The sequence below is a fragment of the Salmo trutta genome, chromosome 8 (assembly GCF_901001165.1).
Source record: "Salmo trutta chromosome 8, fSalTru1.1, whole genome shotgun sequence".
NCBI classification, from domain to species: Eukaryota; Metazoa; Chordata; class Actinopteri; order Salmoniformes; family Salmonidae; genus Salmo; species Salmo trutta.
Genome location: NC_042964.1, coordinates 11,293,033 through 11,436,669, shown reverse-complemented (window position 1 = coordinate 11,436,669; position 143,637 = coordinate 11,293,033). Strand labels below are relative to the sequence as shown.

Below are 143,637 nucleotides of genomic sequence, written 5' to 3'. Positions count from 1 at the left end.
ACTTCAACGTGAAGTGGCCTCAAAGGACCCATTCTCTCTAGCTGACATAATGTTATGCTGGTAGAACGTAAAATGTACACTCTTTAAACTGCTGTCATTTGTTGATTTAATTATCTCGGAAAGGGAATATAAATATATTTTTATGGTCGATATTGATTAATAATAATTAATACAATTACCAGCACACTTGCCGTGATTAGACAGCGATTTCAACAGTGTTAAGATAACAAGATAATCAACTCCATGAAAAAAAAACCTAGTAAGACCACCTTGGTACAGTCTCTACAGTTAAACCAGGCCTGAACCTTTAGCTGTGTAAAATCTGTCTCAACCAGTGTTAGTCACCCCCTCATAAGACAAACAGCACAGTGTACAGTAGTTGCTCTCTGATTTGACGTTACTATTTGCCCACCCCTGGTCCACATGTTGCTGTTTGACTTTTCCATATTGGCTGCCAGATGTGTCCACCCCCAAGCAAACACAGCCTGCCTGACCAGCTAAAACACCGGTTTGGGTCAGTGTATTTGGAGAGGCCGTGCTTGATCAGTGGTGTAAAGTACTTAAGTAGTACTTGAAAGTATTTTTACTTAAGTCGTATCTGTACTTACCTATTTATATTTATGACAACTTTTACTTCACTACATTCCTAAAGAAAATAATGTACTTTTTCCTCCATACATTTTCCCTGACACCCAAAAGTACTCATTACATTTTGAATGCTTAAAATGGTCCAATTCACATACTTATCAAGAGAACATCCCTGGCCATCTCTACTGCCTCTGATCTGCTTCCTTTGTAAATTATGTCTGACAAGAAAAACCCTTGAATGAGTAGGTGTATCCAAACTTTTGACTGGTACTGTAGGTCCTGGATGGCAGGAAGCTTGGCCCTAGTGATATATTGGGCTGTACAATCTACCCTCTGTAGCGCCTTACGGTCAGATGCTGAGCAGTTGCCATACGAGGCACTGATGCAACCAGTCAGGATGCTCTCGATGGTGCAGCTGTAGAACATTGAGGATCTGGGGACCCATGCCAAATCTTTTCAGTCTCCTGAGTGGCAAAAGGCATTGTCGTGCCCTCTTCTTGGTGTGTTTGGATCATGATAGTTTGTTGGTGATGTGGACACTAGACACGCTCCACTACAGCCCAGTCAATGTTAATGTGGGCCTTTTCAGCCCTCCTTTTCCTGTAGTCCACGATAATCTCCTTTGTCTTGCTCACATTGAGGGAGAGGATATTGTCCTGTCTCTGACCTCCTCCCTATAGGCTCTCATTGTTGTCGGTGATCAGGTGTGTCGTCAGCAAACTTAATGATGGTGTTGGAGTCATGCTTGGCCACGCAGTCGTGGGTGAACAGGGAGTACAGGAGGGGACTACGCACGCACCCCTGAGGGGCCCCGGTGTTGAGGATCAGCATGGGAGATGTGTTGTTGCCTACCCTTACCACCTGGGGGTGGCCCGTCAGGAAGTCCAGGATCCAGTTGCAGAGGGAGGTGTTTAGTTCCAGGGTCCTTAGCTTAGTGATGAGCTTTGTGGGCACTATGGTGTTGAACACTGAGCTGTACTGTAGTCAATGAACAGCATTCTCACATAGGTGTTCCTTTTGTCCAGGTGGGAAGGGCAGTGTGGAGTGTAATTGAGATTGTGGCATCTGTGGATCTGTTGGGTCGGTATGCGAATTGGAGTGGATCTAGGGTTTCAAGAATGATGGTGTTAATGTGAGCCATGACCGGCCTTTCAAAGCACTTCATGGCTACCGACGTGAGTGCTACGGGGCGATAGTTATTTAGGCAGGTTACCTTCGCAGTCCATAATAGTTTGCAAGCCCTGCCACATCCGACGAGCATCAGCCGGTGTAGTAGGATTCAATCTTAGTCCTGTATTGACACTGCCTGTTTGATGGTTCGTCTGAGGGCATAGCAGGATTTTTTATAAGCGTCCAGATTAGTGTCCCGCTCCTTGAAAGCGGCAGCTCTAGCCTTTAGCTCGGTGCGGATGTTGCCTGTAAACCATGGCATCTGGTTGGGATTTTACGTACGGTCACTGTGGGGGCGACGTCATCAAGGCACTTATTGATGAAGCCGGTGACTGAGGTGGTATACTCCTCAATGCCATTGGATGAATCACGGTAAATATTCCAGTCTGTGCTAGGATGATTATGTGTCCCTGGGCTACAGGTGGGCGGCACTTTCACCTTACTCACCATGTTGATGTGCCTGCGATTCCGCAAGGAATGCAGGTGCAACACTGTTACAAGTTCATTTCAACGTTATCGAACTGCGATGTTTGGGGCAGATGGTGTAAAAAGAGCTGTCTACGTCTCAATGTAGTATCCAGCCGCAGTTCTGATGCCATGGAAACGACACCCCCAGACTGGCATCTATGGCAACCCCTTTCTCTGTCCTGCATCAAGTGGATTTAACAAGTGACATCAATAAGGGATCATAGCTTTTACCTGGATTCACCTGGTCAGTCTATGTCATGGAAAGACCAGGTGTTCATAATGTTTTGTACCGTCAGTGTATACTGCATGACAAGGTGTGTATACTATGGCATGAAGTGTGTTTGTTACTGTTCTGTGGTCAGCTCAATGTATTGTATCAGTTTCTATACTGTCTCCACTGGCCTGGTAGGATTTGCGATATTAGGTGGCATCTGGAACAAAATGTCAAGGGCCCAATGAGATAAGAGACCGAGAAACCATAGCCTGCTGTCCACGCGTGAGCTCATCAGGTCGTCAGTGTTGTGACAGGAAGAGTTCTCAGGTTTACAGTGAGTGTGAGCGTTTGTACAGTGTCTATGAAGGTGAACGTTAGCTTTTCCTGTTTTTCCCCAGAACATTCATTTACATGCATTCTATGGGTAGGCAGTTAGGCAAGCAGACAGACGGACAGACAGAAATAGGCCAAACACAGACAGAAGGTAGATTGTGAAGTGGCATCCGTCGACTTTCCTCTTAGTCACCGCTTTCCATTAGAGCTGTCCCATTAAAAAGTCCACCAAGGCAATATGTGACTAGTCTACAGCGCCTTCAGAAAGTATTAATATCCCTTGACTTGTTCCACATTTTGTTGTGTTACAGCCCGAATTCAAAATGGTTTCAAATAATTTTTTTCTCTCACCCATTTACACACAATACCCCATAATGACAAAGTGAAAATGTTTTTAGAAATGTTTGCACATTTATTGAAAATGAAATACAGAAATATCTAATGTACATAAGTATTCACACCCCTAAGTCAATACATGTTAGAATCACCTTTGGCATTGATTACAGCTGTGAGTCTTTCTGGGTAAGTCTCTAAGAGCTTTGCACACCTGGATTGTACAATATTTCATCATTGCTAGGCAACCATTTTCAAGTCTTGTCATAGATTTTCAAAACAATTTAAGTCCAAACTGTAACTAGGCCATTCAGGAACATTCAATGTCATCTTCGTAAGCAACTCCAATGTATATTTGGCCTTGTGTTTTAGCTTATTGTCCTGCTGAAAGGTGACTTTGTCTCCCAGTGACTTTTGGAAAGCAAACTGAACCTGGTTTTCCTCTAGGATTTTGCCTATGCTTAGCTCTATTCTGTTTCTTTTCATTCTAAAAAAACTCCCTAGTCCTGGCCGATGAAAAGCATACCCATAACATGATGCAGCCAACACCATGCTTGAAAATATGAAGAGTGGTATTCAGTGATGTGTTGTGTTGGATTTGCCCAAACATAATGCTGTGTATTCAGAACTTAAAGCTGATTTCGTTGCCACATCTTTTACAGTTTTACTTTAGTACCTTATTGCAAACAGGATGCATGTTTTGGAATATTTGTATTATGTACAGGCTTCATTCTTTTCACTCTGTCATTTAGGTTAGTATTGTGGAGCAACTACAATGTTGTTGAACCATCCTCAGTTCTCCTATCACAGCCATTAAAATTTGTAACTGTTTTAAAATCACCATTGGCCTCATGGTGAAATCCCTGAGCGGTTTTCTTCCTCTCTGGCAACTGAGTTAGGAAAGACTCCTGCATCTTTGTAGTGACTGGGTATATTGATACAACATCCAAACTGTAATTAATAACTTCACCATGCTCAAAGGGATATTCAATGTCTGCTTTTTTAAATGTTTTACCCATCTACCAATAGGTGCCCTTCTTTGCGAGGCATTGGACAACCTCCCTGGTCTTTGTGGTTGAATCTGTGTTTGAAATTCACTGCTTGACTGAGAGACTTAAAACCTCTTTGGGCTAGCTGGGATGCTAGCGCTTCATCTCGACAACATCCGGTGAAATTGCAGAGCACGAAATTTAAAATACAAAAATCGGAATATTAAAAATTCATGAAAATACAAGTGTCATACATCATTTAAAAACGTAACTTCTTGTTAATCCAGCCACTTTGTCAGATTTCAAAAAGGCTTTACAGCGAAAGCATACCATGCGATTATCTGAGGACAGCGCCTCGGTGCCCCTGAGGACAGCGCCAAACCAGCAGAGGCATCACAAAAGTCAGAAATAGCGATAAAATAAATCACTTACCTTTGAAGATCTTCCTCTGTTTGCAATCTCAAGGGTCCCAGCTACACAACAAATGGTCGTTTTGTTCGATAAAGTCCTTCTTTATATCCCAAAAAAGTCAGTTTAGTTGGAGCGTTTGATTCAGTAACCACCCGTTCCACTCGTTCAACATGCATACAAAGGAATCCCAAAAGTTATCAATAAACTTCGTCCAAACAAGTCAAACAACATTTCTAATCAATCCTCAGGTACCCTAATATGTAAATAAACGATAAAATTGAAGACAGAATGTAGTATGTTCAATACCGGAGATAAATACCGAAGTGCGCGCTCAAGACTACAGTCCAAAATGAGAGCCACCTTGAAAAACTATAATTACTAGCTCATTTAAAAAAAAAACAAGCCTGAAACCCTTTCTAAAGACTGCTGACATCTAGTGGAAGCCATAGGAACTGCAATCTGGGAGGTATTCCTTTGAATATCCCATAAACAAGCATTTGTATGGGCTGTGACCTAAAAAAAAAATCTGGATGGATTCTCCTCAGGTTTTTGCCTGCCATATCAGTTCTGTTATACTCACAGACATTATTTTAACAGTTTTAGAAACTTCTGTGTTTTCTATCCAATGCTATATATATATATATATATATATATATATATATAACACACACACATACATATATATATATATATATATACACACACACGTGTATGTATTTGTGTATGTATACATATTTGTGTATGTATTTTTCACATCTTGTAGAGCCTCAAGGGCTTTCTCAACAATTTCATCCCTTAAAGATACGTCAGTCCATAATCTCAACAAAGCAATTTATTAGGATAAGAGACTGCTGGAATAGATGATAAGCAGTTACCCATATTCACTGAGGGAATATTTTTGTGCTGAATGTTTTTTTTAATGCAGCAAAGGTTTTCATTTCTGAGTCAAGTTCTCCTTTAAAACACAAAGTAAAAGTGACAATCAATTATGGCATTACATTTGCTTATATTTTTGGGCCCAAAAACTATTTGGCAAGTTGAAAATTAGAACCTGCGAGTGGCGCAACTTCCTACTAGAGCCGTTGACACGAGCAGTGAAGCTAAATGGATGGACGACAGAGAGGTCACTATCTATGGGCCCCGGTAGCGCATCTTAAACAGAAATATGATGCAATTTGGGACACAACCCTTGTCAGAACACCAAACAACCCAGGTTCGTGTTGTGTGCAACTGTTGCGATTGTGTCTGTGTTTTGTGGTTGTCTGGCTCACAATAATTGTTTGTTTGATTTAGCGTGGGAGGAGAAAGTTAGAAACGATGATGTGGTGGAGGAACTTGATGAAACTATATAGCTTTCTCTTTACCCTTTAGGGCTAGTTGTGTTTTTCAGTCCAGTGTTTCCTCATAATGCAACATATATGCATGTAGGTACTTCGTAGATAACACTACTTCCTCTATCTGAGCAGTGTTCCTTACCGGTGCTGGCTCTCATTTGAGAAGCAAACCATCTTGAGGTAGCTTGGGCGCCAGATCAGCTTGTGCTCTTGCCAACGCCATTGCCCATTGTCAAGCCAAACATGTTTGGCATCATGAGTGAAAATGAGTTGGCATGATAGCACTAAAAGACTGTCAACCAGGCTAATCTTGAGGTGTTATTCTCACAAACATGAACAGATGGAGAAGAAAAAGTGTGTCTGTAGCATACTGTACTAATGACATGATGCAGTCCCACTTGACGGTTTCTATTCTAAACATAGCACAGAGCCAGAGGCACAATGTTTTGATGACATCAATTAACATAAAGGACGGGATTGAAAGGAGGAGTCTCTCTCCCTCTCTGTGGAGGCGTTAATCCCTAGCTCACCAGTGGCAGGGGGAGAGGGGGGGACTGTGCAATGGCTACTGCTATAGGTTTCAGGCTGCTTATCACTTTCTCCCAAAATACATCATCCAGGAGGATCCTCTTGATGGGGCTGTGCATATCGGCAGACTGTGATATGGGCATTTCTTGGAGAGACTCCTTCCCCTCCAGGAGACTGTCAAACAGGATGACAACACCACCCCAACAGGTGTTGCTGGGCAGCTTCAATGTGGTGCTCTTATTCTTCTCACTTTGCTTGGTGAGGTAGATTGCTTCTATAACTTGATGACCCTTCACATACCTAACCATTTCCTTGGCTCTCTTGTAGAGTGTATCCATTGTTTTCAGTGCCATGATGTCCTTGAGGAGCGGATTCAATGCATGAGCAGCACAGCCAATGGGTGTGATGTGAGGGTAGGACTCCTCCACTTTAGACCAAGCAGCCTTCATGTTCACAGCATTGTCTGTCACCAGTGCAAATACCTTTTGTGGTCCAAGGTCATTGATGACTGCCTTCAGCTCATCTGCAGTGTAGAGACTGGTGTGTCTGTTGTCCCTTGTGTCTGTGCTCTTGTAGAATACTGGTTGAGGGGTGTAGATGATGGAGTTAATTATTCCTTGCCCACGAACATTCGACCGCCCATCAGAGATGATCGCAATACAGTCGGCTTTCTCTATGATTTGCTTGACCTTCACTTGAACTCTGTTGAACTCTGCATCCAGCAAATTAGTAGATAAAGCATGTCTGGTTGGAGGGGTGTATGCTGGGCAAAGAACATTCAGAAATCTCTTCCAATACATATTGCCTGTGAGCATCAGAGGTGAACCAGTTGCATACACAGCTCGAGCAAGACATTCATCAGAATATCTCACTACGTTTCTTCTTTGAGTCAAAAAAACATCTAATTCCAGGAGGACCATGAGCTGTTGCTATCGATAAGTTGCTATCGATAAGTCTGAGTCATCATTTTCACCCCGAATAGAAGTAGATGGACTTTAGTCAGATGTTTTTTTTTGTTTTTTTTACCCCCCTTTTTCTCCCCAATTTCGTAGTATCCAATTGGTAGTAGTCTTGTCTCATTGCTGCAACTAGCGTACGGACTTGGGAGAGGCGAAGGTCGAGAGCCATGCGTCCTCCGAAACACAACCCAACCAAGCCGCACTGCTTCTTGACACAATGCCCATTCAACCCGGAAGCCAGCCGCCACAATGTGTCAGAGGAAACACCGTACAGCTGACAACCATGTCAGCGTGCACTGCGCCGGGGCCGCCACAGGAGTCACTAGTGCGCGATGAGACAAGGATATCCCTGCCGGCCAAGCCCTCCCCTAACCCAGACGACGCTGGGCCAATCGTGCACCGCCCCATGGGTCTCCCAGTCGCGGCCGGCTGCAACAGAGCCTGGACTCGAACCCAGAATCTCTAGTGGCACAGCTAGCACTGCGATGCAGTGCCTTAGACCACTGCGCCACTCGGCAGGCCAACTAGAATGATTTATTTCAGCTTTATTTCTTTCATCACATTCCCAGTGGGTCAGAAGTCTACATACACTCATTTAGTATTTGGTAGCATTGCCTTTAAATTGTTTAACTTGGGTCAAACGTTTCGGGTAGCCTTCCACAAGCTTCCACAATAAGTTGGGTGAATTTTGGCCCATTCCTCCTGATAGAGCTGGTGTAACTGAGTCAGGTTTGTAGGCCTCCTTGCTCGCACACGCTTTTTCATTTCTGCCCACAAATTTTCTATAGGTCAGGGCACCATATGTGAATTGATTGCCCCCCCATCTATCTTCAGAGCTCGTGCTGTTAAGTAACCTAAACTGGGACATGCTTAAAACACCCCGGCCATCCTACAATCTAAGTTTGATGCCCTCAATCTCACACAAATTATCAATGAACCTACCAGGTCCAACCACAAATCCGTAAACACAGGCACCCTCATAGATATCATCCTGACCAACCTGCCCTCCAAATACACCTCTGCTGTCTTCAACCAGGATGTCAGCGATCACTGCCTCATTGCTTGCATCCGTAATGGGTCTGCGGTCAAACGACCACCCCTCATCACTGTCAAACACTCCCTAAAACACTTCAGCGAGCAGGCCTTTCAAATCGACCTGGCCTGGGTATCCTGGAAGGATATTGACCTTATTCCGGCAGTAGAAGATGTCTGGTTATTCTTTAAAAGTGCTTTCCTCACAATCTTAAATAAGCATGCCCCGTTCAAAAAATTTAGAACCAGGAACAGATGTAGCCCGTGGTTCACGCCAGACCTGACTGCCCTTGACCAACACAAATACATCCTGTGGCGTACGGCATTAGCATCGAATAGCCCTCGTGATATGCAACTTTTGAGGGAAGTTAGGAACCAATATACACAGGCAGAAATTTGCATCCTGCAGCACAAACTCCAAAAGGTTCTGGGACACTAAGTCCATGGAGAATAAGAGCACCTCCTCCCAGCTACCAACTGCACTGAGGCTAGGAAAAACACTGTCCCTGCACCCCCCACAGCAACTAGCCTAAGCCTTCCCCATTTCTTCACCCAAATCCAGTCAGCTGATGTTCTGAAAGAGCTGCCAAATCTGGACCCCTACAAATCAGCAGGGCTAGACAATCTGGACCCTCTCTTTCTAAACTTATCAGCCGAAATTGTTGCAACCCCTATTACTAGCCTTTTCAACCTCTCTTTTGTATCGTCTGAGATCCCCAAAGATTGGAAAGCTGCCGCGGTCATCCCCCTCTTCAAAGGGGGAGACACTCTAGACCCAAACTGCTACAGACCTATATCTATGCTACCCTGCCTTTCTAAGGTCTTCGAAAGCCAAGTTAACAAACAGATCACTGACCATTTTGAATCTCACCGTACCTTCTCTGCTATGCAATCTGTTTTCTGAACTCGTCATGGGTGCACCTCAGCCACGCTCAAAGTCCTAAACAATATCATAACCGCCATCGATAAGAGACAATACTGTGCAGCCGTATTCATCGACCTGGCCAAGGCTTTTGACTCCGTCAATCACCACATTCTTATCAGCAGACACAACAGCCTTGGTTTCTCAAATGACTGCCTCGCCAACTACTTCTCAGACAGAGTACAGTGTGTCAAATCGGAGGGCCAGTAATCCGGACCTCTGGCAGTCTCTATGGGGGTGCCACAGGGTTCAATTCTCGGGCCAACTCTTTTCTCTATATACATCAATGATGTCGCTCTTGCTGCTGGTGATTCTCTGATCCACCTCTACGCAGACGGCACCATTCTGTATACTTCTGGCCCTTCTTTGGACACTGTGTTAACTAAACTCCAGACGAGCTTCAATGCCATACAACTCTCCTTCCGTGGCCTCCAACATCTCTTAAATGCAAGTAAAACTAAATGCATGCTCTTCAACCGATCACTGCCCACATCTGCCTGCCCGTCCAAGACGGTTCTGACTTAGAATATGTGGACAACTACCAAAGTGTCTGGTTAGACTGTAAACTCTCCTTCCAGACTCACATTAAGCATCTCCAATCCAAAATTAAATCTAGAATCGTCTTCCTATTTCGCAACAAAGCATCCTTCACTCATCCTGCCAAACATACCCTTGTAAAACTGACTATCCTGCCGATCCTTGACTTTGGCGATGTCATTTACAAAATAGCCTCCAACACACAGAAAATTGGAAGCAGTCTATCACAGTGCCATCCGTTTTGTCACCAAAGCCCCATATACTACCCACCACTGCGACCTGTATGCTCTTGTTGGCTGGCCCTCGCTTCATATTCGTCGCCAAACCCACTGGCTCCAGGTCATCTACAAGTCGCTGCTAGGTAAAGCCCCACCTTATCTCAGCTCACTAATCACCATAGCCTCACCCACCCATAGCACGCGCTCCAGCAGGTATAGCTCACTGGTCACCCCCAAAGCCAATTCCTCCTTTGGCTGCCTTTCCTTCCAGTTCTCTGCTGCCAATGACTGGAACGAACTGCAAAAAAATAAAAAATAATCACTGAAGCTGGAGACTCATATCTCCCACACTAACTTTAAGCACCAGCTGTCAGAGCAGCTCACAGATCACTGCACATAGCCCATCTGTAAATAGCCAATCCAACTACCTCATCCCCCATACTGTTATTTATTGATTTATTTGCTCCTTTGCACCCCAGTATCTCTACTTGCACACTCATCTTCTGCACATCTATCACACCAGTGTTTAATTGCTATATTGTAATTATTTCGCCACTATGGCCTATTTATTGCCTTACCTCCCTTATCCTACCTCATTTGCACACACTGTATATAGACCTTTTCAATTGTATTATTGACTTCATGTTTGTTTATTCCATGTGTAACTCTGTGTTGTTGTTTGTATCGCACTGCTTTGCTTTATCTTGGCCAGGTTGCAGTTGTAAATGAGAACTTCTCAACTAGCCTACCTGGTTAAATAAAGGTTAAATAAAAAAAATTAAAAGGGCTTTGTTATGGCCACTCCAACACCTTGACTTTGTTGTCCTTAAGCCATTTTGCCACAACTTTGGAGGCATGCTTGGCGTTCATTGTCCATTTGGAAGACCCATTTGCGACCAAGCTTTAACTTCCTGACTGATGTCTTGAGATGTTGCTTCAATATATCCACATAATTTTCCCTCCTCATGATGCCATCTATTTTGTGAAGTGCACCAGTCCCTCCTGCAGCAAAGCACCCCCACAACATGATGCTGCCACCCTCGTGCTTCACTGTTGGGATGGTGTTCTTCGGCATGCAAGCCTCCCCCTTTTTCCTCCAAACATAATGATGGTCATTATGGCCAAACAGTTCTATTTTTGTTTCATCAGACCAGAGGACATTTCTCCAAAAAGTACGATCTTTGTCCCCATGTGCCGTTGCAACCCGTAGTCTGCCTTTTTTATGGCAGTTTTGGAGCAGTGGCTTCTTCCTTGCTGAGCGGCATTTCAGGTTATGTCGATATAGAACTCGTTTTACTGTGGATATAGATATTTTGTACCTGTTTCCTCCAGCATCTTCACAAGGTCCTTTGCTGTTGTTCTGGGATTGAATTGCACTTTTCGCACCAAAGTACGTTCATCGCTAGGAGACAGAACGCATCTCCTTCCTGAGCAGTATGATGGCTGCGTGGTCCCATGGTGTGTATACTTGCGTACTATTGTTTGTACAGATGAAGGTGGTACCTTCAGGCATTTGGAAATTGCTCCCAAGGATGAACCAGACTTGTGGAGGTCTACAATTTTCTTTCTGAGGTCTTGGCTGATTTCTTTTGATTTTCTCATGATGTCAAGCCAAGAGGCACTGAGTTTGAAGGTAGGCCTTGAAATACATCCACAGGTACACCTCCAATTGACTCAAATGATGTCAATTAGCCTAACAGAAGCTTCTAAAGCCATGACATCATTTTCTGGAATTTTCTAAGCTGTTAAAAGGCACAGTCAACTTAATGTATGTAAACTTCTGTCCCACTGGAATTGTGATACAGTGAACTATAAATTACTTGTGTCATGCACAAAGTAGATGTCCTAACCGACTTGCCAAAACTACAGTTTGTTAACAAGAAATTTGTGGAGTGGTTGAAAAACGTGTTTAATTGACTCCAACCTAAGTGTATGTTAACTTCCGACATCAACTGTACAGAATAGGAAATAGCCTTGTACCATAAATGAGCAATGCTAACAAACCCTAATCGCTAACAGTCATGCTAAAATGCTGATGCATTCCAATGCAAAATGCTAACCATAGTGCTACGCTAGCGGGAGCACGCGCTAGCTAACAAGCTCAACACATGGTAATTGTACACAATAAATCACAAAACTGAGCTCCACATAACATGACACAGATCTCTCACGTTTAGATGCAAGCACAATTAAACATCAGACATACAGGGATTCAGTCCACAGGAGGAAAAGTTCAGCAGGAGGGAAAACTGTGGAAGTGCTCATCAAGATTGGGAAAGCACATTTCTGAACACAGCGTGCTTGGGTCATAGATCTACTGAAACTGAAGTCGCTGGAATCAAGGCTGCTGATAGGCTGAACGAGGTGTGGTGATAAGTATTGGCCAATAAGACACTAACAAAAGTGGGGGTCCTCTGAATAGGAGACTAGAACTAACCATAAAGAATGGCTAGAATCAGCTGACTGAAGCTGGCTGTTTTAACAGTGAGCCTGGGAGGGAATAGGCCCAATGGGGAGCCAGGCCCAGCCAATCAGTTATTTTTTCTCCACAAAAGGGATTTTATTACAGACAGAAATACTCCCCACTTTCATCAGCTGTCCAGGTTGGTCTCAGACGATCCCGCAGGTGAAGAAGCCAGATGTGGAGGTCCTGGGCTGGCGTGGTTACATGTGGTCTGCGGTTGTGAGGCTGGTTGGACGTACTGATGAATTCTCTAAAACGACATTGTAGGTGACTTATGTTAGAGAAATTAACATTAAATGATCTAGCAACAGCTCTGTTGGATATTCATGCAGTCAGCATGCCAATTGCACGCTCCCTCAAAACTTGAGACATCTGTGGCATTGTGTTGTGTGACAAAACTGCACATTTTAGAGTGACCTTTTATTGTCCCCAGCACAAGGTGCACCTGTGTAATGATCATGTAGTTTAATCAGCTTGTTGATATGCCACACCTGCAGGTGGATGGATTATCTTGGCAATCGAGAAATGCTCACTAACAGGTATGTAAACCAATTTGTGCACACAATTTGAGAGAAATAAGCTTTTGTGCTTAAAACCTCTTACATCTAGATGTTCCGCTAGCGGAACACCTGCACCAATATCCAATGATGGGCGTGGCGCGAAATACAAACTCCTCTAAAATCCGAAAACTTCAATTTTTCAAACATATGACTATTTTACAGCATTTTAAAGACAAGACTCTCGTTAATCTAAACACACTGTCCGTTTTCAAAAAGGCTTTACAGCGAAAGCAAAACATTAGATTGTCAGCAGAGTACCCAGCCAGAAATAATCAGACACCCATTTTTCAAGCTAGCATATAATGTCACAAAAAACAAAACCACAGCTAAATGCAGCACTAACCTTTGATGATCTTCATCAGATGACAACCCTAGGACATTATGTTATACAATGCATGCATGTTTTGTTCAATCAAGCTCATATTTATATCAAAAAACAGCTTTTTTACATTAGCATGTGACGTTCAGAACTAGCATACCCCCCGCAAACCTCCGGTGAATTTACTAAATTACTCACGATAAACGTTCACAAAAAACATACATTATTTTAAGAATTATAGATACAGAACTCCTCTATGCACTCGATATGTCCGATTTTAAAATAGCTTTTCGGTGAAAGCACATTTTACAATATTCTCAGTAGATAACCCGGCATCACAGGGCTAGCTATTTAGACACCCAGCAAGTTTAGCCTTCACCAAACTCCGATTTACTATTAGTAAAGTTTGATTACCTTTGGTGTTCTTCGTCAGAATGCACTCCCAGGACTTCTACTTCAATAACAAATGTTGGTTTGGTCCAAAATAATCCATAGTTATGTTCCAACAGCGGCGTTTTGTTCGTGCGTTCAAGACACTATCCGAAGTGTAAATAAGGGTCACGCGCATTACGCATTTCGTGACAAAAAAAATCGAAATATTCCATTACCGTACTTCGAAGCATGTCAACCGCTGTTTAAAATAAATGTTTATGCTAATTTTCTCGTAAAAAAGCGATAATATTCCGACCGGGAGTCGTTGAATCCGTTCAGAGACGATAGAATAAAAACATGGGGTCGTCTCGTGCACGAGCATGAGTCCCTTTGTCCGCTGATAGACCACTTAGCAAAAGCGCTTGTGTGTTTCAGCCCGGGCTTGGAATTACGTCATTCAGCTTTTTCCTGGGCTCTGAGAGCCCATGGGAGCCGTAGGAAGTGTATTTCTGGGATCTTTTATTTCAGTTCATGAAATATGGTACCAACACTTTACATGTTGCGTTTATATTTTTGTTCAGTATAGTTAGGGTATAGTGATACATTTACTGAGAAATTAAAGAAACAGGCTTTTATAAACTGAAATATCACATTTACATAAGTATTCAGACCCTTTACTCAGTACTTGTTGAAGCACCTTTGGCAGCGAATACAGCATCGAGTCTTCTTGGGTATGACGCTACAAGCTTGGCACACCTGTATTTGGGGAATTTCTCCCATTCTTCTCTGCAGATCCTCTTAAGCTCTGTCAGGTTGGATGGGGAGTGTTGCTACACAGCTACATATTTTCAGGTCACTCCAGAGATGTTCAATCGGATTCAAGTCCGTGCTCTTGCTGGCCCACTCAAGGACTTTCAGAAACTTGTCCCGAAGCCACTCCTGCATTGTCTTGGCTGTGTGCTTAGGGTCATTGTCCTATTGGAAGGTGAACCTTCACCCCAGTCTGAGGTCCTGAGCCCTCTGGAGTGGGTTTTTATCAAGGATCTCTTTGTACTTTGCTCTGTTCATCTTTGTCTCGATCCTGACTTGTCTCCCAGTCCCTGAAAAACATCCCCCCCACAACATGATTCTACTACCAACATGCTTCACCGTAGGGATGGTGCCAGGTTTCCTCCAGACATGACACTTGGCATTCAGGCCAGAGTTCAATCTTGGTTTCATCAGACCAGAGAATCTTGTTTCTCATGGTCTAAGAGGCTTAAGGTGTCTTTTGGCAAACTCCAAGAGGGCTGTCATGTGCCTTTTACTGAAGAGTGGCTTCCATCTGGCCAATCTACCACAAAGGCCTGATTGGTGGAGTGCTGCAGAGATGGTTGTCCTTCTGGAAGTTTCTTCCATCTCCACAGAGGAACTTTAGAGCTTTGTCAGAATGACCATCGGGTTCTTGGTCACCTTCCTGACCAAGGCCGTTCTCCACCGATTGCTCAGTTTGGCTGGGCGGCCAGCTCTAGGAAGAGTCTCGGTGCTTCCAAACTTCTTCCATTTAAGAAGGATGGAGGACACTCTGTTCTTGGGGACCTTCAATGCTGAAGCCATTTTTCGGTACCCTTCCCCAGATCTGTGCCTCAACACAATCCTGTCTCAGAGCTCTACAGACAATTCCTTCGACCTCATGGCTTGGTTTTTGCTCTGACATGCACTGTCAACTGTGGGACCTTTATATAATCAGGTGTGTGCCTTTCCAAATCATGTATAATCAATTGAATTTACCACAGGTGGACTCCAAGTTGTAGAAACATCTCAAGGATGATCAATGGAAACAGGATGAACCTGAGCTCAATTTCGAGTCTCATAGCAAAGGTCCTGAATACTTTATTTTTAATACATTTGCTAAAATTTCTAAACCATTTTTTCTTTGTCATTATCGGGTATTGTGTGTAGATAGCTGAGGAATATGTTTTATTTAATCCATTTTAGAATAAGGCTGTAACGTAACAAAATGTGGGAAAAGTGAAGGGTCTGAATACTTCCCGAAGGCACTGCATCCTTCCTTCCTTCCTCCCTTCCTTGAGGTTTTGGAACAGGGCCTAGTCCAGACCTTCACTGGGACCTACAAGGGTGTAAACATTACCAGTCAAGCTGCAATGCAAACGGTCATTGTGTAAGAGCGTCTGAGTTGTGTCTGAACTTTTCTCGACCTCGACCTCTATCTCTATCTCTCGTGCATCTGTACCACACAAAATGGATAATCATGTTTCTAGTGCTCCACTTCCTCATTAAATAATGACTAATTGACATTTTGTATTGTTATCTTGTTGGTTTGGATCTGACCCTGGATATCCAGTGTGGAGTTAGCCTATACAGTAAGCCATTAGACTCATGTTTCACATTCAATATTTACTAGGTGTATTACTGCTGTTGCATAAACTGTGGCTAGTCTCATTAGGAAGGGATGAAAATATGAATTCTACAAACTCTTTCTAAAGAAATAAAATGTATAAATTAGAATTCGCTGTTTTAGGAAAAGTGGCTATTTTTATGCTGAAGACAGGCCAATTTAAGGCCTGTCAAGCAACAGTAGACTAAATATTTTAGTGATCTTTTTACAGTTGGGATTTATGGATTTTCTGTTACTTTTTGAGGAAGGTTTATTTGTGTGAACGACATTCATTTCACTCACGAGCCAAACCCCTCAGTCATAAAAACATTCCCCACAACAACCCAGCCGTAAATCTTGGGGTCTTTTTGGAGTGTGATGTTCACCGTTTAGTGAACCGCTCGATGCCAATGACCCTCAGTCTGACCACATGGGATCGCTGTGCGTTCCAACCGTCTGAGCGGCCCAGCCAGAGAGTGAGACCTTCTCCAGCTGGAGAAACTTAAGACTCCCTCCTCCACAGCACACACACAATACTGTAGCCTACAAGTACACGTGTTGGGATGAACAGTGAATCGATGTAGGGAGTTAGGTAAATGTTGAACTTTCAGCTGCATTGAGGGGAACTTGTCTTAAATACCACATTATTTACTATGTACCACTTGAAAAAAATATATACTGCTCAAAAAATAAAGGGAACACTTAAACAACACATCCTAGATCTGAATGAAATAAATAATCTTATTAAATACTTTTTTCTTTACATAGTTGAATGTGCTGACAACAAAATCACACAAAAATAATCAATGGCAATCCAATTTATCAACCCATGGAGGTCTGGATTTGGAGTCACACTCAAAATTAAAGTGGAAAACCACACTACAGGCTGATCCAACCCTGATGTAATATCCTTAAAACAAGTCAAAATGAGGCTCAGTAGTGTGTGTGTGTGTGTGTGTGTGTGTGGCCTCCACGTGCCTGTATGACCTCCCTACAACGCCTGGGCATGCTCCTGATGAGGTGGCGGATGGTCTCCTGAGGGATCTCCTCCCAGACCTGGACTAAAGCATCCACCAACTCCTGGACAGTCTGTGGTGCAACGTGGCATTGGTGGATGGAGCAAGACATGATGTCCCAGATGTGCTCAATTGGATTCAGGTCTGGGGAACGGGCGGGCCAGTCCATAGCATCAATGCCATCCTCTTGCAGGAACTGCTGACACACTCCAGCCACATGAGGTCTAGCATTGTCTTGCATTAGGAGGAACCCAGGGCCAACCGCACCAGCATATGGTAGCGCCTCCATCACAAGGGGTCTGAGGATCTCATCTCGGTACCTAATGGCAGTCAGGCTACCTCTGGCGAGCACATGGAGGGCTGTGCGGCCCCCCAAAGAAATGCTACCCCACACCATGACTGACCCACCGCCAAACCGGTCATGCTGGAGGATGTTGCAGGCAGCAGAACGTTCTCCACGGCGTCTCCAGACTCTGTCACGTCTGTCACGTGCTCAGTGTGAACCTGCTTTCATCTGTGAAGAGCACAGGGCGACAGTGGCGAATTTGCCAATCTTGGTGTTCTCTGGCAAATGCCAAACGTCCTGCACGGTGTTGGGCTGTAAGCACAACCCCCACCTGTGGACGTCGGGCCCTCTTACCACCCTCATGGAGTCTGTTTCTGATCGTTTGAGGCCTGCTGGAGGTCATTTTGCAGGGCTCTGGCAGTGCTCCTCCTGCTCCTCCTTGCACAAAGGCGGAGGTAGCGGTCCTGCTGCTGGGTTGTTGTCCTCCTATGGCCTCCTCCACGTCTCCTGATGTACTGGCCTATCTCCTGGTAGCGCCTCCATGCTCTGGACACTACGCTGACAGACACAGCAAACCTTCTTGCCACAGCTCGCATTGATGTGCCATCCTGGATGAGCTGCACTACCTGAGCCACTTGTGTGGGTCGTAGACTCCGTCTCATGCTACCACTAGAGTGAAAGAACCGCCAGCATTCAAAAGTGACCAAAACATCAGCCAGGAAGCATAGGAACTGAGAAGTGGTCTGTGGTCCCCACCTGCAGAACCACTCCTTTATTGGGGGTGTCTTGCTAACTGCCTATAATTTCCACCTGTTGTCTATTCCATTTGCACAACAGCATGTGAAATTTGTCAATCAGTGTTGCTTCCTAAGTGGACAGTTTGATTTCACAGAAGTGTGATTGACTTGGAGTTACATTGTGTTGTTTAAGTGTTCCCTTTATTTTTTTGAGCAGTGTATATACACTGCAGACAAGATCACTTTCTTCCATTTTGAGAAAACAACATGAACTGAAACTAACTGGTTGCTTGCTACCCTCCAAATTGCAATCATAGAAAAAGTATAGATGTTGATGCGGTTTGACAGTTTATGCCCCTATGAACAAGTGACATTTGTGTGTGCGACACAATGAATAACACATGAAGGTGAAAGTCATTTGTGATCTTTCTTTGAGAGAAGATGGGCACTTCTCCCTGACCTACATTCAGGCCTCAGAGCCATTTTTTTTGTCTCTGTTCTTTTTTTTTTTTGTCTCTGGGTTTCCTCAAAACTGAGTGGCCAGACATGTCTCACACACACACACACACACACACACACACACACACACACACACACACACACACACACACACACACCCCCAAGGAGGCTTGGCAATGGCTCATTTGCTGCTATTTGTTGCTATTGTTGTGGTTGGCGTGGTGATGCATTCTTTTAAGCCAGGCTTGTATGCTTTGTTTGTTTACACATCGCCGGGGAATCAACTCGGTCGAGGGAGCGCCAATCAATCTTAGTTGTGCCGGTCAGAAGGTTGGGAGGGCCAAGGGGGGATAGGGTCAATGGGTCACTGAGAGAGCAAAAACGGGAGGGTGGGGGTCTGTGTGCCACTTCCTGGACACGTCACGCTCCTCGCCAGGGTACAGGGTGAGGCAGAGGGTTGATGGGCTGTTTGGATCTTGGCAGACCTGCAATGCAGGCAGGGCTCTTAATGAATCGATTTCTCCCAGGTGTATGGAGGAAGTGAGGAAAAGAAGAAGGGATGGAGGTGGAGATGATGTGGTGTAGTAGCTTGCTCAGGTCATTAAAGCCCACCCGTCAGCATACAACTGGAAACAATCATCATTCATGAGTACTACAAGCTTTCACACATCCGCCCCAGGGCCAATTCAATGTCCATGTCTATAGTAGTGTAATTCAGCATGATTCTCTCCCCCGGTCCTTCCAGGAAGGTCATTCTCCTGAGGGCACCTTTTCCCACAGGGAGAAGCTCACTGGGTCACAATCATTAGGTTTTGTCCACCGTTGTTTCTTTATGCTCAGCTAGAGGGCATCTTTATCAACAGACACCATTGGCTTTCAGTGTTGTTTGGTCCCATCTTGTCCCCTATGGCGCCTACAAAACTGACATTACATCAGTGTCTATAGGCCCTCTAGGGACAACTTCATCCTATTCTTCCCTTATAAGCAGAATCGTATATATCCCAAGAGGGGTTGGGGGGGCACACAATGCAAATAGTCCGGGTAGCCATTTGATTACCTGTTCAGGAGTCTTACGGCTTGGGGGTAAAAACTGTTGAGAAGCCTTTTTGTCCTAGACTTGGCACTCCGGTACAGCTTGCCATGCGATAGTAGAGAGAACAGTCTATGACTGGGGTGGCTGGGGTCTTCGACAATTATTAGGGCCTTCCTCTGACACCGCCTGGTGTAGAGGTCCTGGATGGCAGTAGACACATCTCCTGACCCCATGGTGGTCCCTGGGTCGGCCCACTACTGCCTCCATATGACCTTTGAGCCACAGGGTTACGAGCCCAGGGGTTAGAAGAACACAGGCAGGAACACAGAGAGCAACACACAGGACACCCCCTGAACACTACCCAATAAATAATTAATGGCCCTGACATTTACAGTTTTAAGCCCATATGTCCTTCCTTCTGACCTGTTTTTCTGAGGTAATAAATACAATAGGATGTTTATATTTTAGATGTTATATTTGCGATGTGCAAAACAAATAGCAAAGCTTGCTCCCCGATTAAAAACTCAAAAGTACCGTATCTAACCAGATTTAGGCCTGAAAAGTCCAATAAATGGTTAGAATAAATTACAACCAAGTATGTACAAATGACTTTGTAGTCACAGGTGTTTGTGTACCATCGTTAAATAAAAAGAAAGCAACGGTCTAAACTGAATTGAGCGTTTAATTTTCTTGAGTAGTCTGGTGGAAGGTTGGAGGTCATCAGCTCAATGGGCAAAGGCACACTCCTCGGCCGGCAGGGGGCATCCCTGGGGGTGGTGGGCCCGGATCTTCAGGACACCAGAGAGTAGGGGCTTCCGCTTCGCATCAGCCCTGGTACCTTGCAGCCTTCTGGGTCTCTGGGTCTGTACCCACCAGTTCCGGATATGGACCATACCGCCTTTACTGGAAGAGAGAGAGGAGGGGGGTTTAATACAAAAATGTTTATATTACTAATAGGTCTAGACCAGTTTCAAGAGTTTAGGCAAGCTTTAAGAGAGACTGCCAAATGAAAATTCCTTCAAGCTGAGAGTGGGGAAGATTCCATCTACTTTTTCAAGCATTCTTATCTGAATATGTGACATTCCAATAATCCCTGAATTGCTTCAGTATGATTAATGTAGGTAGACCCAGTGCCAGAACCATTGATATAGAGTGCATTAAACTAAATAGTCCTCATGTTCACACCAAACGTTCCAAGACAATGAACCTTCATGTGAGAATGCAAATAAGAATGTTATTTTCACATGATGTTTGGTGCCAAAATGGGACACTTAGCAGATCACTACATGGAACTGGATCCATATCCATCTCTGGTTAGAACTGGATCAATATCATTTCTGGTTAGAGCTGGATCTATATCATCTCTGGTTAGAGCCAAATATGGAGCTCAGAGCTTTGTTGAGATAATGTCTGGATTAGGGTAAAAACATTCTAGTAACATTCCCAAAACTCTCAGGTTTTCCTGACATTTTGGTGGGAGGATTCTGGATTTCCTGCGTATTCCTACCCGATTCCAACGGTCTTCCAACCGGGACTACTGAAAATCCTGGGAAAGTTGTCATCAATTTTCAACACTAGTCTGGATGCTGGGTTTGTACTGCACATACCTCTGAAGACCTGGTGGTTGTTCTTGAGCAGGATGTACAGACCTCCACACTCCTTCTTTAGGACCAGTAGAGTCTCCTACTCCAACAGCTCAGCTACCTCTCTCCCTGACAGACTGCCTGAAGAGGAGAGAGTGAGAACGAGTGCATTTGGAATGAAAAAGGAGAAGGTGGTGGTTCAGGGTTCAAGAATGGAGTAGGAGAAGGATGAAATGTAAGAGTGACTGGAGAGACCTTTGGGATGGCACAGTCTGCGTCCCAAATGGCAGCCTATTTCCTACATAGTGCACTACTTTTGACCAAAGCCAAAATGGAGCCCTTGTCAAAAGTAGTGCACTACAAAGGGAATACAGTGCCATTTGGGACACAGGCTGAGAGATAAGGGAGTTGTGCTAAATTAGAGCTTCAAAAAAGAACTTGTTCTCTCAGAAAGTTCATCTCAGGTGTCAGACAGTCAGAGCTGTGAAGTCAATTAAACTCAGTCCAACATGCTGTCATAAGAGAACATTTCACCACCTTAGTTCCCCAGCGTCATTTCAGATACCAACGAGTTACGAGAGAGGGAGGTATTAAAATTAACCCATTCCCCAGGCTGCCTTAGATAATGGGTATGCACGGCCAAAAACTATTTTTGTGTTTCCACAATATTTGTAAGCCAAGATATGAATTCCCAGTGGAGTTCGCAGCAGAGCAGCTAGCCAACCTTTAAGTTCCATTTCATGGAGATTAAGGTATTTCTGGCTTTACTTTCCCTTCTACATGGAGAATTCAATCTGCTTTGACCTTTGGTTCGTATAAATGACAATCTCATCTTCTCTCTTTGGCATACGGGAATGCAGTTCCACCTTAGGTTCCCCCATGTTGTTGTTTTTTACATCATTATAGTTATATAGACTACAGTCGCGAGGATAGCCCATGTGTTTATTATATCAGACCTAGTTGTTTGGACAGTGGGCACCCCATTGTGATTTCCCTGCTGTGGCAAAGCTATTACCCTCTTACCAACAAATGACAGCACAATACCTGTCAATCAATCACCAAGGGCCCTCCACTCTAGATTATCAACTTCAAAACTGTTCTGTTGATTTTGTATAGTGTTAAACATGGCCTACTTAGCTTACATAGAGATTATTGTTACAGTACTGCACCACATTATGCAACATATTCAAGACACTCAACCTTTGTTTTGTTTGCAGCTAGGGATAGTATGCCAAGGTACGTGTGAACAGTGGGCAGCTGACAGCAGGTTGGCATTTATTGTCAGGAATCTTGCCCTGGAGGCAGCTCTCCAAAGTGGTCACTAGCTGGCACAGGCACAGATTCATAAAATCTGATTTTAAACCTAACCTTAACCACATTGCCAACCCTAACCTTTATGATATAGACAATTTTGACTTTGCAGCTGACCCATCTAGTGGAAATGTCTCAGTTCTGCCTCCAGGGCATGATTCAGGACAAACTTCAACCTGCGGCGGCCCAGGACCCTACTATAACATCACTACAACGTTTACAGCTGCCCTTTAGAGACCATAGCCTACACTGCTAATTGAGATGAATGGGATAACTGGGGCTATTGACAATGTGGAATGAGTCTGGACCTGGACTGGCCTCCTAGACTGTTATTAATGGGTTGTCCATAGATACTGTGTTTGTGTACTGCTGTGAGCACAAGGTTGATTGCACGTTAACATTTATTTAGTGACTACGAGGAAACAGAGATACTGTATTTGTTTGTTGTTGCCTCTGTTTTAGCCCGTATACTAAAATAGTGAATACTAAGCATTACTGCCATCTAAAAATACAATACAAAAATGCCACAATACCCGTAAAAATGTAGGCACAAAACCTTTCATCCGACCATTCAGTGTTTGCACGCAATTAGTAGGCTAGTCGACTAGAAGAATGAATTACACAGTATGATTGTGGAAAATATTGCATCTTATAGTTCTTGTGTTCCTTTCAAACTTGCATGAGGCAATTGTTTAGCTTGTCACATCTATTGAGAGAGAGAGAGAGAGACAGTGAAATTCGCGGGCTAGCCGCTGTCAGTGTCCCAGCACCCCCCCCCCCCTCTTTTCAGAGCAGCACCATAGGAGAAAACAAATACAGAGTCATCCATAAAAGATGGATCAGAATGCATTATTCATCCATTCATCTCCATCCCGGGTTACAGGCGCTCTGTCTCTCCATCCTCCATCCTTTTCACCCCCTCCCTACTCTACCTTTCTGTCACTCTCTCTAATTCCAGTCCTGAAAGAGATTCTCCTGTTTTAATCAGAGTACACTTCATCCCCTTATCTCATCTGTCGTACCTTGGGTGCAGGTGTGTGTGTGTGTGTGTGTGTAGGATGAGGGGATAATCTGGAGGGGGTTGATAAAGGAGAGATGGGGCGGTGTGTGTAGTACAGGATGTAGCTGGCAAAGGATGAAACACTTCCAGGGTTCAAAGCAGGGTTGCACTGCACCTCCAGGGGCCTTCCTATTGGTGCTGAGAGAGAGAGAGACAGGGAGAGGTAGGCGGGGGGGGGGGGGGGCCAGTGGCGTTAAGGACACAAGGGACCTAGCATGACCTTAACGTTCCTGAATTCCACCGAGTCAACTATACACCATGTAGTGTACATAAACCCAACATACTCCATTATAGTAATGAACCACAGAGCAGATATGTACTTTTTGTTCTTTATTCCTAAACCTAATATGACCTCAATGACAGCTCAATGTTTTGAAGGAGAGATTACCTTGTGATTTGATTGGGACTTAATAACTAAAGTGTCATTCTCTTACCTCCAGTGTTCCAGGCATCAGGGACATCCCCGCCTTTGTCCTTGGTCGACCCAAGCAGAGTGTTGGCCACATGTAAGACTATACCATCTACAAAATCCCGGGGGAGGGCGGCGCAATTTCACACAGTCTCGATCCTCTCTCGGGGCTGGAACCCAGCTCCCCAGTTGTTCCCATGGGACCGGTCAGTCTCAGCTTCCCCCTCAACGTTTGACCCTTGTACTGTGACCCCGGAGCAGGTCTGACGACCCTGTATATACTTGGCTCTCCGCTCGTCCGACAGCTGGTAGCTCCTTGACTTTCCTACCAGACACACCTGCAGAGTAAGGGGTTAGATTAAAACAGTGTGACTGGCTTATGTTAGCATATACTGTATGTTTTTTGATTTATTTGTATTTTTAGTCTTTTAGTAGACGCTCTTTTCCAGAGCGATTTGGAATACATTGACTGTGCATACATTTTCGTACTTTTTCCCCATGGGAATCGAACCCACAACCCTGACGTTGCAAGCATCATGCTCTACCAACTGAGTCACACAGGACCATGTGTTCAAGTGTGGGTGTTATTTTTTTAATTTAACCTTTATTTAACTAGGCAAGTCAGTTAAGAACACATTCTTATTCACAATGACAGCCTACCAGGGAACAGTGGGTTAACTGCCTTGTTCAGGGGCAGAACGACAGATTTATACCTTGTCGGCTCTGGGATTCGATCCAGCAACCTTTCGTTTACTAGCCCAACGCTCTAACCACTAGGCTACCTGCCGCGCCATTAGCATATCCGCTTTGTGGAGGGGATTCTCAGGCCGTCCTCTGTGTTGAACCCACAGGCTGTGCTGATCTCAGAGATGAAGTCAATGTATTCTTTATACTGGGACTTCTGAAACTGTCTCCATTGGTACTTCCCATAGAAGTCAAAAGAAACAGCAGAGCAAAGTACCGGTAGGAGAAGGATGACCTAAACTGGGTGGAAAGTGACAGAAATGACACATCAAAACCATCCTTTATTTCCCTGGTTTAGTCTTAGAGAACCCTGGTCAAGCAGAGGTAGCAGACATCATAGAGGTGAGAACATACTGTAGGAACAACTGAATTAGGCACAACTTACTCAAAGTTGGGTGTAAGAAAAATGAGGAAAATGTAAAGCCTATGGAGCTATGAGGCATCGTTAAGTACTGTTGGAGCGTTCAAACCAGAGCAAGAGACTAACTTCAAGAGCCAAGCTCAACATCGCCATCAGATGGCCTGCGCATCAAACAAGTCCCTTCACACATCAACACACCTCCATTCCCCCTCTCCCCAAACCAACACAACTCATGAAAGTAACATGATTTCAAATTCAATAGATCAGCTGCCACTTGAGGCGGCTAAGCCAAATTGTGTCTGCTGATGACTTGCCTGGCCGCTATAACGGGGATCCACGGTGAGAGCTCCTCCGAGTGGTTTCCAATCAGCCAGTCTGTGTCCAGGAATAAGAAGCCATCACTGGGAGTGATTGCCATTTCCTGGAATAGAAGCTTCTTTAGATCAGAGAGACGCACCGCCGACGACCGTAATTAGATTTTTGAATCATTCATTTTTTAAATGACAAATGACTTGTGACACACCCAGCCGCTCTCTGTCGCGAAAGAACTCTGTTGCCAACTTTTAATATTGAAGGAGGATAACATCTTGATATTGTTATCCCTGCTCATTTAGTGTCAGGGTGGGTATGAGGAAGGGTGATCTGAAATAATGAGTCAGATGAGGTTACAAATTCAATTTATTTGTATTTAATTTAAACCAACATTTTGTGCCTATTGCCATGTAGGGCCTAATTAAATGACTGGTCTTATACAACACAACAAAAGTAAACAAGTAAATAAATGATTTTAGCCTAAACCTGTGAACGAGGGAAACTAGATAAAATGACAACAAGGAAAGCCCTTTCAGGAGTTGGAGACCACTTCCATGTTCTAGTCTAGACACATCATATCCCATCACCATGTTCTAGTCTAGACACCATAATATCCCATCACCATGTTCTAGTCTAGACACCATCATATCCCATCACCATGTTCTAGTCTAGACACCATCATATCCCATCACCATGTTCTAGTCCAGACACCATCATATCCCATCACCATGTTCTAGTCCAGACACCATCATATCCCATCACCATGTTCTAGTCTAGACACATCATATCCCATCACCATGTTCTAGTCTAGACACCCATCATATTATATCACCGAGGAGAAGGACACCAGAAAGGACAGGTCGCAGATCCTGACAGAACCCCAAGCCTTTAGTTAAAGGTACAGCGAGTCCCTAGCTAAACAAGCTAAACAATTGCCTCATGTAAGTTTGAAAGGAACACAAGAGCCATAAGAGGCAATAATTTCCACAATCTCATTCCGTGTAATTCATTCTTCTAGTCAACTAGCCTACTAATTGCATGCAAACACTGTATGGTCGGATGAAAGGTTTTGTGCCTACATTTTTACCGGTATTGTGGCATTTTTGTATTGTATTTTTAGATGGCAGTAATGCTTAGTATTCACTATTTTAGTATACGGGCTAAAACAGAGGCAACAACAAACAAATACAGTATCTCTGTTTCCTCGTAGTCACTAAATAAATGTTAACGTGCAATCAACCTTGTGCTCACAGCAGTACACAAACACAGTATCTATGGACAACCCATTAATAACAGTCTAGGAGGCCAGTCCAGGTCCAGACTCATTCCACATTGTCAATAGCCCCAGTTATCCCATTCATCTCAATTAGCAGTGTAGGCTATGGTCTCTAAAGGGCAGCTGTAAATGCTGTAGTGATATTATATTATATTACATCACTGGGGCCAAGCTTCCTGCCATCCAGGACCTATATACTAGGTGGTGTCAGAGGAAGGCCCAAAAAATGGTCAAAGACTCCAGTCACCCAAGTCATAGACTGTTCTCTCTGCTACCGCACGGCAAGTGGTACCGGAGCGCCAAGTCTAGGTCCAAAAGGCTCCTTAACATCTTCTATCCCCAAGCCATAAGACTGCTGAACAATTAATGAAATGGCAACCCACACTATTTACATTGACGACCCCCCCCCCTTTGTTTCATTGCTGCTACTCACTGTTTATTATCTATGTAGTCACTTTACCCCTACCTACATGTACAAATTACCTCGACTAACCTGTACCTCCGCACATTGACTCGGTACCCCCTGTATATAGCCTCGTTATTGTTATTTTATTGTGTTACATTTAATGTTTTACTTTAGTTTATTCTGTAAATATTTTCTTAACTATTTCTTGAACTGCATTGTTGGTTCAGGGCTTATAAGTAAGCATTTCCCTGTTCTTTTCGGCACATGTGACAAATAAAATGTGATTTGATATTAAGGCCCTGGGACCCCGCAGGATGACGTTTGTCCTGAGTCTTGCCCTGGAGGCAGAACTGAGACATTTCCGCTAGATGGGTCAGCTGCAAAGTCAAAATTGTCTATATAATAAAGGTTAGGGTTGGCAATGTGGTTAAGGTTAGGTTTAGGTTTGTGCCTGTGCCAGCTAGTGACCACTTTGGAGAGCTGCCTCCAGGGCAAGATTCCTGACAATAAATGCCAACCTGCTGTCAGCTGCCCACACGTACCTTGGCATACTATCCCTAGCTGCAAACAAAACAAAGGTTGAATGTCTTGAATATGTTGCAGTATGTGGTGCAGTACTGTAACAATAACCTCTATTGTAGGCCATGTCACTAGCTGGCACTTTAAAAAATATATTTGACCCCCTTTTTCTCCCCAATTTCATGGTATCCAATTGCTGGTAGTTACTGTCTTGTCTCATCGCTACAACTCCCGCACGGACTCGGGAGAGGCGAAGGTCGAGAGCCATGCGTCCTCCGAAACACAACCCAACCAAGCCGCACTGCTTCTTAACACAGTGCGCATCCAACCCGGAAGCCAGCCGCACCAATGTGTCGGAGGAAACACCGTACACCTAGCGACCTGGTCAGCGTGCACTGCGCCCGGCCCACCACAGGAGTCGCTTGTGCGCGATGAGACAAGGATATTCCTGCCGGCCAAACCCTCCCTAACCCGGACGACGCTAAACCAATTGTGCGCCGCCCCATGGACCTCCCAGTCGCGGCCGGCTGCGACAGAGCCTGGGCTCGAACCCAGAGTCTCTGGTGGCACAGCCAGCCCTGCGATGCAGTGCCTTAGACCACTGCGCCACCTGGGAGGCAGCATGTTAAACACTTTTATACAAAATCAACAGAACAGTTTTGAAGTTGATAATCTAGAGTGGAGGGCCCTTGGGGATTGATTGACAGGTATTGTGCTGTCATTTGTTGGTAAGAGGGTAATAGCTTTGCCACAGCAGGGAAATCACAATGGGGTGCCCACTGTCCAAACAACTAGGTCTGATATAATAAACACATAGGCTATCCTCGCGACTGTAGTCTATATAACTATAATGATGTAAAAAACAACAACATGGGGGAACCTAAGGTGGAACTGCATTCCCGTATGCCAAAGAGAGAAGATGAGATTGTCATTTATACAACGCTGGGGAACTGAGGTGGCAAAATTCTCTCATGACAGCATGTTGGACTGAGTTTAATTGACTTCACAGCTCTGACTGTCTGACACCTGAGATGAACTGTCTGAGAGAACAAGTTCTTTTTTGAGGCCCTAATTTAGCACAACTCCCTTTTCTCTCAGGCTATGTCCCAAATGGCCCAGTATTCCCTTTGTAGTGCACTACTTTTGACCAGGGGCCCATAGGGGTCTGATCAAAAGTAGTGCACTACAGTGAGGGGAAAAAAGTATTTGATCCCCTGCTGATTTTGTACGTTTGCCCACTGACAAAGAAATGATCAGTCTATAATTTTAATGGTAGGTTTATTTGAACAGTGAGAGACAGAATAACAACAAAAAAATCCAGAAAAACGCATGTCAAAAATGTTATAAAATGATTTTCATTTTAATGAGGGAAATAAGTATTTGACCCCCTCTTAATCAGAAAGATTTCTGGCTCCCAGGTGTCTTTTATACAGGTAACAAGCTGAGATTAGGAGCACACTCTTAAAGGGAGTGCTCCTAATCTCAGTTTGTTACCTGAATAAAAAGACACCTGTCCACAGAATCAATCAATCAGATTCCAAACTCTCCACCATGGCCAAGACCAAAAAATTAGATCTGTAGATGTTGAAATCAAGGCTAGGGCAGACTGACTCAATTTCAACTACTTTTCAACATCCGGTGAACGAAATAGTTAATATATTACCGCTATAATACCTACTGTACACATCATCACAAATATTTAAAATAGTGCATTAGTTTTGGTTTCTTAGAAAGAAAAAAAAAGGGAATTCCAAATATCCACAAAGCCCTCAAAATGAAGTTGATCTTGGGGTCTATTAAAGGGTAATATGAGGCTCATGCAGGATATACACCCTCTAAAGTAACAAGCGCTAACTGATCAAAGCTGAATAAAACAGTGTTTCATTTAGGCCTTCCTCACCTCTAGATAGGTTCATGGGCCGTAGATATTCCAGATCTTCCGTTTCCTCACATCGATGCCCTTTCCAGGGTGCTGAAACACAAGCAGGTAAGACGGTCAGTCAGTCCCTAATCACTTCATCAGCGGGCAGAACTGAACATTGGGTACACAAAGACACTATCCACCTACCCCCAGTGTGTCATTTCAATCACGGCTATCCAGCGTTTTGATTAGACGTTAAATCACATCACTGATTGAATAGAACACTAGCATGAAATTGGCGCGGATTAAGGCCGCATCCCAAATGGCACTCTATTCCCTATATAGTGCACTATGGTCAATTCCAAGCCCTGAGCACCAACATGTGAAGTTCATAGGAGCATGTCAAATGAAAGCTAAGAGTAAAACATTATTTATTAAGGTATATATACATTTTTCAACAACAAATTCTGAATAAGCTAAGACTGATTTCTTGTCAAACAGATGGAATAGGGGTCTTTCACAACATCTACCAGAAAGTCTTAAAAGGTATTAAAAATACACCAAAACATAATGCAGTAAAGACCCCTGCCAACTAAAACACATTTAGTTTAGCAGAATTTTTTGGCCTTTACGAAACATTGCCTTGTGCTTTGAAATTCCATTATCAAAAATCCACTTATCTTTAAGATATTGTCATTTCTCTCCCTCATGAGGGAGGATAATGAAAGTTCATAGAAGTAACAAGTAAAGGTAGACCTACCAATTAGTTAGTGTTTTTACTGATATCAATTATGTTTATGAATTATTAAAATGAATGTAGACGCAGTGAGTCAGGAAACAAGTGCAGTGAGCTTAATAATAACGAACATTATAAAACGAGACAAAAAAAACAAGGGAATATAAACAATACTACCTGACGACTGACAGAACGCTAGATAAATGATAAGTAATCAAGGTGGTAATGAATTCCAGGTGTGACTGATGATGGGGCGCAGGTGTGCGTAATAATGGATGCCGGGTGTGCGTAATGGTCGCAAGGCCCGGAAGTTAGTAAATCGGCGACGTCGAGCGCTTGAGCGGGAATGGACGTGACAAATTTGAAATCCTTGTTACCAAATCGTCAACAGAATTTCAGAAGAATCGGTAACAGAATTTCTGCAACTGAATTGGTTGCAATGGGAAATCAAAGTAGTTACAAACCATAGTTGGGTCTCCCTCTTTGTGGTGGTCAAAGCAAGAATGCGAAAGGTCTAGACTACACCTCCCTCTCACTCTTCTCTCCAATTAATATCACATCTCAGTTCTTACAGGTCACCTACCCATGAGCCCCCTCTCTTTCCATTTACTGTAACCAACATCCACACCCACTGAGCACCAATCGACAACTGACATCCCAGGATGTTAAAAAGTAGTTGAAATTTGGTCTGGTCCGGACCAGCCCTGATGTCAACATGCACAGATGTCTGGACCGGTCTTCATTTTGCCCAAATATAGACTTCCATGATTGGTTCAGATTTGGTCTGAACCAATCATAGACATCTGTTTCACAAGTTTGGACAGCACAGTATAGTACAGTAGAGCTCAGTACCGTAAAGTATAGTTCAGTACAGTATAGAGCTGGGTGATATGGACAAAAATTCATTTTGTGACAAATTGCCCTTTTTTTATTATCCTTTAAAGTACTACTACTGGTTTGATGGTTATAGCCATCAATTGTCAATTGTATTTCATTTCAAACTTCACATTTCTTTAGTATAGGCTACTTATTGTAACGAACGGTATCAGCAAAATGGCTGCGATAAGTGATCGGTTGGTGTCGATCATTTTCGGTTTATCGTCCCAGCTCTAGTACAGTACAGCACAGTAAAGAAAATGTTAGTATAGTTCAGTAAAAGTAGAATATAATTTTGTACAATACAGTCCTGTACTGTAAAGTAGAGTAGTGTACAGTACACACTAGAGTACACTGGAGTTGAGTACACTAATGTACTGTACTCTACTCGACTATACTATACTGTACTGTACTCTACTGTGCTGTACCTTGATGTCAGAACTTGTGAAACATAGGGGTCTATTATTGGTTCAGATTTAGTCCGGTGCGGACCAACCAAATGTGGTCTTGTTTGGTAGGGGAGCTCGTTAAAATAGTGTGTAGAATAATACGCAATTATGCAAAGGAAAATATTGCATATTTCTACCTTTGTGTACCTATTTAGGATACATCACCATGAAGAGAATGACACATCCATAATTATCCATTTCTGTGTATCAAAGATCAGGGACCCATGATGAAATTCCGTTACCAGGTGTAAATCCACTTCACTTACAGTAGTTCAATAACCAAAATAGATTTTTTCAAAGTGAAGGTACACCACTCGATGTAACAGGAAGGCCAACAAGATCATCAAGGACAACAACCACCCGAGCCACTGCCTGTTCACCCCACACCCCGCTATCATAGCTGGGACCGAGAGACTGAAAAACAGCTTCTATGTCAAAGCCATCAGACTGTTAAACAGCCATAACGAACATTGAGTGGCTGCTGCCAACATACTGACTCAAATCTCTAGCCACTTAATAATTAAAAATTGGATGTAATAAATGTATCACTAGTCACTTTAAACAATGCCACTTTATATGTTTACATACCCTACATTACTCATCTCATATGTATATACTGTACTCTATACCATCTTCTGCATTTTGCCTATGACGTTCGGCCATCGCTCATCCATATATTTATATGTACATATTCTTATTCATTCCTTTACACTTGTGTGTATAAGGTAGTTGTTGTGAAATTGTTAGATTACTTGTTAGATATTACTGCATGGTCGGAACTAGAAGCACAAGCATTCCGCTACACTCGCATTAACATCTGCTGTGTATGCGACTAATAAAATTTGATTTGATGTCATAGTTGACACCCCATTATTTCTGCAGACATTGCAATGCCAGGATAATGGGTTCGATTCCCTTGGGGAACCAGTACAAATATGAAAATGTATGCACTCACTACTGTAAGTCCATCTGGATAAGAGCGTCTGATAAATGACAAGAAAAGTTACTTTTGGACTCCCGAGCGGCCCAGCGGTCTACTGCACTGCATTGCAGTGCTTGAGGAGTCACTACAGACCTGGGTACAATCCCAGGCTGTGTCATGACCGGGAGTCCCATAGGGCAGCGCACAATTGGCCCAGCGTTGTCCGGGTTAGGGGAGGGTGTGCCTGGGGGGACTTTACTTGGCTCATCGCGCTCTAGCGACTCCTTGTGGCGGGCCGGGTGCAGCTGGTTAAGAAGCGCGGTTTGTCGGGTCATGTTTTGGAGGACGCATAACTCGATCTTTGCCACTCTCTCGAGCCCATTGGTGAGTTACAGCGATGAGACAACATCAACATTGGGGAGAAAGAGGGAGTAAAACAAATGTTTATGTAAGAAAACGTTGAAATCAATGTTTTTTGTTTGCCATTCATTTACGGGCCCGTCAAATGTAGTGCACTATAAAGGGAATACAGTGCCATATGGGACGCAACCTAAAGCTTCTTACGACACAACAGCTACACCGTGTCATTGATTAAGCGTCCAGTGGACATTTGTGAACTAAAAGAGATCGGCAACAAAGGTCAGTTTTCCACAGGTGTCCAGGTGTTATTATTCAGCACCAGGGCATATCAGGTTGTTTTATGTAACTGTGTTCTGGCAACCTAGTGTAGTGTTTATCATACATAGACCATTTCCAGAACCAAGATCCACAAAGGACTGTTTGACCGTCAGACCCTTCTCTGCTAGCTCCTCGCCCCATAGGACCTGTGCATTGATAGAACAATGGTGTTATTGTCGTAAGAGCTGTCATTTCACACATATTAGCATTCTGTCCATATACTGAGGAGGCCTATCAGGAGATATGTAGCGAAGGCAATATCTTCAAAGACAAACTTCTCAGGGTCTGTTACTTCAGGCCAAACCTAAACAAAGACAAATATTACAGTATGTTGGGACATTAACATGAAAACAACTTCAACAACAACAAACCACTGCTACAAAGAATCTGATCTGTGAGGCTACACTATGAAAGACCAGACCATTGACCATCTCCTTGTACTTGTCCTTCAGCCGTTAGTACATGATGTTGTACTTCTCTACAGGCAGCAGGGACAGGGTGCTCCTGAGCTCACTGGTCTTACTCTCTGTGGCCCAGCTTACCAGTTTGGGCAGGAGCTCCTCAACCAGCCAGGGCAGTTAGGGGTAGGCCCCCCCTGTCACTGAACCACTCATCAGGGCGCAGGAGGTGTTACAGAGCAAATCAATGTAGACACTGTCCAATGTGTCCATGCATGACTGGATTGATGGAAGGCTAGGTGAAGAAGCTGACATTGAAATGAAACATCATAACATGGAAAGACTCACCATTCATCATTGTTCTCAGGCAGAAGGTGTATCTGATAGATGTTCTTCCTTCCAGACGCAGTACCTTCCGCACTCTCTTCAGCTGGTACGAAGCTTACTTTACCCTTTGAGATTCAAAGTCTGAAAATGTAAAGATTTTAAAAAGTAACACAACATTTCACACATCCGACTGTTGTTGTGCACATGCTGTAAAGTCAGCCAGAATTCAACGATAAGCAGCTTATTGTCATTAGCATGTCCTTACTTTTGAGTATGTCTTTATGTACTGTTGTGCCATAAGTTTACTTTAGGAATGAATGTCCTCACAGAAAAATGCCAGTCTCTGCTTGTCATATTCAAGTTCAATACCACTATTCACTAAAGAAAGAACATCCTTGGACTCTGACGTAACACATCCATGAATTAGGAGGATGTTTGCAAGTTCTTCAAAACCTCTTTTGACTCCACAAAGACGTTTGCTCACAACGTGTGGTTTATTTATCTAAACATCAACGCCAGACCAAAATCCTCCCGGAAGAGTATTACATTTGTCTGTAAACTTAATCTCAAAGAGTTTCAACAATAATAGCAAATTGCATAGCACTGAATCATTATACATTGCAAACGTACAAAAAAAAAAAAAAACCACTTTCGGGGACTTTTATTTTCAAAGGGATTTTGTCGCACTTCGATGACTCCATGAAAGCGCACCTTAGAAGAAAAGAGCGCCATTTGAAAAACCAACAGCAGAGAGTGCTGTTGTATTTTTTATCTCAACATCTTCAACGATCCTGTACTGGTGCTGCTGTCTAGTACCATCCAATTGTACATTATTTTATATGCAGAAAATATGAAATCAGGATGCACATTTTTTTTATCACAAGTTTGACCTCACACTAATGACTAATCTGGGTTATTACTCTTCACTCTTTTGCCTTTTATACTGATTTCCAACACTCTGCTCACTGATCACCTGCTTAATGTTTTGATGAACACTTCAGGGGTAGAAGGTCTGATGCAAATTCTGACAACTTCCCTCACATGACTGTTACAGCACCATGAACATGCTTCCTGTGAAACAAAGAGCATCTAAAGATTATGATAATTTACCCCTAAAAGGTTTCCCCTTTCATCTGTGGAGCATCTGAGGTGGATCCTGGTCCCAATTGTCAGGTGAGAAAAGGCTACAGAAAAATGCCACAAGCCTCCAGGTCACACACACATCATAAAGTACGAGCTTTCCATGCTGTAAGCTGACACTAAGAACCTTTTGGTCAAGAATTTGCATTCTGAACAATGTGACAGATAAGTTTAAAGACAAAATGATGGTTACCACTATTCCCACATACTCATCCTCTCTAGAAACGGAATATCACATCGCAACTTGGTATCATTAGGTCATTATATTTCTCAATCCACTTGGTAAATTAATGGTAATTGGGCAATGCGTCACTCCTACAAAACCAATACAAAATATCTGATATAGCAATGATCTCTTTTCACAATAACAATGATTTTTACAAGAGTCGTTATTGATACATAATCATACATTAGCATATACAGTATGTATATATATATATATTATTTATTTAACTAGGTAAGTCAGTTAAGAACAAATTCTTATTTACAATGATGGGCCAATTGTGTGGCCTATGGGACTCCTGATCACGGCCGGTTATGATACAGCCCAGGATCGAACCAGGGTCTGTAGTGACACCTCTAGCGTTGTGATGCAATACCTTAGACCGCTGCGCCACTCGGAAGCTCTTTCGGTCATTTTATATCCATGTGATAATGTCATGAAAGAGAACCAGTTTCCACTGTTTTTTAAATGAGTACAGTCTTTGAGCGCCACTCTTGATTGTCCTTTAAATTGAGCTTCATTCCCTTTCTATTGTGTTGTGTGTACCATACCACTAGTACAAGGAAGTGCATGCAGGGGGCACCCGACTTTGATGCAGCCTGGTTGCCCATTCAAATCGGAGGCCATGTGAGAGGCAAAAATCTAGTCAGACTGGCTAGGCAGGAGCAGACATGCACAGTAAAGAGGGAGGGAGAGAGAAAGAGTCTAGTTTCTCAACAGTACTTGAGTTATTGCTGCTGGCAAGTTTCGGCATCATTCAAACAAAACAAGCAAAAGATCAATGGAGAGAAGTACTCTGAGGCTGTTATTGATGGAATATAACAGCAATATGGTTCACTTTATGCAATGGTCACCTGCTATTCAACTATATATTTAGAATTTACAATGTCCACATTCAGGGCCCTTTGTCCACACATGAAAACATAAATAAAAGGGAGGTTCAATCACTAACGTTTTAGGCAAAGGAGAACACAGGATACAACATACATGATATAACATAATTATTTTAATTTATAATTGATGCATAATGCGCATTCAAGTTGTTCAAAAGAGCCATGAGAATGTATGATAATTAGGCAAATGCCTATATAATTGTGGTAGTTGTGGTGTGATTGCGCAACATTATTACGCGTAATATATTATTGTTAAATAACTTACGTCATACATTATTGTAAAAAAAGTGGGACGTGTAGGCGGGTGGCTGGGTTAGTGTAGCACAGGTGGACATTGGAAAGGGGTGGAGTGAAATATGAGGAAGAGAGAGCACTGTGGACAGGTAGCGTGAAACACACCAGTTGAAGTGAGGATTCTCAGATATTTTGCGATTAAATAAAACAACCGACAACGCTAAGAAAACAATAATGATCATTTGTTGACGAAATGAAGAAAAACAGTATGGCATGTGATGTGGATTATCTCTAGGTCTATCGATCCTATTGGGAATCATTTAATTTGTTGTCGCGCATAACCGAAAGCTGGTTTCATAAATAAGCAAGATCGTGGCGACAGTAGACTTTCGGGTCATTTTATTGACGGTAAGTATTTACAACTCGTCTTTGTTGAACTAGCCTTTGGCATCAATTTACCCCACCAGTCAATACAGTATATTGACAGTATTTATTCTGAAAGACAAAACAATGGCGTCCCACAACAGTTAGTGGCGTTCAGTAATTCATAGGCCTACACCTTGATTTACTATCAAATCCAGTGTAACAAATGTTGCAGAGTTATTTTTAACTCTGTTGAGAAAAATGGCAATGACATTTTGATAGGCAAGAATGAATCAAGCATTTGATTTAGAGACGCATTTTTCTGCAAGCTACAATGCGTGCCTTATGAACCAGAGAAATAAAAGCATATTTTCCCATTTTTGTTCTAAACAATTTTTTTCGAACGTCATCATGGATGATCATTATAATGCTGACCATACACCAGCAAGCTCAACTGAGGATAAACACAGTTTGACAATGGCAGTGTTTCCCAAACCAAAGGGTGCGTGTTTTGGTTTTTGACCTAGACCTACAGAGCTGATTGAAATAGTCAACTCAGCATTAAGATTTGATTAATAGAATCCGCTGTATAATGCTAGGGCAAAAACCAAAACATGCACCCCTTGGGGTCCCCAGGACCAAGTTTGCGAAATACTTATTTAACAAGGGTCATAGGCAAATAGTTATGTCACTGCTAAGAGAGGTTAGTGTGTATCCAGGATTGTGTGTGTATATATATATATATATATCTTTCTTTCTGAAATAATTACTCAACTTCCAGGCTACTTCATTGGGATTGCTTGAAGACACTCCCAGAGATTGCTTGAAGGCACTCCCTTTGTTGACTGATGTAGATTGGTGACAGTTCTGGTTGTTATGATTCAGACTGAGTCAGTCAGGCCATGCATTCTGTTAAAAGAGCCCTTCTCTATGAGGAGATGTTATCGTGAAGCTTTGTCAAACTCTTTTTGTTAGAATCCCAGCTTATCAGGGATCATGTGTCCAGTAGGTTTTTCAGACTCCAGTTATCAAATCAAAGTTTATTGGTAGCGTACACAGATTTGCAGGTTTTATGGCAGGTGCAGCAAAATGCTTATGTTACTAGTTACCCCATTGGTTGGTCTTTAATTGATCGAGTGCACCCACCCAACCAGCACCAAAAGATGTAGCCTCAATTGTAAACAAAGCCTCCCAAATGCTTCATGGACAGAGCAAATAGGCCCAAACAACCCTATAGCTACCTCTCTCTTCTAACACTCATTATCCAGTAACTGAGTGGGTTAAAGATGCATTCCTGTGTACATAAAGCTGAATAACCTCAAAGCAATGGCATGCGTGAGAAATGACCCGTGATTGGTTGCTCGCATGTTTTTACTGCAGACTTGGCACAGGATTGTGACTTTCATGAGATCGTTGGGTGTGGGTTTGGGAGTTGTCCTTGGGAATCTCTTTTGACAGGAATAGTGCTTGTCCGGACTAGCCCCTTCTTGCATCTGTCTGCATCAATGTGTTTCTGTCGGTCTTTCTGTGGAAATACAAAATGGATATGGCCTTCATTTGTTAACCAAGCTACAGTCTGCATCCACATCAGGTACCCATTATCAGCTATGACATAGACATACACACATTCTATATCTCATATGTCAGACAGTTAATTTGAGAGAACTGGTTTGGGTTTCCCAGAGTAGTTGACACAAGAATGTAGGCCTCTGATTCCCACCCTTCTCTGTGGTTGTTTTATAGCGGCAATTCCCTGACGCGGAAGTCCACACGCAGACAAGGACATGAAATGACGTGTGTAGTTAGATAGACGTTGAGTAGTTGTTGGAAATTACAGCTTGGCGTCACAGGTTGCGCCTCTTCGTGAATTGCAAAATTTGAGATGAAGACAGAGAGAAGAACTTGCACTTCCAGTAGTCTCTGAGCAACAGACGTGTGGGCGTGCTTGCTTTGAGATTGCAAAAAAAAAAGACTATTTCAAAGCTGATGTAGGAGCTGGACAAAAATGCGTTACTTGATTTAAGAACCGAAGGATGGACACCAATGTTGAGGTATGATTAGCTTTATATGGGGTAGCAGTAAACAGTGAGCAAATGTATTTTGAAACTAAGTGATTAACACCCACTGGCTTATTCTTCTTCTAACACACTTTCATCTTTGTTTCCTGCCCCACCCTCTCTTCCCATCCTCCATTGGTTAATTCTTCTCCTCAATCATCGCCTTTCCCCTCGTCTGCTATCTTCTCATCTGCACTCTGTTTCTGTAACTGGTTCTTTGTCTATGTGAACAGGGGTGATAGGATTTCCCCCAACAAATGTGATATAACAAACTTGATTCAGCTGACACTGTGACTTTGGTGCCAGGTTACATTTTTTTTGCTCATTAGGGTTGTTTTATGGTGTTGATTTGATACAAAACAAAGGTCTGTTAAGTGTTTGGCTGGTACTGAAAGCAGTCACACTCGGCTCCCTCTTGTGTTAGACAGCGCGTCAACTCAGGACTTTTATTGATGAATTCTTGTTATGGGTGTCCATAGCGACCAGAAGAGGCCGGTATGTGAGCTTAGAACATAATTACGGCAAACCGGGCTGGCTCGTTATTGAATTGAGGCTCAGAAAAGTTACTGTCTCATTTGGTTACAGCTCTTTGACTTTCTCTGATGTTCTTCCACTGAACAAAATCTGTGAATTCTCAATTCAATTATGCATAATATTCAAATGGTGAAGCTGCTGGGAATTAGTAACAAGGCAGTGCTTACGCTGTATTTTGGAATTGGCTTGAAATGCATCCTCCCTTAACTCCCTTAAGGTGATCACTTCCTGGACTGGGGAAAGCTATACCCTTGTGTACTTACCTACCCATTCTAGTTAGATCAGAAACGACTTTGACAAAGGACATACTGTTTTACTAATGGAACCGGACCATCCCGATACATTATTTGGATCTCCATTAGCTTTTTCAGAAGCAGCAGCTACTCTTCCTGGGGTCTGCACAAAACACAAGTAACAAAACACTGATGCACCCTTAAAGATTTAGAAAATAGGGGTGGAAACACCGTCTGCTCCCATTCTCAATAGTTTCTCCTCAAGGTTGTCTATACCTGGTGGCTTAACATTTATTAATGGATAACAATAGTTTTCCACCTCTCCAAAATATGATGGTTCAATGTTGTCGTTTCACTTCTGAGTTTTCCAACTTCACTAGTGAAATATTCATTGAAAGGATTGGCAATATCAAAAGGTTTTGTTATAAATTATCCATCAAATTCAATGAACGATGGAGATTGATTGGAGTACCTTAAATTATGGGCAGGAAACCCAAATAATTTTTCCATTGTGTTTTTTGTCATTTATCTTGGTTTGGTAATGTAATATAATTTCTTATTTTTGTTACGTTTAGTCACAAAATGTCTGTTTACAGTATGTCAACCAATCAGCTGAGCAGCCTGAATTGTTTCCCCCTTCTTTTGCATAATTTCTTTGAACAATACAATTTTTCAATTCTTCATAAATACAAGGGGCTCTAACAATTCTCACAGTTAATTTCTTAACAGATGTGTGCTTGTCAACAATGGGCATGAATCATTTTACAAATACTTCCAGTGCTGTATCTGGATACATTTTCTCATGCACATCAGACCAACAGTCCTGAGAACATTTTGTATGATCTCTTATACATTACTTTAGGTCCAAACTTTGTCAATTTGGCTTTTCTTGTTGTTGCCTAAATGTTATCTCACTGCAGCCAATGAGAACTGATATTGCTTTGGAGCAGAGCTCTGCAGTATTAGTAAAGAAATGATCAATACAAGTGGATGTCACATATCCAACACTATTTGTATGCACTCCAGTTGGTTGAGTGATGACCTGGGTCATATTACAGGCATTAGTCCCAATTAGAAGCTTCATCTTGAGAGGACAGCTAGTTGCTAACCAGTCAATGTTTAGGTCACCCAGAAAATAGACCTCTCTGTTAACGTCACACACATGATCAAGCATTGCACACACATTATTCAAATACTGACTGATAGCACTTGGTGGCCTATAGCAACACTCCAAAAGAATAGGCTTTAGATGAGGCAGGTGAACTTGCAAGCACAACACTTCAACAACATTGGACATGAGATCCTCTCTAAGCTTTAGTGTAATATGGCTCTGAACGTATACAGCAACAACTCCCGCATTGGAATTTCTGTCTTTTCTGTAAATGTTTCCTTGGGAGCAATTTCCAAATGCCTGAAGCCACCATGTTCATCTGTACAAACAATAGTACGCAAGTATAAACACCATGGGACCACGCAGCTGTCATGCCGCTCAGGAAGGAGATGCGTTCTGTCTCCTAGAGATGAACGTACTTTGGTGCGAAAAGTGCAAATCAATCCCAGAACAACAGCAAAGGACCTTGTGAAGATGCTGGAGGAAACAGGCACAAAAGTATCTATATCGACATAACCTGAAAGGCCGCTCAGCAAGGAAGAAACCACTCCTCCAAAACCGCCATAAAAAAGCCAGACTATGGTTTGCAACTGCACATGGGGACAAAGATCATACTTTTTGGAGAAATGTCCTCTGGTCTGATGAAACAAAAATAGAACTGTTTAGCCATAATGACCATTGTTATGTTTGGAGGAAAAGGGGGATGCTTGCAAGCCGAAGAACCACATCCCAACTGTGAAGCACGGGGGTGGCAGCATCATGTTGTGGGGGTGCTTTGCTGCAGGAGGGACTGGTGCACTTCACAAAATAGATGGCATCATGAGGCTGGAAAATTATGTGGATATATTGAAGCAACATCTCAAGACATCAGTCAGGAAGTTAAAGCTTGGTCGCAAATGGGTCTTCCAAATGGACAATGACCCCAAGCATACTTCCAAAGTTGTGGCAAAATCGCTTAAGGACAACAAAGTCAAGGTATTGGAGTGGCCATCACAAAGCCCTGACCTCAATCCTATAGAAAACTTGTGGGCAGAACTGAAAAAGCGTGTGCGAGCAAGGAGGCCTACAAACCTGACTCAGTTACACCAACTCTGTCAGGAGGAATGGGCCAAAATTCACCCAACTTATTGTGGGAAGTTTGTGGAAGGCCAAGAAGAAGAGTGATGTAGTGCTGCATCAGATAACCTGGCCTCCATAATACCCTGACCTTAACCAAATTGAGGTGGTTTGGGATCAGTCGGACCGCGAAGTGAAGAAAAAGCAGCCAACAAGTACTCAGCATATGCGGGAACTCCTTCAAGACTGTTGGAAAAGCATTCCATGTAAAGCTGGTTGAGAGAATTCCAAGAGTGTGCAAAGCTGTCAAGGCAAAAGGTGGCTATTTGAAGAATCTCAAATAAAAAATGTTGATTTAACACTTTTTTGGTTACTACATGATTCCATACGTGTTATTTCCTAGTTTTGATGTCTTCACTATTCTACAATGTAGGAAAAAATAAAAAATAAAGAAAAACCCTTGGATGAGTAGGTGTTCTAAAACCTTTGATAGTGTATGTACATGAGATATTTCATCAGTAAATTAGCTAAAATTCTGAAGACATGTTTTCACTTCGTCATTATGCGGTATTGTGTGTAGATGGGTGAGAATCTAAAATGAATTTAATGTGGAATAAGTCAAGGGGTATGAATACTTTCTGAAGGCACTCTAATATGGTAAAATTAATAAATACATTGTTTATCAGGTCTGTGGGATGTTAGGCTGAAGCTACTGACCCTGAAGCTTGTCTCTCTCATTCCTCCCAGCCTTTAGGGAGGGAGGCTGGACAATGAGCTTGTGTCCCCACGCTCTCTGGCAGCTTTCATAGCTAGGATGAGTTATTTCCACCTCTGGCGCACAGCTTTAGAGAAGTCCTCGTTGAGGAAGATGTTGGTTCCTCTCAATTTCTTAGCTCTCTCCAGAACAGCCGTCTTGTTCTTGAACCTTAGGAACTTGACGACTATCAGTCTGGGTCTGTCACCTGGGCTGGTTACAGGTGTTCCAGACCTGTGGGTGTGGCTCCACCTCAATCTTCCTATGATCCATCTGCAGCTTTTCGTGATAATTCTTCTCACATTCTCCTCAGAATCCATCCATGTCTCATGATTCACAGACAGTGGCTCAGCCTTCTCACATTCTCCTCAGAATCCATCCATGTCTCATGATTCACAGACAGTGGCTCAGCCTTCTCACATTCTCCTCAGTATCCATCCATGTCTCATGATTCACAGACAGTGGCTCAGCCTTCTCACATTCTCCTCAGAATCCATCCATGTCTCATGATTCACAGACAGTGCTGATGTCATCTCGAGAGGACTTAGTTTTTTTCCATCTTGCCGCAAGTCTCTTTCAGGACACCCACCTCTCCCTGAGAGAACTGCAAACGGTTCTAAAGGTCCTGGATCTCTGGTCAGATCGTCCATTCTTTTGTTAGTTGAGTTCACCAGTATTTGTAAAAAGTTCTTAAAGCTATTTTCTTGATGCTGTAACAATTGCTTGTAGATATATTTTTGTTGATTTTGAAAGGTCTCGCACCTGTGATCACGAAATACTGTCCTCTCCATTACTCCAACCTTTAACTTTGGGTGGCATGATGTTAGCAACATAGGCTAATTCCGGTACTCCACAAAATTCCAGCCAGCACCACTGACAAGGCCGATGGAAACAGCACCTTTACATGACTCTTCCCCTCCATCTTCTTTCACCCCACTAGTGCTGTGGTGTCCTGTAGGGTCATGCTGATGGACCAGGACACTCAGTGGCTATACCACCTCCTGGCCGAGGTCCAGTTGGAGAGGTTCTACCTGCGTGTCCGGGACGGACTCAACATCACACGCATAGAGCACTTCAACTATGTCAAGGAGTCTGACCTCGAGCAGATCGGCATCAGCAAACCAGGTCAGTGCTCGACACAGTTGCCTCCAAATTATTCGAATCAGCGTTTTGCTGTTTTGACCGGATGGTATACAGTTACGGATTAAAGTGACTTTTCGTAGTAATTTAGGCAGCAGGTTAGGATAATTAACGCAGCAGGTTAGGGGAATTGGGTTAAGGTTAGGAAAACGGTTAGTATTAGCTAAAATACAAAAATTCTAAGTGACACAAACTTGATTATTTATTTTGTTACCATAGCGGTATACCATCTAGCCACAAGCAAACTATTCTCCATGTTGGCACTACCAGTAGATTAGTGGGTTACGGTAGAAGTGAGTTGTAAGTGCTGTTGATCTATTTTGATTTATGGTCATTTGTTCTGATTCTAAGTGTATTTGTTGACATGTAGGACAGAGAAGATTATGGGATGCTGTGAAACGGTACAAGATCACTATGAGACCAAAGTCATGGATCACCAAGGTAAGACATGTACACCACCTCCCACAATGTATTTCTTTGAAGATTGTTATTTTTTTATTTGATATATATATATATATATATATTTTATTCTCCCAGGTCCTCAGTGGCCGTGGTCCGGAGGGCGGTGACCAATGGGGCAGTATGGGGCAGGGCCAGGAAACAGGAGGGCGGGCACTCACCTGTCTGATCCAGGACAGTGAACTATCTCTAGGGGAGAAGCTGGGCATGGGCTCCTTCGGTGTGGTGAAGAGGGGAGAGTGGCAGACCCCCACTGGGAGAGTGGTGAGTGTTTCTAGTGGGACACTATTTCCTTTTTTTTTTATTATTAAAAAATGTTTTTACTCACCAAGTCCAATGTTATTAATGTAGATATGCAGCAGTACTAGTGAAAAGCCAGAGCTAGGTTGCCTGTTTAGAAGACCCACAGGGCAAGATATCTTAAAGATCAATAGAAATTGCATTACAGTATGTTCCCGATCAATAGATTATAATGCAATTTCTATCCCAAATGCTATTAATCAGTACACCTAACTCATCCATCCTTCTCCTTTCTGTTGCCGTGACAGCTGCCAGTGGCGGTGAAGACTCTGAGGAGTAGCCTGTCCAGACAGACGGACACGCTGACAGACTTCCTCCAGGAGGTGACCACCATGCAGTCTCTAGACCACCCAAACATCATCCGCCTCTACGGAGTGGTGCTCACACAGCCACTTAAGATGGTGAGACTGCCATATTCTTTCCATCCTCTGAAAGATGGAGTATAAAACATATTTAGTATTTCTCATATTTCTACATTGAAATCCCATCTCATTTAATTCCTGAGCCCAATAGGCTAATATTCTAATCGGAAGATTGGTTATTCAAAGAAACATTCAGTGGTCATTCAGATGTTATGTTTATCACAGAATTCACTTAGGGAATTTGAGGGGAGAAAGTAAAATCCTCAGAGCAAAGATGTCCCTTTAAAACCGTTTTATCTTTCCCCCAGGTGACGGAGGTGGCATGTCTGGGATCCCTGTATGACACGCTGCGCTCTCGTCAGTACGAGTACCCTCTGGCGCGCCTCTGGCTCTTCGCCACCCAGATAGCAATGGGCATGGAGTATCTGGAGAGTCGCAGGTGAGACACGAAACAGGCCCACTCTACAGACTACAACCACAGATAGAACAATGAGACCGATATTTCACTGGATCTATAAATGTGAAGCATGCGCTTGGTCCACTTACTACCACATATGGTGGTGAGAGGAAGCCTAGTGGGAGAAGTGGGAACGACATGGATTTTGGCCGACATTCTGCTAATACATTTGATCTCAATACCGTTTTCTGTTCCCAAAACTAGAATCGGTTGCAAACAGTGTGGACTAAGTTTCGTAGACTTAACCCTTTGCCAAAGTTGTAAAAAATAGTGTTGTTTAGAAGGAGTGCAAAGGCGACTTGAGTTTTTGCACACGCACACTTCAGAGTAGGCGTTCCCTAATGGAAATATGCAAATGTCTGCTAGAATTCTGCAATAGGATCTCGCTAGCTTGCGCTTGGCTCTGCCCAACTCCTTGCTTGTTCTGCCCACTATGACTTGTTTGTTCCCATTTGAAACAACGGGCTGTGGTCTATCTTGGTTTAGTTATAAAAAATCTTTGCTACAACCACATATGCCAGTTTAACCACTAACTTTACTGTAACCCTCACCGTAACCCAAAATGTAAACAATTCCTCTGACCAACGTAATACATTTCCTAAAAGCCAATCAAATTTGACCAGAGGCGGATGAAGACACTTCTAACCAATGAAAACCCAGTATCATTTGTGGTTTTGGCTGGTAAAGCGTGCCTGTGTTATATCTCCTCCAGGTTCATTCACAGGGATCTGGCTGCCCGGAACGTTCTGCTGGCATCCAGGGAGATGGTGAAGATCGGGGACTTTGGGCTGATGAGGGGCCTGAGTCAGGAGAAGGACCACTACATTATGACAGCCCACAGACGCATCCCCTTTGCCTGGTGAGCTGAGGAGGAAACATCAAGGAGTGTGTGGGGGGAAATGTTATTTGCAAGTCATTGATTGTTTAGCAGTGTAACCTAATGGAAGCCGATGTGGAGATATCACTACTGTGGGATTTTCTTTGCTGAATTATTGTCAGTTTGTGTTAATTCCATCTCTCTCTTGCGCCCTCCAGGTGTGCCCCAGAGAGTCTGCGTTTGGGCTCCTTCACCCATTCCTCTGACGTGTGGATGTTTGGGGTCCTCCTCTGGGAGATGTTCACCTATTGTGAGGAGCCTTGGCTGGGGCTATCTGGAAGACAGGTATGTGTAGAAAAAGTTTTGAAATTGAGTGTGGAGACAGTTTTGTACACCTTTAAGGTAAACCGTGACTCAGAACGACTCAAGGCTCCAAGCATCTGTACGACTACTGAAATATTTGAGCCCTTTGTACCCAAAAACATGTTCAGTATTTCGTGTGACCACACAAATATTCAATATCTCTACATTGCAATGTCTTTGTCATTAAACGTTCCTCTCTTCTTTTCTCTCCTCAGATCCTGTGGAGGGTGGAGCGGGAAGGAGAGCGTATGGAGAGACCCCCTGACTGTCCTCAGGAACTCTACTCTGTGATGAGGAAGTGTTGGGCCGGCACCCCATCCGACCGACCCACTTTCTCCCAGCTCACCACTCTGGTGGCAGAGGTAACAGACTACACATTTCAATGTACATTTGTTATGCACTGTATACAGTTACATTATACTCAGCAAAACGTGCACCCGGGGGGCCCCAGGACTGAGTTTGGTGTACTCTGCTCTAATCCAGTTGTTCCTAAACATGTTTACTTTTTAAGCATGGCGGCAGTGACTAAAATGCAGGCCATTTTCACTTTGAGACGTGCTTAAATAGTTTTCCCCTCCTCCCTCTATCCAGGCTCAGCCTATAGAGGTGCGTGCTGTGAGGGACTTTGCGGAACCGAGGAAACTCACTCTGCTATCCAACGACCTAGTGACCGTCATAGACCATGGGTGAGTGAGGGATAGGAAGAAAGGGAACATTTATGGACACAAAGAAGAATGGGTTAATTTGTTAAACCTGCTCCTTCAAAGAGCTCCACTCATGAACCGCATTCCAACCCTGATTGGATGGTTAACCCTAATCCTCACATTCTTGCCCCCTTGTGGTAATTCTTGAGAGGGGGGGTATTATCAAATTCTTTATCATGAAAATCATACCATTACCCCACGCTCTCTCTGCTTTTCTTAACTTGGCTAACACTACATTATGCAGAGTCTTGTGTAAAAGTGTCAAGAGGGTTGTTAAGGATTTATAAGCAGTTTATTTTTAGTTAAGTCTATAAGTCGGTATAAACAGTTGAAATTGTACGATGGTCACTGGTTTCTTAATGTGATTCTTCCTCTGTAGTCTGGAGCTGTGTGAGTGGAAGGGTCAGAACCAGAGGACCCTGATGGTGGGCTGGTTCCCCCCGAGCCTGGCTGCCCCCAGCAGCACTCCTGCTCCTCCCGCTGCCCCTGGTCCTCCTGCCTCCAGCCTCATCTCTCCCCCTCTGAAGGGCAGTCTGCAGCACACAGGGCATGGAGACACCCACCCCGACCGTAGCTGGGGCACCCCGGAGCGCCTCGATGAGTCAGTCAAGTTTTAATTAGGTTTCGATAAGGCTTGGATAATGTTTTGCTGCTGGGGCTTAATCATGCTGTATGCTAATCTTGGTTCCTGCATTCAACAGCGCTGTTTTCTTGCAATGTTTGACAATGATGAGTTGGTTAAGGCAGAAACCGCCTGCAGGAGGGTCTTAGCTGGTGAATTAACCACCTTCCACTTAGTATTCAGCACTTTTACATCCCATGACCAATGTTCCCTTTAAATGTTTATCACTGAGGAAATTTCAGGTCTGCTGAGCTCAAACTGTAGGCCTACAGAGACTTTTGAAAAGAAACATGCAGGCTTGACAATAACCTGTTTATCCACTTGTCCTGTGACTGAAAATGTTTTTTTGACGCAAGAATCCATTTAAAAAATGCATCATTATTCCCATACAATTATGACAGAGAATCAGACAAATTATGCTACCCTCTGCCTATTGGCTACTTATGCTACCCTCTGCCTATTGGCTTCTTATTCAAGCCTGTCTCAAAATACAACACTGCCCCTTTAAGACAAAAAAAAGCTCTTTACTTGACTCACTTTTCAAAGTTTTGTGCTCTTGTAGGAAGCAATTACTCCCCTATTGCTGACTACACCATCTATAACTGGGCTAATAACTGACTAACTAGCAAAGGATATTAACAAAATGTACACACGTGGCTTCATGCAGCTCACGCTTTGATCTCAAAACAAGCGCATCTACTCACGACCGCTCATGCTGTAAACACAGTCCAGTTCGAAGTGAATGGCACAGATCCATATATGGCAATTGTCTATTTGCATATAGGCCTACTGCAGCTCTGATTCGTTATGGAGCGCCGGTCTGTAGAGTGCGGGCCTGAGTCGTGCATGTCAATGCAGTAGAATCCTACTCAGATGCGTTCTGCCTACAACATCTCTTGCATAGATAGTTTTGCATACCAACTATTGCGTAGTTTGTTTTGGTATGTTGCATTGAAAGTGGCTAATATTGCATTGATTCGATCACAATTGCCACAGTAAAGGGAAATGTTGATAGTGTTAACTGACGGGGAAAACTCTAGAAAGTTGAATCTTGTGCTTCTCTGTGCACGCTGATATTTCTTCTGCGCGCACTCAGCTTAGAGGCTGTGACCAGTGTGTGTTTGGAGAGTGTGTTTACCTGTGTTTTGTTATCTGACCTTTTTCAGGAACGTAAACTGGAGGAGCAGCCCAGCAAACAGAGATCGAGAGGAAGAGGGCTCCAACTTACAGAAAATGTCAGGTAACGACGTCAAGCAGAGCTCTTTGATCAACATATGGCTGATACGAACATGTTATCCTTGTTCTACTAGCATTGAGAGCAACGGGTCTGAAGTTCGATACCAACTAGGGATAACCACCCCCCAACATGCTGTATACTGTACATATTTTGTACACAATAAATATGTTTAATAGAACTATCCCTCTGTCCCCAGGTATGACCAGGAGTCTGGAGTCTGTCCTGAGCGATCCCCAGAGCTGGACTCAGACGGTAGTAGGGGTCAGGGTGGACCCCCGTCGTGGACCCATCCCCGCCATGGTGGGGATGCAGCAGGACATCCGTAGGTTCAGCGACGCCAGCATCACCCCCCCGGCTCGCCCGCCCCCACCCAACCCCAAAAACTTCAAGATCCACCAGGTGGTGAGCCGAGATCAGAGGCCTACTGCAAATCCAGCCCCAGGCACCTCATGGCCTCCACAGCAGCAGATGCTACAGCCAGCCCAGCCTCAGCCCCAACCACCGCAGACCATGGGAGGAAGCAATCTGGGCAAAATGGCCCACATGGCACGGTCAACACCAGCACTGGATAACATTGGGGACAAGGAGAGGGATCAAGAAAAGGAGAGGGTGGCGAGGGAACGAGAGAGGGAGAGGTACCCGCCTCAAGTGCAACGCACTAGGGAAGCCGTCATAGCACAGGTATGGAATGGATGTAGGGTCTTTAGTTCTTGAGGTGTTAGACAGTTCAGGCTCTTTAATTGGTCTAACTTACTAAGGTATTCTGATTGGTCAGGTCATGGAGGCAGTGCATGGAGTAACCAATGAGGAGGTTCGTAACGCACTTCGCCGCAATGAGTGGAACCCTGTAAGGGCCCAGCAACAACTCAAGGTAAGATAGAATTTCTCTTATAATTCTTATGTAATAATTCTGAAATAATGCATATTTTATTTAAATATACTTAAAATGTGTTCTCCATTGACCAACGTAGATAACTAAGAATACTAAAATTAAGTATTTGGATCAGTGTTTATGTAATTAATACTAAATATGATGCCCCAACCTCACTTAACTCTCTCTCTCTCCTCTCCTCAGATGGAGCAGCTGTACTCTCTGAGCCTGTGTTCTCGTGACGACTGCGTCATGATCCTGTCCCGCTACCAGTGGAATCTACAGCAGGCCAGTCGCTACCTGATCAGAATGGTACGGGAGGACAGGACTGGAGGAGGAGAGAGGAAGAGGAAGGATGGAGAGAGAGGGACACCCCCTGCTGCCATGGAGAGACGGGGAGGAGTATGAGAGCTGGAAACAACGGACAATAAAGCTTTACAACATTTAAGAGGAAGTGACAAGGAATTTTAGGAATTAAATAGATGGGAGGAGGATAAAAAAGGAATTGAATATATATGGAGTGAACCATAAAGATGTTACAGTCTTTAAATTCTATTTTTATCCTTTTTTACAGTTCTGTTATGTGACAAAATGCCACATCCTCTCTGTTCTCAAAAATAGTTGTATCATGATGAATTTGTATATATTGTGTTAGCATTGATTTATATTTGTTGAGTAAATTGTTGATACAAAATGTGCATGAGCTAGTGGTGTACATGTGGCTCATGCCCCTCAATTTTACACCAAGTCATTAGAGCTGGGATGTCGTAGAATCAAGAGGATACACAGTGTGATGTCATTTCCTTTCACAGGATGTGTTTGGCATTTCTCACCTTGACTTCCTAATTGACCTCTGGTTGTGAGCTTCTGATTATGCTGTCTATAAAACGACAGCAGGAGCTGGTTACATGGGGCTGGAGAATCCAGCACTACTATGGAGGGAGATGGCCTTATGTTAACCTGTACTTCAGCATGCTTCCAGCAAGGGGGAGTAATGAGAACACCTCCCTTATGTTGTGAACCTGCCTTAATCCTTTCAGGCACCCCTGGCACTTTGCCACTACTATTTTGTGGTTGAGGTTTGAACCGTCAACCTGGTGACCGGGACCTCTTTAAAATCAAGCACGAATCTGTGTAATTGAGACTGACATCACAATAAATGAATTGATCATGCTTTGAAACCACAAGACAATTTCCCATTGAGCCGAAATATGCAGCATGTAACCGTGAACGCAGGAAAATAAATAAAATACCCTTTTTTAAAGCCTATAACCTATCGGATTGAATCAGCCTAAAATATAGACCACTGCACATGTATGAACCATTGTATTTCATATTAGAACTTGGGGTGTCACGTTCACAGATGAATGCCGACACAAAGTGTTTGAACCCAGGTCTGTTTGGGATCGGGGCATCTGTCTCTCGCTCTCTCGTGTATTCCTAGTGTCATTTATTTGTTCATGGGGTGAGTATGAAGTTGACTCTCTATGCCAGGGTTAGGCAACCCTGGTCCTGGAGTGCTGCAGCAGTTCATCTTTTTGTTATAACTGACATGGAAGACCAGGTGTGTTGAATTTAGGCAATCACTGAACTGATCAATTAGTTCAGTGTGGTGCCTACTGTACATGTAATTATGACAATCCTGCTGTACCTGCAGCACTCCAGGAACAATGTTTCCTACCCTGCTTTATGCACTATTTGGGGAAAGTGTTTTGTATTAGGTCAAACAATTATTCTTTGTGGTAAATAGAACAGTTTTGGCTCTTTCGTTCAGTGTGACCTGTAGTTTTACACTAGCGCCGAGATTCAGTATGTCACAAGTTCTAGGCACTGCAGCTTTTGTGGTGGATTGAGATGCAGCCCATGCAACAACAAAAAACATCTAGCTTTAAAGGCAATTGCCGACTGAGCCAATATATGCGGTGTTTACCGGGAATAGGATTTGCCTTTCAAAAAGGCAATGTCAAAACCTGCGATTGGATTGAATCCCGGCCTAGGTTTTGTGAGTGCCAGAGACAGCTAGGCCACTGAGGGTGGGGTGGAGAGCAGTGTTTATGAAGCCATGTTAAATAAATTACATGTGTTACTAAGTGGAAAAATATATCCTGCCTTACAGGCTTTTCTTCTCTCTTTCACCAGTCTCCACCCAACATTTTTTAAAGTCATGGGCCCAATTCCATTATTTCCCCTAGTCTTCTTCCCTAGCTCCTACCCTTTCCTTAAAAAAAAAGGTTGTGGGTTTAAACCTTGCTGTTGCTTTATTCTACGTTGCTATCTGTAATTATGTTTGATGTTTTTACACAATTTTACATCTAAGGTGTTTGGTGCAGTATTTCGGAAGTAAAATATGCAATGTGTTGTCTTAAAGTCGGAGCTGCTGGGCAGGTCTGTCTCACTGTCTATGCTATTGGATAGAGAGCAATCACCACAGCTGTTCACCCCATGTTAGTGGGCAAATGGACATCATCAAATCAAATTCCAACCCATTTACCTGTTGTGATGCACGGATGTTCCAAACTCAATTTTAGACGAGACTGACTTTATGACCAAAATAATCCTATTTACACTTTGTAGTAAATTTTGGCACTAGAATAACTGATTCATATGGATGCTGTTTTCAAAGGTATTCCTTGCTTCTTAAAAGCAGTCACTCTTTAAAGTAGTCCATTTAGTTCTGTGTCAATTTTAAAGCTACAAACAGATGTGCAACTTGTATGAAGGCACTGGCTGGCTCATGGCTTGGATCCCTGCCTTGCAAAACCAAGGGGTTTTGGGTTCAAACCTCACCTTTTGCTTCAGTCAATGTTTCTGCAACTGTCGATGTCTCACACATGAAAATAAGTACAATTTATGTGGAGGCAGTAGCTCTGGGGTTTGGTCCCTCCCTTGTAACCCAAAGGGTTTTGGTTCAATCTCATCTCTTCTGCAACTATTGATGTCAAACATAGAAATGTCAAATCAAAAATGTTAAGGAGTCTGTAGCTCCCATCCAAGAGGTTATGGGTTTGATCCTTGTCCTTTATAGACTACTGCAACTGTCAAATTTACAAAGAAAAGTGTAAGAAGTGTGAAGGAGTCTGTTGCTCTGGTGAAAAGATCTCGACCCATAAGCACGGGGTTGTAGGTTCGAACCTGGCACTGGAGCATGGTTATGTGGACAACATGGACTCCTGGTCAGTGAGCCATGGCTTCAAAGATGGCTGAAGGGTGCAACATGTAGGGGGGTTAAATCCTGGGGTTCCCCCATGCAATTCCAAAACAGTAATGAGCAGTGGTTATGGGGGAAAATTCCCAGAAAAAGGTGGATTCTTAAATACAGGTATGCTTGATTCAAAAATGGAAGTAGCCACATTTTTCAGGAAATTTCCCCCATAACTGCTGCTTTCCAAGTATCAACCCCGATTAGTCTTCCAACCACCGCAAAGTCAACACAACCACACTCAAGTGCCAAGGCTGGGATCTAACCCACATCAGGATTCAGAGGCAAGCTCCTTACACCTGTGCCACTTATTCCTTCACACATTTCTTCCTGGTCAGAAGCAGAACCCACAACAAAACACCAGAGCCAGGCTTTTATTAACAAGTTGACAAATACTGTCTTAGCGCTGTCAGCAATTCTGAGATGGCATTCAAGGTTTAATGCTGTAGATGTCGACTCTGGAAACTACCTCTACATGTCAAGCGAGCTACTACTCGGGTCGGATTGAATCCCACCCCAACTTTGAAATTAGCTGAGGTTGGACATGAACTGAGATTGGACAAATATTGCATGTCCTTTCCTCCCGTTCTAAAAAAAAAAACAAGAAGCAGAGGTTTCAAGGAGAGCAAAATATTTCCTGCTGATGGGTCCAGAAGTCGAGGACAGAACAAAAAAAACAAGGAAAGGCTGAGGTGTAGGTTTAATTAGTTGCATTATACTGTAAATCCTCCGGGTGGAGATTGCTTGCATAAAAGTAACCAATCACAGTTTCTGCCTCAGAACAAGATTGGTTTTCTTAAATCGATCTGCCATTTATTTTGACAAACAATTTGGAGTGAGGGTTTTTTTTGTATGTAAAAAAAACAAACATAACATTTGGAAAAGGTTCCCATGAAAATGTTAACAAAAATGGTACAAAACATCTCCACTTGCCCCAAAGCATTTAAATGTTTGACATATTTGCCTAATGCACACACCAAGCACTATCCACAAACAATGCAGCCTCTACACATCCGGGTGGCCTCCCAGAATTTTCAAATGTTCACCTCAACACATCTGTACGTGAACGAACGCCAGTTTGGCATAGAAGAACTACATCACTTCATATTTCACTACCCTATCCACTTGAATAAAATACAAAATAATAGCTAGCAAGATGGAGATCACAGAGGTTATTTTTAATGATTGCATTTTACAAGTGGCTAGTTTGCATCAGTCACTGCTGTTGCCTATGGTCAGGTTCTCAAGACTAAAAACACTGCGTAAAAAAGGGACAAACACCGTACCCCATGAAAACGTAGAAAATGCACTAGAAACACATCCATTGGCTATTTCCTTTATAGGGGTCATGCTTACACACAAACAGAACATTAAGCTATCACATACAGAGTACAGTAATGGCAATAATACAATCTCACCTTGTATAAAGTATAGCCTATATTAAATTGAAAAACAGCAATATGACACCATTTCAATGCTTCATGATAGTGGCTTTGGAGAAGTCATCGACAGATACTTTGTGAGTCCAAAATGGCTCGCCCAAAGTAGTACATTACAATAGGGAAACAATTTGGACATTTTGACAGTGAAGATAGTTGGGATGTAAAAAGGCACTTTTGTGAACCACAACCCCCCCCCCCCCCCACGTTATCCATTTAGACCATAGAGACTGATAGAGGATTCTTCTTTGTATCTGTCCCATTATGGCATCTGTGATATGGCATCTGTGAGCGCATGGGCATCTCCATTAAAGAGCTACTGAACACGTTGATTTGCACGTGTGTTTTGCTGTTGCTCATTAGAAAAATGTGATTTTAGTCTTGGAGGTGTGTTTCCTGACCGATTTGGTTAATGATGTTTGTCCCCCCATGAGACACTGCAGACGCAGAAGTCCATATAACTTCCTCAAAATCCCAAGAATGAATCTAAGATTCAACTCAAGAGATCTAATTGACGTTTTTGAAGAGGATGTTTTATTTTCTCAATTTTACATCTAACTAAAGGTGTTTGGTGCAGTATTTCGCAAGTTAAATATGCGACGTGTCGTCTTAAAGTCGGAGCTGCTGGACATGTCTCACTGTCTATGCTATTGGATAGAGAGCAATCAATGAAGCTGTTCACCCCATGTTAGTGGGCAAATGGACATCATCAAATCCCAACATTAATTTACCCATTGTTCCAAACTCAGTTTTAGACGAGACTGACTTTATGACCAAAATTATCCTATATACACTATGTAGTCAAGTTTGACACTAGAATAACTTACTCATATGGAAGCTGTTTTCAAAGCTCTTCCTTGCTTTTTAAAAGACAGTCACTCTTTAAAGCAGTCAATTTTCTTTGTCTACTCCTTCTATGAGTAAACAAATTGAAAGGGTACTGCAACCTGGAATGTGTTTAAACAGGTATAAAGCCAATATTTGCAATTTACTGTCACCTGCAGCTGTGGAATGTTTGCTTACGAGTATAATTAACTGGCTGACCCCTCCTGATGACCCAGATGAAATTATGTGATCCTTTAACCCATAGGAAGTCCCACCCAGTTAACTACTTCAACTGGTGAAAGTCCTCAATGGCACTGCCCATGCTAAAACAGGCTTTTGGTCACAAGAGTCCTCTATCCATCTCTATGGTAACTTGAGACACACCAATAAGCGACATAAAGGTTAAAGACTTAACGCTTTGTTCCAAGGACGACTACTCTTCGCAACATTTGCGCCACAGTTCCACTGAACTGTTAATTTACTCCTCCCAATCACATGGTAACATTCCAATGTCCATACTAGCATACTACTTAGAATGAATGAATGAATGTATTGGCCATGCATTCTAAGTAGTATGCAAGTGGACATTGAAACAGACATTCAAATCTGTTAAACAGCCATTAAGGATCTACGCCGGGTAAGTACAGTATACTTCCCAACACAATTGGTAAGGCATCCTTTCACTAATATAATAGCATGGTTACACAGGAAGGTAAAGTCTTTTCCTGACTCTTATTTTCCAGGCTGTTAGAGGCCAACCGCCTGACCTCAATGTTCAGTAATGTTCTCTCCCACCCACTATTTCCCTCTATCTACCCACATCTCTTTTTCCGGTTTCCCCCTCTTCCTTTCGGTTTCTACTGGCAGATTTCATCTCTAGAGAAGAAAAAAGGAGTGACAGTCTCCATAGCAACCGAACAGACCATGCACACCGCAAACAATGCACAAAGTCAGGGAGACAAGCCAAGAGAAAAGAGGCAGGGAAAGAGCAGCCTCGTTGACCTCTACCGCATGTGCTGTAGCCAACTCTTCTGTGTGGCATGACAACATAGTTACACATACTGTATGAGACAAGGCTAGAGAAAGAGCACTTTAGAATACATAAACATATCTGCAACTATCCGATTTTCCTACACATTTAGCACAAGCATTCCTAGTCAGAATGAGCCTTCTCCCATTACTGGTAGTGTCCCAGTCTTTCAAACGACTAGTTTTCACCATAGCTCATAAGTATGGTTATGTGCATGATCGTCTTACAAAATATGATACGGTGGCTAATAACACCATAGCTGGTTAGTTACTATAGTATTGTACATGCAAATTCTACAATCTCTTTATAAGTACTAGACTAAATCATGAAATTACCAAGATCACTACAGTAATACTGGCTGGTTCAGGTTTAGAAAGATGGACATGTATTAACATATACATTTGTCTTATGAATGACATGTTGATGCTAAATATCAATGCAAAACAGAAATCACAAAATGTAGTGCCTAATATTTCTTCTTAAACTGTATGTTATTCAAGTGGTTGCCATGGTTGTCACCCAAAAAAAATCTGGAATGTAGATTTAAGAATGTCAATTTAGGTTGATATAAAACTGGTACTTTTCCATCTATACTGTACTGAAACCCACACTACAGATAAAATAAATCAATTTTAAAAGAAAACATATGAAGAAGAAAAAAAAAAGAAAACCTTGCTGATTCTTACATTTGGACGGATAGACAGAAACAGTCCAGAAAGGCAATTTTGGCGCAAAGGAAAGCTCATCGTCAGATAAGGTCTCACGCTGTGTTTCACAAAAAGAGTTCTGGGACTGGCATGGAATGGCAGCTTCCTCTAAGCTTCGGAATAAGGAAGGAGTTTCATCCGGAATCTGAAAAAAAAGCGGGTTCCGCACAGGACCCGAAAAACAGAGTGCATTGAATCAAGCGCTCGGTCTTTCCCTCCTTTCTCCTTTGTTACGAGAAGACTGTGTTGCGCTGGTTCATGTCGCCGACCTTCTCGAAGAACATGAAATCCTATGAAGCGAAATAGAGGAAAGAAAATGTCAACGAAATTTCCTCCAACAAATGCACATCTTATTAGCTCAGTGATAGGCCTTACTCATCACGTTCTGTGATTAGAAAAATCTACATTTGAATTGAATATATCTTTATTTAAACAGACGGACTCACAATGAGGAAGCAGGCGCCCATGAGCACGGCCTTCATCTTGACGTCCATGTCCAGGGGGAACTGGATGCCAAAGTTGTCTGTGTCGGTGAAGACCTCCTTTAGCAGGCCACTCCACTGCTTACTGATGCGGCCGATGGGCTTGCCTCCATCTTTCCCCGTCAGCTAAGATTGGATGGGTGTGTAGACTTTAATACAATGCTAATTTTTCCACCTTGCCTGATAAGCAACAAACTTTTCTAGTCTACAAGGTGGATTTATATTTGCTAGAGAAAAATAGTCAACCCGATGGAAGCTGAACTCCCAAGTGCCTCCATTGGATGACATGAAGTGGTTTCACCCCCGGGTTTATGACCCCTCACCTCAAAGTTGACATCCCCGCAGCAGTTGCATGCGAAGCAGGGTCCCTCCAGCTTCATCACGGTCTCCTTGTTGGCCCCCTTGATGGAGAACTTGGGCACACAGGGGTTCCAGTCCTGGGACACATAGCCTATGGTGGTGCCAGGCGGGGCTTGGACCTCGAGCTGGGGGACACACGCATCGCAAATTAGAAAGGTATTTGACCGTGCTTAAAAATAAATTAATAAAAAAAATATTTAAAAAATCTATATTTAAATAATGTTTTATTTTATTATTATTATTTTTTTTTAAATCAGGCTTTGGTCCTAACATTGTGGCTTGAATAGCAGGTGCTTTGGTTACTGCAAAACTCGCATCGACATGAAATATGGCACTGATTTGAGAAGTGCATTGGTGTATTCTATTGGCTTAGCAACCATTGCAAAGACAAAGGTACCATGCTTCACATGGTAACAGTGGGGCTATGTCTCCATAGATGCTGAATTAATGTGTGAAAGTGCAGTCAGAAGGGACGTTGACATCTCATGGGAATGTACTGTAGTTAGCCTTCCAGCAATGTGATTCAATAGAGCTTAAAAGGTGAAGTGATGGCACTAGATCATTACAGTCAGAGAGGGTTTGGACTGACAAAGGACCATTCAGTGTCATTCATAAGTCTTTACAAAGCACAGGGACTGGGGAGACGTTAGGACAATCCAAAATGGCTTCCAGTCCAATAGTTTGCATACTTTTATTACCACTTTTTAGCAAAATTGTATGTACAATGCTAACCTGAGGGTAAATAAACCAATTGCATTTTAGGTACCCTGTCCCTTTACTACTAACGTTAAGACTCAACATGATGATTTTGTGTGTGTGTATATATATATAAATAACACAAAAAAATCATCATGTTGAGTCTTAATATGTTAGGATATATCGTCGTTCTTATATTTCCCCCCCCCCCCCCTCATGGTTGGGGTCCTGTTTATATAGTCAAAGTAATGAAATATTTGTCAGCGTTCAGCATGCCATCATACCTCCTGCAGGCAGCAGGGGCACCAGCAAGAGGCACAGCGGAAGGGTCGTATGAGGCGGATGACCTCACGGTCCATGTTGTCCTTGATCTTCATGTCGAAGCTGCGCAGGGCACCGCAGCAGTTGCGGGTGCAGCAGTCGTTCTTCTCTTTGGCCTTGTAGATCTTCTGACCAAGGCTGTTCTTGATCTCGTACTGGTTGTTGGTCTCAAAGCCGATGAACGCTGAGGAGAGGAAAACAGAGGGAGAAGAAAGAGGGGAGGGGATGGTGAGAGGCGAGTTAAAAAACGGTGGTCATTTTACCAGCTTTCGTCCTGATCTCTATACTAAGAGAAGACGAGCAAGCTCACCTTCCAGCAACTCCACTTTTTGGTGTATAAGGATCTGGTCAATCTGAAACATGGAAAACACAGAAGAGAGAGAGAGCGATAGATATGGATAGAGAGAATGGAAGAAAAACCCCAGCATTTACACTGTGACAACAGATGATGTTGGTGAAATCAGTGGATTTGACAACCTGTTATGTCACTCCTCCCCAGCCTAACCTACCTGTGTTAGGTACTCCAGACCAGGTGGAACTCCAACTGGCACAACTCCTGCAGGGGCTGGGGAGATGGCTGCATGAGGCCCTGAGTTAGGCGCACCGTATTCGGGCCCGGGACCACCATAGCCTGGGCTAGGACCCATCTGAGGTGCACCATATTCAGGCATGGGCATAGGACCTGGGCCCTGGCCTACTGGTCCAGGTTGGTACATAACTGGGTGGCCTGGCTGGGGTTGTTGGTGGTTGTAACCCATATGGAAGCCAACCGGTGGTGGAGCTTGGTTAGGGTCACCATACCCCCCCTGAGGAACAGGGTAAGGGGCCATGGAGTAACTTCCAGGACCTTGGTGAGGGGATGGGTAACCTATAGGAGGAAATACATAAATATATTCATATAAATAGAAAGCTAAACATTAATGTGGAGTTATAGATGCAAGTATGTGGGGTGTGTGAACTGGTGGCTCATGAAGTATATTGGAGATTCTACATAAAATAAATGACTCTTTTGCTTAACAAAAATGGGCCGCATTGTTAGACATAAAATGGATTCCCAACACCACACCCCTGTTTCAAAGGAAACTGCAAGGAACAAAAGTATTGTATTCAGCAAACTCAGTCGCCACATGATTATCCCAATAATCATCACACACAGTTCACATCAACATAGTCAGCCTTTTATACGCCAAGCTCTGGTTTCAAATTCTTATCTCGAATACTTTGAAATAACATTATACAAATCCTGGGGGGGGGGGGGGTGTACCCAGGGGGCATTGCACTATGGTGCAACAGGATAATTAGGGATTTGTTGCCAAGAATCAGCTGTAGGCCTGCTCTCCTCCTGCTCAGAATCTAATTCCAGTTAAAGCATCTCTACCACTGCTTACTATTCTCATCAGGCAGTGGATGGACTGCTATAGACAGACATTCAGTATGGCTACAGGAAAATAACACATTCAAATCTGTCTGACTGCAATGGTGGGAAGTAAACTGTAATCATAAATATAACCCATGCAAAAAGATAATGTTAAAAACACAGCATACTCAAAACAAAAACAGTCCTCTTGGAGCAAGCTTTCAGCCACCATTTCAGTCAGATAAAACCGGTTTCTGGTTTGTAAAGTTAAGAAAAACAGTTGCTAGTTAACCTCTCTGGGATATGTGGGACGCCTCAACAACAGCCAGTGAAATTGCAGGGCGCCAAATTCAAAACAACAAAACTCTCATAATTCAAATTCCTCAAACATACAAGTATTATACACCATTTTAAAGCTTAACTTCTTGTTAATCCAGCCACAGTGTCTGATTTCAAAAAGACTACGGCGAAAGCATACCATATGATTATGTTAGGTCAGCACCTAGTCACAAAAAAACCAGCAATTTTCCAGCCAAAGAGAGGAGTCACAAAAAGCAGAAATAGATCAAATTAATCACTAACCTTTGATGATCTTCATCAGATGGCACTCATATGACTTCTTGTTACACAATACATGTATGTTTTGTTCGATAAAGTTCATATTTATATCAAAAATCTCAGTTTACATTGGCGCGTTATGTTCAGTAATGTTTGCCTCTAATACATCCAGTGATTTTGCAGGGAGCCACATCAATTTACAGAAATACTCATCATAAACGTTGATATAAGATACAAGTGTTTTACATAGAATTAAAAGATACACTTCTCCTTAATGCAACTGCTGTGTCAGATTTCAAAAAAGCTTTACGGCAAAAGCACACAATGCAATAATCTGAGTACAGCGCTCAGACACCAAAACAAGCCATACAGATACCCGCCATGTTGGAGTCAACAAAAGTCATAAATAGCATTATAAATATTCACGGAATCCCAGTTCCACAATAAATGTTTGTTTTGTTTCGATAGTCCATATTTATGTCCAAATACCTTCTTTTTGTTTGCGCGTTCAGTTCACTATTCCAAATGCAGAATGCGCATGCCAGACGAAGTCCAGACAAAAAAAATAAAAAAAGTTGCATTACAGTTTGTAGAAACATGTCAAATGATGTATAGAATCAATCTTTAGGATGTTTTTATCATAAATCTTCAATAATATTCCAACCGGACAATTTCTTTGTCTTCAGAAATTAAAAGGAACTCAGCTCGCACTCACGGCTGCGCGCATGGCTGAGCTCATGCCAATTTTCCAGACACCTGATTCCAATAGCTTTTATTCTCTCCACATTCACAGTAGAAGCCTGAAACAACGTTCTAAAGACTGTTGACATCTAGTGGAAGCCTTAGGAAGTGCAATATGACCCCACAGACACTGTACATTGGATAGGCAATCACTTGAAAAATTACAAACCTCAGATTTCCTGGTTGGATTTTTCTCAGGTTTCTGCCTGCCATATGAGTTCTGTTATACTCACAGACATCATTCAAACAGTTTTAGAAACTTCAGAGTGTTTTCTATCCAAATCTACTAATACTATGCATATCCTAGCTTCTGGGCCGGAGTAGCAGGCAGTTTACTCTGGGCACCTTATTCATCCAAGCTACTCAATACTGCCCCCAGATCCCAAAGAAGTTAAGGTGTATTTTATTTTTTATTTCACCTTTATTTAACCAGGTAGGCTAGTTGAGAACAAGTTCTCTTTTGCAACTGTGACCAGGCCAAGATAAAGCATAGCAATTAGACACATACAACAACACAAGAGTTACACATGGAATAAACAACAGTCAATAATACAGTAGAACAAAAGAAGTGTATATACAGAGAGTGCAAATGAGGTAAGATAAGGGAGTTAAGGCAATAAATAGGCCATGGTGGTGAAGTAATTACAATATAGCAATTAAACACTGGAATGGTAGATGTGCAGAAGATGAATGTGCAAGTAGGGATACTGGGGTGCAAAGGAGCAAGATAAATAAATAACTAAAGTATGTGGAGGAGGTAGGTAGATAGGCTATTTACAGGTGCAGTGATCTGTGAGCTGCTCTGACAGCTGGTGCTTAAAGCTAGTGAGGGAGATATGAGTCTCCACTAGTATAACTAGTGTACTAAAGTAGTTTGTTTATAATATCTAGAAGACGATGTTTGACAGTTACTAGAACACTTCCTGCCCATCAGTGGTTTCATAAATACACACCACGTCTGTGTTGACACCTCAGTGAACCAACATCCATGTGACTATGGGTTGGTGTGAACTGCTGCCCACACCCACCCAGACACACAGTGGAAATATGTGTACTTGTTTTTATATTCCTCTCTCAACACTCAAAACGACTTTTGTATTACCTCAAGGTTCATATACACTATACTGTCAATTAGAGCATTAGTGTACCAAATATTGAAATCTGACTGGGTATGTTAAAAGCCGACTATTACAGACAAGCGTATTTCCTTATTTACGATCAAACTCGCCACACTTAAGTTAACCTCAGTTCCCAGGCCAAAAATGTCTGCCTGTTAGCAGGCCAGTACCCTGACTCAGTGGTTAAACAAGTTATTGAGGGACGGTCAGGGTAGAGACAAACAAAGGCTCCTAACATGAGTCCCTAATGTATTTTGCTAGTCATTTGACTTGTAAATGGAAGAACGCATCCAGTCAGACAGTAATGGAGCGTCTTGTTTCCTGACTGCAACCTGGTAGGAGAAGCCCTCTTAAAAACTAGTGCCTGTGACAAATATCTCCCTTTGTAGGAAGACATCATTTTGGGGTTGTATGAATCACAGTGCAGGTGTCATTTTACATTGGATTGTTTTTTTTTTTTTTACCAGCATCTGAAAAATTAAAGATGCGCGCAGAGCAACCCACTGAATAGTAGACCCATCACTACCTCCAAGGAAGGAAAACAGACCAAGTTAACTAGCTTTTTACTGAGAAATTCCCCCCAGATTACAGACACACCTACAACAAGAATGGAAAGGTTCATAGCATAGACGTTAGCACGTTTTCCTTTTGTAAACAACTGAATGGAAAAATACAACAAAAAAATTGGCCAGGCAAAGAACATTTGTCATTACGTATTTAAAATGTATCAACATTTGAATTTATTAAAGACATGTGTGGGGGGGATTCTTCGAGAGTATGACCCATTTCAAACATCCTCTCTATTTGAACACTTTTTGGGAGGGTAAGGTTTCAGTGGCCGGCCTCGAGGAATGTGGAGTAGGTGAAGTTATCCATTTATTCAGGAGACTCAACCAAACAAAATTCACACTCACGAGTTAGTGGTGGCAAACAGAATCACATTAACAATATGAACACATGCAAAAAGTTATCATGCAAAGACGCAATTTATGAGGACAACAACCCAGTATAATATCTAAAGCAACAGAGACGTAGAGAAGAAAACATTACCTGGGGCTGACATGATGACTTAGTTACTGGACGCAAAGGCGAAACAGGCAGACTTCCTCTGTTGTTCACTACCGGGATAGCTATGAGACAAAGAGAAAATGAGAGGGTCGGTGGGCGTGTGCTAGGAAAAGCAGAGGGGGGGGGGGGGGGGGGGGGGGGGGGGGGTTAATGACACTAAACATGTCCACCAGTCTAGACAATCTATTCACAACACGGCCGCTATTAAAAAAAGGGAACTTTCTCCGCTAATATTCTCAAACATAAAATCCTAAACATGCATAAGTGAATTTGCCACTCAATGTTCTACAAGCATGTGGATAGGCAACATGGTTGATGATACACAGCACACACACACCAAGTCTTTCTTTGAAGCTTCAAGGTGTATGGGGGATATCAGCAGAGGCTGGTGGGAGGAGCAATAGGAGGACAGACTCAGTGTAATGGCTGGAATGGTATCAAACATGGAAAACACGTTTGACTATGTTCCATTCCAGCCATTGGAATGAGCCTGTCCTCCTATTGCTCCTCCCACCAGCCTCCACTGGAGGATAGGTGTGATGAGTCAGAGGTCAACCATTTTCTACTGTGCATTTTTGATCGGGTTCAAGTCAGAGCTTTGTCCCGAAGCCACTCCTGCGTTCTCTTGGCTGTGTGCTTAGGGTCGTTGTCCTGGAGCAGGTTTTCATTAAGGATCCCTCTGTACTTCGCTCCATTCATCTTTCCCCTCGATCCTGACTAGTCTCCCAGTCCCTGCCGCTGAAAAAACATCCCCACAGCATGATGCTGCAACCACCATGCTTCACCGTAGGGATGGTGCCAGGTTTCCTCCAGATGTGACGCTTGGCATTCAGGCCAGAGTTCAATCTTGGTTTCATCAGACCAAAGAATCTTGTTTCTCAGGTCAGAGTCCTTTTAGGTGCTATTTGGCAAACTCCAAGCAGGCTGTCATGTATATTTTACTGAGGAGTGGCTCCGTGGGCCACTACCATAAAGGCCTGATTGGTGGAGTGCTGCAGAGATGGTTGTCCTTCTGGAAGGTTCTCACATCTCCCCAGAGAAACTCTAGAGCTCTGGCAGAGTGCCCATCGGGTTCTTGGTCACCTCCCTGACAAAGGCCCTTCTCCCCCGATTGCTCAGTTTGGCCGGGCGGCCAGCTCTAGGAATAGTCTTGGTGGTTCCAAACTTCTTCCATTTAAGAATGATGGAGGCCACTGGGTTCTTGGGTACCCTTCCCCTGTGCCTCGACACAATCCTGTCTCAGAGCTCTACGGACACTTCCGTCGACCTCATGGCTTGGTTTTTGCTCTGACATGCACTGTCAACTGTGGGACCTTATAGACAGGTGTCCTTTTCCAAATCAAGGATGATCAAAGGAAACAGTACGCAGCGGAGCTCAATTGAGTCTCATAGCAAAGGGTCGGAATACTGTTTTCAGTTTCTCATTATGGGGTATTGTTTGTAGATTGATTAAATTACTCTAAAATTGAGGGGGAAAATGTAAGGCTTTAACATAAAATGTGGAAAAAGCGAAGGGGTCTGGATACTTTCTGAATGCACTGTATTACATTTGTTTTATTACTATTATTTCATTCCAAGTCCTCCTCTCATCTCTATAGAGCTGCTGTCTATGACGTCTGACAAAAATCAATATTTTAGTAGTTCGTCAAAGTAAATAAGGCATACTTGTATGATTGCTGAACTACCAATAACTTAGTTCATGTACTTTCAGGTAGAGATATTGTACCTCTCGAAACAACTGCAATCTATACTCGATCGCGTATTATTCTCTCTTTATTTCTCTGCCCTCACGCTAATCTAACATAGCAGGCGGGACAAGTAGGCGGGCAATGGATTATGGTCATTGAAGTTACCACTGAAATGTAATGGCAAAACGTAGATTTCCACCTAAATAGACATACCTTCAAGTAACTGATATTCATGTGTAGTTACATGATTCTGACATGCAAAAACGTGGTAGATTTGGAAAGACGACATCTGGGAGATGAGGAAATGATCAGAAGATAGGATATACAATTCAGAATACACAAGACCAAACACACAATAACATTTTTTATTTTGAAAGTCATCTTTCATTGACAAGCTATAAGTGATTTATTGATTCCCAGAGCTGGAAACAGATGGATTCAACAACATGTGAACGATATCAGAAAAAAAGGGATTGATAGACTTAACTAGAAATGGGCAGATGTTTTAGTAAGTGGTGTCAGGTGAGGTCACGGGACGTTTCCAAGTGTCCCAAAACCTCTCCAAAGTGGCATATGTCTGTAAATTAGACAATCCCAGTGCTATTACATATTTGCAATCCCTAAATGGTATTAAAACAACATTTCTATCATATCAACCTCACTCAAAACATTGTGATGGTGTTATGGGGTATACAGGGTACATTCAAGTGTCCTTTTAACCTCTCCAAAGTGTCCAAATGTGGTAATAGCAATGTTTTTGCACACTGGGTGTGCCTAAAAGTGAATTGTTTACTATAAAAACTAAAACAAACCAACCATTCTCAAACATTGTTCAAATCAAATTGTATTTGTCACATACACACGGTTAGCAGATGTTAATGTGAGTGTAGCGAAATGCTTGTGCTTCTAGGTCCAACAGTGCAGCAATATCTAACAAATTCACCACTACCTTACATGTGTAACGGGATGGAAAAAAAATATGTACATATAAATATATGGACGAGCGATGGCTGTGCGGCATAGGCATGACGCAATAGTTGGTATGAAATACAGTATATACACAGTGGGGGGAAAAAAGTATTTGATCCCCTGCTGATTTTGTACGTTTGCCCACTGACAAAGAAAGGATCAGTCTATAATTTTAATGGAAGGGTTATTTGAACAGTGAGAGACAGAATAACAAAAATATCCAGAAAAACGCATGTCAGAAATGTTATAAATTGATTTGCATTTTAATGAAGGAAATAAGTATTTGACCCCCTTTCAATCAGAAAGATTTCTGGCTCCCAGGTGTCTTTTATACAGGTAACGAGCTGAGATTAGGAGCACACTCTTAATCTGTTGGGGACAGGGGGCAGTATTTGCACGGCCGGATAGAATATGCATATAATTAGTAGATTTGGATAGAAAACACTAACGTTTCTAAAACTGTTTGAATGGTGTCTGAGTATAACAGAACTCATATGGCAGTCAAAACCCTGAGACAAATCCTAACAGGAAATGGAAATCTGATGTGTGGAATCACTTCAAGCCTTTGCCATTGAAACACACAGGGACTTAATCATTTAGCACTTCCTAAGGTTTCCACTAGATGTCAACAGTCTTTACAAAGTGGTTTGAGTCTTATGGTAGAAACTGACCCAAAGAGAGGCTTGGGAAGTTGGTCACAGGGGGAGGGCCATTACTACTATGACGCGGGCGCCCATGGGAACCCTTTTGTTCCGAAACGTTTAGTAAGACAATGCAATCGTCCGCCTTGAATATTATTGAAGCTCTGGTTGAAAAAGGCCCTAAAGATTTGTTATACAACGTTTGAACGAACGTAAATATATATTTTTTGCACATTCGTGACGACAAGTCCCGCGCGCTTCAGTGCATTATGAGTAGCCATCGGAACGCGCTAACAAGAAGGAACTATTGGGACATAAATTATTAACTTTTTCATACAAAACTACATTTGTTGTGGACCTGGGATTCCTGGAAGTGCCTTCTGATGAAGATAATGAAAGGGAATATTTACAATAGTATATTTGATTTTAGATGGTTCCAAGATGGCGCTAACATGAATCGCCTAGCCTATTTTTCTGAGCACACCACGTCTTTTATTGCAAAGTGTGATTTCCTAGTAAAGTTACTTTTAAATCTGGCAATGCGGTTGCATTCACGAGATGTTAATCTATAATTCTTTGAATGACAATATTACATTTTAACAATGTTTTCAAATAGTAATTTTGTAAATTGTAGCGCTGGCTCACGGAAGCATTTGAGGGACAATATTTTCTGAACGTCACGCGCCGATGTAAAATGCTGTTTTTATATATAAATATGAACTTTATCGAACAAAAAAATGCATGTATTGTGTAACTTGACGTCCTAGGAGTGTCATCTGATGAAGATTGTCATAGGTTAGTGCTGCATTTAGCTGTGTTTTGGGTATTTGTGATGCATCTAGTTGCTTTGAAAATGGCAGTGTGATTTTTTTTGGCAGGGTACTCTCCTAACATAATCTAATGTTTTGCTTTTGCTGTAAAGCCTTTTTGAAATCGGACAACGTGGTTCGATTCAGGAGAGGTGTATCTATAAAATGGTGTAAAATAGTCATATGTTTGAGAAATTGAAGTTATAGCATTTGAGGTTTTGTATTTCGCGCGACGCGATTCCACTGGCTGTTGACTAGGGTGGGACGCAAGCGTCCCACGTTCCCAGACAGGTTAAAGGGAGTGCTCCTAATCTCAGTCTGTTACCTGTATAAGACACCTGTCCACAGAAGCAATCAATCAGATTCCAAACTCTCCACCATGGCCAAGACCAAAGAGCTCTCCAAGGATGTCAGGGACAAGATTGTAGACCTACACAAGGCTGGAATGGGCTACAAGACCATCGCCAAGCAGCTTGGTGAGAAGGTGACAACATTTGGTGCGATTATTCGCAAATGGAAGAAACACAAAAGACCTGTCAATATCCCTCGGCCTGGGGCTCCATGCAAGATCTCACCTCGTGGAGTTGCAATGATCATGAGAACGGTGAGGAATCAGCCCAGAACTACACAGGAGGATCTTGTCATGATCTCAAGGCAGCTGGGACCATAGTCACCAAGAAAACAATTGGTAACACACTACGCCGTAAAGGACTGAAATCCTGCAGCGCCCGCAAGGTCCCCCTGCTCAAGAATACATATGCATGCCCGTCTGAAGTCTGCCAATGAACATCTGAATGTTTCAGAGGACAACTGGGTGAAAGTGTTGTGGTCAGATGAGACCAAAATGGAGCTCTTTGACATCAACTCAACTCGCCGTATTTGGAGGAGGAGGAATGCTGCCTATGACCCCAAGAACACCATCTCCACCGTCAAACATGGAGGTGGAAACATTATGCTTTGGGGGTGTTTTTCTGCTAAAGGGGACAGGACAACTTCACTGCATCAAAGGGATGATGGACGGGGCCATGTACCGTCAAATCTTGGGTGAGAACCTCCTTCCCTCAGCCAGGGCATTGAAAATGGGTCGCGGATGGGTATTCCAGCATGACAATGACCCAAAACACACGGCCAAGGCAACAAAGGAGTGGCTCAAGAAGAAGCACATTAAGGTCCTGGAGTGGCCTAGCCAGTCTCCAGACCTTAATCTCATAGAAAATCTGTGGAGGGAGCTGAAGGTTTGAGTTGCCAAATGTCAGCCTCGAAATCTTAATGACTTGGAGAAGATCTGCAAAGAGGAGTGGGACAAAATCCCTCCTGAGATGTGTGCAAACCTGGTGGTCAACTACAAGAAACGTCTGACTTCTGTGATTGCCAACAAGGGTTTTGCCACCAAGTACTAAGTCATGTTTTGCAGAGGGGTCAAATACTTATTTCCCTCATTAAAATGCAAATCATTTTAGAACATTTTTGACATGCGTTTTTCTGGATTTTTTTTGTTGTTATTCTGTCTCTCACTGTTCAAATAAACCTACTATTAAAATTATAGACTGATCATTTCTTTGTAAGTGGGCAAACGTACAAAATCAGCAGGGGATCAAATACTTTTTTCCCCCCACTGTACATATGAAATGGGTAATGTAGGATATGTAAACATTGTTAAAGTTACATTATTTAAAGTGAGTGATACCTTTATTAAATCCATTTATTAAAGTGGCCAGTGATTTGGGTCTGTATGTTGGCAGCAGTCTATGTTAGTGATGGCAGTTTAACAGTCTGATGGCCTTGAGATAGAAGCTGTTTTTCAGTCTCTCGGTTCCAGCTTTGATGTACCTGTACTGACCTTGCCTTCTGGATGATAGCGGGGTGAACAGGCAGTGGCTCAGGTGGTTGTTGTCCTTGATGATCTTTTTGGCCTTCCTGTGACATCGGGTGCTGTAGGTGTCCTGGAGGGCAGGTAGTGTGCCCCCGGTGATGCGTTGTGCAGACCGCACTACCATCTGGAGAGCCTTGGGGTTGAGGGCGGTGCAGTTGCCATACCAGGCGGTGATACAGCCCGACAGGATGCTCTCGATTGTGCATCTGTACAGGTGACAAGCCTAATTTCTTCAGCCTCCTGAGGTTGAAGAGGCGCTGTTGTGCCTTCTTCACCACGCAGTCTGTGTGGGTGGACCATATCAGTTTGTTCGTGATGTGTACGCAGAGGAATAAAATTTTTTTTAAATGTTTTAAACTTTCCACCTTCTCCACTTCTGTCCCGTCGATGTGGATAGCGGGGTGCTCCCTCTGCTGTTTCCTGAAGTCCATGACCATCTCCTTTGTTTTGTTGACATTGAGTGAGAGGTTGTTTTCCTGACACCACACTCCGAGTGACCTCACCTCCTCCCTGTAGGCTCTTGTAGTTGTTGGTAATCAAGCCCACTACTGTTGTGTCATCTGCAACCTTGATGATTGAGTTGGAGGCGTGCATGGCCACGCAGTCATGGGTGAACAGGGAGTACAGGAGGTTGTTGAGCATGCACCTTTGTGGGGCCCCAGTGTTGAGGATCAGCGAAGTGGAGATTTGTTTCCTACCTTCACCACCTGGGGGCGGCCCGTCAGAAAGTCCAGGACCCAATTGCACAGGGCAGGGTTGAAAGCCAGGGCCTTAAGCTTAATGATGAGCTTGGAGGGCACTATGGCATTGAACGCTGAGCTGTAGTCAATGAACAGCATTCTTACATAGTAGAGGTCGACCGATTATGATTTTTCAAAGCTGATGCCGATTATTGGAGGACCAAAAAAAGTATCTGCTTTTTTTTGGTCCTCCAATAAATCGGCATCAGCTTTGAAAAATCATAATTGTCATTCATTCATATATATAACAATTACAACAATACTGAATGAACGCTTATTTTAACTTAGTATAATACATCAATAAAATCAATTTAGCCTCAAATAAATAATGAAACATGTTCAATTTCGTTTAAATAATGCAAAAACAAAGTGTTGGAGAAGAAAGTAAAATTGCAATATGTGCCATGTAAAAAAGCTAACATTTAAGTTCCTTGCTCAGAACATATGAAAGACATAGATTTACATGAAAATATATTCATTGGCAATATTAACATCAAAGATAAATGTAGTAATAAACAGATTAGGAATATTGTTTGTGATACTACAATTCCCTCAGCAAGATTACTTTGGTCAAATATCTATGGTGATATACAATGGGGGAAAGCATGGAAAATTGCTAACAAATATTGTATCAGTAACAAAGTTTCATTTAAAACGTTACATAGAATTTAACCTGTGAAGCATGTTTTGGAAAGATTCAAGCTGAATATAACTGATTTCTGTGGAATGGAGGAGACCATTTTGCATTTGTTTTTTGCCTGTATTTATAGTAGAATGTTTTGGATTGACCTACAGAACTTTGTTACAAAAAAATAGGACTGGTTGTACTTTAATGGTTTTGATATGATTTATTTCAGAAATTGACATTTAAGATGTAGTATATTTAATTCAACTGCTAATAATACTAGGTAAATTTCATATTCACAAATGGTCTAATTCAAAACCTAACTTTTCACTTTATAAATGAGTTTAAACAATGGCACCACTACCTAAAATGAAAAACAAAAAGGCAATTAAAACGTGTATTATGAATATGATTTGTTTGTTTAGGATTCCTGGCAATGTAAATAGTTTGTTTCGATGCTTGTTTGCATGTGACTATTCCTCTGTTTTTAGATGTTTATTTTTAAAAATGATTACATTTTTTTTTTTTAAAGACAGCGTTCCCCCTATCTCTCCCTGTTGTTCAGTACAGCACCGTTTCCTTGAACGTTCCACAATGTAAAATTGTACTGAATGCACCCCTGATTTTTCGCTAGAGAAACTGCTCAATGTGCGTAGAGCTCAAAGAAAAAAAGTATGAAATGGGATTCAAGTAGTTGAACAGACGTTGGTCAATAAGTTGTTTTTAAAACCGAAATATAACCGACATTTTGATTAATCGCTCAGCACTACGTTCTGTAACTTTGTGCTATTGTTGCTGCAAATGTTGATCGTTAGCATTGTTTATATGAACACTGTACATATAAATGGCTATATTTTCCATTGTTCAATACCTCCAGAAACACGATGAAGAAAAGGTTGTAACCTAATGTTTTCAATCATGTTGAACACCCAAACAACTTTTCTAACCTTTGTGGTCCGTTGTCCTTTACATTAGTGGAAGTAAGGGAGGGAGATGGCAGGAATGTCTTACCTTTCAGATGACCAAAAAGGCGCTGTTTGGTGGTTCTTCACCCGAAAAACTGAGGACAATTAGAATAGTAAGAAATTCCTACTTGCTTGCCAGTCTTGTTTGCTATCGGCTACGTTCGTCTTCTTTTCCATACCCCGCCCCTTTAGGGGATGTCACAAGACCCATAATTGACCTAATTGTGTAAAGGAGGCAACGTTTTGTGGTATTTCTTTCTGCAACGTTGGAGAACATTTTCGTACTAAACGTTTGTATTATTACTATTATTGCAATTCCATATGACGTGATTCTAATGTTTTATAAAAAAATCTATACATCCTTCTTAAAAATGTTTTTAACAAAACATAAACAGATAAACACACACAGGATTTTTACGTTCAAAGAAATTTGAAAAGCTTAAGAGTATCAATTGATTTCAATACCTTCTTATTCTTACAGAGCATAGTATTCAATGTGGTAAAGTAATAATTTAAGCATGATTTAACATAGCCCTGGTTTGCGGAAAAAGGGGAGGAAAACATAGGCTAATGCTGCGTTCACAACCAAGTGGGAGGGTGTTAAGCTATTTACCACATATGACTGGGAAAAATCCACTTCAATGTCCCTTAACTGGTAATTATAATATTGGGAAACTTGTCTATCATACCTGAGCTCCAACCTCTTACACATGCTGCCCTTTGACGCGCCTACTAATGAAATGACCTCGATAGCAGCATTTTCTGCAGTTAAATGCAACAAAACGGTATTTTTAAAAACCTATCTATTTATATGATTTTTGAAAACTAATTTGTTTACAAACATGATATCTTTACTTTTAGTTCATGATTGACGTAGGTTGTGGGCCATTAGCCAATCAGCATTTCTCAACAAGTTCAGAGCACTGAATGCATCCAATTGGGTTTACGACTTCACAATTGGTAATTACCACCTTCCCACTTGGTTATGAATGCAGCATTATACTTGCTAGAAACTACCCTGTAAATGGCCGACAATTTTCAGTAGACAAAAACATTTGTAAGGCGGAGACCTAGATTAACGAGCACTGTAAAGTGAAACATTGCAGCGACGCTCTTCGACTGCGGCTACAATGTAGTGTAGTGAGGCGGTATCTGCTGAAGAGAAGATACAGTATTTTCTCGTGTCTTATCATAATAATAGGTTACTTTCTACAATGAACACTTTGATTCCTTCAGAATCCTCTCAAAATTAGGTCGACGTGTAGGGGTTACATTTCGACAGGTTTTCATGTTTTTCATTAACTGACTACGTCATTAACAATTTCTCAACTTTGACAAAAAAAGCAACATCCACAAGAGGGCGATGTCGACTCAATTATGGGCTAATAAATCTTCTACTGATCAGTTGAATAGTTAGCCTATAGGCCTATATTTGGCCCCCCAAGTTTTCTGTGGAATTTTCATTGTTGGACATAAAAAACTGTAAAAACACCAGGAAATCAACTCCAAGTGGTTTTAATTTAGGAAATCTGGGCGGCAGGTAGCCTAGTGGTTAAGAGTGCTGGACCAGTAACCACTGGTTCGAATCCCTGAGCCGATTAGGTGAAAAATCAGTCTGTGCCCTTGAGCAAGGCACTTGACCCTAATTGTTCATGTAAGTTGCTCTGGATAAGAATGTCTGCTGAGTGACTAAAATGTAGATTTCACTCATAATAGAGAGACACGTGATCATATGCAAATCTGGGCATGGTCAATTTGCAGTCTACAAATTATTTGAAATTATGTTCTGGCCCCCGACCATCCGCTCAAGAAGAAATCGTCCCGCGGCTGAATCTAGTTGATGATCCCTGCTATAGGCTATTATCCTTGTGGATAGAACATGTTATCCTCGTTTGTTAAGTCAAACGACACCGCTAGTCCTGCTCACATTGCCCTACCCTATGCTTTGACCTCTTTCTCCCCTCTCTCTCCAGATGAAATCTTGCGACTTGTGACAGCCGGCCGCCCAACAACCTGCCCGCTTGACCCTATCCCCTCCTCTCTTATCCAGACCATTTCCTGAGACCTTCTCCCTTACCTCACCTCGCTCATCAACTCATCCTTGACCGCTGGCTACGTCCCTTCCGTCTTCAAGAGAGCGAGAGTTGCACCCCTTCTCAAAAAACCTACACTCAATCCCTCCGATGTCAACAACTACAGACCAGTATCCCTTCTTTCTTTTCTCTCCAAAACTCTTGAGCGTACTGTCCTTGGCCAGCTCTCTTGCTATCTCTCTCAGAATGACCTTCTTGATCCAAATCAGTCAGGTTTCAAGACTGGTCATTCAACTGAGACTGCTCTTCTCTGTGTCACGGAGGCTCTCCGTACTGCTAAAGCTAACTCTCTCTTCTCTGCTCTCATCCTTCTAGACCTATCTGCTGCCTTTGATACTGTGAACCATCAGATCCTCCTCTCCACCCTCTCCGAGTTGGGCATCTCCGGCGCGGCTCACTCTTGGATTGCGTCCTACCTGACAGGTCGCTCCTACCAGGTGGCGTGGCGAGAATCCGTCTCCGCACCACGTGCTCTCACCACTGGTGTCCCCCAGGGCTCAGTTCTAGGCCCTCTCCTATTCTCGCTATACACCAAGTCACTTGGCTCTGTCATATCCTCACATGGTCTCTCCTATCATTGCTACGCAGACGACACACAATTAATCTTCTCCTTTCCCCCTTCTGATAACCAAGTGGCGAATCGCATCTCTGCATGTCTGGCAGACATATCAGTGTGGATGACAGATCACCACCTCAAGCTGAACCTCGGCAAAACGGAGCTGCTCTTCCTCCCGGGGAAGGACTGCCCATTCCATGATCTCGCCATCACGGTTGACAACTCCATTGTGTCCTCCTCCCAGAGTGCTAAGAGCCTTGGCGTGACCCTGGACAACACCCTGTCATTCTCCGCTAACATCAAGGCGGTGAGCCGATCCTGTAGGTTCATGCTGTACAACATTCGCAGAGTACGACCCTGCCTTACACAGGAAGCGGCGCAGGTCCTAATCCAGGCACTTGTCATCTCCCGTCTGGATTACCGCAACTCGCTGTTGGCTGGGCTCCCTGCCTGTGCCATTAAACCCCTACAACTCATCCAGAACGCCGCAGCCCGTCTGGTGTTCAACCTTCCCAAGTTCTCTCACGTCACCCCGCTCCTCCGCACACTCCACTGGCTTGCAGTTGAAGCTCGCATCTGCTACAAGACCATGGTGCTTGCCTACGGAGCTGTGAGGGGAACGGCACCTCCGTACCTTCGGGCTCTGATCAGGCCCTACACCCAAACAAGGGCACTGAGTTCATCCACCTCTGGCCTGCTGGCCCCCCTACCTCTGTGGAAGCACAGTTCCCGCTCAAAGGAATACCTGGGATAGGATAAAGTAATCCTTCTAACCCCCCCCCCCCCCCCCCCCCCCCCATGTCCTGTTGTAAAGTGGTTGTTCCACTGGATATCATAAGGTGAATGTACCAATTTGTAAGTCGCTTTGGATAAGTGTCTGCTAAATGACGTAAATGTAATGTAATGTAAATGTAAATCAAATACATTTTTATTTGTCACATGCTCCAAATACAACAGGTGTAGTAGACCTTACCATGAAATGCTTACTTACAAGCCCTTAACCAACAATGCTGTTTTAAGAAAATAGAATTAAGAAAATATTTACTAAATAAACAAAAGTACTAACTAAAGTAACACAATAAAATAACAATAATGAGGCAATATACAGGGGGTACCGATACCGAGTCAATGTGCGGGGGTACAGCTTAGTTGAGGTAATTTGTACATGTAGATAGGGGTAAAGTTACTATCCATAGATAATCAAACAGCTGGAGGCAGGGCTTTCTCCTATAGAGCTCCATTTTTATGGAATGGTCTGCCTATCCATGCGAGAGACGCAGACTCTCTCTCGACCTTTAAGTCTTTATTGAAGACTCATCTCTTCAGTAGTTCCTATGATTGAGTGTAGTCTGGCCCAGGGGTGTGAAGGTGAACGGAAAGGCACTGGAGCAACTAACCACCCTTGCTGTCTCTGCCTGGCCGGCTCCCCTCGCTCCACAGGGATTCTTTGCCTCTAACCCTATTACTGGGGCTGAGTCACTGGCTTACTGGTGCTCTTCCATCCCGTCCCTAGGAGGGGTGCATCGGTTGAGTCAATGACATGATCTTTCTGTCCGGGTTTGGCGCCCCCCTCGGGTGCGTGCCGTGGGGGAGATCTTTGTGGGCTATACTTGTCTCAGGGTAGTAAGTTGGTGGTTGAAGATATCCATCTGGTGGTGTGGAGGCTGTGCTTTGGCAAAGTGGGTGGGGTTATATCCTGCCTGGTTGACCCTGTCTGGGGGTCAACTTTTTTAGAAATAAATGCTGAAATAAATAATTCTCTCTACTATTATTCTGACATTTCACATTCTTAAAATAAAGTGGTGATCCTAACTGACCTAAAACAGGGAATTTTTACTTGGATTAAATGTCAGGAATTGTGAAAAACTGAGTTTAAATGTATTTGGCTAAGGTGTTTGTAAACTTCCGACTTCAACTGTATTTAATCATCAGCCCCAATGGTGCATTACTTCATTCCACAATGAAGTAATGCAACCTGCACCCAATTTTTTTAAAGTTAACAATTTTGAGGGGAAACGGTCTCAGGATCAACAGGTTACAAATGACAGTGAGAGATAAAAAATTAAAATAAACATTCACACCACATGGCATGTATGCAGCCTAATACTGTAGATGACCTATAGTAATATTTTTATCCTGTCAACTGTTCATCAATTTCTTAATCAGTGCTATTGAGAGCCGAGACATACACACTCTGTGATTCATAGGCGAAATTGCCATGGGGGATGGGGGGGACATGTCCACCCTAATATTCAGAACATTCACACCCCTTGACCTTTTCCACATTTTGTTTTGTTACAGCCTGAATTTAAAATGTATTAAATTGAGATTTTGTGTCACTGGCCTGAAATCATGTTTTTTGCAATTTTTACATATTAATTAAAAATGAAAAGCTGAAATGTCTTGAGTCAATAAGTAGGCAATGCCTTTGTTATGGCAAGCCTAAATACGTTCAGGAGTAAATCTTTGCTTAACAAGTCACATAATGAGTTGCATGGACTCACCGTGTGTGCAATAACATTGTTTAACATGATTTTATAATGACTACCTCATCTCTGTACCCACACAACAGTTATCTGTAAGGTCCCATAGCTGAGCAGTGAATTTCAAACACAGATTCCACCACAAAGACCAGGGAGGTTTTCCAATGCCTCGCAAAGAAAAAATGGGCACCTATTGGTAGATGGGTGAAAATAAAAAAGCAGACATTGAATATCCCTTTGAGCATGGTGAAGTTCAAATCAAATATAATTTGTCAAATGCTCCGAATACAACAGGTGTAGCCCTTACAGTGAAACACTTACTTACAAGCCCTTAACCAACAATGCTTTAAGAAGTTAAGAAGAAAAAAGTGTTAAGTAAAAATAGAAAATAAAAGTAACAAGTAATTAAACATCTGCAGTAAAATAACAATAGCGAGGCTATATACATGGGGTACCGGTACAGCGTCAATGTGCGGGGGCACCTGTTAGTCAAGGTAGTTGAGGTAATATGTACATGTAGGTAGAGTTAAAGTGACTATGCATAGATAATAAACAGAGAGTAGATAATAAACAGAGAGTAGCAGCAGCGTAAAAGAGGGGTCTGGGTAGCCCTTTGATTAGCTGTTGAGTAGTCTTATGGCTTGGAGGTAGAAGCTATTAAGAAGCCATTTGGACCTAGACTTGGCGCTCTGGTACCACTTGCCGTGCGGAGAGAACAGTCTATTACTAGGGTGGCTGGAGTCTTTGACAATTTTTAGGGCCTTCTTCTGACACCGCCTGGTATAGAGGTCCTGGATGGCAGGAAGTTTGGCCCCAGTGATGTACTGTGCCGTACGCACTACCCTCTGTAGTGCCTTGCGATCGGAGGCCGAGCAGTTGCCATTCCAGGCTTTGATGTAACCAGTCAGGATGCTCTCGATGGTGCAGCTGTAGAACATTTTGAGAAACTGAGGACCCATGACAAATCTTTTCAGTCTCCTGAGGGGAATAGGCCCTCTTCACGACTGTCCAAGTTACACTTTGGATGATGTATCAATACACCCAGTCACTACAAAGATACAGATGTCCTTCATAACTCAGTTGCCGGAAAGAAAGGAAACCGTTCAGGGATTTCACCATGAGGCCAATGCTGACTTTAAAACAGTTACAGAGTTTAATGTCTGTGATAGGAGAAAACTAAGAATATTGTAGTTACTCCACAATATTAGCCGAAATTACAGAGTGAAAAGAAAGAATAATGTACAGAAGATAAATATTCCAAAACATGCATCCTGTTTGCAAAAAGACACTAAAGTAACACTGCAAAAAATGTGGCAAAGAAATGAACTTCATGTCCTGAATACAAAGCATTACGTTTGGGGAAAATCCAACACAACACATCACTGAGTACCACTCTTCATATTTTCAAGCGTGGTGGTGGCTGCATCATGTTATGGGTATGCTTGTCATCTGCAAGGACACGGGAGTTTTTTAGATAAAAAGAAACAGAATAGAGCTAAGCACAGGCAAAGTCCTAGAGGAAAACCAGATTCAGTCTGCTTTCCAACAGACACTGGGAGACAAATTACCTTTCAGCAGGACAATAACCTAAAACACAAGGACAAATATACACTGGAGTTGCTTACCAAGACGACATTGAACGTTCCTGATGAGTGGCCTAGTTACAGTTTTGATTTAAATCAGCTTGAAAATCTTAGAAATAAAAATAATAATGTGCAAATATTGTACAATCCAGGTGTGCAAAGCTCTTAGAGACTTACCCAGAAAATACTTACCCTTCACCTTGGTGTTGTCACGACTTCCGCCGAAGTCGGGTCTGGTGGTTCCATCCTCCCGCACCCCCTCTCCCGCTCGTGCACCATCTGTGGCTGCAGAGGTCACACTGCTGGTCGGTGCCGGGTTGGTTCCTCTGGGAATCGAGGCAGCAGGCAGGGCGCTCTGGCGTCACCCCAGGTGAGCTGGCACCATTCTCACCCAGGGCCCTCTGTTGCACATATGTTTGTGTCTGTCACTTTTCCTGAGTTTTCCCCGCATTCCCAGCATAAGGCGCTCGTAGATTCAGGCACGGCTGGGAATTTCATTGATAGAGCGTTAGCTCATAGTTTAGGTACCCCCATTGTTCCCGTGGATGTGCCCTTCCCTGTTCACGCCTTAGATAGTCGACCATTAGGGTCAGGGTTGATTAGGGAGGTCACCGTGCCTTTGGGCATGGTGACACAGGGGGGTCATACGGAGAGAATTAGTCTCTTCCTCATTGACTCTCCTGCGTTTCCCGTGGTGCTGGGCCTACCCTGGTTAGCTTGTCATAACCCCACTGTTTCTTGGCCACAGAGGGCTCTCACGGGGTGGTCGCGAGAGTGCTCAGGTAGGTTTTTAGGGGTTTCCGTTGGTGCTACAACGGTGGAGAGTCCAGACCAGGTCTCCACCGTGCGCATTCCCCCTGAATATGCTGATTCGGCTCTCGCCTTCTCCAAAAAGGTGACTCAATTACCACCTCATCGACGGGGCGATTGTGCAACAGACCTCCTGGTAGACGCTGCACTTCCCAGGAGTCATGTGTATCCCCTCTCACAGGCGGAGATGGAGGCTATGGAAACATATATGTCTCCGAATCCCTGCGTCAGGGGTACATTCGTTCCTCCACTTCACCCGCCTCCTCGAGTTTCTTTTTTGTGAAGAAGAAGGAGGGGGGTCTGTGCCCATGTATTGACTATCGGGGTCTGAATCATCACTGTGAGGTATAGTTACCCGCTACCGCTCATAGCCACAGCGATAGTCAATGCACGGGGCGCGCTTCTTCACTAAACTAGATCTCAGGAGCGCTTACAACCTGGTGCGTATCCGAGAGGGAGATGAGTGGAAGACGGCATTCAGTACCACCTCTGGGCACTATGAGTACCTCGTCATGCCGTACGGGTTGATGAATGCGCCATCAGTCTTCCAAGCCTTTGTAGACAAGATTTTCAGGGACCTGCACGGGCAGGGTGTAGTGGTGTATATTGATGACATTTTGATATACTCCGCTACACGCTCTGAGTATGTATCCCTGGTGCGCAGAGTGCTTGGTCGCCTGTTGGAGCATGACCTGTAAGTCAAGGCTGAGAAATGCCTGTTCTTCCAACAGTCCGTCTCCTTCCTAGGGTATCGCATTTCCACTTCAGGGATGGAGATGGAGAGTGACCGCATTGCAGCCGTGCGTAATTGGCCGACTCCCATCACGGTAAAGGAGGTGCAGCGGTTCTTAGGGTTTGCCAACTACTACCGGAGATTTATCCAAGGTTTTGGTCAGGTGGCGGCTCCCATTACCTCACTGCTGAAGGGGGGCCCGGTGCGCTTGCAGTGGTCAGCTGAGACGGACAGGGCTTTTAGTCACCTGAGGGCTCTGTTTATCTCGGCTCCCATGTTGGCCCATCCGGATCCCTCTTTGGCGTTCATAGTGGAGGTGGACGCGTCCGAGGCTGGGATAGGAGCGGTGCTCTCTCAGCACTCGAGTACGCCACCGAAGCTCCGCCCCTGTGCCTTCTTCTCGAAGAAGCTCAGTCCGGCGGAGCGAAACTATGATGTGGGGGGCCGGGAGCTGTTGGCTGTCGTCAAGGTCTTGAAGGCGTGGAGACATTGGCTTGAGGGGGCTAAACACCCTTTTCTCATCTGGACTGACCACCGCAATCTGGAATACATCCGGGTGGCGAGGAGACTGAACCCTTGCCAGGCAAGGTGGGCCATGTTTTTCACCGTTTTGTATTTACCCTTTCCTACAGACCAGGCTCTCAGAACGTTAAGGCAGACGCATTGTCCCGGCTGTATGACACAGAGGAGCGGCCCATGGATCCCACTTCCATACTCCCAGCCCCTTGCCTGGTGGCAGCGGTGGTGTGGGAGCTGGACGCGGACATTGAGCAGGCGTTGCATACAGAGCCCGCTCCCCTTCAGTGTCCGGCTGGGCATCTGTACGTACCGTCTGCTGTCCGTGATTGGCTAATCTATTGGGCCCATACGTCACCCTCCTCTGGTCATCCTGGTATCGGTCAGATGGTGCGCTGTCTTAGTGGAAAGACTGGTGGCCCACTTTAGCTAAGGACGTGAGGGTTTATGTTACCTCCTGCTCGGTGTGCGCCCAGTGCAAGGCTCCTAGACACCTGCCCAAAGGTAAGTTACAACCCTTACCCGTTCCACAACGGACATGGTCGCACCTGTCGGTGGATTTCCTGACTGATCTTCCTCCTTCACAGGGTAAAACCACGATCCTGGTCGTTGTTGATCGTTTTTCTAAGTCCTGTCGTCTCCTCCCTTTGCCCAGTCTCCCTATGGCCCTACAGACTGCGGAGGCTCTATTTACACACGTCTTCCGCACTACGGGGTGCCTGAGGATATAGTGTCTGATCAGGGTCCCCAGTTCATGTCGAGGTTCTGGAGGCCGTTCATGGAACGTCTGGGGGTCTCGGTCAGCCTTACCTCAGGTTTTCACCCCGAGAGTAACGGGCAGGTGGAGAGAGTTAACCAGGATGTGGGTAGGTTTCTGAGGTCTTATTGCCAGGACCGGCCGGGGGAGTGGGCAGCGTTCGTGCCCTGGGCAGAGATGGCCCAGAACTCGCTCCGCCACTCCACTAACCTTTCTCCCTTCCAGTGTCTATTGGAGTATCAGCCGGTTCTGGCTCCTTGGCATCAGAGTCAGACCGAGGCTCCTGCGGTGGACGACTGGTTCCGGCATGCGGAGGAGACCTGGGACGCCGCCCATGTCCATCTTTAGCGTGCCGTACTGCGCCAGAAGTTGGCGCAGACCGTCGCCGCAGTGAGGCCTCGGTGTTTGCACCGGGGGACCCGGTCTGGCTCTCGACCCGAAACCTGCCCCTCCGCCTGCCCTGCCGGAAGCTGGGCCCGCAGTTTGTGGGGCCATTCAAAGTCCTGAGGAGAGTGAACGAGGTATGTTACAGGTTACAGCCTCCCCCAGATTACCACATTAACACCTCATTCCATGTGTCTCTCCTCAGGCCGGTGGTGGCTCGCCCACTCCAGGAGTCTGAGGTGCGGGAGGTTCCTCTGCCCCCTCTGGACATCGAGGGGGCCCCGCCGTACTCCGTTCGTTCCATACTGGATTTGAGATGTCGGGCGAGGGGCCTTCAGTACCTCGTGGACTGGGAGGGGTATGGTCCGGAGGAGAGATGCTGGGTTCCGGTGGAGGACGTGTTGGATCCTTCTATGCTGCGAGATTTCCACCGTCTCCTACCGGATCGCCTTGGGCCTCGCCCTCCGGGTCGTCCCCGAAGTCGGTGCCGTCAGTGGGAGGATACTGCCACGACTTCCGCCGAGTCGGTCCCTCTCCTTGTTCGGGCGGTGTTCGGCGGGCGACGTCACCGACCTTCTAGCCATCACTGATCCATTTTTCATTTTCCATTGGTTTTGTCTTGTCTTCTTTCACACCTGGTTCCAATCCCATCAATTACATGTTGTGTATTTAACCCTCTGTTTCCCCTCATGTCCTTGTCGGATATTGTTTATTGTAAGTGTTTGTGTACGTCTGTACTGGTGTGCATCGGGTTATGTTACCCATAGATTTTTCCAGTGTTTTTTTTTGTAATAAACTGCGCCGTTGGAAAAACAGGTATTTCTCTCCAGCGTCTGACTTCTCTGCCACCAGTTAAACACCCCTTACAGGTGTCCACATTACCAACAAACTATCATGGTCCAAACACATCAAGACAGTTGTGAAGAGGGCACGACAATGCCTATTTCCCCTCAGGAGACTAAAAATATTTGCCATTGGTCCTCAGATCTTCAAACGTTCTACAGCTGCACTATCGAGAGCATCCTGACTGGTTGCGTCACTGCCTGGTGCTTGTAAGTAAGCATTTCACAGTAAGGCGCATGTGACAAATTTGATTTGAAAGACTCACAGCTGTAATCACTGCCAAAGGTGATTCTAACATGTATTGACACATGTAAATGAGATTTCTGTATTTCATTTTCAATAAATTTGCAAAAATGTCTACATTTTCACTTTGTCATTATGGGGTATTGTGTGTAGATTGCTAAAATGTTTTTATATTTAATCTATTTTAAATTCAGGCTGTATAACGACAAAATGTTGAATAAGTGAAGGGGTATGAATACTTACTTAAGGCACTGTAGAAATATATATACGTATATTTATTTTGGGGGGTTTGGGGTCCCCATGGAGGTTGGGGTGTCACGCCCTGATCTCTTTCACCTGTCCTTGTGATTGTCTTCACCCCCTCCAGGTGTCGCTCATTTTCCCCGGTGTATTTATCCCTGTGTTTCCTGTCTCTCTGTGCCAGTTCGTCTTGTATGTTCAAGCCAACCAGCATGTTTTTCCCGTGTTCCTGTTTTTTATATTCTCTTTTTGCTAGTCCTCCCGGTTTTGACCCTGTTTATGGACTCTGTACCCGCCTGCCTGACCATTCTGCCTGCCTTGACCTCGAGCCTGCCTACCAGTCTGTACCTCCTGGACTCTGAACTGGTTTTGATCTTTTGCCTGTCCACGACCATTCTCTTGCCATTCTCGACCATTCTCTTGGATTATAATAAATATCAAAGACTCAAACCATCTGCCTCCCGTGTCCACATCTGGGTCTCGCCTTGTGCCCTTATACGGGAGCCCCCAGATAGTATATGAACACGTCATAAGCAATGTCAAAATGCAGGAAATTAGCTTCAATGGTTGACATTGGGCACGAAAAACAGTCCAACACCTCCTCTTTCTCAATTTTCAAATAGAAATGGGGTGTGCCTTTGGTGATTCATTGATGTGTCATTCCGGTCATGGTGTAGCTAGTTTGTTAGCTAAGCTAGCCAATTGTAGCTAGCCAGTAACTCCTCCAGTATGTGTTGACGCATATCATATTCATCCATTTGTTTTGTTTTAAGCATTAAAGGACTTGGTATGATCGTGCATTGATCAGTTATAGAGTTTAAGCCGTTATCTTTGCGTTTTTGCGCAGTCAACCTTTAAAGTAACTGTGCAGTGTTTCCAGATATCTAAGAAATATTGCCTATAATTAATTACGATACATATGAAATAGTTTTCCTTCCAAATGTGTTTATTAAGCATGTTAAAAAGCAGCTTTTCTGTGTTGGAAGGGTGTGGGCGGACCCCAACAACAGAATGGTGTGGCCTTATACCAGTCATTAAAACTATTAACGTGAGTAGACCACTGATTAGCTAGCTCATCCTCCTCAGGAGGATTACATCATTCTCTATTAGGAAATAGCAAGGATTTTTGTTTAGGATGGATCAACAACATTATTTGTGTATGAGTTAACAGAATATTAACTTTTAAAAGTGAGATTTTCACTGGACAGTTACTTTAAAACTCTCAGCCTCATGTCAAAATGTGAAGGGTAGCAGGACTATGAATTTAAAACTGTAACATTTTCTCTCATCCTCATGGAAAAATTAGAAAAATAGTATGAGATGAGCTATAAAACAGAAACAAAAAAATCTGTGACCCATGGCAAAATGTGTAGAAAATAGAAATGCATGTAATTAGCTTTAAAACAGCGACATTTTCTCTGACTCATGACAAAATGTGTGGAATAGCATTACAAAACTGCATTTTTTCTCTCTGCCCTAAGGCAAAATGTCTTGAAATGCATGAAGTTCACTGTTTTCCCCAAAATAAATCTGTTTTGAGGGTGGCCTTCCACTTATTCTTCCACTTAGACTGTTTTCAAAATACCCATTCAGATACTCCTCAAAATACCCATCCATATACCCCTCAAAATACTCCTCAAGAGAGGCATAATAAGTCATGTCAAACTGAGTTGAATTGCAGAAAATACATTATTAAACATTTTAAGAATTCAGGTGGAGGACTCCTAAACCACAAAGTCGCATTGTGATTTATCAGCTCTTGTTCTAAATTTTGCACACACCGTCATCCTGGATACTTATAGGGCAGCCGGGTGTGGGGAAGCAGGGGGGCGTCATGCTGGCCACACACACACACATACTTACAGTTAAACAGACACACAATCACACACATTTGGGTGGAGGAGTCTAGAATGAGTCGACTGCACACGCACACACACACTGGTAATGACCAGCGGTACCACAAGTTGTGTCTCCATAGCTCTGTGATAATTAAGGTAATCAGTGCTGCCTATCTAGTCTCTGCCCCTGTTGACAGACTCCCGGGCGGGCCTAGCAGGGCCACATTCAGCCCCGTCAGTTGAGATCTATCAGCACGGCTCTACGTTAGGTTATTTGTAGTGGCCCCGAAATAGAAATAATTAAGACATGGACGGGAAAAGAGGAAAAGTGAAAACGTGTCAGACCACGCATACACTCCATGCAACCCCTTACACCCCCTCCTCCATCTCCCTCTGTCCTTCCCTCCCTCATTCACTGTCTTCCCTTTGTTTCATGCTCCTCTGTGTGTATGGACAGAGTGTGTGGGTGGTTGGAGGTCGCAATCCAATGCTGAAATTAGGCGAGACGAGGTAGTCAGGTTTTCCAGTTGGCCACACACACAGCATAGACATCCATCTGATCTGATGCTATCACTCACTGTGCCTGTCTGTCTGTCTGTCCGTCTGTCTTCTCAAAGTACTGACCAGGTGATGGCGTATGTGTAAGTCTAAGATGGAGAACTCTACAAGTGATTGATAGATCTCAATGATTCATGTCCCTCAGAACACTATTATCATATAGTATCCTATAGTAAAGATAACACAGGAAAACCAAATAGCCTACAGTTGTTCAGAGTACTGTATTATGTCAAGATGAAGATGTCCTTTCTAATGTCTTCCCTCTGTGAAATATAAGATATGTAGATAAGGTTGTCTTTTTTATATAAAGAAAACATGACATCTTTACCAATCTTATCTCGATAAGCACAAACAGATGAAAGCCAGTCTGAACCAGTTGGAACTAGTGTAAACAATGAACTGTAGCATCCCACCCCCAATGATGGCCTAATCATTACCTCATCTTTCTTCCTTAGTCCAGAGGAAGGTGGAGGGTGAGGGGTGATGGTGGTGGAGTGGTGTGTGTGCGTGCGTGTGTATGAGTGTGTACATATGCGTGCATGTTGGTGCGTGTATGTGCAATTATCAAAAGTCCTGAACCGCCTAAAAGCTTTGACCCCAAGTTCAGCCATGGCGAGGCCGGGCATGAGATATATGAGATATAATTGTCACGTCTGAAGTCCCATAGTCTCCCACACACCCCCCTTCATCCTACTCCAATATAAACCCACCCCAACCGCATGCCTACAAATACCCTTAACACCAGCAGTCTGCAGAGAAGTCAGAAGCCACCAACCCAGAGGAACTAATTCATTTGCACCAACTATCGTCACAGAACAGATAAGTCTTAAGGTGAGTACATCTTTGGTTGCACTCTTTCGTTGACACTGTGGAAAATCTTTACATGCGTTTTTTTCACGGGAACGTTTTTGTGTGGTATCAGAATTTGAGCTACTTCAGTATATTTTGATTGCGTTACTTATTTCGCATCTCATCAAGTCAACAAAAGAACGACGCTCATCATCTAATGAACTGATGAATGTCTAAAATAGAATATTTTCTGTCTACCATACAGATGCTTTACTCAAGGTGTGTGTTAGCTGTCCTGGGACTTTACCTGATGTTTGGAGACTTGTCTGCCTTCCTGCTGCCTGATAGGCTGAGACAGAAACGGGTAAGAAAATTACACATGCTTAGTGGATTTTCTTAAACAGTTTAAACATGGATAGTGGCAGAAAATATCCTTCATCTTGGAAATACCTTGATGCCATTCTTGTATTGCTTTCATAGATAGTTGCCCTTTGTGTGGGACTGGTGTATCTACTTCAATGAAAATAAGGTTTCAAATAAATAGATTGGTCATTTTATACGAACTGCATTGTCATATGCTGCTTGTCTGAAAATAACCTCCCCCTCCATGTCCACAGGACGTCAATTGGCTGGACCAAGATTTCTTCCCACACCTGTCTGAGCTCTCTGACCTCGCCAACCTTTCGCCACCCGAAGACGCCGGGGAGATGACCCGGGATTGGGAAGAACGTCGTTTCCAGTCTGCCTCCTTCCTCGCCCCTCTGGAACGCATATCCACCCCCGTGGAACACGTCCCCACCCCCGTGGAACGCATCTCTGTCCATCATCACAACCACCACCGTCGCAAACCCAAGGACAAGAGGTGAGAGAATGGAGTAGTGGGCGATGATGTAACAACGTTGAGACAAGGAGTAGCCGCTGATGTAATAGTGTAACGTTGTAACATTGTAGCGCTATATTACAGTGCTGTGTACTTGCATCACCTTAGGTACCAAACAAACAAGTCCAGTCTCAGTTATTTAAGATCTTTCTCTTCCTGTCACTCCAGGAGGAAGGCAACAGTTCCTCTGGATTCTATTGGAAGTGGCCTTATGTCCAACCAGCGTAGCAGAAAGGTGAGAACACAGAACAAGGAGGGATAGACTGACCATCTGTTTATTGGGATGTTTGTCCAGAATGTGAACCAGCTAATGTGCATCTGTTTGTCTTGCAGGATGAACCAGAAGGCTGAATGGCGGAGCAACAAACAGCTTCCAACCCCTTCAGTCTCATCCAATGCTCACTTTACTGTCTTACATTCAATCCAAATAGTTGGTTGTTTTGTAAAGATGCACTCCCACAAATATGTTATAACTATTTATTTCTATTTAAGACGCTGTACTTGTGTACTAACCTGCTTAGATGTTTGGGTCTCATCCCCCTCTAGTGGTTCTGTAAGTATGTACAATGACAAACACATGTGCCTAACTTCAATAAAATGCATTCCTTACAATATATTAATCTACTTTACATATATTGGAAAGATAAGATACAACACAGGTGCTCCCCCAAAAAAGAAACATTTTTATTTTTCAAGCTACAGTTAAAGAAAAACAATCAGATGCCGAAAATATAGCATTTGCTTGGCTCTTTTCCCCTCTCTTTTCACTTTCACATATGTACAGTCATCGAAGAACAGGGTATATACAGAGAATCGAAGGGAAAGGTGGTGGCGAGAGTACATTTGCTTTTTGGGGACTAAACATGACTCTCCCACCAACAAAAACAGGTAAAACCTACCAACATAAAATAAACTGCCACGAGTCCACGACTCCGATATCAACTGATTTTTCTGTACACTACAAACAGTCAACTTTGTTTTTCGAATGAGAAGATCATGAGGGGAAGGGATTTGTATGCTATTCTGATTAGGGAGCAATGTCAACCAGCATTTTCTGAAAAGTTAACCAAAAAACAATAACATGGGATAAAAAAAAAAACGTTTTACAACCATTCATGCAAAAAGATGTTAGAGCCACTTCGACAAGGTAAAGCGACGATTCTCCAACTTTTCCCACCAAGACAGTTCACAACAATGACATATTTCCAAACCAGAAGTATCTTGATGAAAAACAATATACACACAAAATGTAAATAAAAACAAAACAAGCATTGTAGATTGAATTTGAAGGCTGTAGCCATGTCAAACCGTAACCAAAAGGGCAGTCATAGGACACCACTGTCATGCTGAGGGAACTCAAAGTAATCAAGCTGTGCTGTAGCAGATGTCTGTTGACAAAAAACAGAAAGGGTGAATAAAGTAACAAATACTTCTGGATATGGGCTGCATCAAAACGTTATGGCACAGCCCTCAGTTTATGAGTTACAGGCTCTTAGCAGTTGCTGAAACTATGAAACTAAAGAAATGAACTTTCCAATGAAAAATAACACCTCAAAGGGGTGTTTGGTTTGGGCTCGCCTTTTAAAACGTGCACTCTTGTAGCACCAACTGACTTTGCATATGTCAATGGGACAGATTCAAAATTTCAGATTTGATCTGGTATTTGTTAGAATCTGAAAACATCCAATGAGAGACATCTCATAGGGGCTTAACACTCAGTGATAAGCAGGTACTGAGTGTTACATTAGACAAAGAAATTCATAAACAATCGCAAATCGAAAGCTTACATGAGAAAAAAGTAGCTACAAAAGCAATCAAATAAAACGAGAGCTGCCCTTCTAACACTAAAAAGAGAAACTTAAGGACAAAAATAAACAGGAGTATCCGTTTTCTTTTCAGAGAAAGAAGGGGGTTGTGCCTGTGTCATGGTGTGGCAGTCGCATTGCATTGATTACCGGTTGCAGAGAGTCTCACAATAGTTAATGTACCATTATAAAATACTAGCTTTTTTCCTTGAACGTTGACAGACAAAAAAGTTGTCCATCAATGTCCTAAATAAATAATTCTCTATAACTTGTCATGCACCTTATGCTATGACCTTAACATGAAAACCAGGAGATGGATATCTGTTTGGGAGTCTAACATTTCAATGAAAAAAATCTCAATTTAGTAAGAATACTGAGCAAGAAAAGCATATCTATTTGTATGTTACAGATAATAAAGAGATCTCCCCCCCAATGTCTTCCTGTTTTAGCCCAATTTTCACAGAGGCAGAACGTGACAAAGAACCTACATGAATAAGTGAGGATAGTGATTGTCAAAAAATAACACCTAAAAAACTAACGATACAGTTGCTGTCCAGGTGAGGGTTAACAATCAGCTGCAGGCATCGCAGAAAAGAACTTGGATGTTGTAGTGGAACACAGAAAATAGGGTAGATTGAAAAGGGATATAGGAGGGATATAGTCCCTCCCATCCCCTCTCTCTTTAGGGATCTTTCTTTTGCCCCGACCGTCGAGTGTCCCTGCACTTGTGGCAGTAAAAGATGTCAGGGACGTTGGACTTCTTGATCTTGGCGCACGACAGATGGACCCACACGCCGCACTGGTTGCACTCGATCATGGGTCGCCCCGCAAACGGCTTGCCACAGTAACAGGTGATTAAGTCCCAAGAGTCGTCACCTGTGTGAGGAAGGAGGGAGAGGAAAAAGAGGTAAGAGGGGGCATATCATAGCGGGACAAATAGCGTTTTTGGGCACCTAACGGGGGCAAACGTTTTCAAAGAGAAGAGGCGCTTCATCAACTGTTTTGTTTGTTGAGGTTTTATTTTATGGGCCCTTAATTACTTATTTACTTAGAAACTACATGAAAACAGAGTAATTACATCGTTATTATCCATTAAATATTTATTGGTTACATGGTGACTCAAGTTCCAGAAAGTACCAATTGTTACAAAGTAGTTTCTCATTAAATACAAAGTTTCCCCTGACGTGATTCCTTATTCTACACATCAGAGAGGCATGCTTGTCCTACATAACATATTTTTATCTGAAGCACACAAAACATTGTCCTGCTCAACACACCCCAGGTATGAGCCTCTGGTTTAGAACTCACGGAACAGACCAGTGCATTAATATTGATGAATTACACGCTAAGCATATTACCAGCCAACACTGCAGCCATAGACTGACACTGAAGTGATGCATCTTGTGTGAGATTACTGCACTCACGTTTACAACTTGAAAGATATTTGTGCTTCCTTGTCCACGGCGTGGTCAGTATGAAATCACTTACCCGACTCCACCATGATGTCCTCATCAGCGATCCACGTCTCGCCTTCGCTCGAGCTCATTTCTGCCTCCCGGTTGGACTCCTCCACCTGAATCTTAGCCAGCCCCTGCATTCCTGATGAGGAGACCCCGTGCCCTGTCAGGTCATCTCGGACCAGGCGCTCCCCAGGATGGGCATGGCCCGTCTCTGAGTCTGTCTCACTTTGGGTGGCCGAGCTCTTAAGCTTTTTGAGGGCTTTGGCCTGCTTGGGGTTTTTGCTGCGCTTGATACGGGCCCTCTTCTCCCCGCCGCTACTCCCGCTTTCGCCTCCGCCGCCAATGGCAGAACCCATCGACAACTTTTTTAGCTTTTTGTCCTTCTTGCGCTCTGCCTTGCTGACTGCCTGGCTGTCGTACAGGGAGTCTTTCAGGCGCATCTTGTCCAGCAGTGAGCTGTCGGAGTGCATGCGGCGCATACTCTTGCCCTTGTTGGCGCGGGCCTTGCGGACAAACGTGTGGATGGTGTGCAGGTCGTTGCCGCCGTCTCCCCAGCTGGCCCCCAAGGAGCTGCCGCCGCCTCCTTCACCACCACCCCCGCTTTCCCCTGACGCCCCTGAGCTGTGCGGAGAGCTGGAGGACGCTGGCGACCATGGACCTTCCTACACAGCCACAGGTGTAGCAGAAGAACAATAAAGAAAACAGTACAGGACAAACAATACTTGATGCATAGGGTCATAAATGTTGTTTAAAATGTGGTAAGTTCTCAAACCCTATTAAAGACACACAAACACACACCATCAATAATGGGGTAACTTGGTGACCTGGTGTGCCTAGTTATCCTACCTCTTTAGGATTGGGGATATAGCCTGCATATGCCAAGACAAAGTTGCAGAACTTGTTAAAGTCTTCTACGGTCCTCTTTCTCCTCTCTGGAGGCTAAAGAGATAAAAACAATGGCATTCACACAAATTAACCAAGCTAATAAGTCATGCATACAACACCCAAAAAATTGTGAACAGTATCAGAAGGGGGGATTAAAGTAAACGTCACATCAGAAGTCTATTTACCAGAGTATCCGTTTTGCACTTCAATAACGAATCTGTGTGGAAGAAAATAATATTACTATACTATAATCTGTTCAGATTTGTAAACAAAGTCATTACGTAAAAAAACTAAAGCTTCATTATCTCCACTAATCCATCGGCAGTGAAGTATTGTTAGCTGCTAGCTTGCTGTTGGTCTGTTTTTGTTCGGCCTTGGGATGTATCTATTCTAGAGAATATAGCGATAACTAGCTAACATTAGCAATGAAACAACTGAACCAGGCAATGGTTCAAAACGCAAAGTATGCAACCTAACGTAGCTGGGGACATTTATTTTCTAAAAGTAGCAAACTAGCTAAATTGATGTCTAGCCTCGTGCTGCAACGTCAGTCAGCAAGGATAGCGTATTGCCTGTTTAGCTAGCTAGCGTTTAGTTGTCTAAAAATGAGTGAATACCTGCCCTGCTCAAAAACTAGCCAGCTACCGCCAACAACATTGTCGTGATAGTTTCTACTAACGGGTGACGCAAAGCGAAGACCGTTTAAGTTATCCATGGTTGGCTATGTTGGCTAACAGTAGTTAGTTAATAACAAACGTGAAACATGCATTGTGAGCCAACATTAGCTCACGGCTGCGATGGCGTGGGGAGCCTCCCGAATTTTGAACATGGCTAGGTAGCTAACAGCATCTGGCTAACTAGTTACAGTAGCTTGTTAACCAACGAGCACTGTTTGCTAGCTAACTAATGTTAGCTATTCAAGACATGTTAACGTTAGCTTGCTGGCAAAGCAACAGACATTATGGCTCCATTTGGTTAGCACAAACTTCTAGTTAGCTAGCCAGCGGTTAACATACCATTAGCTACCAATGACATGGTTAGTTAGCAAACATGAGTTAACTAGGTACAGTAGCCTATATATAGTTATCGTTACTGCATAAAAAATATAACTGTGTATATAACTATGCAAGCTAATTGACGTTCTCGACTGTTAGTAGAGATGTAACACACTTCGCTAACTAGTAAACTGCCAGGTAATGTTAACGTTGGATAGCGTTAGTTTGCTAGCCAACTAGCATGGCGATTGAACAACCAACAGTTGCTTCACTGAAGGAGGATTTCTAACAAAACCGAGAATGTCTGCCAACTAGCAATGAACTCAATATACATTTACTATGTGAACTGACACTTTTAAACGTACCTTGGTGTTCAGACATTATTTCAAGCATTGTCGCCTCAGCAACAAGGCCCGTGATGGTAGCTACCAGGTAGCTAATAGCGTCTGTGCTTTTCTCCTGACTTGACTACTGACTGTGCGGGAGAAGCCCTAGCCAAGAACGGAGTAGTCAACACCACTCTTCGAAGACAAGCGAATTTATTTGAGTTTTTTGGCTTGTGTTCTGGATAGTTTAGCCGACAAGGTACCGGGCTAACCAACAGAAAATGCAACAATAATTCCGATTAGCCCGTTTAACAAGATAACTAGCTAGCTAGCTAATTGCTAATTTCTTCGTCACAGCAGCTATTGCATACATAATCCTGGCAATCAAACTACTTTAGTAAACTAACGAGCTAAGTCACCGGAGAAAAACTGCAGCAGGTGCATCCATTGTATAGGACAAAAGCATTCAGGTAACATATTTTTTAGATGAAGTTGACGTTGTTCCATAACACGAGCAACAATCGACAAGAGTTTAACAAAATATACGTCTACTCCGTGTAGCCCCTTGCGCGCCTCCTCGAGCCATCAGCGATGTCAACTGATTGCAGAAGCCCCTTGTGGTTGCCACAACGCAGTGACAGCTCTGCGCTTTGCTGGGTAGTGTAGTTTAATGTTTGTGTATTCTTCTTAATGAGAACGGACTATAAATCTGTAAAACTACACTACCCATGTGCCATTGCACCTACCTGAGGTTTATTTGTATCTAACTCAGTGGTCTGTTAGGCAAACATGTAAAAATGGTTTATTGCACCAAACACAACCACCACACTATCCAATTTCAGTAAGACCACCGTGTCGTTTAACTCAGATTGTAATGCCTGTTCTCCGAGCATTATCTGCAAGAAAATGTGGTCAAATAGAATTCTAAACTTTTGCACAATGTGACCCAATGTGACCCTTACTGAATCAATTTCAATGTCAGAAAACATGCGCAAAGAAAAACAAATTGTCTGCATCTACCATAAGAACCTTCATTAGGCCCCTGCAGGGACCATCCGAGGGGTATATATAAAGTAGTATCAACGAGTTAACTTAGATACGTATTTTTGGTTGTTGAGTCAGTTAGATTATGCGCATTTCAAGGTTATCTTTCAGGCAGGCTTGTATAAATCATGTAAGAATCTAGTTTAATTTACTACATTAATGATGTCATGACCAAAATATAGACACGAACGGCATCATGCTCAGGCGCAAGCGCAAAAGGTGATACAAACCGGATGCTTATGGAGCATTGAGTTTTCCCTGGCACGAGCTGCGTGATTTGTACATGGAATACAATCGTACAACTTCATTATTCTCCTAAACGCAAACTTCGGTGTTCCATCTATGTCCAGCTGACAAACGCTTGTCATGAGAATTGTCGTCAGATTTGTAGGGCAGCATCAATATTTGAAGGCGGATGAAGAGGAATCACACGTAATAACCTACACTCTTGCTACAACGTTAGCTAACTATCTGGGCAGCTAGGAAGCTGTTTAGCCTGTAACGTTAATATGTTGTTGGAAGTTTTGCAAGGAACAGAAGCGGGAGGATTCATTTTGATACAAGGTAAATATACTTGCTGGTGGTAAACTCGTCATTGTTTTCAGAACCACAGACATTAGCTAACTAACTTGCTTTTCTTCTCTTTTTTTTGCCTTTGCGTTACTTTGATAGATTCTGTGAATTACTGTGGTCGACACCTCCTGAAAAGCTGCATCAATACAGCACTTAAACGGTAAATAACTTACCCACGACATGAACATTTTCGCAGTTATCTAGTTAGTATTCATATAGTTTGTTGTGCGCTAATGTCATACCAATATATTGTGTTTCAGGGAAGAAGTGGTCCATGTATTGGGGTTTGAAGTTAGTCAAGAGGAACTCAATGATGGACTGGACAGAACATCTGCACAGAGGTGACTATAAACAAATAAGAAACTCCCTTTAGATGGGAGTCAAAACTACTAGCAGATTTCTTGAGATCAAGCGTTAACTTGCTCATGTTTTCCCCGACTTTGAATATAGGCTGCACTTTCACAATGCCTACTCTGACCCTCTCGGCTGGACCGGTAACTCACCGTTTACGGTCCACCAGTTTACCCTAGAGGACATTGGCACGCTTCTCAAACAAACACCTCAGGCCAAAGCAGTGACACTTGTCATTGACTCTCTGTCATGGATTTTGAGGCATCACGACCCTGCTGCTATCTGCCAGAAACTTCAGGCTCTCAAAAAAGGTTTGTCATGGTATTTATAAACACTGTCTTTCTGACTTGACCAGCTCCATTTTATTTCAACGCTGCAGAAAGAGGATAGCTAAGTTTCTCCAATTGCATCAATATTGATGCCATGTTGTACATTGAAGTCAGTGAAATTGTTAGGCTCCAGTTCAGGCTCCACTTTATTCACTCGTCTTTAGGTGGAGTTGTGAGAGCAGTAATTGGTCTGCTGCACTCAGACCTGCATCAGCGAGGCACTGTTGGAAGCATATGCCACTTGGCTACCTCAGTCATCACTGTGGCCCCAGGGACCAGAGGACTAGGAGCTGTCGCCAAAATAACAAGACGCACCAAGTCGGGCAAGCTCATGCAAGATGTAAGAACAGTGGAGCATGGAGTGCTGCTGGTTTGAATTGAATTTAACTGTCTTAGCCATTTTCTGCTGATTGAAGTGTTGTGTGTCTGTTAACAGGAGGAGATCTTCAGCATCAATGAGGACCTGACAGTTACAATACAGAGCAAACGCAGTCATCCTGGAAGCACACCGATGAATACAGACGAATCTGAGGTAGCACACCTGTATTGATTCCTGACATGCACAATGTGAGAATGATAAGGAAAAAGCCAATGGTATTGTATGATTCTCTTGTTTTCCCCAGGTGGATCCAACAGCCCACCTGACCTTTAACCTGCGCCTGTCTGATACACAGAGAGAGGCCAAAGAAAAACTGCCGCTTCCCTTCGTCTTCAGTAAAGAGAAGTGAGATTTTGTTTTCTGCCATGCCTTTTCTACCCATGCTGTCTTGCTACTGTCTGAGGTGTTTATCGAACTCTCCCTATTTGTCTTCTTCCAGGAAGTCAGCACTTCTGCACCCGGGCACCGGTTCAGGACGGATCCTATACGAGCCTGATGCCAATGATGATTATGACCAGGAGGATCCTGATGACGACCTTGATGTGTAGAGGACAGGCTACTAGCCATGTAGAGCACAGTGTCCTGCTCCTTGCAGTTAATGCCACTTTTGGACATTTACATGCCGGAAACCACAATAATAGCCTGGGTTCCTGCCTGAGATATTTATTTTACTTTCCCAGAGGAAATTTAAATAAAAGTTTTAAAAAATAACAGGCTTACCGAATGCCAGTTTTTGCATTGGAGGAAGTTTATTAGGGTGGCGTCTGTAAGTATAGGAGATATATTGCTTGTTATAACAATCAATTCAGGAAGACTGAATGACGCTGAGATCAGATGCCTACAGCCTACAACAGGTCTCTGTTTAAATAAAGGCTACTGTTTGCAGTTTGTCTGTATGTTTTCTAACAATTTAGTTATTCTTTTTTAATGAAAATTCCTATTCTATCACATTTGTAATGGCTCAAATTGACACCTTTTTGTACAGAATGCTTGCAGTTTCTACTGCAAACCACTGGTGTGTGAGCTTGAGTCTGTGGCTCTATTTTTCAGTTCTACGCATGTCTAGTCAGACCCAGAACACATTATCCACATGAAATCACATAGACTTATGAATAATAATAATACAATTGTTCTTATAGTTTGTTGCTAATTGTAGGCCTTTAAAGGAGCAACTGAGTTCTTGTGATGGCCCTCAAGGACGCAATTCTATACCAACTTAATAATAGTCAATAAAAGCTTGGCACTGGTCTACTCTCTAAAAACAATCAACATCACTGGCATGGAATAGTCAGCAATGAATATACATGAATACAACTTAAATAGCTTGGCTTGACTTCTACGTCATCATCAGTGATGATAATATAAAACAACACAATGCTTATTGGGGTGGCAGGTAGCCTAGTGGTTAGAGCATTGGGCCAGTACCAGAAAGGTTGCTGGATTGAGTCCCTGAGCTGCCAAAGTGAACATTTATCGTTCTGCCCCTGAACAAGGCAGTTAACCCAGTAGGGTGTCATTGTAAATAAGAATTTGTTCTTAACTGACTTGCCTAGTTAAATAAAGGTAAAATAAAAATGATTATCTGTGTATTTCACCATGGTTATTCAGGGTAATACTTGCAGGTGAATAGTGGGGAACTGCCACTGAGGATAATGCAGGAAAAACTTGCATTAGTTTACTAGGTGAGGTTGAAAGGGAGTTCAGAAGGACATCCAGCAGTCACTGCAACTGAGGACTGCTGGGAGCAAGGAATGGGTAAGCAGAGGGTGTACAGGTGGACAATTGCCCAGAAGGTGGTAGAATATGGACTGGGGGAGAGAGAGATAGTGTGACAATTGCATTGGGAAGCGTTCCTCTGTGGCTGCTTCCAAAACCAATTGTAGATGTGGTTATGAATGGGGTGAGGATGTGAGACGGTGTGTGGAGAGATATATAGATAATCGGTATAATACATTTTTAAGGATATTTATTACTTCAAATGATCCAGTCAGTGGTAGGGTGGGGGGCAGGGGTGTATATCCCAGATTTCAATGTTAGTGTATGTAAGCGGTTAACTGATTATGTGTCAGTGTATGCGGCCCAGTTTATGGCCATGATTATAGGTTTGAGATGGGTGGAGGAGGTGAAACCACAGAAGACAGGCAGGTTGGATATGGTAGACTTGTTTGCTTAGCATTTCATTTTGATTTGTTAGTGGAGATGATGTTGCTGTTAATGGGACTGGAGAGGATGGGAGTGGTGGTAAGCTTTTGCTGGGTTCCCGCCCATGTGGGTGTGGAGGGTAATGAGAAGACCGATTTTCAAAAATTTTTTATTTCACCTTTATTTAACCAGGTAGGCAAGTTGAGAACAAGTTCTCATTTACAATTGTGACCTGGCCAAGATAAAGCAAAGCAGTTCGACAACATACAACAACACAGAGTTACAAATGGAGTAAAACAAACATACAGTCACAGTTGAAAAATAAGTCTATATACAATGTGAGCAAATGAGGTGAGATAAGGGAGGTAAAGGCAAAAAGGCCATGGTGGCAAAGTAAATACAATATAGCAAGTAAAACACTGGAATGGTAGATTTGTAGTAGAAGAAAGTGCAAAGTAGAAATAGAAATAATGGGGTGCAAAGGAGCAAAATAAATAAATACAGTAGGGGAAGAGGTAGTTGTTTGGGCTAAATTATAGATGGGCTATATACAGGTGCAGTGATCTGTGAGCTGCTCTGACAGCTGGTGCTTAAAGCTAGTGAGGGAGATAAGTGTTTCCAGTTTCAGAGATTTTTGTAGTTCGTTCCAGTCATTGGCAGCAGAGAACTGGAAGGAGAGACGGCCAAAGGAGGAATTGGCTTTGGGGGTGACCAGAGAGAAATACCTGCTGGAGCGCGTGCTACAGGTGGGTGCTGCTATGGTGACCAGTGAGCGGAGATAAGGGGAATTGTTTTTTTTTCACCACCGATGTGGTGGCTAAGAATGCTGCGAGGAGAGGGGGTAGATATTCAGAACCCACTGGGCCGCAGAGAAGTCCTTAATCCAGGCAAAAGGGCTTGATCTATGGCTAAGGGAGTGGGATGTTAGTAGTAAGGGGAGGCAATTTTTTCACATGTACTGGTCAGTAAAGGAAGAAGTGGGGAGTATAGGATACAGGAAGTTGTGTAGAGTAGACTATGGTTTGGGCACACAGGTTTGAATGCCACGTTGTTGATAATAGGGAGACATGAAACCGATCTGTGTGATGACTGTTTAGTGGAGGAAACGGTGGCGCATGTGTCGATATTTTGTGAACTGTATGATGAAGATAGGGAGAGATTGCGTGAAAGGGTTAGAGAGGCTGGACGGGGTTGGGGTTTGCATGGTGTAGTGGGGGGAGGAAAGGGGAGGGAAGTGGTGTCTAAGGTTCTATTTCACTTTCCTAAGTGGAACAGGACTAATGAAGAGAATTTAATGTAGGTAGGCCGCAACACGCCGCATACTCCAGTACAGTAGGTGGCGGTGTTTGCACCTTAAAAGTTGTGATCCACCAACCCAACCCAATACTTTTTTTGTTTTTTTGTTATTGCATTATACAAACATTAAACAAAACAACATAGAGATATCACACATAACCAAAACAAATTTTTAGAGACACAATAAAGTATATTACCCTATAGACAAGTTACATTTTGACAAATACTGTACACACTTCCTTGATAATTTGGTATTTATATATTTTAGGGATGTTATATAATAGTGTAAATCAATGAGAAAAATATTGAAACTTTTTCTTTATCCCATTAACTTTTTTTATGAATGACATTTTTTCCCAAGAAAATCAAGAAATTCAAAATCCAATCAAATTGTATTGATCACATACCAATATTTAGCAGATGTCATTGCAGGTGTAGCGAAATGCTTGTGTTCCTAGCTCCAACAGTGCAGTAGTATCTAACAATTCACAACAATACACACAAATCTAAAAGTAAAATAATGTATTTAAGAAAAGAAAGAAAGAAATATTAGATTGAGCAATGTTCGGGTGGCATTGACTAAAATCCAGTAAAATAGAATACAGTATATACAGTTGAAGTCAGAAGTTTACATACACTTATGTTGGAGTCATTTAAAACTCGTTTTTCAACCACTCCACAAATTTCTTGTTAACAAACTGGCAAGTCGGTTAGGACATCTACTTTGTGCATGACACAAGTAATTTTTCCAACAATTGTTTACAGACGGATTATTTCACTTATAATTCACTGTATCACAATTCCAGTGGGTCAGAAGTTTACATCCACTAAGTTGACTGTGCCTTTAAACAGCTTGGAAAATTCCAGAAAATTATGTTATGGATTTAGAAGCTTCTGATAGGCTAATTGACATTATTTGAGTCAATTGGAGGTGTACCTGTGGATGTATTTCAAGGCCTACTTTCAAACTCCGTGCCTCTTTGCTTGACATCATGGGAAAATCAAAAGAAATCAAAAAATTGTAGACCTCCACACGTCTAGTTCATCCTTGGGAGCAATTTCCAAATCCCTGAAAGTACCACGTTCATCTGTACAAACAATAGTACGCAAGTATAAACACCATGGACCACACAGCCGTCATACCGCTCAGGAAGGAGATGCGTTCTGTCTCCTAGAGATTAACGTACTTTGGTGCGAAAAGTGAAAATCAATCCCAGAACAACAGCAACGGACCTTGTGAAGATGCTGGAGGAAACAGGTACAAAAGTATCTATTTCCACAGTAAAACGAGTCCTATATCAACATAACCTGAAAGGCTGCTCAGCAAGGAAGAAGCCACTGCTCCAAACCACCATAAAAAAGCCAGACTACGGTTTAGAACTGCACATGAGGACAAAGATTGTACTTTTTGGAGAAATATCCTCTGGTCTGATGAAACAAAAATAGAACTGTTTGGCTATAATGACCATTGTTATGTTTGGAGGAAAAAGGGGGAGGCTTGCAAGCCCAAGAACACCATCCCAACCGTGAAGCACGGGAGTGGCAGCATCATGTTGTGGAGGTGCTTTGTTGCAGGAGGGACTGGTGCACTTCACAAAATAGACAGCATCATGAAGAAGGAAAATGATGTGGATATATTGAAGTAATATCTCAAGACATCAGTCAGGAAGTTAAAGCTTGGTCGCAAATGGGTCTTCCAAATGGACAATGACCCCAAGCATACTTCCAAAGTTGTAGCAAAATGGCTTAAGGACAACAAAATCAAGGTATTGGAGTTGCCATCACAAAGCCCTGACCTCAATCCCATAGAAAACTTGTGGGCAGAACTGAAAAAGCGTGTGTGAGCTCGGAGGCCTTACAAACCTGACTCAGTTACACCAGCTCTGTCAGGAGGCATAGGCCAAAATTCACCTGACTTATTGTGGGAAGCTTGTGGAAGGCTACCCAAAATGTTTGACCCAAGTTAAACAATTTAAAGGCAATGCTACCATATACTAATTGAGTGCATGTAAACTTCTGACCCCTTGAGAATGTGATGAAAGAAATTAAAGCTGACATAAATAATTCTCTCTACCATGATTCTGACATTTCACATTCTTAAAATCAATCAAATGTATTTATAAAGCCCTTCTTAAATCAGCTGATGTCACAAAGTGCTGTACAGAAACCCAGCCTAAAATTCCAAACAGCAAGCAATGCAGGTGTAGAAGCACGGTGGCTAGGAAAAACTCCCTAGAAAGGCCAGAACCTAGGAAGAAACCTAGGGAGGAACCAGGCTATGAGGGGTGGCCAGTCCTCTTCTGGCTGTGCCGGGTGGAGATTATAACAGAACATGGCCAAGATGTTCAAATGTTCATAGATGACCAGCAGGGTCAAATAATAATAATCACAGTGGTTGTCGAGGGTGCCACAGGTCAGCACCTCAGGAGTAAATGTCAGTTGGCTTTTCTTAGCTGATTATTCAGAGTATCTCTACCGCTCCTGCTGTCTCTAGAGAGTTGAAAACAGCAGGTCTGGGACAGGTAGCACGTCCGGTGAACAGGTCAGGGATCCATAGCCGCAGGCAGAACAGTTGAAACTGGAGAGGCAGCACGGCCAGGTGGACTGGGGACAACAAGGAGTTATCAGGCCAGGTAGTCCTGAGGCACGGTCCTAGGGCTCAGGTCCTCCGAAAGAAAGAAAGAAAGAAAGAAAGAAAGAAAGAGAGAAAGAAAGAGAGAAAAAGAGAGAGAGAGAATTAGAGAGAGAATACTTAAATTCACACAGGACACCGGATAAGACAGGAGAAATACTACAGATATAACAGACTGACCCTAGCCCCCCGACACATAAACTACTGCAGCATAAATACTGGAGGCTTAGACAGGAGGGGTCGGCAGACACGGTGGCCCTATCCGACGATACTCCCGGACAGGGCCAAACAGGCAAACCCCACCCACTTTGCCAAAGCACAGCCCCCACACCACTAGAGGGATATCTTCAACCACCAACTTACCATCCTGAGACAAGGCCGTGTATAGCCCACAAAGATCTCCACCACGGCACAACCCAAGGAGGGGGTGATCCTAACTGACCTAAGACAGGGAATTTTTACTTGGATTAAATGTCAGGAATTGTGAAAAACTGAGTTTAAATGTATTTGGCTAAGGTGTATGTAAACTTCTGACTTCAATTGTATATACAGTGAGGGAAAAAAGTATTTGATCCCCTGCTGATTTTGTACATTTGCCCACTGACAAAGAAAGGATCAGTCTATAATTTTAATGGTAGGTTTATTTGAACAGTGAGAGACAGAATAACAACAACAAAAATCCAGAAAAACGCATGTCAAAAATGTTATAAATTGATTTGCATTTTAATGAGGGAAATAAGTATTTGACCCCCTCTCAATCAGAAAGGTTTCTGGCTCCTAGGTGTCTTTTATACAGGTAACTAGCTGAGATTAGGAGCACACTCTTAAAGGGAGTGCTCCTAATCTCAGTTTGTTACCTGTATAAAAGACATCTGTCCACAGAAGCAATCAATCAATCAGATTCCAAACTCTCCACCATGGCCAAGACCAAAGAGCTCTCCAAGGATGTCAGGGACAAGATTGTAGACCTACACAAGGCTGGAATGGGCTACAAGACCATCGCCAAGCAGCTTGGTGAGAAGGTGACAACAGTTGGTGCGATTATTCGCAAATGGAAGAAACACAAAAGAACTGTCAATCTCCCTCGGCCTGGGGCTCCATGCAAGATCTCACCTCGTGGAGTTGCAATGATCATGAGAATGGTGAAGAATCAGCCCAGAACTACACGGGAGGATCTTGTCAATGATCGCAAGGCAGCTGGGACCATAGTCACCAAGAAAACAATTGGTAGCACACTACGCCGTGAAGGACTGAAATCCTGCAGCGCCCGCAAGGTCCCCCTGCTCAAGAAAGCACATATACATGCCCGTCTGAAGTTTGCCAATGAACATCTGAATGATTCAGAGGACAACTGGGCGAAAGTGTTGTGGTCAGATGAGACCAAAATGGAGCTCTTTGGCATCAACTCAACTCGCCGTGTTTGGAGGAGGAGGAATGCTACCTATGACCCCAAGAACTCCATCCCCATCATCAAACATGGAGGTGGAAACATTATGCTTTGGGGGTGTTTTTCTGCTAAGGGGACAGGACAACTTCACCGCATCAAAGGGATGATGGACGGGGCCATGTGCTGTCAAATCTTGGGTGAGAACCTCCTTCCCTCAGCCAGGGCATTGAAAATGGGTCGTGGATGGGTATTCCAGCATGACAATGACCCAAAACACACGGCCAAGGCAACAAAGGAGTGGTTCAAGAAGAAGCACATTAAGGTCCTGGAGTGGCGTAGCCAGTCTCCAGACCTTAATCCCATAGAACATCTGTGGAGGGAGCTGAAGGTTTGAGTTGCCAAACGTCAGCCTCGAAACCTTAATGATTTGGAGAAGATCTGCAAAGAGGAGTGGGACAAAATCCCTCCTGAGATGTGTGCAAACCTGGTGGCCAACTGCAAGAAACGTCTGACCTCTGTGATTGCCAACAAGGGTTTTGCCACCAAGTACTAAGTCATGTTTTGCAGAGGAGTCAAATACTTATTTCCCTCATTAAAATCATTTCATAACATTTTTGACATGCGTTTTTCTGGATTTTTTTGTTGTTATTCTGTCTCTCACTGTTCAAATAAACCTACCATTAAAATTATAGACTGATCATTTCTTTGTCAGTGGGCAAACGTACAAAATCAGCAGGGGATCAAATACTTTTTTCCCTCACTGTACAGTACCAGTCAAACGTTTGGACACACCTAATCATTCAAGGGTTTTTCTTTATTTGCACTATTTTCTACATTGTAGAATAATAGTGAAGACATCAAAATTATGAAATAACACATATGGAATCATGTAGTAACCAAAAAAGTGTTAAACAAATCAAAATATAGTTTAGATTTTAGATTCTTCATAGTAGCCACCCTTTGCCTTGATGACAGCTTTGCACACTCTTGGCATTCTCACAACCAGCTTCACCTGCAATGCTTTTCCAACAGCCTTGAAGGAGTTCCCACATATGCTGAGCACTTGTTGGCTGCTTTTCCTTCACTCTGCGGTCCAACTCATCCCAAACCATCTCAATTGGGTTGAGGTCGGGTAATTGTGTAGGCCAGGTCATCTGATGCAGTACCATCACTCTCCTTCTTGGTCAAATAACCCTTACATAGCCTGTAAGGGCTCTATATATCCATACTTGTACAAAACATTTCACTATGAAAACAATCACAATATAAATGCTCTAGAATCCAATTTTCCAATTCCCCAAAGCTACATTAATTACATATTTAGAAATAAGACTATTACAAGGATAACATCTGTGATGGATCATGTAAGAGACTTCTCTGATTAGTCCACCCACACTGCCATTTCATGTCAAATGAAGATGCCCACTGAAAATTTGCAGCAGCGGTAAACTTGCTGTTAATAATTTCTCTGACTAAATCGTTGTTACATTTCTTATTTAATATATTGATGCCATTAATTTATACACTATCACTGTAACTTAGTGCATGTAATGAAAAGCTTGATCGATCTTTCAGTAAAGTAAGGATTCCATTGGGAATGGCTTTCGTTAAAATGTCATATTCCTTACACAACATAACAAAGTTAGATTTGGCTAATAGTTCATTGTAAGTATAAAGATTACCATTGTAATTTATAAGCTGATTAACCACGAAGACGTTATTGGCAAACCAATTGTGAAAAAAAGGTTTTATTTCTATATTTAATATCACTGTTATTGTAAATAAAACATTTGTGTGGAGAGAAGTTGTGCTTGTATAACAAGGACCAGCACATTATAGGTTGTTTATGAAATTTGGCTAACTTAACAGGAAGTTTACCCACAGCATTAGGGCAGTGGAGTAAAAAATGAAGCCCCACAATACTCTGGAAAATAAAATGTGGTATTATATTCAAAAGACTAAGGTTTTTGAGATACCTTTTAACCCAGTTCCCTTTTGTAGTCTGGTTAAACAGCGTAAAATCTAAAACATTAAGACCACCATCACACATCTTGTTGGTAATGACATCGTTCCTGATCTTGTCTGGCTTATTTTTCCCAATTTTATTGAATAATAATTGGTCGAGAGTGGTACGCAGATTTACGAATCTCTAAAGATGTAAAAATATAAGAAGCTCGAGATAAACCCTCTGCCTTTGACGGGAGAACTCTAACCTGAAGAGAAAAATCTCTTGCCAACTATGATCATTTATATATATATATATATATTAATTATTATTTATATTCAATTAAGCAATGTACACTTTCATTTCGTTAGTATTTCGTGTCATTTTGACACCTAAGTAGGTTACTACATCTTTGACAGCAATTTCACATATTGTAGGAGTCATTGCATCTTTAAGTGCGCAAATTTCACATTTTGCAATATTCAATACCAAATGTTACACTTGAGATTATTGCTCTACTGTATGTATAGCTCCTGGAACCTGATTTTAATTTCTTAAAAAAGTACTGCTCGTTCACTTTTTGTTTGTCTGCTTTCCACGGGGACGTGCTGCGCGCAGCCGTCAGTTTCGAATCGGTTTGAGAATACTTTTCTCCACGCGGAAGTGACGGCAAGGCGGCTCGCAGTTCGATTCCGGATTTGCTGTAGACTGCAAGCAGTCTTCATGTTGACGTTTGTTTGTTTTCAATCATTATTTTTCTTCAGATACCACGGAACAAATACGCGCACGAATTACTGCTTTGAAATTGCAATGGCCGAAAGTTTTTAGTTATTTTTGTCAAGGGTTCAATCAAGGTGGTGGTCAGCCTACCGAGCTAGCTAGCTACTAGCTTGTCAGCGAGACGAGCTGCGTGGTATATTCTGACCGTAGCTAGCCAGATTGGCATCGGATAGCAGTCATCGTGCTAGAGTAACTAGCTACTTCTGTTTTAGCTATTGTTTTTATAACAATTATTCTGCTACACAATGCCAATGCATTCCATTCGATGAGAGTTGTGCAGCAAGCGTGCAGAGGCTCTCACACGTTTGCTTGGTCTAGTTTGGTTGATTTGGACGCATTTGGTTCGTTTTGGAGAGGTTGTAGCGAAAGTATTTTCCGATTCGACTCTTCGAAGCCTAGGCCGAACCAAATTGGTCAACTTTGTTGAGAGGGCTGGCTTGTAGTCCCTTCAATCTCCTGTTCCTGTGTGGGTCCCCGTGTGGTCGCCGACATGCTGAAGACCAGACAGTGTCTACTTGGCATCCGCACTTTCCTAGGTGTAACGTCCAGAATATGGGGCTTCTTCTTGTACATTCTCAGGAAGCACCTACGTACGGTAAGCATTACCACAGATAGAACAAGGGTTAGTTATAAAACATCTTTGACATTTATTGAGAAGTAGTTAAACCAACTCACTCCTCGATTCTCACGTTTTTTTTGCTATGTCTGGAGAGTGGGTCCAATGATTTATACACTGAACAAAAATAAACCCAGCATGTAACAATTTCAAAGATTTTACTGAGTTACAGTTCATGTGAGGAAATCAGTCAATTAAAATAGATTCATTAGGCCATAATCTATGGATTTCACGGCTGGGAATACATATGAGTCTGTTGGTCACAGGTACCTTTTAAAAAAGGTAGGGGAGTGGATCAGAAAACCAGTCAGTATCTGGTGTGACCACCATTTGCCTCATGCATCATGACATCTCCTTTGCATAGAGTTCATCAGGCTGTTGATTGTGGAATGTTGTCCCACTCCTCTTCAATGGTTGTGCGAAGTTGCTGGATATTGGCCGGTGCTGGAACACTGTCATACACCTCAATCCAGAGCATCCCAAATATGCTCAATGAGTGACATGTTGGTGAGTATGCAGGCTATGGAAGAACTGGGACATTTTCAACTTCCACGAATTATGTACATATCCTTGCAGCATGGGGCTGGGTGTTATCATGCTGAAACATGAGGTGATGGCAAAGGATGAATGGCATGACAATGGGCCTCAGAATCTGGTCACGGTATCTCTGTGCATTGAAATTGCAATGAATTGATGAAATGCAGTTTGTTGTACATAGCTGATGCCTGCCCATAACATAACCCCACTGCCACCATGGGGCACTCTGTTCACAACGTTGATGGCAGCAAACCGCTCGCCCACACAGCACCACACACACTGTCTGCCATCTGACCGGTACAGTTGAAACTGGGATTAGTCCGTGAAGTGCACACTTCTCCAGCGTGCTAGTGGCCATCCAAGGTGAGCATTTGCCCACTGAAGTCGATTACAACCCCAAACTGCAGTCAGATCAAGACCCTGGTGAGGATGACGAGCACACAGATGAGCTTCCCTGAGATGGTTTCTGACAGTTTGTGCAAATATTCTTAGGCTTTACAAACCCACAGTTTCATCAGCTGTTCGGGTGGTTGGTCTCAGACAATCCCGCAGGTGAAGAAGCCATATGGAGGTCCTGGGCTGGTGTGGTTACACATAGTCTGCGGTTATGAGGCCAAATTCTCTAAAACAATGTTGGAGGCTGCTTATGGTAAGAAATAAACCTTATATTCTCTGGCAACTGCTCTGGTGGACATTCCTGCAGTCAGCATGCCAATTGCACACTCCCTTAAAACTTGAGACATCTGTGGCATTGTGTTGTGTGACAAAACTGCACATTTTAGTGGCCTTTTATTGTCCTCAGCACAAGGTGCACCTGTGTAATGCTCATGCTGTTTAATCAGTTGCTTGATATGCCATACCTGTCAGGTGGATGGATTTTCTTGGCAAAGGAGAAATGTACACTAACAGGGATATAAACAAACTTGTGCACAACATTTTAGAGAAAAAAGCTTTTTGTGCATATGAAACATTTCTGGGATATTTTATTTCAGCTCATGAAACATGGGACCAACACATTACATGTTGCGTTTTATATTTATATCATGCGTCATTGGATGTGTGAGTCTGAGACAGACACGCAACTCGCATATTCAAATGTCTTGGTTACAGCTGTCATAACCCTGTCACAAACCCAAAACACAATCAACCTAAAATCAGAACCAATCATCTCACCAAGAGCACAAGCCTTATCAGAGCCATAGTCAGAATAGAATTTGGTGGAAATGTGCTTCAGGTGGGGCTGTAGGAACCATTGATATTAACACAGACAGAACCTATGCTATGGACCCACACTAACCCTTCTGATTCTGACATTTGTTAATTGAATGCCGCTGCTCATATGTTTCTGGGTTAACTTTTGTAGCCCACTACTGTAGTGTGATGTGAGTGTTAGGATGACAAAAGATCTTGTTCGACAGAAGTCTTTCATATATGGACTTGACCCAGAAGACTCTGGTCACCTACTGGTTCACTGACGCTCCTAATATAAACTTGACATTTTGAGGTGTTCAAGGCTCCACCTGTCCACCGAGTAATGCACAATCGGGTCTGGTGACGCATATTGTTTGTTTATTATATACTGTCTCTACGCTGTAAACTCAATGACGCGGTATCAAATTATTTTGTTTCTGACTTAGTTTTGCAGCGAGGGGAGGGGGGGGTGTTACGTCTAAGTATGGTGTAATATTACTTCCAGTTTATTTTGCTTCTGGGTTAACAGAGGGTAGTCCACATTAGGGCCTAAGGGTGAGGGATTACTTAGCCACAAAGACTACCCTGCTACTGTTCACTCTCACTCACACACACGGTTTAGTCAAGCTCCAGTGTTAACGGCTTGTACTGTATTACCTAACAGTGATACATTGTCACTGACCAGAGAGCCTCGGGGCCTAGTCAGTGGGATGCAGACCGCAGTGTTTGGATAGAGATACATCATAGAGTAACACATCATTCTACATGGCGGGAAATCATTTATTCCACAATGTAGCAACCTGTTACTCCCCTGAACCAGCAGTTTAATGTTCATTCTCTGGAGTATGATATTACAGGTGCGACGGTGGTTTGCCCACTCCCAATGACCAAGGTGACGACGGGCCTAGGTGTCTGGCTGAAGCAGGTTGCACATTCATACAATAGAGAGCCTGGTATGCTGTAGCCATATAGGCCTAGACCAGGGCTCTCCAACCCTGTTCCTGGAGAGCTACCCTTCCGTAGGTTTTTGCCCCAGATTTAACTAATCTGATTAATCTTATCAACTAGCTAATTACTAGAATCGGGTGCAAACGGGTTATTGTCGTACGGTACATTTGACGTAGTCTAAACAAACCATGTGCCACATTACAACAAAATGATTTGCGCTACACATCAGCTACTTTTGTTGGTTTACTACTGGGACCGCACGGCAAAGCAACGCCCAAGTTGAAAAAATCTAACACATTCACGCAGTGCGCCACACCACAACCTAGTTTGGCAGATGACTCGCAGCGGTGTGGATTGCCTCCCAATGAAATTGATGGACTTCTGTCAGAACTCATACAGTTCGACGCAACCGGTGTGCACAATGCGTTAGTGAACCAGCAGGACGGTAGCTCCCAAGGAACAAGGTTGCAGAGCCCTGGCCTAGACTGTATAGACACACATTCCCAAAAATGACTTTTTGTTTCATGCACCCATCACTATTGGATTATGGAGCATAAACACACATGCTCCTTAATCTGTGTGCTAGACACATCATGAGCCAGTTGCATCATAATCTTCAAGACCGACAACAACAATACGACATAAATGCATGGTCTTCAGAATGGAGGGCTGGAGAGTGTTTCCTGGGTTAAGGGGGTGGCATACAGACAACACCCCAGGGGGTACAGAAAGTGGGGCTGTGGGTTCCCCCCATGGCTTCCACCGGCTGCTCATGAACAGGCTATCCCTAGGCCTGGTCAGCCGTGCCAAGCTCCACAGGGCATGAAACTGGCCTGGCAGGGCGGCGCTGTCTAATGGTTTCGGACAAAACAAGTTTTTTTTCGGCCCCAGTCAGTCACCCTGCAGGTCTCCCTTTTCCACTTGGTCCCCTATTCCAGTGACAGCCGTGGACAGCTGGGGGAGCTAAATATAGCCCTTATGGAAAACAGGGGCCTGGGGCCACTGAGTCTGAAAACTGTCAAAGAAGCAAGGAGGGAACCAAGAATGAATGAATGAAGTGAAGAAATGGGTGTGAATAATCTGATATTGCTCCCTCTCGTCAAATCCTTTCCAACAGGTGTCTCATCTGCACTGACGGGTGTAAGCAAATTCCCAGTAGGCATCCACAATACTACATAGTGCTGACAAGTAAATGAAGCAGGTGTAACCACAACTTTTGAAACAAGGATAGCAGCATAGGTAGCAGACAATTGAATGACGAGGGCTTTTACTGTAAAGTGGGGTTTGATGCATTACATCGTCTTGTAATAGTTATCTATAGCTTGGATTGTTTTGTGACATTTTTAGTCCTGTAACACGGCCAAGACCACTGTAACCAAACGTTGTCTTCTGTTCTCTTTTCAATTCTTGAATTTTATGCTCACAGATGGACTCTGTCGTTGGCTGAGTTGACTGTTTCATCTCATTCAGTCTGTCTTTCTTTCAGGTTATCCAGTACCAGACAGTGCGGTATGACACTTTACCCCTGTCCCCCATCTCCAGAAACAGACTCAGTGAGTATATAGTCCACTTGTCTAAATTTAGACAAGTCATTGTTCAGTAATGCCTGTAAATCGATCTGCAAAGAAAGAGCTGTAACTTTCTCTGTTATTTTTGTAAAAAAAAAAACAAGCAAAGTGAGAAAATAGTATCACAAATACAGAACACACATATAGACAACAAAAAAATTAAAAGGTAACAGGTACAATCTGTACAAGGAAGCTAGTACAGCAAAGTGATGGACATCTAATTGTATACATCTTCAAAGACAACCTACTGTATGTGCATGAAACACAGGTGCTCGCTGGGCACTAGGAGGTCCAAATACTACTGTTTAAGAGCTTGTCTCAATAAAGGAAAACAGGGGACCGTGCTTTCACAAATGTGGATTCGTGGTCCTGTAAATCCATTGTTGATTTCAGTTCTTCTTAGGCTGAAGAGTATGAACGCACCCCATTCTTTTCAAATGGCTTTTCCATAGGACAGCCCTGCTCTGCTGTCTTATCCAGTGGTGTAGTGGTGCCTGGAGAAGAGGGTACACTCAAATTGTTCTGTTTTCCCATAGTTTATACAACTGGATGTTCTAAGTTCACAACAATGCTTAACTCACATCCGGAGACCATTTTTTTAGGTCTGAGGGAAAACATTTAAAATATACTTTTGGGAGGGTGTAGTTGCCCTTTCATTTAATTGCTCACCTAGCAAGAGACCGTTTTGCTAGCGGTGTTTCTGTACAATGTAGCTAGCCCTACAATTTAGGCTACAGGTGACGGCAGAGTTTGCAAAACAAATGCCCTCCCGATTGATACAAAGACCTACTTTGCAGTCAACATTTAATTGGGAAGGTTTTCTGGGAAATCCTTTTGAATTGAAATTTTAACTGCCATGATGACCGAATTACGCATCGCAAAGATTCAACCAAGATTTAGGACCAAACTTTTTCAATAACTGGTTTGCATACCCATTGTTGCCTAAATTAGCATTTACTGTAAGATATCATAAATTGAAACGTCTTTCCCAGCCTTGCGGCTACCGATGTCGTTCAATTCTGTGAGCTGCTCAATGAGAACCAGTTGAGAGCTGCACGCTTTTGCTGCCTGATATTCCGCTGAAACTAGATGTGTGCTGCGGGCATGTGGATATATTTCACGTGCTTTGTGATTGTGTAGGATACTTTCTGCATGATACTTTGTGCGTGATACTTTGTGCATGATTTCTCTTTTGCGCTATATAATTGATACCGGGTATATACTTGCACTATACTATTGTGATACACATCAGTGGGGATTAAGTTTTGTGTGTGTATACGCAATGCCCACTGGAAGAAAAAAATATATATCTATTTGGCATATCTATTCCTGTGTATAGCCTCCCAATACACCACTGAACTTATCACATATATCGGATACCTTCTGTTGAAGCGTGTGTTCGCAAAACAAATATGTGAGCGCATTGGCGCAAACAAACCATTTTGTCACTTGTGTAAGATGGTAAAATCATCGCTATTACTGTTGTTATTTTATGGTCTTATAGATTAGACCTAGCAAGGTGTGTGTGTATTAAGTAAGCCTTGTCCAAGCCAGAGCGGCCCATAGTGCACAAGCCTCTCTCCTGTTTCTGTAGCGCCAGGCAGCTTGATGTACAGTACGCCCCCTGGACAGGACACTAGTCTGTCACAGGGACTTGCCCCCCCCATCTTCTTTATGCTGAGTGCCAAGCAGAGCGGCATCAGGTCCCATTTTTTTGTCTTTGGTATGACTCGACCGAGGAGCGAACCCCCAATCTCGGGGAGGTCAATCTAACCACAAGGCTACTAAGTTGGTGAAGTATGTATTATTGAACAGGTAATAAGTAGGTGTGTTTGGCATTCAGATGCAGTAAAGAGGAAGATTCTGGTACTGGATCTAGATGAGACGCTGATCCACTCTCACCACGACGGGGTCCTCAGACCCACAGTGAGACCCGGCACACCACCAGACTTCATCCTCAAGGTAAACACATGCGTGTAGAGGAGGGAGGGGGGGGGGGGGGTGGCCAAACCTGGACCCTCTGGTCCAGAGGCAAGCATGCTGCGCGTACACACATCTGACCCAAGATGATATTACTCCTAGTCTGTTTCCTCTCTCTTGCAGGTAGTCATTGACAAGCACCCTGTCAGATTCTTTGTACATAAAAGGCCGCACGTTGACTTCTTTTTAGAAGTGGTGAGTAAAAGTTATCCGTTTTTGTCCTTTATCAACTATGAGTTCTATTTTGTACGTCAGTAGCTAGGTTTCCATCCAATTGGCAACTGATTTTCATGTGAATACTCTAAAATCCGCATAAAGTAAATATGCACGTTTTCCCACCAGTGGTGTTTCCACCAAATTGACTTGTTGATGATAAAAAAAAAAAATGGTACCTGATAACTTAATGTTCAATGTGTTTACATCACATTTTCAACTCTAGTGATAGTTTTGTTACAAACTGTTGCGTTAAATAGCAAATGTGCCTACTCTGGTGTTGACATATGGCTCTAGCCAACAGCTGGCAGATACAGTGAGGGTAGACTAGTTTACATGATGAAATGATTATGGCTAAATCAGTCATGCATCGATCACCATGTCACCAGAATCAGACCCTAGATATTTATTGAAAAGGAGCATCAAGATTACCATGCACTTTCACCACCCTGTGAAGTTTCTTAATTTATTTCATATGTAGCCTAATAAACTGCATGGTTTCCAGAGTCGTAGTGGGAGGATATGTTAGTTTTATAGTAATAATTATTTGTGTGTTCCTTACTGGAAATGTCTCAACAAACAGCACAGCATCACCAATAGGTGCATAAATGTGGATACCACAACACATGTGGATACAGTTCGTAATTCAGTTTGTAAATTCTCGGGGGGAGGGGCATCGAGCAGTTATTTATTCAGTTGATTTATACTGGTGGGAATGAATTATTTCTGGGCTCTGTTGGTTTTGTAAAGATGGACTCCGTGTCGGTGGCCTGATGGTAGGAGCTGGTACTCCTGGTTGAGTGGGTGTGTCAGGTTGGTGGCAATTCGCGGTCTTGCCCTCACCACTCCAAGAACAGCGCTTCCATGTTCTTGAGATTCGTTTAATTTACCGCTTTATTACTATTTTGTGTATTGGGTTTTTATTTGCGATGGATAGCTGATTGTACCAGGCTTTGAAACCGAGAGTGATGTCTGAACAAAGGATGTGTAGAATATGGTTGTTATTCTTTTGACCAAATTTATTTAGGGTGCGTTTGTAAATTCACCTTGGCTATCTACTCAGATTTCAGAACACACTCATTTGAGTATGCCAGAGCGCAGAATAACTGATTAATTTACGAACACGTAATATGAATATGACCGGTGTCAGTGAACGTCGGCAAAAAAAACCATCATATTGTTGTCATCGGCACAGTTAGTCGCCAATGCTCTAGATAACATGAAAACAGCCTAACCAGCTCTGCTAGGGCGAGTAAAATGGTCAGTGAGGGGTTCTATTAATTGTGTCTGGAAGTAGCTAGCAAGCTAGCTAAATTTAGCCAGTTAGCTTGGGTGCTTGACTGCCGTTGTGAGGTCAGAACGCTTGAATCAACCCTACTCCTCGGCCAGAGCGTCCAGTATGCACTCTGAATGATCCGAGAGTGAAACGCTCTGAATTTACGAACGGCCTGAGCGCACTCTGGAACTCCAAAGTACATTTACGAACACCCTTAATCTCCTCATGAAATAGTCATTTTCCATTTTTGTATAACTGTGTGTTTGCAGTCCAGGAGAGTTTTGAGTCAATTATAGTTCAGATATTTGTATTGCTCAACTGACACCATTTGTTCTGAGTCAATGTGGATGGGCCCGGAGTCATCTTTTATAGTTCTGAAGTCATTTCCTTGGGGGTGTTTTCACATTAAGAATGTTTTCCATTCTTCACCATTGGGTGAAGTGTGCTATTTCTGTCCTGTAGTCATCCTCGAGCCACTTAATTAGACCAACGATTGCTGTATCTTCTGCGTACTTTACTGTTGCACATTCTGATGTTATTTCGATACAATCATTGGTGTTGAGCAGGTGTGGGGAACTTGGGTGTTGGGGGGCCACAAAAAACGGTGGTGGGGGCCACTTTGCTGTATGTGTGTGTGGGGGGGGGGGCACAGTGGCTCGTGTGTCTGTGAATTGAACAAAAAAAACATTGTCTGCGTCCCTACACCATCGCTGGTGTAGAGGGTGAACAGAACCGGTGAAAGGACACTGCCCTGGGGTACCCGTATATTGGTGGTTAGTGAGTCCGACGTATTCGCATTGAAGCTCACTGTAATGACCCAACTGGTGAGAATACCGGATCCAGTTGATTAGAGGCGCAGGTTTTTTTTCTTCTTCTCACCAGTATATCAAGATGTAATAAGTCGAAGGCAGATGAAAAATCGACAGTTCTGGCATTTATCTAGGTGCATGTAGATTTTATAGAGAAGGAAGAGCAGTGTATCTTTCTCTGTGGCCTGGTTTACATGCAAACTGGAATAGGTCCAGTAGGCTCTCCGTGTGCCAGAGAAGGTATCCCAGGACAATGCTCTCCAAGCATTTGATTATCACCGAGGTCAAGGAGATGAGACGATAGTCATTCAGGGATTTGGGATTATTCACTTTAGGAATGTGCACAATAGTTGCACTTTTCCAGAAAAGAGGATTCTGTATGTCACTGTTGCCATTTACACTCCCTGATAATCCGCCTGCTTAGACCATCAAAGCCTGTTGATTTCCGAGGATTGAGTTTAGAGAAGACATGGAGGACATCATTTTCAGCGACGATTATGGGACTGTCATTCGGGAGGGGTAAGTCATTTACAGGAAGCCTGTCCGTTGTTTAAAATCTAGCAAAAGGTGTTTAAGTTCATTGGCTAGGTTGTTGTCAGTAAGTGGTACCGCTGTCATTTGTTTAAGATATTTCCATGCCTCCCTTGCTTTGTTATTTTCAAGTGTGTTTTCCATTTTGAGTTTGTAATCCAATTGATTTTTTATCTGTTTTTAATGTCTCTCTGTGTGGATTTCATCAGTTGTCCTTTGCACACATTGCTTTTCACTTTTGGTCAAGTAACTGTTTTAGTTACTTAGTTATCCAGGGTTTTGCGTTCTGGAAAAACGTTTAGTGGTCTTTACTGGAATTAGAGTTAATGCAACAATGTAGCTATGTAGTCCGTAATAGTTCAGTCCCTTAATGTTTGTTCGTGTGTCAGAATTTCTTCCAAATGGTAGTCAAAGCAGCCTTTCAACATGCCCATATTTGTTTCGGACCAATCCTTCACATACCTTTTATACAAGGTTCCTCAGATTACATGTTCTGTTTGTAGCTAGGTGAGAGCAAAAGGAATTACGATCCGAGTCCCCAGGTGGTGTTGTATGCTTTTATAGCCATGCGTTGTACTTCTATAACAGAGATCTAGTGTTTTTCGATTGCAAGTGTGGCAGGTTACATATTGTTAATAATTTGGGAGGATTTTCTTTAAGGTACAGCCGTTTTTAAAATCACTGCAGATGAGTTGTTTGGGTGCCTCTGGTGCTACGTTCTCCAATCTCCTGATGAGATCATGGATTATGTCAGCAGCCTTGTCGTAGTTGGCTTTGGTGTTACTTTGGTGTGTGTGTATATACATTTTTGAGCATTAAGGCGTTTCCAGTGCCATTTCTCATATAATTAATTTTACCAACACAAAGATCCCACCGTGTAGAATGAACAAATGAGCTGTCGGCATTTAAAAATTGTACCAAAACTTCCTGTTTCCATCACAGCAGTTGTGAATAAAAAAATTATAATTAAAAAGTTATACGATATGACTTTACTCGCATAACTGTGGATGGAAACGTGGTTGTTGTCAACGATATTTACCTCTGTTCTGGTTGACCAGTTCTTTGACTGTAAATGATGGCGTGAGCCTTACATGTATCCCTGGATGTGTGTGTCACCCCTGTCTCCAGGTCAGCCAGTGGTATGAGCTGGTAGTGTTCACGGCCAGTATGGAGATCTACGGCTCGGCAGTGGCAGACAAGCTAGACAACAACAGGAACATCCTGAAACGCAGATACTACAGACAGGTATCACTCTCCCCTTTTCATATGAGCACAATTGATTTATGTCCATCCATAGTGACCTAATGTACTCTCTATGGAGATTGATCGATTCTATCATGTATTTGCGATCTGCTTACATCCTGTATGCGTTTTCCCTGTCTGCAGCATTGTACGTTGGATCTAGGTAGCTATATTAAAGACCTGTCAGTCGTACACGATGACCTGTCTAGTATCGTCATCCTGGACAACTCGCCTGGAGCTTACCGGAGCCATCCAGGTGAGACACACACACAAACGCACTCATATGGTGGTCATGTATGGCTCAGTTGGTAGAGCATGGCGCTTGCAACGCCAGGATTGTGGGTTTGATTCTCATGTATGGGCGCATGACCTAAGTCTCTTTGGATAAAAAGAGCCTGCTTAATGGCATATACTGTATTCTATGCATATGTATGCTACCGTTCAAAAGTTTGGGGTCACTTAGAAATGTCCTTTTGAAAGAAAAGCACTTTTTGGGGGGGGGGGGGGGGGGGGGGGGGGGGGGGGGGGGGGGGTCCATTAATATAACATCAAATTGATCATAAATTCAGTGTAGACATTGTTAATGTTGTAAATGACTATTGTAGCTGGAAAAAGCTGATTTTTAATGGAATATCTACATAGGCGTACAGAGGCCCATTATCAGCAACCATCACTCCTGTGTTCCAATGGCACGTTGTGTTAGCTAATCCAAGTTTATAATTTTAAAAGGCTAATTGATCATTAAAAAACCCTTTTGCAATTGTTAGCTCAGCTGAAAACTGTTGTCCTGATTAAAGAAGCAATAAAACTTGCCTTCTTTAGCTAGCTGAGTATCTGGAGCATCAGCATTTGTGGGTTTGATTACAGGCTCAAAATGGCCAGAAACAAACAACTTTCTTCTGAAGCTCGTCAGTCTATTCTTGTTCTGAGAAATGAATGCAAGAAATTGCCAAGAAACTGAAGATCTCGTACAACGCCGTGTACCACTCCCTTCACAGAATAGCTGTCTCTAACCAGAATAGAAAGGAGTGGGAGACTTCGGTGCACAACTGAGCAAGAGGACAAGTACATTCGTGTCTAGTTTGAGAAAGAGATGCCTCGGAAGTCCTCAACTGGCAGCTTCATTAAATAGTACCCTCAAAACACCAGTCTCAACGTGAAGAGGCGACTCCAGGATGTTGGGCTTCATTCAGAGTTGCAAAGAAAAAGCCATCTCAGACTGGCCAATAAAAATAAAATATTAAGATGGGCAAAAGAGCACAGACACTGGACAGAGGAAGATTGGAAAAAAGTGTTATGGACAGACGAATCTAAGTTTGAGGTGTTCGGATCACAAAAAGAACAATTGTGAGACGCAGAAAAAATTAGAAGGTACTGGAGAAGTGCTTGACGCCATCTGTCAAGCATGGTGGAGGCAATGTGATGGTCTAGGGGTGCTTTGGTGGTGGTAAAGTGGGAGATTTGAACAGGGTATCTTGAAGAAGGAAGGCTATCACTCCATTTTGCAACGCCATACCCTGTGGACGGTGCTTAATTGCAGCCAATTTCAGCCAATTTCCTCTACAACAGGACAGTGACCCAAAGCACAGCTCCAAACTATGCAATATTATTTAGGGAAGAAGCAGTCAGCTGGTATTCTGTCTAGAGATCGACCGATTAATCGGAATGGCCGATTTAATTAGGGCCGATTTCGAGTTTTCATAACAATCGGAAATCGGTATTTTTGGACGCTGATTTGGCCGATTTTGTATTTTATTTATTTTTTAAACCTTTTATTTAACTAGGCAAGTCAGTTAAGAACACATTCTTATTTTCAATGACGGCCTAGGAACGGTGGGTTAACTGCCTTGTTCAGGGGCAGAACGACAGATTTTTACCTTGTCAGCTCAGGGATTCAATCTTGCAACCTTACGGTTAACTAGTCCAACGCTCTAACCACCTGCTTTACATTGCACTCCACAAGGAGCCTGCATGGCAGGCTGACTACCTGTTACGCGAATGCAGTAAGAAGCCAAGGTAAGTTGCTAGCTAGCATTAAACTTATCTTATAAAAAAACAATCAATCAATCATAATCACTAGTTAACTACACATGGTTGATGATATTACTAGTTTCTCTAGCCTATCCTGCGTTGCATATAATCGCTTAGGGACATGTTGCTCCAACCATAAACATCAATGCCTTTCTTAAAATCAATACACAAGTATATATTTTTAAACCTGCATATTTAGTTAATATTGCCTGCTAACATGAATTTCTTTTAACTAGGGAAAATGTGTCACTTCTCTTGCAAACAGAGTCAGGGTATATGCAGCAGTTTGGGCCGCCTGGCTCGTTGCGAACTGTGAAGACTATTTCTTCCTAACAAAGACAGCCGACTTCGCCAAACGGGGGATGATTTAACAAAAGCGCATTTGCGAAAAAAGCACAATCATTGCACGACTGTACCTAACCATAAACATCAATGCCTTTCTTAAAATCAATACACAGAAGTATATATTTTTAAACCTGCATATTTAGCTAAAAGAAATCCAGGTTAGCAAGCAATATTAACCAGGTGAAATTGTCACTTTGCGTTCATTGCACGCAGTCAAGGTATATGCAACAGTTTGGGCCGCCTGGCTCGTTGCGAACTAATTTGCCAGAATTTTACGTAATTGCACAACCTTCAATGTTATGTCACAATGTAACAGGAATATTTAGACTTAGGGATGCCACCCGTTAGATAAAATACGGAACGGTTCCGTATTTCACTGAAAAAATAAACGTTTTGTTTGAGATGATAGTTTCCGGATTTGACCATATTAATGACCAAAGGCTCCTATTTCTGTGTGTTATGTTATAATTAAGTCTATGATTTGATAGAGCAGTCTGACTGAGCGATGGTAGGCACCAGCAGGCTCGTAAGCATTCATTCAAACAGCACTTTCGTGCGTTTTGCAAGCAGCTCATTGCGCTGTTTATGACTTCAAGCCTGTCAACTCCCAAGAATAGGCTGGTGAAACCGATGTGAAATGGCTAGCTAGTTAGCAGGTGCGCGCTAATAGCGTTTCAAACGTCACTCGCTCTGAGACTTGGAGTAGTTGTTCCCCTTGCTCTGCATGGGTAACGCTGCTTTGAGGGTGGCTGTTGTCGATGTGTTCCTGGTTCGAGCCCAGGTAGGAGCGAGGAGAGGACAGAAGCTATACTGTTACACTGGCAATACTAAAGTGCCTATAAGAACATGCAATAGTCAAAGGTATATGAAATACAAATCGTATAGAGAGAAATAGTCCTATAAATTCCTATAATAACTACAACCTAAAACTTCTTACCTGGGAATATTGAAGACTCATGTTAAAAGGAACCACCAGCTTTCATATGTTCTGAGCAAGGAACTTAAATGTTAGCTTTTTTACATGGCACATATTGCACTTTTACTTTCTTCTCCAACACTTTGTTTTTGCATTATTTAAACCAAATTGAACATGTTTCATTATTTATTTGAGGCTAAATTGATTTTATTGATGTATTATATTAAGTTAAAATAAGTGTTCATTCAGTATTGTTGTAATTGTCATTATTACAAATAAATAAATAAAATCGGCCGATTTAATCGGTATCTGCCTCTTTTTTTTGGGCCCTCCAATAATCGGTATCGGCGTTAAAATCATAATTGGTCGACCTCTTATTCTGTGTATAATGGAGTGGCCAGCACAGTCACCGGATCTCAACCCTATTGAGCTGTTGTGGGAGCAGCTTGACCGTATGGTACGTAAGAAGTGCCCATCAAGCCAATCCAACTTGTAAGAGGTTATTCAGGAGGCATGGGGTGAAATCTCTTCAGATTTACCTCAAGAAATTGACAACTAGAATGCCAAAGGTCTGCAAGGCTGTAATTTCTGCAAATGGAGGATTCTTTGACGAAAGCAATTATTATTTCAATTAAAAATAATTTATAACCATGTCAACATATTGACTATTTTCTATTCATTTTGTAACTAATTTCATGTATGTTTTCATGGAAAACAAGGAAATTTCAAAAGTGACCCCAAACTTTTGAATGGTAGTTGCATTTGTATATCATTCTAGGTCATATCCTTGTAGGTGAGCTTAGATAATTGTTTTAAACTAAAAAGGTTGTGAAATCAGTTGCTTTCAGCTTGCTGGGTGTGGGTGGAAGGTTGCCAAGCAGCTCTTGCACGTTTTACGCAAACAAATCACGCACACCAAATCAAATGTTTCCTATAGAAAGCGTGATTAGCCTTGTGACAGGCTTGTGAGAATCAGGGTAAGTTGGCATCTATGAAGGGACAACACCTCGCACCTTAGTAATACAAGGAATGTTTTGTTGATTTTCTAACCGCAGATAATTTTGTCCTACTCGCCTGATTTTTACCTACCAAATATTGTTTCATAACTCTCCTACTTTTGTCACTCAGTACTCTCCTTTGTTTCCGAATCTCTGTATTTGCCTTTCAGACAATGCAATACCTATCAAGTCCTGGTTCAGTGACCCTAGTGACACAGCACTCCTTAACCTGCTGCCTATGCTAGATGCACTTAGGTGAGTATTTCAGGTATTCAGACTGATGGATGAGAAGCCTGCGCTATTGCAGTTTTTTTCCATTTACCTGGTAGCATGAGAAATGTATTACCCTGACAACTGTCTTCTCTCTTAGGTTCACCGCTGATGTCCGGTCCGTCCTCAGTCGAAACCTACACCAGCACCGGCTCTGGTGATTGGCTTATTCTGCAGGGAGGGTTTGGCTGATTGGCCCTCTTTTTAAACCCCTTCCCGGCATGCAGTGGACCTCTCCCCTCACCCCTTTAAGAAGGGGACAGAGGAGAGGAGGGTCACAGCATAACATGAAACAAGGGATGAACAGAGCGAGATCTGGAAGGCCAGGAAACGACTGGGGGGAAGCCAGCTTTTCTTTTTCTTGTTTTCGCTTCTTTATTTGTATGTTTATTTTTTATTTTTAAACAAAATGGAGTCTCAGCCTTACAGTACCTGTTATTGACTATGTACGCATGGGGCTGCTTTTGTGTACGTTGAGTTGGGCGACTGCTCACATTTGTACGTCTTGCTAAACTTTTGACGTTACAAAAAGAGAAGGAACAGCAAGGCAACGAACGAGACAAGTTTCCATCTTTTGCTTCTTACCCTGGACTCTGCACAACAAAAACAGGCAATGGCCTGTCATTTTACACTCTCTACTTGGTACTGGACTTTACTTCACTTAAGACGGCCAAGAGCAACCAGACAGGAGAAAATGGAGGATGATTAGTTTTGAATGGGGGTTTTGGGGGAATATAGGCCCTGTCAATCAATCAAGGTAATTCGTGTGCCAGGTGTTACCGATGATTGAGTTAAGACTGATAATTTTACACAATTAAGACTTTCTACATACTTAAGACATCTCTGGATGAATTATAAAGCGACCGACATGATCATGTCTATCTTGAAAGTGTTCCCCCAAAAATGCTTGTAGGATACATCAAGATGGAAAGATGGACTAAAGAAGTTATGAAAGAAAAGAATGGTTCAAAAAAAGACTTATTTGGATGGTGGAACCTCACTCTTTAAATTTCTCATCTTTCAGTTACTGTGATGTGTATAGTATGACCTGGACATCTCCATTATTGAAAATCTTATTCCTGATACCATTTAAATTTGAGATTTGCACTTCATTTCTGGATTTTTCATTTTTCTGCTGCTGTTTTGTATTTGAAGCAGAATGAGCAGCCACCTGAAAATGTTTTCCCTTGACCGTATTGGTACCATTGTCCGCCACCTCTGTCTTTTCAATGCCATTTGAACAATTTCAATCTTGTCAAGGCTCCAGTCATGACTGCTTAGTTTTGGTTCAGTCCCCAGGTCTGTGTTACTAATAAAAACACTTGTCAGTATCGACCACTTTTACCTGGCTCTCCTTTTAAAATTCACTCTCCCTGGAAAATACTTTTGTTTGCTTGTATCTTGACAATAGTATGCCTTTTTGTGTGAATATACAAGAACTACCTGCACTGGAAATAGGAACACATGTTATAAATTACTCATTGCAGTTTTATTCTAGATCAGTAATAGTGAAATTCTGCTCAATGAGTTCCACAAATATTACAAGTCTTCTAACACTTGACTGCTCTCATGTGGTAAGATGATTAACTGCATCACTTGCTCTCGTTCCCCTTAGTCGTGGCCTCCGCTTGACTTGAGGGCAACCACACTGCTGGTTTCTATGCTTTCCTTCTATTCAGGGACTGACCTAAGAAACCAGTGAGTGAACTCTAGCTGATCCATGACATTAGCTAATCAACTGCTAGCAGAAAAGAGAACCAGCAGTGCCGTGGCACCCAGGGCTTGGAATTTGTACAGTAGGCCGTATTAAGTTCCGATGACTATAAAAACAAGATATAAGAAATGGCTCAAATTGGAGTATGAAACTGGTATACCCCCCTGGATATACCTTGCTTTTCAATCTTATGATCAGACTACTTGTACGGATATTGTGACCATTACCATTTTATAGCAGCAGCTACATCAGCTGACATGACTCGAGCATATGATCACTTCCACTCTTGTGTAACTGCCCACGCAAACTGCTACATGACACCCACCTTGACGCTTAAGTGTGATTAGACACTATGGGAACATTGCGAGGAATTATTACAGCCACACTAAATTCTTTCCAGCTCTGTCAAAATTAATAATTGATTTCAGACATTAATTTGGCGGTCTTGAATTCGCTTGCTGCCAATGACTGTTCGCCACGGAAACTGCAGTGGATGGGTCATATGACTAGGGCAACTGCCTCATCACAGCCGGTGAGACAAAATAAAGTAGTACTGTTGGAGAAAAAAAAATGTTTTGGGCAACAATAACTATGAAACAAAACCACTGCTAATTTGTTAAAGAGTCATTACATTTCTATTAATTGATGAATACGACTAAATATCAACCCAACCACAAACAGTGTGGTTCTTTGCGGTCAACGTTCATGCTTCCACAATCCATTTTAGCCGTGCGGCGTACAGACCTCCCTTTCGCGTCGTATGTTATGTTATCCCTCCGCCGCAGTCGCACTAGGAAAGAACCCGAACAAAACAGTAGCCCAGCTAGCTAGCGTTGTCGACGAATTACTATTTGAGGAATCCCAGTCGGTAATCTCAGATATACCTACCGACAGCCTGTCATTCGTTTGACAATGAAGTTTCAATACAAAGAGGAGCACCCATTTGAGAAGAGACGGTCTGAGGGCGAGAAAATAAGGAAGAAGTATCCGGATAGGGTGCCCGTAAGTAGATACCTTCTTTGCTAGCCTACTAGCTATAGTACCCTGGCTGGTTTGGCTTCTCAATATGAGTTACTTTGTAGAAAAGTGTTGATGTTAGTGAGCCCAGTTACGACATAACTAACGTTCTATAATATCCCCAAGCCATGTCATGTTTGGTTAGGTGCATGTTCACAACGACGCCAAAGAACTAGCTAACTAACGTCGGCTAGTTGGGCAATAACAAACTGCTTCTAAAATGGGCCTAGCAAGCCACCCTACTTGACGGTCAAGTTGACGCAGTTTTGTTGAAAGATTTAAGTCATACTTTCTACACTGAATGGGAATTTGTTTTACTAGCTATAACAAGCTGTCAAATTGTTATTTATATTGAGAATGATAGAGATGTGATTGCATTACACACAGCTAACTATAACAATTTAATTGTAGCTATGTTTGTTTAAAGGTCCAATGCAGCCTTTTTTTTCTAACCCTATCAAATAATTTCTGGGTAACAATTGAGTACCTACTGTGATTGTTTTCAATTAAAATGGTCAAATAACTTCTTAGCAAAGCACAATTTTGCTAGGACTGTCTGGTAGGGGAAAGTGTATCTGTTATCAACAATAATAGTGACGTGTGATTGCGGCCTGCAATTAGGGGCGTTCCAGCATGTTGACATTTCTGCATCTTCAGTTAGCGTCACATTCCAACTCGGGCATCATCCGTACTACGACGGTGGATATTGCTGGTGGTTATGGCTTGTAAACGCTTCGATCACACCGACAGCGTCATTGTGAAAAATAGTATGCAGCAGCATCTGGATATGTATGCAAAAAACAAAAAAACATTCACCTTCTGCCACCATTTCTGTCAAGTCAGTTTGACGCATACGTTCGATAAATCCCGCTGCAAGGTAAACGCAGAGTTTTATTGGAAATGTAATGCAATTCTGGTGTACCAAAATGCAATAAATCTGTCGGTGTGATCAAAGCATAACTCTTGGAACAGACAGCATCATTAACCTCCCTGGGCAAGCGTCCCACCTAGTCAACAGCCAGTGGAATCGCGTGGCGCGAAATACAAATACCTCATAAATGCTATAACTTCAATTTCTCAAACATATGACTATTTTACACCATTTTAAAGACAAGACTCTCGTTAATCTAACCACACTGTCCAATTTTTAAAAGGCTTTACAGCGAAATCAAAACATTAGATTATGTCAGGAGAGTACCCTGCCAAAAATAATCACACAGCCATTTTCAAAGCCTGCATATGTCACAAAAACCAAAACCACAGCTAAATGCAGCACTGACCTTTGATCTTCATCAGATGACACTCCTAGGACATTGTTATACAATACATGCATGTTTTGTTCAATCAAGTTAATATTTATATCAAAAACCAGCTTTTTACATTAGCATGTGATGTTCAGAACTAGCATACCCACCGAAAACTTCCTGTGAATTTACTTAATTACTGACGATTAATGTTCACAAAATACATAACAATTATTTTAAGAATTATAGATACAGAACTCCTTTATGCAATCGCGGTGTCAGATTTTAAAATAGTTTTCGTCGAAAGCACATTTTGCAATATTCTGAGTAGATATCACGGCTAGCTAATTTGACACCCACCAAGTTTGGCCCTCACCAAACTCAGATTTACTATAAGAAAAATTGGATTACCTTTGCTGTTCTTCGTCAGAATGCACTCCCAGGACTTCTACTTCAACAACAAATGTTGTTTTGGTTCGAAATAATCCATAGTTATATTGAAATAGCTCCGTTTTGTTCGTGCGTTCAGGTAACTATCCGAAGGGTGACGCGCGAGCGCATTTCGTGACAAAAAAAATTCTAAATATTCCATTACCGTACTTCGAAGCATGTCAAACGCTGTTTAAAATCAATTTTTATGCGATTTTTCTCGTAAAATAGCGATAATATTCCAACCGGGCGGCGTTATATTCGTTCAAAAATTGAAAGAAAAACATGGAGTCCTCTCGTGGACGCGCACTCCAGTGTCATTGTTCCCTGCCTGACCAGTAACAAACAGAGCTGCTGTACTTAGCCCAGAGACTGCAGAGCTCTCATTCCACTTTCTGGCGCGTTCTGACAGCCAATGGAAGCCTTAGAAAATGTCACGTTACAGCAGAGATGCTGTATTTTTGATAGAGATGCCACAGAAGGAGAACAAATTGTCAGACAGGGCACTTCCTGTATGGAATCTTCTCAGGTTTTGGCCTGCCATATGAGTTCTGTTATACTCACAGACGCCATTCAAACAGTTTTAGAAACTTTAGGGTGTTTTCTATCCAAATCTACTAATTATATGCATATTCTCGTTTCTGGGCAAGAGTAGTAAACAGTTTAAATCGGGTATGTTTTTTATCCGACCGTGCAAATACTGCCCCCTAGCCCCAACAGGTTAAGCAAAATAGTATGCGCCGTCATCTGGATATGTATGCAACCGAAGTTAAACATTCATGTTCTGTTACCATTTCTGTCAAGCCGTCTACGCATACAGTTTGAGGTGTACTTTCGATAAATGCAACTGCCTCCTCAACGCAATGCTGCAAGGCAAACGCAGAGTTTCTTTGGAAATTAATGTAATTCTGGTGTAGCAAAGTGCAATGACCCTGTCTGTGTGTTCGAAGTGTAACACCTGCCGTCGTGAACAGAACTGTGGGAAAACGGTGCCAGACAGGCGGGGGCAAACGACACTGTCTACCGGTGTCCTAGCTGTCATTAGCTAGCTAGGTAGCTAGCTAGTGTTAGGGTTTGACCAACTATTTGTTTGCATAACCTATATAATATAACAAAGAAGCTATGCTATAATATTAAGTTTATACTCTATATGATAAGAGCATACTGCTGTGTGAGAGGAAGGGGCTCGTGGGATGGTGAGTCATATGGAAAGAATGCAGATGCTGTAAATCAGGGATGTGGAAGAGCTTGTTAAAAGATAACGGCAGGATATGGGTGAAATGTATATGCAGAGGGGTGTCGGGGTTTTAGAGAACTGTGCATTCACAAGATAAATAGACTGCCAAAGATAATAACTACGCCCGGCAACAGGAGGCGTCTCGAGGTTGGGACCAACCTGCACGCCAACGATAGGATGAGTAAGTTTAAACCACGCTCATCCTCCCTCTGACAGGCCAGCAGTGAGTGGGAACTCTCTCTGTCAGAGTATTTAATGAAAAGCAAAGGATGTGTAACTCAGTTCTCTGTCTGCCCTGCGTGGTGACACAGTGAGCCCGTATATACGAACATCATATTTACCATAAATGTGTTTGCATTAATTAAAGTACAAAGAAATCAGAAGTTACTCTGTGTTAACTGTTTTATTCCAATACCAGATTGAATTGACGCGATCCAACACTAGCTAGCTACCTATCCTGCCTGCTGTGTACTGGAGTCCTACCTAGCTAGAATCCAGTGTCTTTGCCTGCCAAACACCTGCCCTCACTGTCATTAACAGAACTGAGGGAAAACCATTCTCGGCAGGCAAGGGTGAAGTACACTGTCTACCACTGCTAGCTAGCTACAGGTGTTGTTGCCCAGCCTCTTCTGTGGGGTTCAGGGCATAAAATTCATACCTGCCAAATTTGGCGGGTGATCAATTTGCAGGGCTCTACAGTGTGAGCATTACATTCGTGAATAAAAAGTCAAGTATGACGTTCGTCTGGCACTGTTTTCAAATTATTTCTGTTTTGTTTCATAGCTGCTAATTGCTAAAATAAATACAAATCCTATATCCCACCTTGCACGGGAGCTGTGTTCGATGACTGAAGTGCTGATTCATTTTTGGAGACGCTGCGAACAGGCATAAAAGTTGGTCTAATTTACAAAGTGAGACTTTGTCCTCGTTTTTCTTGGCAATATACATTGTCTTGTTCACAAGCTCTGTTTTTCCATAGGTAGAGTCTGCTGCTTCAACTGATAGTGAATGGGCTCAAGTGGCCCCGTTACCACGGTAACCTCCCGCCCTTAAAGGAGCAGCTGAACATTCTCTATTTTGATGAAAAGACTAGGGTCACAATTTTTTTTTTTGCAGTATATTACATTAATACAATACATGTATTAGTAAGAAGTACAAACATTAAAGTATGCTCATTTGTTTTTTTTGTGTGTGTAATTATGGCAAAAACAAAATGGCTAGTAAAAAATCTGAGTGGCTGGTAGATATTTTATTATCTACCTGCCACAGTGGCTGGTGGACCAAAACAGACACATTTCAGGTGGTCTTTTCAAACAGCTCTTACACTAAAAGGACATGATCATTATTTTCACAATTTCATTATTATTCCAACCTCATAGTGTGGAAATATACATAAAACAGGAAAATCACATTTTTCACTGCACAGTGCCTTTAAAACAACTAGCTACCAAGCTTGGGACTGTTTTCAAAAAGCAAGACCTCATGACTTACAAATAGTAATTTACTTCCAATGCAATACTTTGACAGGTTAATAGGTAGCTGTGTGTTTAAAGATGTTTTATTTAACTAGGCAAGTCGGTTAAGAACAAATTCGTATTTACAATGTCTGCCGAGGAACAGTGGGTTAACTGCCTTGTTCAGGGGCAGAAGGATAGATTTTTACCTTGTCAGCTCGGGGATTCGATCTAGCAACCTTTCGGTTACTGGCCCAACACTCTAACCGCTAGGCTACCTGCCGCCCCGATGTGTAATGTTAGCTGCCCCAAATAGCCTAGAGCGGGTGTCAGTAAGCAGTTCACTTGTTTATTTCACATTTAGCCCCTCTATAGATGTATTGTTTTCAGTCTACACTGTGTCCCTTTAGTTTTAAAGCCTCCCCCTTTTGTAAGAATGTCTTAGGCAGAAATGACAATAGGTTCCTAACCTTCATTTTCAGGGTTTGCTTAAAGCTGTAATAGCCTACTTTTTGGTCGACCTGACCAAATCTACACAGAAATTTGAGTTATAGATCTCTAATTCTCATTGAAAGCAAGTTAAGAAGCAGTAGATATGTTATATGTCCACTGTTTCTATGCTTCCCGTTTAAAGTTTCATATTTGCGTCTTTTGGTTTTGTACACTAGCTGATAATCCTAGCCAGGTCAAAATGTCTATTCCTCATTTGTGATGTAAGGCCTAACTATCCAAATCACAGGAGGTTGGTGGCACCTTAAATTGGGGAGGACAGGCTCGTGGTAATGGCTGGAGCGGAATCAATGGAATGTTATCAAACGCATGGTTTCCATGTGTTAATGCCATTCCATTAGCGCTGTTGCGGCCATTAATATGAGCCGTCCTCCCCTCAGCAGCCTCCACTGATCTCTGGGCTCTCCAAACCTGTGTCTGGAGAGTGACAGTCCTGTGTGTTTTCACGCCAACCCTAATCTAGCACACCTGATTCTAATAATTAACTGTGGTTGGAGTGAACCTAGAGGGGGTAGCTCTCCAGGAACAGGGTTAGAAAGCCCTGGTGTAAACAATCTGCAGAAAGACTCGGTGTAGGTTTTATGCACTGAATACAGGCCTTCATTCCATCCGCATCGCTGAACTTCATTTTTACAGCATGATTGAAATGTGAAGGCAATGTTCCTGCTTTAGCGGAGACTGCGTTCACGGTAAACACGGCATGTGTCGGCTCAATCTGAAATTACTTTTACATTTCTATCGGGGACTCTGTAACGCTTCAGTTTTTGCAGATTGAATAGACCCCGTGGTTGTATTTCAGCCCCCCCTCAACTAAATAATCCTGTCTTGTGGGTACTTGCTACTAGGGCTGTGTGGAAAACCAACTTGTCCACTAGACATCAGCAAAATAGACATCTGCACTGTGCGTGACGCAACCACAGGTTAAGATGGCATAACTGGCCTTTTTGACCACATCTTTTTGTTTATCGAGCTTGACCAGAGGGAGAAGCGACGCGTGCGGTTTCCCTCTGCCCAAAATCTGTCCAATGTGTTCCGATTGGCTTATTTTGGACCTCAGCTTGTCGCCTGCCTTAACAGCTTTGGTACAACAACTCCTGTTGTTAGTGCGGCAACATGCATATCTCGTCATTATATGCAGATCTCTGGCTTGACACAGCAGTAGAATCCAAATGGAGAAGCATTTAATAATCCCATGTCATTGTGCCATAATGGTTTCTGAAAATCACCTCGCACGATGGAGTTTCAGTGGGTCTGACTATTTTATCAGATCCCCTTTCCTTGAAATGTGAAGCAAACAAGCTTGAATAGCGCAATCGTATGTGACCAAGTTAATGTACCAGTGAGTGGAAATGTATGTAAGAGATGAATGTAACAAAGTCTATCTTTTTTAAATTTTTATTTGAACTTTACATTTTTGGACACACAGCGACACAATATTAAGGCCTTTACTAAATGCTTTTTTCCCCTTCTAATTGTAGGTAATTGTGGAAAAAGCCCCCAAAGCACGGATAGGAGATCTGGACAAGAAGAAATACCTTGTACCCTCTGACCTCACGGGTAGGTAACCAGTTATTATGGTTATGTGCCATCCATGTACCACATCTATATCACTCCAGAACTTTAATAGTTAAATTAATTTCTCTCTACTACAGTGGGCCAGTTCTACTTCCTCATCCGAAAACGAATCCACCTGCGGGCCGAGGACGCCCTGTTCTTCTTTGTAAACAACGTCATTCCTCCCACCTCAGCCACCATGGGCCTTCTATACCAGGTATGACTCCTCCCCGCTCCCTTCGAACGCTTTTCTGCTGCTTTTCCCCCCCGCACCTGTACCCCCTGTATATAGCCTCGTTATTGTTATTTTTTTTGTTTATTTAGTAAATATTTTCTTAACTCTTCTTGAACTGCACTGTTGGTTAAGTAAGCACTTCAGGGTAAGGTCTACACTTGTTGTATTTGGCGCATGTGACAAAGTTTGATTGGGATGCCTTTCAGGGAAGCCTCCCCCTCCTTTTGTTTTGTCAACTCATACCAACCTCTTTATTGCTCTCTCTTTCAGGAGCACCATGAAGAGGACTTTTTCCTCTACATTGCCTACAGTGATGAGAGTGTCTATGGAGACAGCCAAACGGAAGTCTAAACCCCTCCCCCCTTCGTCACCCAAGTCTTCTCCCCCAAACCTCCCTTAACTCCATTGAAATGCTATATCCAGCTCAGCAGCCTAGTTCCCCGAGCAAAGACGTCAGATGCACTTTCACTCCCCCTCCTTCCCTCATCCATCCATTTTTACCTCTTTAATACTCTTCGCACAGTCTGAATTTTATTTGCCTCCGGGTCGCCGAGATGGGGATTTCGGTTGAATGGTCCCGTGGCCAGTTTTCATAGTGCTTTAATCATGCTGAAAGGGATAGAGGAGAGATGCCATTTTGAAATTAGTGTTAGAATTAGACCATATTACCAGTCATTATAAAGATGCGTGGAAAATAAAATGTAAACTTTGGATGTAGCGTGATAGGTTAAATTCTGCTCCATTTGGCAATGATAAAATGTAATGTTTTACTAATGTATTAGCGCTGGTAAGATACTCTGACGACGTAGTGTATTTGACGTCTAACTGGAGTAGAATAGAATTCCGACTGAACAATCATCTTCCGCTTGTCTCCGCTTTCAGTGGTTAAAAAAAGAAATCTATATTTGGATTGATTACTATTATGATTCTTTATTGTACTTGTAATTTTTAGATGGCTTAATTTCTGAGAAGTATTGTAAAGCTCAGTGCAATTTTACTTTTTAAAAGTTTTGTTCTACTTTAAAAAAGTTAGAACTCGGTATAGCTGTTACTGGCACTCTCCACTCATGATAAAATGTGATGAAAAGCCAACTTTGTTTCCTGTCTTCTTGTTACTGTCTTTTTTTCCCTTGACTTTTCCTGCATATCTCTACTGTATGTGAACATATGGAAACAGTTTCCGCAACCATAGTCTTGAAAGTGGCAAACACACATTTCTCTCTTTATTTAGGCTATTCTCCTATTCACACCTGAGCATTCAAAATGGAATCCGTTCGATCACTACACCAGACTGCACTCACTGTGGAGACATCCAATCCCATCATCACATAGAGACAGAAATTAGTATTAATCTTGCTATTGACCCAAGATTGAGTAGTGCTGAGGTAGTTTCCTCACCTTCACTGTCCGATGGGTTTAGTTTGGTATCAGTCTAGGTTGAAGATGGGGAAGAAGGTTAAGACAACGGAATTCTAATATCCCATAATGCTTTGCAACAATGGGACCAGCTATGCTAGTTAGCAGCAGCCAATTAATTTGTTTATTATGTAACGGTGCCGCATTTAATTATTACCTTGTCCTAACCTGCATATTTTCGACCTACATTATACAGTTCCAGTCAAGTTTGGACACCTACTCATTCAAAGGTTTTTCTTTATTTGTACTATTTTCTACATTGTAGAATAATAGGGAAGACATCAACTATGAAATAACACATGGAATCATGTAGTAACCAAAAAAGTGTGAAACAAATCAAAATATATTTGAGATTCTTCAAAGTAGCCACCCTTTGCCTTGATGACAGCTTTGCACACTCTTGGCATTCTCTCAACCAGGTTCACCTGGAATGCTTTTCCAACAGTCTTGAGGGAGTTCCCACATATGCTGAGCACTTGTTGGCTGCTTTTCTTTCCCTCTGGGGTCCAAGTATTCCAAACCATCTCCATTGGGTTGAGGTTTGCTGATTGTGTAGGCCAGGTCATCTGATGCAGCACTCCATCACTCTCCTTCTTGGTCAAATAGCCCTTACACAGCCTGGAGGTGTGTTGGGTCATTGTCCTGTTGAAAAACAAATGATAGTCCCACTAAGCTCAAACCAGATGGGATGGCGTATCGCTGCAGAATGTTGTGGTAGCCATGCTGGTTAAGTATTGCTTGAATTATAAATAAATCACCAACAGTGTCACCAGCAAAGCACCCCAACATCATTACACCATCTCCCCAATGCTTCACGGTGGGAACCACACATGCAGAGAACATTTGTTCACCTAGTCTGCATCTCACAAAGACACAGTAGTTGGAACCAAAAAACTCAAATTTGGACTCATCAGATCAAAGGACAGGTTTCCACCAGTCTAATGTCCATTGCTTGTGTTTCTTGGCCCAAGCAAGTCTTCTTATTGGTGTCCTTTAGTAGTGTTTTCTTTGCAGAAATTTGACCACATGAAGGCCTGATTGATGCAGTCTCTGAACAGTTGATGTTGAGATGTGTTTGTTACTTGAACACTGTGAAGCATTTATTTGGGCTACAATTTCTGTGGCAGGTAACTAATTGTGACGGAGAAGTCAGTCACTGGCTGCGGGCAGCATTTGGTACACTAACACACACACACACACACATTCATCACGCCTCCCTGCTCCGTTATCAGCTATGTTAATAATGTGGGTCGAACTTAGCCTCTGCAGCAGAGGTAGTTCTGGGTCTTCCTTTCCTGTGGCAGTCCTCATGAGAGACAGTTTCATCATAGCGCTTGATGGTTTTTGCAACTGCACTTGAAGAAACTTTTAAAGTTATTGACATTTTCCGGATTGACGTTCATGTCTTACTAATGGACTGTCAGTTCTCTTTGCTTATTTGAGCTGTTCTTGCCATAATATGGACTTGGTCTTTTACCAAATAGGGTTATCTTCTGTATACAATCCCTACCTTGTCACAACACAACTGATTGGCTCAAATGCATTAAGAAGGAAAGACATTTCACAAATGAACTGTTAACAAGACACACCTGTTAATTTAAATGCATTCCAGGTGACTACCACATGAAGCTGGTTGAGAGAATGCCAAGAGTGTGCAAAGCTGTCATCAAGGCAAAGGGTGGCTACTTTGATGAATCTCAAATATAGAATATATTTTGATTTGTTTAACACTTTTTTGATTACATTTTCATTTTTTATTTAACCTTTTATTTTACTACGCAAGTTAGTTGAGAACAAGTTCTTATTTACAATGATGGCCTACCGGGGAACAGTGTTCAGGGGCAGAACGACAGACTTTTACCTCATCAGCTCGGGGATTCGATCCAGCAATCTTTCGGTTACTGGCCCAACACTATAACCAATAGGCTACCTGCCACCCTACATGAATCCATATGTGTTATTTCATTGTAGTTTTGATGTCCTCACTATTTTCTACAATGTAGAAAATAAACTCAGCAAAAAAAGAAACGTCCATTTTTCAGGACCCTGTCTTTCAAAAACAACTTGTAAAAATCCAAATAACTTCACAGATCTTCATTGTAAAGGGTTTAAACACCGTTTCCCATGCTTGTTCAATGAACCATAAACAATTAATGAACATGCACCTGGGGAACGGTCGTTAAGACACTAACAGCTTACAGACGGTAGGCAATTAAGGTCACAGTTATGAAAACTTAGGACACTAAAGAGGCCTTTCTACTGACTCTGAAAAACACCAAAAGAAAGATGCCCAGGGTCCCTGCTCATCTGTGTGAATGTGCCTTAGGCATGCTGCAAGGAGGCATGAGGATTACAGATGTGACCAGGGCAATAAATTGCAATGTCCGTACTTTGAGATGGCTAAGACAGCGCTACAGGGAGACAGAACAGACAGCTGATCGTCCTCACAGTGGCAGACCACGTGTAACAACACCTGCACATGATTGGTACATCCGAACATCACACCTGCAGGACAGGTACAGGATGGCAACAACAACTGCCCGAGTAACACCAGGAACGGACAATCCCTCCATCAGTGCTCAGACTGTCTGCAATAGGCTGAGAGAGGCTGTACTGAGGGCTTGTAGGCCTGTTGTAAGGCAGGTCCTCACCAGACATCACCGGCAACAACGTCGCCTATGGGCACAAACCCACCGTCCCTTGACCAGACACAACTGGCAAAAACTGCTCTTCATTGACGAGTCGCGGTTTTGTCTCACCAGGGGTCATGGTCGGATTTGCGTTTATCGTCGAAGGAATGAGCGTTACACCGAGGCCTGTACTCTGGATCGGGATCGATTTGGAGGTGGAGGGTCCATCATGGTCTGGGGCGGTGTGTCACAGCATCATCGGACTGAGCCTGTCATTGCAGGCAATCTCAACGCTGTGCGTTACAGAGAAGCCATCCTCCTCCCTCATGTGGTACCCTTCCTGACATGACCCTCCAGCATGACAATGCCACCAGCCATACTGCTCGTTCTGTGCGTGATTTCCTGCATGACAGGAATGTCAGTGTTCTGCCATGGCCAGCGAAGAGCCCGGATCTCAATCCCACTGAGCACGTCTGGGACCTGTTGGATCGGAGGGTGAGGGCTAGGGCCATTCTCCCCAGAAATGTCTGGGAACTTGCAGGTGCGTTGGTGGAAGAGTGGGGTAACATACTTACTTTTGATTTTGACCCGACCCGTTCAGGGACACATTATTCCATATCTGTTAGTCACATGTCTGTAGAACTTGTTCAGTTGTTGAATCTTATGTTCATACAAATATTTACACATGTTAAGTTTGCTGAAAATTAACGCAGTTGACAGTGAGAGGACATTTCTTTTTTTGCTGAGTTTAATAAAAATAAAGAAAAACTCTTGAATGAGTAGGTGTGTCCAAACTTTTGACTGGTACTGTATATTCAAAAGTATTTGGACACCCCATCAAATTAGTGGATTTGGCTATTTCAGCCACACCCATTTCTGACAGGTGTATAAAATCGAGCACACCGCCATGCAATCTCCATAGACAAACATTGGCAATAGAATGGTCCGTACTGAAGAGCTCAATGACTTTCAATGTGGCACCGTCATAGGATGCCACCTTTCTGTAGCACATAACAATCGTTGTTACAACACTCATTACCGAGTTCCAAACTGCCTCTGGAAGCAAAGTCAGCACAAGAACTGTTTGTCAGCCTAAGATTACAATGTGCAATGCCAAACGTCGGCTAGTGGTGTAAAGCTCGCCGCCATTGGTGCTCCCGAGTGGCGCAGCGGTCTAAGGCATGGCATCTCAGTGCTAGAGGCGTCACTACAGACACCCTGGTTCGAATCCAGGCTGTATCACAGCTGGCCATGATTGGGAGTCCCATAGGGCGGCGCACAATTGTCCCAGTGTCGTCCGGGTTTGGCCGGTGTAGGCCGTCATTGTAAATAAGAATTTGTTCTTAACTGACTTGCCTAGTTAAATAAAGGTTAAATAAAAACATATATATGTTCAATTGGACTCTGGAGCAGTGGAAACGCGTTCTCTGGAGTGATAAATCACGCATCACCATCTGGCAGTCTGACAGACAAATCTGGGTTTGGTGGATGCTAGGAAAATGCTATCTGTCCCAATGCATAATGCCAACTGTAAGGGAATAATGATCTGGGGCTGTTTTTCATGGTTCGGACTAGGCCCCTTAGTTCCAGTAAAGGGAAATCTTAATGCTACAGCATACAATGACATTATAGACGATTCTGTGCTTCCAACTTTGTGGCAACAATTTGGGGAAGGCCCTTTGCTCTTTCAGCATGACAATGCACCTGTGCAAAAAGCGAGGTCCATACAGAAATGGTTTGTCTAGATCAGTGTGGAAGAACTTGCCTGTGAGGAATGAACTGTGGCTGGAGAGCCCATTGAAGGAAAGGAAATGATGCATTATGAAAGGAAATAGTACTATGAACAACCTGTATATACATTATTAAAATAAATTACTTTAAAGGGTTATTCACCATTAGAGTCTAAATCCTCTATACCAGGGATCATCAACTTGATTCAGCCGTGGGATAATATTTTTACTTGAGTGGATGGTAAGGAAGCCAGAACATAATTATAAATAATTTGTTGACTGCAAATTTACCCAAACAGATATATTTGACTTAAACATAATTTCAAACCTTGCATACAATCACATATATCTCTATTATGCATCGGAATACATTGGAACAGATATCCAAAATAAAAATCACCTTGAGCTGATTTGCTGGGGGCCCAAATAAAATATACTGTAGGCTTACTTGATGACTGTCAGTTGTGTAATCTGTCTGCATATGAAACATACAAGCACCATTTCTTTTCACAGTCTTTACATTATAGTTGTCCCACGTGCACACCGCTCCATCTTATCAGTGTGCTGTTGAACCATGTTCTGTGTGCCTGCCCTAGATACTCAAAGCAGTGTGAGGTTTTTTCTGTGCAGTGGGAGGGACTGGGAGGTATTAAAGCCCTGATGAAGAGTATAGGTTTTGATGAAGATAAAATAACGAAATAAAAGTTCCCAAATTTGCAATCAAGTTCATGTGTTTTCTGCAAACAACATTTTTTGGGGTAACTGTACTTTGCTTTAGTATTTATATTTTTTGACAACTTTTATATTTAAAACCAAATACTTTGACTTTTACTCAAGTAGTATTTTACTGGCTGACTTTCACTTTTACTTGAGTCATTTTCTGTTAAGTTATCTTTACTTTACTCTCAAGATCCTCTGGGAAGTTCTGAATAGAAACCCCAACTCCCAGGGCTCCACAGACGTCAAAACAGGAAGCGTCCTTTCACATCGGAAGTGTATCAGTTCGAAAAAAACTAATTTATGAAAGCGAAATTCATAATATAGAACCAAAGTTACAGTTTTTCATAGCATAACAAATGTTCCGCTTTATAATCCACACCAAAAAGCACACACCAAGCGGAGTCAAAAGTTTTCATCTTGGAAAACTCGCAAAGCAACGAAAGTAAGTTCTCTGTTTACAACTTCGCGCCTGCTGGCCCTTCATCGATCTAACATTAACAATGTAACGTTAGCTAGCTGCTAGCATAGCCAGATCAGATGCAATGCAACGTTAGCTAGGTGGGGGTGAATGCATGCAATTTATTATTTCTATTAACAACAGAGTAAATATTAAAAAAACACAAGTGTCAGTTCCTAGCAATTATTGTCACCGTTTGCTGTTGCTGCCTGTAACTGTATTTACTAACCATATTTTCTCAATTGATTCTGCTGCATTCAGCTGGCCCCTCCACTTCCTGTCACCATGCCTGCTCTGCAGGACAGACCGAAGCTGTCCAACGCCATGGCCAGAGCCCTCCACAAGCACATTATGAGAGAAAGAGACCGCAAAAGACAGGGTGAGATATCACAAGGCTGGCTTGGCTTGACTACTGCATTTCTTCCCAACCATAACCAAAAAGCCAGATTTTTTTCCCACAATTATGTTGTTGTAATTGGTGTCTCTTTTCTTCCAAATCTTAGAGGAGGAAGAGGTGGACAAGATGATGGAGCAGAAGATGAAAGAGGAAGAAGAGCGAAAGAGAACAAAAGAGATAGAGGAGAGGATGTCACTGGAAGAGACGAAAGAACAGGTCAGAGAAAGTCATTACAAAAAGATGGGACATAACGAACTTCAGAGGATGGGCTTTCTCACCTTAACCCTCTCTTACATTCCCTTTTCCTCCTCACAGGTGATGAAGATGGGGGAGAAGCTGCAGGGACTGCAGGAGGAGAAGCATCAGCTCTTCCTCCAACTGAAGAAGGTCCTGCACGAGGAGGAGAAGAGGCGCAGGAAGGAGCAGAGGTGAGAGGAAGGGAGCCTCTGACTCCTCAGGTGCATCTCAATAGTCAAGCTTCCTTAATGTTAGTGTAGCTTGATACAATAAGGTCAATAAGCCACATTATATTACTGAAATGCAACCGTCCCAGTTTGGAGTAGGAATGAGATTGTAATAAGGCCATATATAAAGGATTTGCAGATTGTTAGAAATCTCCTGTCAGATATCTCACCTGTTTTTACCTCTCCTGCAGTGACATCACAACACTGACGTCAGCCAGCTACCAGTCCAGTCTAACCATGCACACAGGACAGCATCTCCTCAACATCCAAGGTAAGCTATACATGTGTTCATGACTGTCATCTCCTAAGTAATTACATTAAATGAACATCAAAATAACGTGGTCATTTTCCAGACGCATTTATCACAAGCCGTTTACTTTGAACACATGAATTCAATATATGTGGCGCTGGCCCACAGTTAGTCTATCCACAAATGATTTCTGAGGTTCCCGCCGGTCACTACACCATACTCCCTCATCACTTTTTTTGTTCTCTCTAACCTCTATCAGGCAGTCCAGTCAGTCACAACAGGCCCGGGGCTCTCATGTCGGAGCGCAGTAAGCAGTTGTTTCCAACACCTGTCATCCCGGTTAGTCGCAACTGGGTGGCACTCTGCATGTGTAATGTCTCATCTAACCACTAGATGTCGCTATTGTAATTGCCATCTTTTTATCAAACAAACTTCAATTATAGTTGATGTCAGAAGTTTACATACACTTAGGTTGGAGTCATTAAAACTCGTTTTTCAACCACTGCACAAATTTCTTGTTAACAAACTATAGTTTTGGTAAGTCGGTTAGGACATCTACTTTGTGCAGGACACAAGTAATTTTTCCAACAATTGTTTACAGACAGATTATTTAACTTATAATTGTGTGGGGGTGCTTTGCTGCAGGAGGGACTGGTGCACTTCACAAAATAGATGGCATCATGAGGATGGAAAATGATGTGGATATATTGAAGCAACATCTCAAGACATCAGTCAGGAAGTTAAAGCTTGGTTGCAAATGGGTCTTCCAAATGGACAATGACCCCAAGCATACTTCCAAAGTTGTGGCAAAATGGCTTAAGGACAACAAAGTCAAGGTATTGGAGTGGCCACCACAAAGCCCTGACCTCAATCCTTCAGAAACTTAGTGGGCAGAACTGAAAAGGCATGTGCGACCAAGGAAGCCTACAAACCCGACTTAGTTCCACCAGCTCTGTCAGGAGGAATGGGCCAAAATTCACCCAACTTATTGTGGGAAGCTTGTGGAAGGCTACCCGAAACGTTTGGCTCAAGTTAAACAATTTAAAGGCAATGCTACCAAATACTAACTGAGTGTATGGAAACTTCTGACCCACTGGGAATGTGATGAAAGAAATAAAAGATGAAATAAATCATTCTCTCTACTATTATTCTGACATTTCACATTCTTAATTTAAAGTGGTGATCCTAACTGCCCGAAGACAGGGAATTTTTACTAGGATTAAATGTCAGGAATTGTGAAAAACTGAGTTTAAATGTATTTGGCCAAGGTGTATGTAAACTTCTGACTTCAATTGTATATCTTGGCATCAATAGTGTCAATAAAGTGAGTTCCAGGCAACAGCATTCGGATCAAGCTGGAATCAAATCCTTAACACTAGTTACAAACACCACCCACTGAAACATGGTAAATGTCAGTGATGTCAACAACAGACACATAACCCATGCTCTGTGTGACTGCTTATAGAGTGACCGTTTCACTCTCCTCGCTCCACAGGGCCGCCACTACCAGAGCCAGCCTGGATTCAGTGCGGGCCCGGCGGAGCACGGCCAGTTCGGTGGCAGTCAGTCGGTCCACGAGAGCTACGGCGTGGCCCAGACGCAGCACCCCTCCAGCTACGCCCCCGGCCCCTCTGTACCTGTCAGCTTCGCCAGTAGCTCCCAGATCAGAGGTAGCATGTGTGTGCAAGCTGAATATTAATGCCTCCGACAGGAAATGCCATTGTGGACTATGTAGTAATTAAAATTGCTAATCACGAGAGCATCCTGACAGTATTAGTTTCCACAGTCTGACTCTTGCTGTCTGTCTCCTGTCCAGGTGCGTCTGCGTTCCAGGCCATGCAGTACCTTCCTCATCAACAGCCTGGCTACGCTGTTCACAGTCACTTCACCTCCCAGCAGGGATTCATCCCTGGTGCTGGAATACCCCTTCAGAAGCAGTTGGAACATGCCAACCAACAGTCTGGCTTCACTGACGGGGTAAGACCATTGGTCAGACAGATGAGGAGGAAGATGCTCTTTCAAGACGTGCACATTATAAGGTTAAGTTTTCTATTCAACCACTAAACCTAGTTGTGAATCTGTTTTAATTAAAGTGCATATTGCACAAATTCAAGTCTGAGTTGTCCTTGATACTCCTTGATACAGTTGAAGTCGGAAGTTTACATACTTAGGTTGGAGTCATTAACTTGTTTTTCAACCACTCCACAAATTTCTTGTTAACAAACTATAGTTTTGGCAAGTCGGTTAGAACATCTACTTTGTGCATGACACAAGTAATTTTTCCAACAATTGTTTACAGATTATTTAACTTATAATTCACTGTATCACAATTCCAGTGGGTCAGAAGTTTATATCCACTAAGTTGACTGTGCCTTTAAACAGCTTGGAAAATTCCAGAAAATTATGTCATGGATTTAGAACCTTCTGATAGGCTAATTGACATCATTTGAGTAAATTGGAGGTGTACCTGTGGATGTATTTTAAGGCCTGCCTTCAAACTCAGTGCCTCTTTGCTTGACATCATGGGAAAATCAAAAGAAATCAGCCAAGACCCCAGAAAAATAATTGTAGACCTCCACATGTCTGGTTCATCCTTGGGAGCAATTTCCAAACGCCTGAAGGTACCACGTTCATCTGTACAAACAATAGTACGCAAGTATAAACACCATGGGATCACGCAGCCGTCATTCCGCTCAAGAAGGAGACGCGTTCTGTCTCCTAGAGATGAACGTACTTTGGTGCGAAAAGTGCAAATCAATCCCAGAACAACAGCAAAGGACCTTGTGAATATGCTGGAGGAAGCAGGTACAAAAGTATCTATATCCACAGTAAAACGAGTCCTATATCAACATAACCTGAAAGGCCGCACAGCAAGGAAGAAGCCACTGCTCCAAAATCGCCATAAAAAAGCCAGACTATGGTTTTCAACTGCACATGGGGACAAAGATTGTACTTTTTGGATAAATGTCCTCTGGTCTGATGAAATAAAAATATAACTGTTTGGCCATAATGACCATCATTATGTTTGGAGGAAAAAGGGGGACGCTTGCAAGCCGAAGAACACCATCCCAACCGTGAAGCACGGGGTGGCAGCATCATGTTGTGGGGGTGCTTTGCTGCAGGAGGGACTGGTGCACTTCACAAAATAGATGGCATCATGAGGATGGAAAATTATGTGGATATATTGAAGCAACATCTCAAGGCATCAGTCAGGAAGTTAAAACTTGGTCGCAAATGGGTCTTCCAAATGGACAATGACCCCCAAGCATACTTCCAAAGTTGTGGCAAAATGGCTTAAGGACAACAAAGTCAAGGTTTTGGAATGGCCATCACAAAGCCCTGATCACAAAGCCCGGACCTCAATCCTATAGAAAATGTGTGGGCAGAACTGAAAAAGTGTGCGCGAGCAAGGAGGCCTACAAACCTGACTCATTTACACCAGCTCTGTCAGGAGGAATGGGCCAAAATTCACCCAACTTATTGTGGGAAGCTTGTGGAAGGCTACCCAAAACGTTTGACCCAAGTTAAACCATTTAAAGGCAATGCTACCAAATACTAATTGAGTGTATGTAAACATCTGACCCACTGGGAATGTGATGAAATAAATAAAAGCTAAAATAAATAATTCTTTCAACTATTATTCTGACATTTCACATTCTTAAAATAAAGTTGTGATCCTAACTGACCTAAGACAGGGAATTTTTACTAGGATTAAATGTCAGGAATTGTGAAAAACTGAGCTTAGATGTATTTGGCTAAGGTGTATGTAAACTTCTGATTTCAACTGTACCTCTTGTCCTTTCCTTGTGTTTCCCTAAACTCCTGTTGTTTTAGGGTGCTATGAGACCCATGCACCCCCAAGCCCTCCATGCATCTGTTGCTGGCCTGCTGCCCACCCCCTCCTTGGCTGTCCAGATCCCCACTCCAAAGGTACCTCTCAGCCACCCCTCCCCACCTCTCACTGTTACTGCCCACTGTTGACCCACCACCCCATCAGAAATATCGGTGCATCTGAAAGTGTTTTTTTTTTGTTTAAGTGGATTGCTTTGCTCATTGTTGAAGTATAGATTGAAAAGTGATTGTATTTTTGTTTTGTACAATTTGTCCAAGCTCTCATAGCTAAAGTCAGAGTAAAACCAGTGTGAATCTTGAATATGAATTAATCTTTATAGTGAACGCATACATTTTTTTTAATGTATCTCCTGAAATTCTATTTCAATTATGACTTAGTCATTTGAAATATGGATGGTTTGTCTTAAAGTTCTTAACTATTGCTTAGTAACATTTAATTGACGTTTCGTCCACCAGGCACCTTTCCAGAGCTCTCCCCAAACGGCTCCCCGCCATGCCTTCCTCCCTCATGCCCAGAGTTCACAGAGGTTCTATCACCACAGCAAGTAACCACGGTTACCTGCCTAAACTATCTCCCCTGGGAGTTCTTATCGTTCAGATTTAATTTGCTCACTCAAGATTCGAGAAGACTGGAATTATGGCATCGTCAACTTGGATTATGATGGTTGATTGTAAAGCCCAAACCCACAGGCTTGACTTTAATATTTATTGTATAGTTCATTTTATTACTGCTGTATTACTTTAGTTTTAGTGGCCTAAATGTTCTAGGAAACTTCTCTCCAGAAACTGTATAGTGTTTTACTTTCTCCTTTTTTTATTGTGTGTTTGGATGTATTACCTCAAACTGTCCTCAAAACAAATTAAAAAAAAATCACAATTTGACAATTTGTCTTTAATTTTGTTTGGGGCGGGAGAGTTTGGACTTCTTTGTGAATACAATAAAGCAAAAAACATGCCATAACTTTCTCATGAGTTTGTACAAAGTAATAATGGGTCAAATACTTGGTGCCTCTCCCTATAGGTGACCCAGTGTGTCTACTAGCTAGCTACCTGCTCTGTTGGCAGTCTCTAAGGGTCTTTGCCTAGGTGTCGAGGGAAATGGAAGATAAGGGGCTGATTGTGGTTCCTAAGTTCTTTGCTGAAAGGTCCTGTACGTGGTCTCAATCAGATACTTGTGAAAGATTGAAATTAAA

The 143,637-nt window shown here is 42.8% G+C and overlaps 7 protein-coding genes and 1 long non-coding RNA gene across 13 annotated transcripts; 5 read left to right on the top strand and 3 right to left on the bottom strand.

The window, feature by feature from the left end:
- Window positions 1-20,115: 20,115 nt before the first annotated feature.
- On the bottom strand, window positions 20,116-34,535 carry LOC115198189 (uncharacterized). Of its 4 annotated transcripts, XR_003879184.1 has the most exons (7): window positions 34,153-34,535; window positions 33,909-34,028; window positions 33,227-33,308; window positions 29,541-29,612; window positions 24,048-24,360; window positions 21,267-21,383; window positions 20,116-20,562 (listed from the first exon to the last, which is right to left on the bottom strand). It is a non-coding gene; the product is annotated as an uncharacterized LOC115198189 (long non-coding RNA). The 4 variants fall into 4 exon arrangements; XR_003879185.1 differs by lacking the exon at window positions 24,048-24,360; XR_003879186.1 differs by lacking the exon at window positions 33,227-33,308.
- A 1,904-nt stretch (window positions 34,536-36,439) lies between these two features.
- On the top strand, window positions 36,440-51,086 carry tnk1 (tyrosine kinase, non-receptor, 1). Of its 2 annotated transcripts, none has more exons than XM_029759951.1 (15): window positions 36,440-36,785; window positions 43,426-43,610; window positions 43,996-44,066; window positions 44,163-44,348; window positions 44,633-44,785; window positions 45,055-45,185; window positions 45,916-46,062; window positions 46,239-46,365; window positions 46,599-46,745; window positions 46,975-47,069; window positions 47,467-47,688; window positions 48,876-48,949; window positions 49,143-49,627; window positions 49,722-49,817; window positions 50,022-51,086. In XM_029759951.1, the coding sequence occupies exons 2-15, from the start codon at window positions 43,448-43,450 to the stop codon at window positions 50,223-50,225; spliced, it is 2,301 nt and encodes a 766-aa protein (XP_029615811.1). In that variant the 5' UTR covers window positions 36,440-36,785; window positions 43,426-43,447; the 3' UTR covers window positions 50,226-51,086. The 2 variants fall into 2 exon arrangements, with proteins under 2 accessions (XP_029615811.1, XP_029615810.1); XM_029759950.1 differs by lacking the exon at window positions 36,440-36,785 and adding an exon at window positions 38,402-38,791.
- A 3,087-nt stretch (window positions 51,087-54,173) lies between these two features.
- On the bottom strand, window positions 54,174-72,202 carry LOC115198186 (phospholipid scramblase 2). Its single transcript, XM_029759949.1, has 8 exons — window positions 72,075-72,202; window positions 63,701-63,780; window positions 59,386-59,744; window positions 59,187-59,229; window positions 58,840-59,060; window positions 57,823-57,984; window positions 57,464-57,625; window positions 54,174-57,307 (listed from the first exon to the last, which is right to left on the bottom strand). Exons 2-8 carry the CDS (start codon window positions 63,711-63,713, stop codon window positions 57,248-57,250), a joined length of 1,020 nt encoding a protein of 339 aa, XP_029615809.1. The 5' UTR covers window positions 63,714-63,780; window positions 72,075-72,202; the 3' UTR covers window positions 54,174-57,247.
- Window positions 72,203-87,997: 15,795 nt separating this feature from the next.
- Window positions 87,998-93,419, bottom strand: phf23b (PHD finger protein 23b). Its single transcript, XM_029759948.1, has 5 exons — window positions 92,845-93,419; window positions 91,670-91,701; window positions 91,446-91,538; window positions 90,628-91,261; window positions 87,998-90,015 (listed from the first exon to the last, which is right to left on the bottom strand). Exons 1-5 carry the CDS (start codon window positions 92,870-92,872, stop codon window positions 89,822-89,824), a joined length of 981 nt encoding a protein of 326 aa, XP_029615808.1. The 5' UTR covers window positions 92,873-93,419; the 3' UTR covers window positions 87,998-89,821.
- A 630-nt stretch (window positions 93,420-94,049) lies between these two features.
- elp5 (elongator acetyltransferase complex subunit 5) lies at window positions 94,050-96,387 on the top strand. The gene is made up of 8 exons (XM_029759947.1): window positions 94,050-94,413; window positions 94,522-94,582; window positions 94,683-94,763; window positions 94,873-95,084; window positions 95,267-95,442; window positions 95,539-95,634; window positions 95,726-95,826; window positions 95,921-96,387. The coding sequence occupies exons 1-8, from the start codon at window positions 94,359-94,361 to the stop codon at window positions 96,027-96,029; spliced, it is 891 nt and encodes a 296-aa protein (XP_029615807.1). The 5' UTR covers window positions 94,050-94,358; the 3' UTR covers window positions 96,030-96,387.
- A 9,147-nt stretch (window positions 96,388-105,534) lies between these two features.
- On the top strand, window positions 105,535-122,469 carry LOC115198182 (CTD nuclear envelope phosphatase 1A). The gene is made up of 8 exons (XM_029759945.1): window positions 105,535-106,258; window positions 110,442-110,508; window positions 112,367-112,485; window positions 112,627-112,698; window positions 116,461-116,577; window positions 116,719-116,830; window positions 121,035-121,119; window positions 121,235-122,469. The coding sequence occupies exons 1-8, from the start codon at window positions 106,154-106,156 to the stop codon at window positions 121,293-121,295; spliced, it is 738 nt and encodes a 245-aa protein (XP_029615805.1). The 5' UTR covers window positions 105,535-106,153; the 3' UTR covers window positions 121,296-122,469.
- A 1,115-nt stretch (window positions 122,470-123,584) lies between these two features.
- gabarapb (GABA(A) receptor-associated protein b) lies at window positions 123,585-131,620 on the top strand. Its single transcript, XM_029759946.1, has 4 exons — window positions 123,585-123,850; window positions 130,218-130,296; window positions 130,392-130,510; window positions 130,799-131,620. The coding sequence occupies exons 1-4, from the start codon at window positions 123,761-123,763 to the stop codon at window positions 130,877-130,879; spliced, it is 369 nt and encodes a 122-aa protein (XP_029615806.1). The 5' UTR covers window positions 123,585-123,760; the 3' UTR covers window positions 130,880-131,620.
- A 5,639-nt stretch (window positions 131,621-137,259) lies between these two features.
- On the top strand, window positions 137,260-143,326 carry LOC115198181 (G protein pathway suppressor 2). 2 transcript variants are annotated; one of them, XM_029759944.1, is made up of 10 exons: window positions 137,260-137,466; window positions 137,743-137,860; window positions 137,985-138,094; window positions 138,194-138,306; window positions 138,534-138,613; window positions 138,852-138,931; window positions 140,088-140,262; window positions 140,409-140,569; window positions 142,427-142,522; window positions 142,901-143,326. In XM_029759944.1, the coding sequence occupies exons 2-10, from the start codon at window positions 137,767-137,769 to the stop codon at window positions 142,991-142,993; spliced, it is 1,002 nt and encodes a 333-aa protein (XP_029615804.1). In that variant the 5' UTR covers window positions 137,260-137,466; window positions 137,743-137,766; the 3' UTR covers window positions 142,994-143,326. The 2 variants fall into 2 exon arrangements, with proteins under 2 accessions (XP_029615804.1, XP_029615803.1); XM_029759943.1 differs by having other exon boundaries at window positions 140,058-140,262.
- Window positions 143,327-143,637: the final 311 nt, after the last annotated feature.

What these genes read in the sequence shown, in the direction of transcription:
- tnk1 (XM_029759950.1), top strand. An exon ending in TGGGGCTATCTGGAAGACAG is followed by an intron (nt 46,366 to 46,598) that starts GTATGTGTAGAA and finishes TTCTCTCCTCAG; the next exon opens with ATCCTGTGGAGGGTGGAGCG. An exon ending in GGGCCCAGCAACAACTCAAG is followed by an intron (nt 49,818 to 50,021) that starts GTAAGATAGAAT and finishes TCCTCTCCTCAG; the next exon opens with ATGGAGCAGCTGTACTCTCT.
- LOC115198186 (XM_029759949.1), bottom strand. An exon ending in AAAAGTGGAGTTGCTGGAAG is followed by an intron (nt 59,061 to 59,186) that starts GTGAGCTTGCTC and finishes TCCTCTCCTCAG; the next exon opens with CGTTCATCGGCTTTGAGACC. An exon ending in TGGGCGCCTGCTTCCTCATT is followed by an intron (nt 57,308 to 57,463) that starts GTGAGTCCGTCT and finishes TTCGCTTCATAG; the next exon opens with GATTTCATGTTCTTCGAGAA.
- phf23b (XM_029759948.1), bottom strand. Translation starts at nt 92,872, where the DNA reads ATGCTTGAAATAATGTCTGAACACCAAG. An exon ending in AATAATGTCTGAACACCAAG is followed by an intron (nt 91,702 to 92,844) that starts GTACGTTTAAAA and finishes TCTTCCACACAG; the next exon opens with ATTCGTTATTGAAGTGCAAA. An exon ending in ATATCCCCAATCCTAAAGAG is followed by an intron (nt 91,262 to 91,445) that starts GTAGGATAACTA and finishes GTGGCTGTGTAG; the next exon opens with GAAGGTCCATGGTCGCCAGC.
- elp5 (XM_029759947.1), top strand. Translation starts at nt 94,359, where the DNA reads ATGTTGTTGGAAGTTTTGCAAGGAACAGAAGCGGGAGGATTCATTTTG. An exon ending in GACAGAACATCTGCACAGAG is followed by an intron (nt 94,764 to 94,872) that starts GTGACTATAAAC and finishes CTTTGAATATAG; the next exon opens with GCTGCACTTTCACAATGCCT. An exon ending in CGGGCAAGCTCATGCAAGAT is followed by an intron (nt 95,443 to 95,538) that starts GTAAGAACAGTG and finishes GTCTGTTAACAG; the next exon opens with GAGGAGATCTTCAGCATCAA.
- LOC115198182 (XM_029759945.1), top strand. Translation starts at nt 106,154, where the DNA reads ATGCTGAAGACCAGACAGTGTCTACTTGGCATCCGCACTTTCCTAGGT. An exon ending in AACGCAGATACTACAGACAG is followed by an intron (nt 116,578 to 116,718) that starts GTATCACTCTCC and finishes CCCTGTCTGCAG; the next exon opens with CATTGTACGTTGGATCTAGG. An exon ending in CCTATGCTAGATGCACTTAG is followed by an intron (nt 121,120 to 121,234) that starts GTGAGTATTTCA and finishes CTTCTCTCTTAG; the next exon opens with GTTCACCGCTGATGTCCGGT.
- gabarapb (XM_029759946.1), top strand. Translation starts at nt 123,761, where the DNA reads ATGAAGTTTCAATACAAAGAGGAGCACCCATTTGAGAAGAGACGGTCT. An exon ending in AGTATCCGGATAGGGTGCCC is followed by an intron (nt 123,851 to 130,217) that starts GTAAGTAGATAC and finishes TTCTAATTGTAG; the next exon opens with GTAATTGTGGAAAAAGCCCC. An exon ending in TGTACCCTCTGACCTCACGG is followed by an intron (nt 130,297 to 130,391) that starts GTAGGTAACCAG and finishes TCTCTACTACAG; the next exon opens with TGGGCCAGTTCTACTTCCTC.
- LOC115198181 (XM_029759943.1), top strand. Translation starts at nt 137,767, where the DNA reads ATGCCTGCTCTGCAGGACAGACCGAAGCTGTCCAACGCCATGGCCAGA. An exon ending in AAGAGACCGCAAAAGACAGG is followed by an intron (nt 137,861 to 137,984) that starts GTGAGATATCAC and finishes TCCAAATCTTAG; the next exon opens with AGGAGGAAGAGGTGGACAAG. An exon ending in AGGCGCAGGAAGGAGCAGAG is followed by an intron (nt 138,307 to 138,533) that starts GTGAGAGGAAGG and finishes CCTCTCCTGCAG; the next exon opens with TGACATCACAACACTGACGT.